Source organism: Arachis stenosperma, chromosome 10 (genome assembly GCF_014773155.1).
Source record: "Arachis stenosperma cultivar V10309 chromosome 10, arast.V10309.gnm1.PFL2, whole genome shotgun sequence".
Classification (NCBI taxonomy): domain Eukaryota; kingdom Viridiplantae; phylum Streptophyta; class Magnoliopsida; order Fabales; family Fabaceae; genus Arachis; species Arachis stenosperma.
In genome coordinates, this window is record NC_080386.1 from 10,528,886 (window position 1) to 10,654,596 (window position 125,711).

The following is a 125,711-nucleotide window of genomic DNA, read 5'->3' on the forward strand; positions in this document are numbered from 1 at the left end:
TCATACAGAAAATGGCAGCTCACTGGACTACCATGCTGTCATGGGATTGCAGCAATCCAAAGAAAGAATGAGAAGCCTGAAGATTATGTCCATCACAAGCTCACCATTGAGGCATATAATAGGACTTACATGTTTCACATTAGCAGCATACCGAGTCAGGAGTACTGGGAGCATTACGAAGGGCTGCCATGTCTGCCCCCTCCATACAAGAGGCCTATTGGCAGACCTACCAAGAAGAGGAGAAAGGATAGCACTGAGCAAAGTTCTGGCAGCCAATACAAGGCCAAGAGAAGAAACGAACAGATAACATGTCAAACCTGCAAAAGGGTGAGTAAAACAAAAACCATTAATAAGAACTATTTACTTTACATTTTATTTCCAATCATATATCATTGAGTGATGCTGATTTTCCTTACTCATGTGCTTTTTGTAAGGCTGGACATAATAGCAGAACTTGTTCTGAGAAAGGAACTGGAGCAGCAGCTGAAGTGCCAGATCTTGATGAGGAAGATGCTAGGGAGCAAGAAGCTAACTGGGAGGAGACCATGGAGGCTGCACACGCTGCACATGTTGCAGATGAGGAATACCTCACTCAAAACCATCAACAAAGTCAGCCTGATCAGGTAAAAATGTGATTTATATTACCTTGTTGTTCCAAACTGTTGGATCTGTTTCCATTAAAGATTTGTTTTCATGAATGGACAACTTGATGCAGAATAACATCAATGATGGCAACACTACAACCAATGCTTCACCCCCTTATGCAGCCACTATACCAGCAGCAACCAACTTGGTTGGTCCGACAGCTACTTCAGAACCAGCACTAGCACCAAAGAGGAGAGGCAAACCATCTTTTGTAAGGGGCAACCCAGTTTCACCAAGAGGAAGAGGCAGCACCACTTGAAGAGGACTGGCAGCCACTACAACACCTCCAACTCCATCACAAAATGCAGCAGCTGCACCACCACCCCCTGCTCAACCTAGGGTTGTCAGGCCTGATGTTGGGCCATTGCCTCAAGGTCTATTAGTTAGCCCACTATTCAGGCCCAATCTACAGCACCATCTAGGCCACCAACTGTGACTAGGGAGACCATGGCAGCAGCAAGCCCAGCCACACAGAGCAGGTTTACAGGCTTCATGCCCACCCCATTCTTGAAGAAGAAAAATCCATCCGGACCACCACCATCAAAGCCATCAACAAATGACAAGAACTGAGCTGAGATTCTTGGGTTTTTTAGTTTGTTATTATTTCCATTTTGGACATGATTTAGTTAACATGCACCCAACTGCCACTATGGCATGTAAGTGCTAACCTAGTCTTTCTGTGTTTTGTTAGTTTCATTTTGGATCTGTAGCAGTTACTATGAACATGTGTCATTTTGCTAGTCTTATTTGGGGCCTTAACTTGGTTACTCTGAATAGTTAATGGTTATAACTTGATGTTATGCTCTTGGTGTTTTATTCAGATTCTGTTCACAAAACTATTTTACATGGCTTACATATACTTAATATATCTTACTCACATCACAACAACAAGCTAACTCAGTCAAAGCACAAGAAGAACACAACATACATTAATTCATCTCAATTACAACGAGGATAAGATTACAAAATTCCAAAGTCTCACTGTTATACTATTATACTGTGCAATGTCTACCTACTTAGCCAAACTAAACATAATCAAAGCCACATTTAACCCAATCAAAATACACATAAAAATTAGGCACAACTCAACCCTCTTCAGATACTCCTTCATGTCATTCACCACAGATAGTACCATCATCATCCTTTGAATTTCCTGGCCATCTCCACAGTCGACATTGATTCTGTCTTTCTTTTTTGGTTCTAATTTGCCCAGCATATTACTATTCTCTGAAGAAACTTCTCCTTCCACATATTCCGCTTGTATTTCATCCAACCATTGGAAATACCCACAACGTATTTGTGTGTTCTAGCACAACACGAAAAGTTCAAAGATCATACAACAATCGAATAAGCACAGACGACAAACCAAGAAGGGATATTATTCTACTTCCTCAGATATTCATCACAGTTCTAAGCTTACCTTCCACATAGGGCAGCGTAGAAACCATCTATCAGGGTTGCTATTTGTCTTCGACTTCAACAGAACCACTGGAAGGGGACAAAAGCAACAGCCATCATGAGTTTTGCTCACAATACCTGAATCACCATCCACGTCTAAGGCTTGCATCGATGACTGCCTTCTCAGTGTTGCAGCTTTTTCACGAGCCCTTATTGTATGCATCTTCTAATTTTAGATCCCGTCCTGCGGATGAATGAAGAGAGAGCAGTGTTGGGGATTAGGGCAAAGACCTCTGATTTGGGATTAGAGCAAAATCGAATTCAATTGATCTAATTTTCACCTAGGCTAACAAATTAATTAATTAAAAATTATAACTCAAATAAAACATATTTTGTCAGCAAAATCCGGTGTCCAGGTAAGCATTGTCCCCACCGGAGCTTTGGTCCAGCAAGCTAATGGATACATTTGTCACTTTTTAAAATTAACCAGGTACCATTTTGTCGATTACAATATTCAGGTACCGCAATGTCAGCGTTTCAATCTTTCGGGTACTGATTTGGTCATTACCTCTTAGACATATGATGAGTGGTTTGAATTTTTTATTGGTATCAGACACTGAAAAGATATTTGAAGTGGGCCAAGCTGAATTCTTTATTATTTTTTTGGTCCCATGTGTTTCTTTAAAACACCACTCTTAAGCCTTAATAAGAGTTTCTCTCTATGAGTAGACTTTGTTATTATTTTATCATAGAAGAGTGATAAGACATCAATTTTTGTGATTTGTAGCTATCAAATAGTCATTAATAATATTTTTAATGATGTAAGATTTTATCTAATAGTATGAGATTACTCATTTTTGTTTTTCTAGTTACATGCTGGTCAGAATTTAATAAAGTTGCTGGTCCCTAAACTTTTCCTTTATCATATATTCATATTTTCTATTTTGTTTTTTTTTTCAAAAAAATAATACAATTTTTTATGATCCTATGAGTATTACATTTTCAGTTTTTGTTCACCCTTTCTCCAAACATTTCTTTGTTAATTTTGACCTTTTTTTGTTCTTCAAACTTCTTTCAAAAATGATAAAGGTGCAACATTTAATTTTTCAAAACTCATTACAGCTGCATATCTATGCTTAATATATAAAAGTAGGTATATAAGTTTATCCGCATTGCTTCTAAGTTATTTCTCTTCTTCTACTAACGCCATGTTACTACCAACGCTTACTTGGCCAAATTTAATTTTAGAATCCACCATTCAAATCTTGCCAAATCAACTTTTATTTTCACATAAAAAAACATAAAAAATAACTAAAAAATACAATAAAAACCAACAAATTAACTTTTTCCAAATCAATCCTTATTTCTAAAACAACAAAAACACAAATTAACATTTACCCCAACAAAAAGCTCTCAAAACCAAAGAGCTTATTACCTTTCTCAAACCCTCACCCTCTTAGCACCTCTCCGTACGAATATCCTATTTTCTCTATTCTCTTCCGGTCCCATCCTATTTTCTCCATCCTCTTCCGGTCCCATGAGCCATTGTTTTTTCCTCAAAATAAATTGTACATCGCGATGTCCATCTCCGGCGGAGACGCAATGCATAAATTGCAGAAACCAGGGCAAACTCCATTCCTCCTCTTGCGGTTTCTCTACCAGAGCTCGATTCTGGGTCTTAGACCAACGTCATCATTTGGGGCCGCTAACGTAGAAAATTTATCCCAGGTATCTTCCTAAAGATTTTTAACTTTGTCATTTACTCTTCTCATTGTTCAATATCATTTTCAATAGCCCTATTTATTTGTTATAAATAATAACATTTTAATTGTGAACTCATTGCAAGTAGCACAAGTTTATGTATTCCTCTTTTATAAACGGTTTTATCCAATAGTCACAACCAAAATTAATATACATTTAAAATTATTACTCCCTATATACTATCGATTGCAATATTTTATCATCAAATTATAAATTATTATTTTACATGTGGAGTACTTTTTCCACAATTTACATTTACGTGTTTCTCTTTTTCAAATTGTTATTCCACATGTGGAGTATTGCTTCCACAATTTACTTGAAATAGATTATCATTCTTTGACCATGTCTTATTCTCTTTGTTGTAGAAGAATTTGCAGTGGTAGACCGAAAGAGTTAATACCCAAAATTACTAGATGAAAATCAACCAATCACTATTTAGTAAAATATTTAAAAAAAAATAAAACAAAAAATTCTTATCTATTATTATTCAATTGAAACATCAAGTACTAATTAAATGCAATAAACATACATTAAAAGTGTCATAATAATAATAATTATAAAAAATTTCAGTTACAAATATTCAAATTCTACAACTTATACATATTAAGACTCTTACTACTCTTTATTTCTTAATCTCTTATACTAATTGTCAAAAATTCTTTAAATTTAATATAACATTTTTATATGTTTTTCATTCTCATTCATTTATTTTTTTCATTATTTACAAACAAAAAAACTGCAAGAAAAGATAAAGTGTAGCCATTAATGCAAATTGAAAAAAAAAAAAGAAAATACAGTTTTAATTTATATAACTCTAATATAAATAACTTATGTTTTTTTTTAAAATAAATAAATTCAAAATCTATTTATAATATGTTCTCTAAAATATTTTTAATATAACATTTATTAAAATATACTATATAGTATAAATAATCTACCTCTCCGCGCATTGTGCGGGTTTCACTCTAGTTTATAACTAAAATCTCCTCACCTATCACACACATCTCTGCACATTTTTTTGTTAAAACTGAAGCATCACTAGAGTCTATAAGATGAAAAAGAAAATAGCCACTAGAATAGGCATGTTCATGAGAAACCACCCTAGCATCCATCAATACCTCTAAAAGCTTCCTCTCCTTCTCCTCCGAACACTAAACCCATGGTAAGAACAAGGACCACTGCTCGTCGGACGATGGCAGCGTCTCTAGCACCAGGCACCTTTAGTCCCAACATCGCCAAAGAAAAGCCAGCCATGATCGAGGATGAACCACCTATCTGACCACTCACTCGTCCTGCCACTCACCCTAACTCTCGTTCCATCTCTCGTCTACCTCCTTTTCCTCGCTCAAACATAGTAAAGCAAATAGGAAAAAGGAACACTAGAGTTGAAAGAGAAGTCTTGGATGAAGAAAAGAAAGACATGGATTCATCTCAAGTTGGTCTTCTTACTGGAGTTGTGAAAGACTACATGAGTTCATCAATATGCCCCAACATTTGATCAATACAAACAAGTAAGAGAAAAAATTTGCAGTTCAAAATGATGAGCAACTTCAGTTTGATTCTGAAGAAAAAGAGCCATTACACACTGAGGATGAAGGCTCTGACGCCTAGGGATGTCTATGCTGTTGTCATGTACCTGTTTCTACTTATGCTATTTTAGTTTTCTTGAGACAATTTAGTTTTATTTGACTATTGGATGATTGTAATTAAACAAACATACACTTTGATACTCTTCAACTGTTTTAAGCCTTTAACACTTTTTTGTAGGTTTTGGATTTTTTTACTCTCCTTGATCACAAAAGGAAAAATGAAAATGAAAATGATATATGAGGTCATTATTACGAGACCTAGGATTAATTAGGTTTAAATAAGAATTAAATTTTCAGTTAAGTACTTAAGTATGTCATGAACATTTTTTTAAAGGTTTTAATATTTTATTTTACTACGATGCTAACTTAGAAGCTAGTACTTGAATGGATGATAACAAACATATATTTGGTTGGCTATAAAATTCTAAGTATTATTTGATGAGTGTTGTTTGTACAGGCCCATTTAGAAAACGTTGCACAGCACAAAAAGAAAGAGAGCAAATTAGTTTAATTTGGACAAAAACAAATAGGCGCCAATGAGCTTTAGCTCAAGTGGCACAAGTTTTTCCCTCTTACTAAGAGGTCTCAAGTTCAAAACCAATCCATCGACCAAAAAAAATGCAATTGGACAGGATAAGCAAGAAGCATTTTACATCTCAGTTCAGCATCACAAACTCGGGTATTGCAGAAAATGAGCTCATTTTATCATTGGCACCAAAAGATTGCAAATGAAAATCTGATAGAAGGAAAAGATTGATTCTTGTATTGTAATTGTAGCCAAAGAAATAGTTCAATAGTGTTGATTTGATTAGTAACAAAGGAAAAGGTGCCACCAACAAAGAAAGAAAAAAAGGAGAATAGCAAGGACACAACCATGATTCTCTACCGCTGTCACCTTTTGTCCGCGTCATGTTTGCACCTTCATTACTCCTGCCGGTGCACTCTTTTGCTGAAGAAGAAATGCAACCATGTTCCCATCCATATGGTACAGAGATTGTCACTAAGGACAACTTCAAAATTTTGGAAGCAATGCACCTATACAAAAAGGGCATTTGGCAAGATTTGAAGGCAAGGAGGGAGAGCACTAATTTTGAGTTTCTAGAGCATTTTTGCTATATTTATCTTCTCTTTTATTTAGTTCATTGAATATGTTGTTTTTCTAGTTTATCTTTCTTTGTTTTTATGGAAAAAGACTAACATGTGAGGTATTTAGAAAAAAAAAGATTGAGAGAAACTAAAAAAAAATCATTGAATATGTCAAATTCCTTTTATATATTTGTGTTTTGTGTCATGAGCTTGAGATGTTCTCTTTGATAAGTTGAGAGAGTACTTATTGTTAAAATCTAACTAGGTTTGTTTAGTGTTGATAAGTTTGGTTAGAAATCTGAGCGTTTCTTAATAGGATTGGGATGAATCTTAGGAAATTGGTAAATGTAATTTCTGAAAATTATAGTAAAAATTTTACCATTGTTGTAGTAAAAACTAGATGTAGGTCACGTTGAACTAAGTAGTTAAACTAAAATATATGGTGGTGTAAGCTCTTCTTCACTGTTCTATCCTTCAATTCTGTATTATGAGACAAAAATAAAATATCTCCTATATATTCATATTGATAAACACTACAGTATCTAAACTTCACATCTGTTTTGGTGATTAAATTTAAAAGTATAAAAAGCGGCCATAAATTTAACCCTTCTTTAAGCTATTAATAACCTTCATACTTGAACTAGGTAAAGGAGAGCCCTTTAGTTTCTAAATTCATGAGTCCATACTCTCTAATTATGTACCTACTAAATAAAATTAGGTTTAATTATTCTGTTAGTCCCTATAGTTTTGTGAAATTTTCAATTAGGTTCCTATATTTTTTTTCTTTTTAATAGAGTCCCTGCACTAATTTTTTTTTTCAATTAAGTCCCTCTTAGTAGTAATTGACTTAATTTTATAGGAACCCAACTAAAAAAAAAAGAATTGGTATAAGGACCTAAATAAAAGGAAAAAAAAAGTATAGGGACCCAATTAAAAAAAATTTAGTGCAAGGACTCAATTAAAAGGAAAAAAAGTATAAGAACCTAATTGAAAATTTCACGAAACTATAGGAACTAACAGAATAATTAAACCATAAAATTACTATCCATGACTTTTGAATAAAGTAAAATCTCATTAAAGTCTCATATAGACCGGAGAAACCTTACCATGAACAAATTTAACACAACCTACTTAAGAATTAACCCTCACTACACTACAATTGAGATCAGTGGCGGTGGCAACATGTACTCTACTCGCAGATACCCAACTCGACCCTATTCAATCGGGTAGGGTTGTTAACTCGATCCGTAACGGGTAGGGTAGGGTGCGGGTTGGGTTTTCGTGCGGATCGGGTAGGGTACGGGTTGAGCCTCAACCCTACTCGACCAACCCGCACCTTATATATATATATAGAGAAATTCTCCACATACAAGCGTTTTTTTATACAAGTCTTTACAAGTCATTTATATTAATGCGTATTGCATGTTTTCACTACACCTTCTTCTTCTTCTTCTTTTCTTTCGTTTCTTGCCTTATCTTTCTCCTTCTTCAACCGTTACTGTATATTTTCACTGCACCTTCTTCTTCTTCTTGCTGCACGTTCTTCCTCTTCTTTTCTTTCGTTTCTTGCCTTCTCTTTCTCCTTCTTCATTTACGTGCTTTTCTCTCTGTTTTCTTTCTTCGTTATTCTCGATTTCCATTATTTTTTGACATCAAGCTCTGAAATCGTTTTTGAAAAAGAAAAAGCAGCAGAAGATGAGAAGGAGAAGGAGAAAGAATTCTAAATTATGCATAAGGTGTACTTCAACGAATTTTGGGTGTATTTCTTAAATCCTTTGGGTGTAGTTTTGTAATCCTTTGGGTGTATTTCTGTAATCCTTTGGGTGTATTTCTATAATCGTTTGGGTGAATTCCTGTAATCGTTTTGGTGTATTTCTGTAATCCCTTGGGTGTATTTTTGTAATTATTTGGGTGTATTTCTGTAATCGTTTTGGTGTATTTCTGAAGTTCCATTATCTTCAAATTTGGCAAGAAATTCGTTTTCATGGAGGAAGAAGAAGAAGAGTCGTTCATAATGCATGGTGAGTAGTGCGCTTTGGAAACATGAAGTGGTTGGATAACGTGCGTTTATTTACTCTTGAATGTGGGAGTGTAATGCGTGTATTTTGTTGGGCTTATGGCAACTTGTAAGACTTGTAAGCCAAAAAGACTTGTATGTGTAGCAGGTCTCATATATATATATATATATATATATATATATATATATATATGTTTCAAGTGGATGTTAAACCAAAAATCTCTCATTAAATGTAAAAGATCCTTAACCATTAAAAGAATATCATTAATTGATAATTTAATATTTTATTTTTTATATAAAAGTCAGTTCTATTTTAAATTATCATGAAGTTATATAATAATTTTGCATCTTTTTTGTGACTGCGAGTAGAGTCGGGTACTCGCGGATTAAAAATGGATAGGATTAGGGTTGGGATATTCTCAATCCGAGGGTAAAATAGAGTTGAGTTTATATAAAAATCTCAACCCACGGATAAGATTAGGATTAGCTTCAAATCCTACTCTATCCTACTCATTACTACCCCTAGTCACCAGTCCACTAAGATAGAATCCAAATTCCCCACTCTTATCTTGAGCTTCTTCAATATGAACGCCAAGACTGTGCTAGAACAATCGTAATCTTTAAAAGGGATAGTGAGTGTCTGTGATAATAAAAATAACAGGTTGATAATCGTTAACTAACTGCTTAACATACATATGAGCTAACCTACTGCTAGCTCCTCTCACATTCTAAACTATAATATTACCTAAATTTATAAAAAAAAATATGAAATATGAGACAGAAAGCATAGGCATTGGTTGATGTCATTCGAAAGTAGTGTAAAAGACTCCACCTACCTCCCTTCTTTTTCACTTGTACTCTTCTTCATGCCATGATTCTCCTTCAGCATATGACCATTTCTCAAAGGTGTCTCATTGGCTTATGATATTGTAATATTAATCTTTGTAACCATTTATATCATTACGTCGAATGGGATGAATGATTGGATTTTGTTTTGATACTACCTTAACAATATTTCGCTGCTTCTCATTGCTAGTACAAACTACAAATACAATCATATTAGACTTCTTAACAACATTATTATATGGGCCGCTGGTCTCTTTATAATGGATTTTTTTTTATTTGTCTCTTTCTTGAAATTCACCCCTTTGCCTTTAAACTTTCTCAAAACCTGAGTCCACCCTACTTGTTGGTTTTATAGTTCTTAAGAATGGAAGTTTGAATTAAGACGCTCTTTTTAAATTTGAGTGTTATTGAACTACCAAGAAATTTTTTAGTTTAATCTCTTAGAATAGCAGAAGATTAAAAATAAAAGGGGAGAAAAAATAGCACCAATATATATCCTAATTTAACCTCAAAATATAACAATGTCTATATCGAATTTCTATTACAATAATGGTAAAATTTTACTATATCAATCACTAATATTATAAGTATCAATTTCAAGTCAGAGATAAAAAAGTCAAACTAATTTTGTAACAAGACAAACAAAACTACAATTTTAAGCTTCAAAAACAAACGGCAAGACAAACCAAAATGCCAAGAATAAATAACTAATTACAAAGACTCAAACTTAATCTAAAACTGTTTTGACCTTTTTTTGAGTTTATGTCTTTTGACAATAGACATATTTTAAATATTCTCTCAAAGAATTTAGATTCTCTAAAGTTTGAATTTCACTTTAGATAATAAAGTGTGTTTTTTCATAATTGATTTCATAGGTGGAACAAAAAATAAATATGAAAGAAAAACTATTCATAGATAGAAAATCACACTTTACTCTCTAAAGTGAAATTCAAATTTTAGAGGATCCAAATCCTCTCTCAAACATCATAAACTTTTTTCTATTTTTTAGGAAGGCTCGAAATAAAAATTAAATATATCAAATTAAAATCCAATGAAAAAGAACGACACTCAAACATTACTTTATAATTTGCTTATGATTTGTAATTTGCTCAACTCTAGTTTCTTTCTCTATATCGCTAACACTGGTCTCACCGACTATCTAATCTCGTTACTTTATGGTTGAGTCCATACTATTTGACCTGAACATTTACAAGAGAGAATAGAAAATTTTTTTAGTGACAAATAAAATTGAATAAAGAGTAAAAATGATCATTAATTCTTTTAAAAAACTATCCATTGCACATAATATTTTTACTTAACTTTTTTTAGATATTTCTTTTCATCCGTAAGAAGATATTTTCGTTGCCACAAGTCATACCTACTAGTAACATGATATAGACTTCTACCTATAGGCATTGAAGTGATTCGATCTTGTGGGTCCGATTTATTAAAGTGCATTATATTGAATATTAGCAATTTAAAATTTAGACATTTGGCTATTATTAATATAAACGAATATATTTAATAACAAAAAATTAATCGAACATAATCATCAAAATTTATTTTATTTAATATTTATTAATTATTATAATAATTAATGAAAGTTAAATAAAATATGACTATTATTAATATAAAATAATATTTTAAAAATTAGATCAAATTTATCAATCACTAATTCAATTGTGAACTATTAACATTTTCGGTTCGGTTCATAAAAAAAATCGTCATAAAAAAACCACTAAAAAATCGTTAAATTGGTTAGGAATTAGTTGGTCGGACCAAACTAAAATTTTACCGGTTCTTTCTAAAAAACGTCTTTTGACATTAAAAAAAAATAAAAATTACAAAAAATAAATCTCTTCAATCCCTCTTTTGTCTCATCTCATATCTCATCTTCAAAAATCAGAACTAAAGAGCTCTTTTTTCTCTCAAAAAAAAGAAAAGAGGAATAGAATAAAAAGGATTGAAGATGAAGATCTGCAATGAAAATGAGAAGAGTACGACTGCTGCATCAAACTGATCGAAGGGGATCGCTGATGCTTATTTGTAGCGGAAGCGCTGAGACGCTGCTGGTCTTGAAGAGGGATGTGCTGTTACTCATCTGTTGTAGGATTTTAATTTATCAGAATGGAGATGGAATCTTATTCAAGGAGTGTCGTCTGCTGTTGATTCTTAATGCAACAATATATTTGCGCTGCTAGTTCACTCATCAAAACTTATTTATGTAATATAGTTATATTATAGGAAGAATTCTAAGTGTACCAGATATACTAGTGTTCTAATAATTTTAATCGTTGATCTCAATTATAAAAATATTTATAATATATTAATTAAAATTAACAATTAAAATTACTGAAATATTGATGTTTTGGATACATTTAAAAATTTTTCTATATTATATATGTTAGGTTACCTTTATGATATTAGAGTTGGTTTAATTTTGTTTCTTATGTACACATGGGCTGCACTTTCAGATATTAGGATTGGTTTTGTTTTGTTTTGTTTCTTATCTGCACATGGCTTGGAGTTTATTTGGGTCCATTAATTTTTTTTAATCTTTTTATTAACATTTTATTTCTACAACATCTATTTAATTTAATTTTTTCATACCAAAAATAATGAGTTTTTTATTCTTATGATAAGGTACACATGTATTTAAATACTAATGTAGATTAATTATAATACAATCTAAAATAAATATATGCTACAAGATATATTGTGTTTAAAAGAAAAAAAAACTTTAAAATGACTAAAATTTTAAAATTTTTAATAAATTTAGATCGAATTTAAAAATTAAAACTGATAGTAAATTTTACTTAAATGATTATAATTATAATACAATACTAATATAAAATTTATAGTCAAAAATCATAATTTAACATGCTAATTAATACAATAAGAATATAACTTAATTATTTTTATTTATATTTTTTGTGTTTATTTATTATTTTATTATAAAACAATTTTTTGGTTGATCTATGATTGAATCGATTGGACTAATAAACTAGTAAATCAATAACTAGAACGATTTGATGATTGGTCCAGTTTTCAAAATCTTAATATAAATATAATGCAAAAATTCATAATTTCTGTTAGATTTAAATACGAGGAGATTCCAATGAATAAAATAGAGTAAAACTATTTAAAATTTATATCAAACTCTCTTAAAATGAAAAACTAGATAAATTAAAAAAATAAAAATTTAATCACTATTAAATCAAGATAATTGAGTTCATACACAATGTAAATTATAAAATTAAGACAATAATTTCAATTGAAATCTCTATTTTATAATTTTTTTTACTTTAAATGATCTTTTTCTTTAAATGTCATCATATTTCACACCTAAAATATTACTAAGTGAAATTTTCTAATATTTTTATTCCAGTTTTTTTAATTTTAGTGGAAATTCCTTTTTTTTTTTAAAGAAAGAAAAGAATATGATTATAAATATAAATAAAATTATTTATAAAATAAATGAAACTATTTCTTAACCTAAAATTTTAAGACATGGCTTTATAAATTTCTTTTAATTAATTATATACTTTTAATTTTTTTTTCTCTTTGTATGTATTTGGGACCCACATATTTTTGCCAATTATTGAGTCTCATCCAATATAAATGGACCTAGCTCATAAATCTAATAATTCCAAATCCAAACCTGCATCTTGTGTTCTCCTAACTCATTCATTGTGCTTATTATTATTAGAAAATAGGACAAATAATGGAGTTGATTGATCTCTTCATGGTGTCAACAACAGCATTAGGCTTCATCTTTGTTTTGAAGAATCTCTTCAATTTTGTGAAGTGGGTATGGAGAATGTTCTTCAGGGCTCCAAAGAATCTAAGAGACTATGGTTCATGGGCCATAATCACTGGCTCCACTGATGGAATTGGCAAAGCCATGGCACATGAAATGGCATCTAAGGGTCTCAACCTTCTCTTGCTTGGTAGAAACCCTACAAAGCTTGAAGCCACATCCAATGAGATAAGAGAAAAGAACAATAAGGTTAGTGTTGAAGTCAAGTGTTTGGTCGTTGACTTTGAGAAAGAAAATGGAGAGAGAATAAAAGAAAGGGTTGAGGAAGCAATAGAGGGTTTGGATGTTGGAATTCTTGTAAATAGTGCTGGATTGGCATACCGTTATGCTAGATTCTTTCACGAGGTTGATTCTAATCTTATAAATAGTATCATAAAAGTGAATGTTGAAGGAACTACTTGGATCACAAAAGCAGTGATTCAAAAGATGGTAGACAAGAAGAAAGGAGCAATTATTAATATGGGTTCTGGTTCCACTGTTGTCCTTCCTTCTTATCCTTTGGTTACCCTCTATGCCGCCACCAAAGCGTAAGTAGCTACATTACTAAAAAGGTAGAAACTCAAGTTTTAACTTTATGTGAAGTTGATAGATGAGAATCGTTAAATGAGTTGACAAATTTGACTAAATTATTATTTAACGGCTCCTAACTATTAACTTCACATCAAGATAATTGTAACTGAGTTTTCTCCTACTAAAAAAGAGCAAAGTCGTAGATGTTGTGGCATTTTTTTTTGTTTTTTAAAAATTTATTATAAATTTTGCTGTGAATTTACCATATGAAAAAAGTTGTGAAGATTTTACTGCCAATTTTGAAATTCGCAACAAAATTCATAGGTAATTTTCATACTATAAAGTGCGAGAATATAACTCATGAAATTTTGTTGTAAAAAAACCGCAAGCAAATATTCGAAGCAAAATCTTTAAATCGTTTGACAATATATTTGGACTCATATTTATTTGCAGCTAAATTCCCAAGAATAGATATGCAGATTAGCTACGAATTTTTATTGCAGATTTTGCTAAAAATTCTAGTTTCGTGCTTTTTTTTTGGAATTTATTGCTGTAGATTTTTCAATGAACTTTTGTTGGAAATTTTATTTCTTACGAATTTTTCTATTGAATTTGTTTTCTAGAAATTTAGCTATGAAAAAAAAGGTAGTTTTTAGATTTTAGAGAGAAAGACGAGCTTAGCGAGTTCTTTTTCCCCTCAACTCACGATGATGTGTTTATATTTAGTAATTGTAAGATCTGAAAAAAGAATAAGCTGGTTGGTGTTTAATTTGATATAGATATCTTGCAATGTTGTCAAGAAGCATCAGTTTGGAATATAAGCAACAAGGAATTGACATCCAGTGTCAGGTTCTCTCTCATCTTTTGATTTTCACTCTTTTATTTCCTTTTAAGTTTTATGTCCTTTGTTTGATGAATATGGGAACTGAAAGTGAACCCTTTTTTTTTAATATTGGGTTCACATGGGTGTTATTCCCAAAATGACTTATTATGTGTTGTATTAAACTTCAGAAACGCTGCAACTTTAATTTTTAAATTCATTAAAATAACAAGATAATCAATTTGGATTGGTCGAATGGTCAATTTATTTATCTGTTTAAATAAGTATCAGGAGTTCAAATTCATTTCTGAATCCAAATGAATTTCAAATAAATTAAGAAATGAACCGAAATTATTCAAGAAATAAAAAATTTGGTCAATACTTGACATCAGCATCAAGTGGACTTCAATTAATACATAAATAAACCGAAATTAGTTCAATTTTGAACAAGTAGTAAAAAAGACTCAATCATCAACAAAAACACATCCAACCTATTTTTGGATCCAAATGAACCTCAATTAAACTAAGAAATGAACGGAATTACTTAAGAAATAAAAAATTTGGTTAATACTTATCAGCAGTATGAGGTAAACCTCAATTAATACACAAATAAATCAAAATTAGTTCAGTTTTGAACAAGCAATAAAAAAGATTCAATCATCAACAAAACACATCGAATTTATTTCTGAATCTATATGAAACTCAATTAAATTAAGGAGGAAAAGAAAAATAACAACAACAACAGCAATAAAAGAACAACGATTGAGAGAAAACACGCGAAGAAGAAGAAGGAACGCGAAGAAGAAGAAGGAGGAATGCGAGAAGAAAGAAGAACGCGAAGAAAAAGAAAGAATGCGAAAAAAAAAAAAGGGGAACGCAAAAAAGAAGGCAGAACGCGAAGGCGAAGAAAGATAAAAATAGTTTTATATTGAGTTTGAACCAATTTGTTAGTTGCCAAAAAAAATTTGGATATGTAGTTAAATTGTAAACACAAAATTGCAGTCTGTAATGCCGTTTTGTTACTTTAATAATTTTTAAATTTTAAAAAATATTTTTTAATAAAAACATTAATGATGTTTTCTTTAAAATTAATTAAGAATATTTTTCTAGACATGTGTCTTTTGAAGAGTAAAAAAAAAAGTTCATAGTAAAATAAAATTTATCTGAAGTCAAATAATCTGATATAACACACATTTTTTATAAATATTTAAAAAATTAGCCACCGAAAGTTTGCTGGCATATAATACCATCCAAATCAAGAGAAGTTCTTGGTCAGTGTGAGATATACATGAATCATATTATTAGGTCGTGTAATTACTTTTTTCTGACTTGCCAACTTTTTATTATTCATTTTATTTTTTCTGAATCTTGTCAGTTAGGTAAATAAATAGCTCAAAGATATTAATTTAGGGTTAAATAATTTTATGATTAATAAGTACAATACTTTGAGTTAAATATTCGAGTTTGTCCGCCAAAATAATCCAAATGTAAATTTCATCATATCAACCAAACAATATATAAATTGAGTATTTGATAATATATTTTAGAGAAATCAATATTTTTATTAATATTAGCTAATATTTTTATTATTTTATATTATTAAAATTTAAAATTTAAAATTTAATTTTTAATATTTAAAATTGGCCACATATTAACAAAAATAATAAATTTTATTAGTCATATAATATTGTCCTATATTTTAATTATCAGTACATTTTATTTTTATTATTGATATTGTTGTTTTTGGTGTTGAAGAGTTGAATAAGGTGTAAGTGAATAACTAACTAAGAATATTTAATATAGATAATTATACCATACATATGTTAATTAACTAATCTTGGTAATATATATTTTGATGTGGTAACTACAACAGGCTCCATTATTTGTGTCAACTAAGATGACAAAGATGGGAAGTTCAGTGTTTGTTCCAACGGCAGAGAAGTATATAAAATCATGCACGAGATGGATTGGGTATGAAAGTGTGGTTGAGCCCTATTTGCTCCATTCTCTGCAAGGTTTTTTCATAAGAGCAATTCCTGACCCATTTGTTGATTCTTATTTGCTTCGTTATTTTCTATATTGGCGCAAAAGAGGGCTCCTCAAGGACTCCAACAATTTACCACCATCATCTTAATTAACTCATAAGAAGGAGAGTCTTGGAATGAATGAATTGTTTACGTATGATTTTAATTTTTAAGGTTACGTGTTCAAACTGTGAAAACAATTATATAATTATTATATTTAAGTTATATAGTTACGTATATTATTATATTTTTTGTGTGTAATTCTTTTCGAATTTCTGTGTTAATGGATGATGTTTATACATTGAACTGTCTTTTTTATGCTAACTAAGTCATAAATAGTAAACATGATCCATTATATACATATTAGAGTAATACCCCAAATAAATCCCCAAAAAATTTATCATCCGACAGTTTTGTCCCTCACAAAATTTAACTAAGATTTCGACCCTGAAATTCTCAGATATCCTCCAGATACGTCCCTAAAACCGTTTGATCCGGTTAAAGTGGTGACGTGTTAGGTTAACTGTGACATGTCACCTTTAGGACATTTTAGTCCCCATCCACGCTGGACAAAACGACGTCATATTGGAACTAGGGGTAAAACGACGTCGTTTTGAGGAGGACAAATTCGTCCTCACTTAGACAGAGAATGCAAACGGCACCGTTTTCATGTTGGGGACCTATTTGTCTTATAATAGTATCTTAGGGGACATATTTGACCTATAATTCGTGATGTTAAAAGAAGCTATATTTACTTCAACGCAAACCTTAAAAATACATTGACATTGGTCTGTTCATTTATCAAAAGGGTAATATAAACCTGAGAACCCAAACATGTTAACCACACAAATATTTCGCTTCAATAGCAACACAAACCAAATAAAAGTCAAAAGAATGTTTATTTTCTTCAATATAAACTAAACGAAACCATTCTAAACAACATAACGTCTTTTTCCTCCAACATAACAAAAGGTGGTAACATAACTAAGACAACAAGTTTCACACTAATTCTTAGAAGCATCATTTCTTGAAAGACTGGTTCAACCCTCGTGTTGGAATGAATTTGAACAACTTAGATACTGTGCCACAGGTTGCAGCTGATATTGTCTCAACACTAACACTCCCCGAATTCTTTGCCCTAATTACTGTCTCTTTTGGACGTCTAAAAGAAAGCTGAGTTTGGAATAAACAGTATTGTTATCACCATGTTTCACACAAAATTTTAGTATTGCTGAAACATGGTGATAACAATACTGTTTATTCCAAGCTCAGCTTTCTTTTAGACGTCCAAAGGAGACAGTAATTGGGGCCAAAAATTCGGGGAGTGTTAGTGTTAAGACAATATCAGCTGCAACCTGTGGCATAGTATCTAAGTTGTTCAAATACATTCCAACACGGGGTTGAACCAGTCTTTCAAGAAATGATACTTCTAAGAATTAGTGTGAAAGTTGTTGTCTTAGTTATGTTACCACCTTTTGTTATGTTGGAGGAAAAAGACGTTATGTTGTTTAAAATGGTTTCGTTTAGTTTATATTGAAGAAAATAAACATTCTTTTGACTTTATTTGGTTTGTGTTGCTATTGAAGCCAAATATTTGTGTGGTTAACATGTTTGGGTTCTCAGATTTATGTTACCATTTTGATAAATGAACAGACCAATATCAATGTGTTTTTAAGGTTTGCGTTGAAGTAAATATAGTTTCTTTTAACATCACAAATTATAGGTCAAATAGGTCCCCTAAGATACTATTATAAGACAAATAGGTCCCCAACATGAAAATGGCGCCGTTTGCATTCTCTGTCTAAGTGAGGACGAATTTGTCCTCCTCGAAACGACGTCGTTTTACCCCTGGTTCCAATACAACGTCGTTTTGTCCAGCGTGGATGGGGACCAAAATGTCCTAAAGGTGACATGTCACAGTTAACCTGACACGTCACCACTTTAACCGGATCAAACGGTTTTGGGGACGTATCTGAGAGATATCTGAGAACCTCAGGGTCGAAATCTTAGTTAAATTTTGTGGGCGACAAAACTGTCAGATAGTAAATTTTTTGGGACCTATTTGAGTATTACTCTACATATTAAGTATGGAAGATTTGTAGCCTACAAAGGTCAGATTCGATAGCAAGGAGTAATTGATTAATTGGTGTGTGTGTTTTTTGGGGGGGGGGGGGGGGTGGTTCCAGGTTTGAATATGGAAATTTGGCTTATATGAATAGTCCTTTTCTAATTGGATTTACCATTTGATTAATTAATGAGTCTTTGGCAATTTATTATTGAAGGGGATGTTACTAGATTACCATCATTTTTCTTTTTTCTTCCAATTTTTGTCTTCTAGCCAGCAAGAGAAACCGTGCGAGCAGCATGCAGTTAGTAGGTACGGTGGTTTGTTTATGGTGAACAATCTATTAAAATACTAACAAAGCATATTTATTCAATCCCACTTTTTTAATTACGTCACATAATTTCCTTTAAGGAAATTAATAAATTCCACTTCGTTAATAACTTTCTTAATTACGTCACATAATTTCCTTTAAGAAAATCAATAAATTCCACTTCGTTAATAATTTTTAAAAAGGTAAATATCAAATCGATACTCGAAAAATTTTAATACTGATAAAATGGTATCTGACTTTGTTATTGACAAAATAATTCTTAAAAAATTTTAAAATTTGACAAACGCTCTCCTAAATTCGCCATAATACATTTCTCGCGAATACAGTACTAATATGACCAACGTATTTTGATGACCTGACCAACCTCTCTTAATTCCTCTCTCCTCAAAGTACTCCCTCCTCTCCCTCCTTAACAGACTCTCTTGTTCTCACACTCACTCTCTTACTTTCTCCAACAACAGTGATAGAATAAGTCTTCCGACCATTATCATCGTCAATAGAAGAAGAAAAGAAGTTGTAGTGGGTGATAATAGAGCAATTTAAGGGTTTATGGATATGAACCAATTTCCTCTCTCACTGCCATCAAACTCACATTATCTCTGCCATCAACTCCTACAACTGGTTCACTCCCACCACCAACAACAACCAAGCCATGCTCTTCGGCCACCTCCCTCCCTGGGCCTCACGTTGATCTCTTGCGCTTCCAAGACACCATCATCATTCTCTCTCTCGAATCTTCGTGCATCATGTACTTCACTCCCCTTCACTTCGATTCGCTTCAAGTTTCGGTTTTGCTGACGTTGTGCTCTTTGGTTTTTTTGTCAGGGGAAGTTAGGTACCAATAGAAGCACAAGATTAATCGCAACCTTGAATTTCAGCTCTGGCAAAGAAATGAATTGGAACAATATAGAAGAATCTCTATTATTCTCAGAAAATTCTCCTCTTATCCATGAACTGAATTAAATCCAACTAATCAAAATTGAACTGATCTGTTATTTTAGTTTTGTATAGAGCTTTTGAAAGTATTTACTTCATTTAAAAAAAAAACTAAAATGTTATTTTTTTAAGATAAAAATACTGGTAACTCCCAACTACAAATTGTATATATACTATCCTTGTTAAAAGTTCATTTTGTCTCTATTATTTGCAATCACATAGAGTCACCATTCTTTCCCAAATTTGATTCAAAACAAACGTAGGAGTGGTACCCTATATTTTTGTTTCATCATTTTTTTTATTCTCCAATTTCACTTGCTTATTTACTCCCAAAAATCACACTTTGACACTATTATCAACCATCTCTAGTTGACAATTCCATAACTAAGGGATGGTGCGAGGAAAGGAGTCAGAGTGATGCATCCATAGTAGGTGAAGCGACGAATGATTTCATGGATTGGTTGTAATTTGTTGGAGTTAGTCAAGTTAAGCTTCAAACGATTAAGGGATGTGGAATGTGTTTGACTGTTTGTTGTAAAATAGCAAACATTGTAAAGTGTCATATAACTTCGGAAAAAATCATGTAACCCTCTTTAAAAGAACCTAAATCTTAAGGAAAAAGTATGTAACGAGAATCACTTTCTAAAATATTTGTCCAAGTTGGTTTCATGGATAATTTAAACATGGCGAGTGATTTCGTGGATTGGTTGGAATGTGTTAGAGTCAGCCGGGATGAGCTTCAAGCTAAGTGATTAAGGAATGTGAAATATTGTTTGTTGTGAAATAGTAAATATTATAAAATATCATATAATTTTTGTGAAAAATCAACAGTACTCTTTAAAAGAGCTTGTAACTTTAGAAAAATTCTTGGAACTAGAATCACTTTTAAAAAGGACTTGTCCTTGTTATTTTAATGGATAATTTAAACTTGTGCATGATTTTATGGACTGGTTGTGACTTGTATGTTGGGTCAACCAAGATAAGTTTCAAGTGATTAAGAGAAGTGGAATACCATTTGTTATGAAATAGTAAACATTGTAAAGTGTTCCATCACTTTTGAGAAAATATAGTAACTTTCTTTAGAAGAACCTATAACTTTAGAAAAAATTATGTAATTAGCAGCATTACAAAAAAAAAATACTAAATACCATCGATTTTTTATCAGATTTAGTATCGTTTATTAGTAGCAGTTTTATGGTTGAATTATCGATGGTTAAAATAATAAATTGATCGCATTAAAATTTGCCATCAAATTTATGTTTTGTCTGAAAATTCATCAATAATAATTAGAGAAAAAAATAAAAATAGGCACAAAATTTAGTGTAAGATTTAACTACAGATTATAATTTGCTAATAAACCAACTTAGTTGAATGCTGCATTTTGGCGACCACCAATTTGTTACCTTCAAATTTTACTGCTGATAAAACCAAAGGTAAAGCTGCCCTAAATTCAAAATGAGAAATTTTACCCTTATTTTTTAAAATCTCCCATCTCTCTCTCCATCCCTTTCCTCTCTCTTTCTCTCTTCATTGTAACTATTACCAACAACCTTTCCATCAAACCTCCACCAACGTCGACCATCAGAATCTGCTCTAACGACCACGTGGATTCGGACAAAATTCCTGATATCGTGTGAAATGTAATCGAAATCAATGTAGTCACTGTTTGATTGCTGTCACCGCTGCTCTTTGTCTCATCGAAATTGTATTCTTCCTCCCTCCTTGAGTACGTTGTCCTTGTCCCTCTTCATCTTTCATCCTCATTTTTTATTTTTGAAAAAAAAATACTAAACCCCCTTTGTTGTGTAGCCTTGCCAAATGTCCCTGCTGCCACTGTGCCTTCCAAGTTACCACCACACTAAAAAAGTCTTTCACGCCGCAACTATCTCTAGGTAAGCGAGTTATTTTTTTTAGATTTCTTTTTCAAATTCATGTTATTTTTTATATATCTAATTTTTATAATTCTAATTTACACTAGTTAAATTTTTTATTCTATCTTTTTTTATTAAAAAATTGTGATATAGGTTCAATTTAGAGTAATTAGTTTAGATTAATTACTGTTATCACTAGTTTAGAGTAATTAGTTTGTAATTAGTATAGAGTAATTATGTCATTTTTATTTTTTCATTAAGACATAGAATTTTAATACTCATTTATAAATCATTTGTTGTGAAATTGTGATATATTGATAAATTCACATTTCATGGTATTTATTTGCTTTAAATGAGTTGGAATTCGTTGATTTTTCTCACGTTTATTTATTAAAATAGTATAATTTTGTAAATTTCTTTTAATTATGCTTAATGATTAAAAATATATCTTTTAGACTCTTAAATTGCTAAATTTAATTCATTTTAATTCCATTCGATATCTTAATGTATTTGTTGAATAATTTTAAAATTAGGAGGCAAAGATGACTTAAAAAAAAAAAAATATGCAAAAGTAAAAAATTCATAAACAAAGATTGGTTCCCTTTGTCTTTATCTTTCTTTCCACTACTAATCATGAACTTTTATTATTCACGAAACACACAAACATAGCCTAAAAATGTATAATTATTTATGCCCTACAAATATTTTATTATTTTTATGGTCGGGTGTCTAAACCATTCATAAAAAAATTAATCAATTGAAAGAATTTTTGTTGTTGCACCATCCCACACTTACTACATGACCCTTTTTTATGAATGAATTGAAAGCACCGAGTGCATGCATAACCTAGCTTGAGAATTTTGTTTCTTTTATTTCTTTTGTTTTTGATGAGCATGGAATAATAATTTATGTACATTCGAGCACATAACTAATAAATAGCATTACTCAAATGGAGTTTCTTGATTTCTTCATGGTGGCAACAAGTACCATAGGCTTCATCTTAGTATGCAAAAATGTGTTGTATTTTGTGAAGTGGGTATGGGGAATGTTCTTAAGGGCTCCAAAGAATCTAAAAGAGTATGGTTCATGGGCCATGATCACTGGATCCACCGATGGAATTGGCAAAGCCATGGCACATGAATTGGCATCTAAGGGTCTCAACCTTCTCTTGGTTAGTAGAAACCCTAAAAAGCTTGAGGCCACATCCAATGAAATAAGAGACAAAAATAGTGGCAATGTTGAAATAAAATGTTTGGTAATTGATTTTGCAAAAGAAAATGGAGAGGAAATTATGAAAAGGGTTGAGGAAGCAATTGAGGGTTTGGATGTGGGTATTCTTGTAAATTGTGCTGGGTGGACACATGCTTATGCTAGGTACTTTCATGAGGTTGATTATGAGATGATAGATGGTACCATAAAAGTTAATGTGGAAGGAACAATTTGGGTCACAAAGGCAGTGATTCCTAGTATGATCAAGAAGAAGAAAGGAGCAATCATAAACCTTGGATCTGGTTCTACTTTTGTTCTTCCATCATATCCCTTGTTTACCGTCTATGCTGCTACTAAACGGTAATTTTCTAGATTTGATTTATGCTTTTTATTTGCTTGGAATTCAATCTTTGACTTTATTAATTACTTAGTATTTTCAGTGCGGAAAGTTTATGTTGTGGAATACTATGTGATCCTTATCATTATGTTTGGTTTGATAGAAAATGAGTGAAAAAAAATGAATGAAAAGTAAATGGATGAAAAATGATATTTTTTTTTGTTTGGTTATGAAAAAAAATAAGAAAGAAGAAAATTTTTGTGTGGATTCCACTAAAAAAATTTTCTTTCCATCACAAACAAAAAAACAAAAAAAAAGTGCTATATTTTTATATTTTTAATACTACCCTTAGTTATATTATTATTAACAAATATTAATATGAATTTAGTTCTAATATATTATTATAATAGAAATTTATATTTAAATATTATATATATATTAGATAAATAATTTAAATTAAATATATAAAAATTATAATATTTTATAATATTTATAAAATATAATAAAATATGAATAAATAAAAATATTTATACTTTATTTTATAATAAGGATATTAATGTAATTTTATACCATTATGATTTTCTTTCTTCTTACTTTTTTTTTCCATCCACATAAAAGAAAATTTTCTTTCTATTTTTTTTTCATCTATTTTCTATTCATCCAAATAACACATCAATAACTCAACTTTTTTTCCATTTTCTTTCTTTTTATTTTCTTTTCTTCTATTTTTTTTTTCAACATCCAAACAAACTCTATATATCTAAGTGATTAAGTTAAAATAGTAGTTTTGTTTTTCTCTTTTTAAGAAACATAATAAGTGATTAAGTTAGTTATTTCAACTGAAATTATAATATAAAAGCGGTTAAACTTTTTTACAAGTAATTTTTTTTTTAAAGTTTTATCCTTTTTTAATTTAGACAATCTGAATGTCAACTATTGAAAAATAATAATTCGTTCTTTATTCTTTCTTTTTATTAGATGCTCGAACTCTTTTATAAGAATTTTCAATAAAAGATGATAGAAAATGCTTACATATGAAGTAACTTATATGACCTAGCTCATCAGTTTTATGTGAATAATAACAATTTAATTAGAATTGTTTAGCTCCTACATAATTATCAAAATAATATCTCAATTAAATAGTTATCATCTTTTTGCAACATTGTTTTGATGCCTATATAAACGATAAACAACTTCAATTAAATAATTATTATTTATGTAAAGCAGGTAAATGCTAGATCATATAAGTTAATCACAGTAAGTATTTTCCATCAATTTTTATCGAAAATTTTCATAAAAGAAATTATATGTCTAACAAAAAAAAAGATAGGAACGCGAATTGTCATTTTTAAATTTTTAAGATGTGAATTGTCTAAATTAAAAAAATGATAAGGGTAAAAAAAAATTGTACTCTTTTTATAATAACTTTTTCTTTTAGCAAAATAATTGCTAAGTGCTTGTTTGGGCGTCATTATTTTGTTAAAAAAAATCTTTTTTCATTGAAAAAATATCTTTTTTTATTTTTTAGCGTGTTTGGCAAATTTCTAATAGTAAAAATAAAAGCATTAGAAAAAATAAAAAAAAACATATTTTTTGAGAAGTTGTAATTTACATCTTTTTTTAAAAGATCTTTTTTCCTTAAAAAAAGATGTTTTTTATGTAATAAATAAACAAAAAGTACTTTTATATCGTTATATTCAAATATAATTAATAAATAAAAAGATCTTTTTGCATGAGATATCCAAACATAAAATTACTTTTACTTTTTTATAAGATTTTTAAAAAAAAATAACTCGAAAAAATATCTTTATTTTAGAAGCTCACCCAAATAAACTCTAAATTGAATCTTTTTAAAGGATAAAACTTGCTTTTAACATATTGACCAAATACCCACAATTATTCTAACATCATAATTACATTTTATGTCTTTCACCGTAATTCTATGTGAACCTCGTACCGAGTTGAAAATTGGATCAGAAAAGGGACTTCACTTTGATTTATAACTTCAATCTTTTACTTCTTTTGCCTTCCTCCACTCTTAAATTTAATAACTACTTAAAATAGACAGAAAAAAGTTAGATCTACAAATAACATTGTCCTACTAAATTTTTGTTTCTATAAAATAAATGTAATATTTATTTGTTTTTAACAGATTTGTGGAAATGTTCTCGAGATGCATTAACTTGGAATACAAGCATAAAGGAATTGACATCCAGTGTCAGGTTTTCTTTTATTTCTTTTTATTTGATTGAAATATTTTTGACATTACCAATAAATCCAAGTGATGTAGAAGCATTTTTAATTATATAGATACTTTTATTATGTTCTCACTTCTCACAATCTTGGAATATGATCATGTATGTTTATATAAGTTGTAAATGCCCTTATTAGATGTTGTACTCTGTTATTGATCATAACATAGAGATTGCAACTTTAAAGGTGTATACATACCTCACACAAAAAGGAAAGAGGTTCAATCCATCTGATATCTTAACTCTTAATATTGATCTATATGTACTAGAGATGGCATTTAAAATTTTTTAAAGGTCATATAATAACTCTAAAAGTATCAGTTCAACTAAAAAACAACTAGAAGAAAGACAGAGTAGCGTATTAGAATCAGAATTTTATTGTAGGGCACAGAGGCCGAGCCTTATAAAGACAATGGAGGGCATGGTCCCCCTCCCCACAAAAGATTTTGTAAACAAATTAGTAATTTTTATCTAAAAAAAATAAAATTTATTTATTTAGTTAAATTGATATTTTTCTATCTTATTTATTCGTGTTCAATATTTATTTTTATTATTCACTTATTTTTGTGTGTTGATATTTTTTACTATTCACTTATTTTTGTATGTTAAAATTAAAATAAAAAGACTCTTTTTGATCTTCTTATATATTTTCATTTCATGTCTTATTTTAAATTTAGACTAATAATAACATAGCTAGTAGAAATACCAGTTATTGATAAAAAAAATTATTTTATTTTTAAATCAACATTATTACTTAAATGTCATTAAAGTGTTAGTATTGTTTATATTAATGAATTTGAATATTTTATTTGTTAGAAAGTTAAAATTTTATTTTGTTGCAATATATTATATTTGATTGTAATAAAAATAACAATAAAAATAAATAATATTAAAATTTTTGAGAGATAGATACGGTCAAAGATAAAATTAATTGTTCAAAACATCAAAAATTAACTTATAAATTATAATTAATTTTGTATAATTAAAAAAAACCCGCTTTTTAAAAAGAAATAAATTAGTTTTTAGATTAAAAAATAATTTTTATGTGAAAAGTCGATTTTTTCGTACAAAATTCAGTTATTTTTTAAAATTAATTTTTATTTTAAAATCAATTTATTAACTTTATAATCGGTTAATAGTTAATTTTATTATTTAAAATTAATTTACTTTATTAACTTAAACTAAATTTTTTGTTAATCAAAATCAAATTTAGTTTTTTAGTTAACTTTAATTATATACAATCTTACATATTAATAATAAATTTAAAAAATAATTATATTTATAAATTTTATTTTAAAATAAATTATTGTATAATTTTTTTTGCTAAAAATTTTTAGCCCCTCCAAAAGTTTCATTAGAGCTCCGCCACTGGTAGGGCACAATACCTGAATTTAATTTCACATTTGAGGAGTTTGGTAATAGAATTATTGATGGTCTTGGTCTGGTGTCTTGTTTATGTTATTGGCATGTGTTTTGGACTTTTGGGTTTTGTTTAGTTTGATTATGTGACCATGTGAGTGTTATGTTGATTTGGTTTTGTTTGTGCCAAGTTGTGGGTTTGGTTTTTGTTTTGTTTTGTTTGGTTCAATTTGTGTTGTTTGGTTGAACTCTTTGAATTTTGTTTCTTATTGGTAGTTGAGTTTTTCAACTAAATATTCGGAAAAAAAAAATCTAAACGTATCATATTACCTTTTCATTTTAAAATTTAATTTTGACTATAAGTACAAAAGCAGTTTTGTAAGTATATTTAATCATGAAATATTACATTAATAAAAATAATTATTTTTTATATTAGTTAGATAAATAATTATCTAAAAAAATAAATATAACTAAATAACGGTGTAAAATACTTTATATTTTTGATATATTAAAATAAAATTTTTATTTTAATATTGACTATTTATCCCATATTTAACCGTCTAAATTTATTACTCTCACTCTCATATAGCATAAGTTATCTTATTGTATATCTAAACTAATGTTCTATGACTAGTGTTAGGAAAAGTAGATTTTGTAATTTGTAAATATTAATTAGTTATTATTAATATTTTTAATAATGTAAAATTATATCTAATAGTATGAATTGCTTTTTTTTTTATTGATTAAGTGTTGACCAAATTTTAATAAAAATACTGGTTTTCTAAACTTTTTCTATAAATATATTCTAATAAATGTGTGAAACAGGTTCCATTATATGTGTCAACAAAGTTAACAAAGTTGGAAAGTTCAGTGTTTGTTCCAACGCCAGAGAAGTATATAAAATCATGCACAAGATGGATTGGGTATGAAACTGTGGTGGTGCCTTACTTGCTACATTCTCTTCAGGCATTTACAGTAAGGGCAATTCCTGAGACATTTGTTGATTCCTATATGCTGCGTTACTTTCTCTATGGGCGCAAAAAAGGACTCTTCAAAGACGCTAAAATTAAAGCATTGGAAACATCCAAGTCCTAAGCAAAAAATAATTAACATAAGGAGGCACATTAACTCAAACCCTAAGACGTGTAGAGAAATTAATTGCGACGTATGATGTAGTCATAAATAAATTAGTCTGGTACACTCTCTGTACGAGATTTGATGGTTTCCTGCTTGCTACTATTATTAATTAAGGCTAGTACTATTAATTATCCTAGTTTGATTTTGGTTTCTATAGATAGGAAGGATTAGGCTTTTGTAAGTGCATGAAAGTGCACATCTAAATTATCCATTGAAAATCAACCGTTGTGGGGATTATATAGTAGCACATACAATATGAATAATTAATTTTTGGATTAAGTATGATTTTAGTTCTTATGGTATAGGTCAAAAAAAATTTTTGTTTTTAACTTTTTTTTTTTCACACAAAATCGTCCTTAAGATTTAACTTAGTTTTAAACTCATTCTTTTTACTTAAATTTTAATTTTTATTACCAAATTATTCCTAACTAAATAAATTATAAAATAAAAAAGGGAAAGAAACAGAAACAAAACGGATAAGGGAGAAAGAGGAAAGAGAAAAAGGGAAGAAGAAGGAAGGGAAGAAGAGGGAAAAGAAAGGAAGAGGGGGAAAGGGGGGACGATGCCGATGAGGTTTGGAGCCGTCGTCGTTGTCGGAAATCAAAAGCAGAGGGAGAGAGAGCTTACGAGGGAGAGAGGTGACCCCCACGTCTTGCTGCCACGCCTTGCCACCATCGTCGAAGAGCTCGCGAAAAGAGAGAGAAAAAATGCACGGCCACGGAGAGAAAGAGGGGTGCCTCGTCGCCATCGTACTCTACCACTGCCGCCGGTGCTACTAACCACGTTGCCGCTTTGCGTCCTCGCCGCTGGTTTATTTTTCTACTACAAACATACATCTTTTTCTAGTTCCGGTACAAAGTCCCTTTATTTTTATTTTATTTTTCATTACTGAAATCAAGAGTTTGCATTTGCATGACCCTGCTCTGTTTTTTTGTTTCCTCCCTCCTCTATTTTTTTTGTTGCTTCTTCGTGTAAACATGACCCTCAATGAAATTATCGTATATATCCAATTGTTATTCTATGATCATGAGTTACAGGAAGGGTTTTTTTGAATCCAAAGGTGGTTCTTTTAACTGAGTATTTTTGTGTTCTGTTTTCTAAGATTATGCAATCTATGTTCTGGTCATAGAGTTCTGATTTATTTTGCTTTTGATTCTGATTCATGTTGGTTCTGATTCTGATTTGTTCTGCTTTTGATTGTTCTTCTGCTTCTAATTCTAATTTTGATTTCATTATTTTTGTGCTTCTGATTCTGATTCTGTTTCTTTGATTTAATTGTTGTTGTACTTCTGATTTCATTGTTCTTCTGCTTTTGATTCCGATTCTGTTTATGCTTCTATTTCTGATTATATTTTTCTTATGTTTATTACATTGATTGTGTTTCTGATTTTATTGTTATTGTTGCTGGTGTTGTGATGAAGAAGAAAGAAAAAGAAGAAGAGATGTTGCTATTGTGATGGAGAAAAAGAAAAAGAATAATAGAAACTAGATATTGTGAGGAAGGAGAAGGGTATTTTGGTCCGAATGACGGTTTTAAAACAAAGTTAAACGTTAAGAACGGTTTTGTGTGTAAAAAAGATTAGGAACGAAATAAATTTTTGGCCTATATCCTACCGACCGAAATCGTACTTAATCCTTAATTTTTCGTTGATTTATAATAAGCACCTTTATTTGATTGATAGAATAAATTAGTTCAACTTTTAAAAATTCTTTATAATAAGACAATAATTAAATTTTTGAAACTTAGTTTAAGAGACTTATTTCTGTTTAACCATATACTTAAATATTATCTAATTTATTTTTTATAATATTTTAAAAAAATATTAAAAATAAAAATAAAAAATAAAAATACAAATCAAATACACATTAATAACTCTCCCTCCAAACACTTCTTTTTTATTTTCGAATTTTTGATTCACCTCCATCACTCAATGCCACCCCTTCTTTCTTTTCTTCTGAGTTCATTATCATGTGAATGTCCAATTTTCTAACAAAAATATTATTTACACACTAAATTAGGCATCATATATTTATGCATAAATACATATATAGTTGAATATATTTTTAATATGTATTTTGCATTCTAGTGTATATGTTATTCTAATGGTTAATTTGGTAATTGATTTTCATTGAATTTTTGGGATCTCTTCCTATGTGGAGAAAAAGTCTAAATGTTAGTATCTAAACTCCTGGTTGCTTTTTGCTAAGAGTGAAGTGACTAAGATGAGTTAGGGTTGAAAGAAAGAGGCCTCATTTAAGAGAGAACACCAAACACTAGAAAGAAGAGGAGAGAAGAGAGAAAGTATTTTTGCACATACACAAAGTTGTCTCTATAAATGAGTTGCTGCCTATGAAGCATGAACACTTCTTTGAATTTCCGTGTCGGCATGTCGGACACATTTTGGATACGACGCATGGAGACACTCGTCAGACACGCGTGTTTTTCGTGTCCACAAGTGTCCTGTCCAAAAAAAAGTGTCGTAGGCGCTTTAGTAAAGCGCTCGGATTTTACAATAGTGATACATAGTAAAATCTAAAAGAAAAAACCCTGACTTTTTCATTTTTTCCTTCCATTGCATCCCATCCTTCTGGGTCTACACCCACTCACCCTCTCCTCGCCACCGTCGCCGCCTCCGGTCATCGCCGTTGCCATACGGGTGTTCGTCGTCAATCACCACATCTCCAGTCGTCGTTGTTATACGAGTGTTCGTGGCCAATATTTACACTCACTCTCTCTCAATCACAGTAACTTCTCCTCACTGTCACCACCTCCACTGTACTCATTATCGCTGCTCCCGCGCTCACTTGTGCGCGTTGTGGTGTTCATCGCCTCTCCTATTGTTGTTTGCCTCCATCGTACTCGTCGTCGCTACTCCCATGGTCACCCCTACGTGCTACCATATTCATCACCTCTCCAGTCATTGTCTACCTCCGTCGTGCTCGTCGTTGCTGCTTCTGTGCTCAACCATGCGCGCTGCCGTATTCATTGTCTGCCTCCTCCGTTTCATGTGAAAGAGAGTTCTCCTTTTACCATCATTCAATTTTCAGTTCTGCACTATTTCGCTCTACATTTTTCTTTAGTTTTATTTTGCTCCGAGCTTCTCTTTTGTATAAAAGGAATTATATTGGTTCTATTTTGAATAAAAGGAATTATACAAGGAATCAAATTGGTTCTGTTTTGTATAAAAGGAATTATATTGGTTCTATTTTGAATAAAAGGAATTATACAAGGAATTAGATGTGTTCTATTTTGTATAAAAGGAATTACATTGTGCAAAAGTAACTTTTGTTCTTAGGTTATTGTAGGATTGTGAGGGATGAATTTAGAGAGTGTTCAAAATGATTGTGAAGAAAGTGTTGATAAACCTTTATGAAAATTTGTAATAAAGAAAGATGAGATTGAAGGTGGTAGAAATTTTGAATTTCAATGTAAATTTTACAAGGTTTTATTTAGTGGTTCTTATACTAGAGTAAGAGCATATTTATTGAAGATTTCAGGAAAAAGAATTAGATTTTCTGCAAAATTTACATCAACAAAGCTTGAAGAACTTAAGAAACTGATAGTGAAAGTGCATTGTTGCATGAAAGTAAAAAGTCTAAGTCAATTTCTCTTTCACCCTTATCTAATACAAATGAACTTGATTCAAGAAAACAAAGAGCTACTGGCCTTTAGAGAAAGCTTAATGTGAATGCAAGGGAGACTCTAGATTTATATATTGCTAGAATATTTTTCTCATCTGGATTACCTTTTCATCTAGCAAAAAATTCGTATTTTGTTAAAAAATTTTCTTATGATGCAAATAATTATATTGATGGTTATATTCTTCATATTTATAAAAAATTGAGGACAACTTTTCTTGAGAAAGAGAAGCAACATGTAGAGAGAATATTAGAGCCTACCAAGAATTCATGGAGTGGAAAGAGAGTGAACATTGTAGGTGATAGATGGAGTGATCCATAAAGAAGGCCTCTTTTTAATTTTATAGTTGTGCCTAAAAGTAGGCCTTTGCTTTTGAAAGTTATAGATTGTTCAAGATGAGATCAAGGACAAGGGTTATGTTGCAAAACAAAAAAGGAATGTGATAAGAGAAGTCGGTCTCTCAAATGTAGTGCAGATTGTAACTGATAATGCGCCAGTTTATAAAGCGGTTGATTTATTGATTGAAGCTGAATTCTCATTTGTTTATTGGACTCTTTGTGTTGTTCATACTCTCAATCTTGCTTTAAAGGACATTTGTGTAGCTAAGAATATATAAAAGAATAATTTTGTTTATGACAAATACTCATGGATTACTCAAATTGCTGAAGATGCTTCTTTTATAAAAAAAAATTCATTGTTAATCATCATATGAGGATATCTATTTTCAATGAATTTAATACATTGAAGTTGCTTAATGTTACTCATACTCTATTTGTCTCTACTATTGTGATGCTCAAAATATTTAGGTTGTTAAAGCAACGACTCAAAGAGATGGTTATAAGTGAGAAGTGGTCTTCATACAAGGAAGATAATATTGGCAAAGTTGAGTTTGTTATAGAAAAAAATTTAAGTGTAAATTGGTGGCAAAAAATTGATTATATTCTTACTTTCACAAATCCTATTTATGATATTTTAAGAAGTACAGACACGGATGCACCTACTCTACATTTGGTTTATGAGATGTGGGGTACAATGATCAAGAAGGTAAAAAGTGCTATATATTTTTATGAACAAAAAGATGAACAAAAGTCATTGTCCTTCTACAATATTGTGCACTCATTATTAGTTTAAATATGGACAAAAAGTAGCACACCCCTTCACTGTTTAGCACATTTATTGAATCCAAGGTAACTCTTTACATTTATAGTTTATAACTTTTATTTATAAAAGATAATTGATTATTAATTTCTGCTTAACCACTAATTATATAGGTATTATAGCCACTAATGGTTGAGAGAAGATCCTACACAAATTTTTCTTCATCAAGATATTGAGATCATTAATAAGAGAGTTAAATGCTTGAAGAGGTATTTTCCTAATGAAGAAGAGAGGAGAAAAGTAAACATTGAATTTACAAACTTTTCTAATAGTAGATGTGTCTTTGTTGATTATGACTCCTTGAATCATAGAAGCATAGTCGATGCAAAATTTTGGTGGCTAATTCATGGTAATAAAGCAAATCTTCTTCAACCAATTGCTCTTAGGCTATTAGGGCAATCATCTTCATCTTCTTGTTGTAAAAGAATTGGAGCACTTATTCTTTTATCCATTCCCTAAAAAGAAATAAGTTGAAGCCTAAATGTGCAGAAAATTTAGTATTTGTCCATACTAATCTTCGTCTTCTTTCAAGAAAAACTCTACAATACAATAAAGAAGAAACTATGATGTGAGATATTGTTGGAGATAATTTTTCACCAATTAATGAGAAAAATAGTGTTCTTGAAGTTGTTCACCTTTCTCTTGATGAATCGAAGTTAGAAAGAGTGACTTTTTCTAATGATGAAAATATCAACCATATATGATGGAGAAATAGTATGACTTTAGATAAATTTTTTTTGTGTACATGTGATGTGTAAAATTCTTACTAACTCTATTAAGACATAAGAGTTCAGCATTTTATCTTTTGAATATTATACACTTTAAAAATAAATGCATATCATATGGTTATTTTTAAAAATACTTATTGGTTTAATATTAATGAATATATTATATTATTAATATATGCATGTCCCCGTGTCCAACAACTTTTTAGAATTTACGTATCGTGTCGTATCCTATGTCTATACTTCATCGGTTGCTGTATATTTGAACTTAAATTTGGATAGTGTGTTCCAAACACCTGGTTCTTTATTTTTACTGTTCGGATCTTTAACACGAGGTATGTAGTTAGAGATATTGGCCACACAACAGTAGCTCTGTTTTTGTGGTATTTTCATCTTTTTAGTTCTTATTTTTATAAGCTTTTATGCTTGGGTTATTTGACTTGTTGGATGCTTGTTTTGTATAGAGATTTGTGACTCCCTTGTACCCTACTTTGACCATAGTAAAGCAATTTTTCTGGTTTTGGTGACTTGTGATTTTTACTTCTCACATTAAAAATGCTTTTCATGTTAAAAATCTTAGTGTGTTCTTGTCTCTATTTCTGATTTTTTTTGTGCTTTTTTTTGCTGATATTGGTGTGTTATTGCTACTGTCATTTATTTATCAGTGGTTATTGTTTCTCCTCAAATTTTTGCAAGCAGGGTATTCCATGTTTTATTCCTAAAAATTTAGTATCAGAACTCAATTTTGGAAATTTGGTTATAACTTGCTTGCAAGATAGAGACAAATAATTCTACTAGGGTGATAAACTTGAATGGCACTAATTACCATCTATAGAAGGACAAAATGAAAGATTTGTTGTTTATAAAAAATCTACCTATGTTTGCTACACTGAAATTAGAGTCTAAAACAGAGAATGTGAGTTTGAACATCAAGTTTGTGATTTTATTAGGTGATGGATGAATGATAATGTTTACAATCACATTGCTAATGAGACTCATGATAAGACTTTGTAGAATCAAATTGAATCCTCATGTCATATGCTTCCAAGTTTGAAAATAATAAATTGTACTTGTTGAATATGTTGATGAATTTGAGATATAAAGAATGATCACTAGTATTAGATCACTTGAATGAATTTCAAAGGGTTCTTGATCAGTTGTCAAGTATGAGAATCAAGTTTAAAAATGAGGTTCAAGGATTATTGTTGCTAAATACTCTACCAAATTCTTGGAAGATATTTCGTATATCTTTTTCTAATTCTGCTCCGAATGGAAAAATGACTATGCAACTTGTTAAAGGTAATATTTTAAATGAAGAGATGAGAAGGAAGACGCAAAGTTCTTCGTCACAATCTGAAATGTTAGTCATTGAAAATAGAAGGAAAAATCAGAGCAATGGTCAAAAGAATAGAGATATAAGCAAGACTAAATCAAAGTCAAGATACAAAAATATTGAGTGTCATTATTGTCAAAAAATAGGCCAGGTCACGTTCAAAATATTGTTTTCTTTAAAAAAAGAAGAACAAAAGTAAGCAAGAAAAGAAGGTAGATGGTGGTGATAATTGCGTATCTATTATTTAGATGATCTTATTATTGACATTGTTGATTATGAGTACAAGATCAATCTTGTTTCTAATGATGAGTTCAGATGGGTAATTGACAGTGGCGTCTCAATATGTAAGAACCGCGATTAATTAACCGCTTAATTAAAATAATTTAATTACCCAAAATAAGTTAAAAAAATTAGAATATTAATTAAAAAATTTAAATATGATATTTGGATTCAGTAGATTTTTCTGAGTTAGAAAATGTAATTTTCTGCAGAAAATTGCGTAAAAATGCATACCGATAAATTAGCCAGTAGTATTGGCTTAAATCTGTCCAGTATTGTGTAAGAATAATAAAAGCAGTAGAAAACTTAGAAAAATATTTAAAATTGAATACCAGACACTAATTCTAAAGGTTTAGCCTAAAATTGAGTCAAACGTGCCAAAAATGCTAACGAATTGGACCAGACCTAAATTGGGCCCAAGTTGGGCAAACATATAAAACACCTTAAGTGAGGCTAATTCAGCCCCATTTCACCACATAACTTAAAAACACAGCTGAAGTGAAAGAGGAGAGAGGAGAGAGCTTTTTCACCATTGTTATTATTCATCACTAACTTCTCAAGCTCATAACTTGAGTTACGGTGCTCCGATTTGCGAACGATTTGTGGTCACGCAAAACTCGCGCCGAGCCCATTAGTTTCATATAACTAAAGTAGTAAGCTTTTCAAAAACTCTTTCCCAGATTTTAGCCCTAAAAAATTTGAAATTTTACGTTTGAGTATTGAGTAGATTTCGTATTTTTTATTGATTAGGTAGTATCTAAGGTTGGGCTATTAGTGGTTTGTACCCCCAAACACCATCAGGAAAGATAAGAAGACTCTTTACCTTTGTAAATTTGTGAATTTAGTATCTTTAGGTTGATTTGTGGTATTTGGTATGATTTTAGTTTGAGTTCTTGCGATTGTTGGCATTTACTTGGAGTTTTGGATGTGAATTGGTGATTTGTTGGTGATTAGAGGCTTGATTTGGATTCAAATTTAGTGTGTGGTACATATTGAAAATCAGTCAAGGTATGGTTTCGGTTTTCTCTATGTAATATATAATGTTTCGTGAACCTTAGGCTAGTGGACCTTAGGATAGGATTGAATTGTTGTTGAAATTTGTTGAAATAATGATGTATGATGATTTGATGAATTTTGATAATTTTGATGAACTATGTTGTTGTTATTGATAAATGGTATTGGATATTGAGATTGAGGTTAAATGATGTTAATTATGATGATTGGTAATGATAGAATGATAATTGATGAGTGTGTTGGTTAAGAAATAGTTTTAGTATAAGGAATTTGATGATTGGCATTAAGAACTATGAGGATAGTGTATTGTAAGTGGAAAATTGGTAAGAGTGGTGGTTTGAGACAAAATGGTAAGTTCTTATGTGAATTGATGTGTGTTGTGCTTTGGAGTTGGTTTGGTTTAAAGTTTTGAAAATTAGAGAACCTTGTTGGATTTTGTGAAATTTGATTTTTGACGAATTTTGGAGGATCATAACTTGAGCCTCAAACTTTGAAATTTAATGATATTTGTTTTGAATTAAAGGTTATTTCAATAGCTTTAAAATGATATAAAGTTTGAGGAAAATAGAGTTTTGTAGAGGAAGTTATAAATATTTAAAGTTGGTATTTAAAACTGAAATTCTACAACTTTGAAAATTTTCAAAGTTTAGTGAGGGTTGCGTACGCGAGAAAGTGCACGCAACGCGGGCATTTTCCACTGCCTGGGCATCTCACGTACGCAGGCACTGCTTGCGTACACAAACTATCAAAATGTTGACCCTTGCATACATAAGAACTTAACACGTGACGTGAGCATTCCATTCGGGTTGGAACACTCGTGTACACGAGCAGAAGGTACGCGACCACCCAATGTTTCATGCATGCGTACGCGGGACAGGGGCTTGTATACGTGAGACCCCTGTTTTGCTGAAAACTAATTTTTCTTTGTTTTCAAGGGTTCTCTAGCTTTGTAAACTTCTTCAAATTATTGTTTAAGAGTACTATCTAGTAATTAGGCCCTAGAACTAATAGAGGTGAGTTAGTGACTTAAATAGGTTAATTTCTGTATGAATTTAGAAGACGGAGACTTAGGTTTCTAGAGTACTGAAGATGGATTAGTTGAGTGAGATGGCAAAGTACTGTAATGATGATTAATGTGATGAGTTGTGGAATTACGAACTGATGATGATTGAGACAAGTCTAGGACTCGAGGTTAAATGATGACTTTACTGAGTACTGAAATGAATTCTAAAAACCACTGATATGTTGTTTTATACTGAGACTGTTGAGACACTATGCACCTAACAATGACGATTGGTTAATCCCGCTTGTCGAGGTCGCGACGGCGGCATAAGGGCGGTGGTTAGTCCCGATTACGTTGAGATGTGAAGTCTGTGGCTAAGAATCCCGCTCGCATCCTTTTGGAATCACAAGAGTGTGCTGGGCACTATATCCCTGGACCGTGTTCCAGGCATGATATCCCAGGGAGTTTCCATATTATTCGTGACCGAAAGGCAACATTCCTATGGGAATGTGTCGGGTTGACAGTTGAACTGATAATGCGATATCACAGCCAGTAGGACAGGCATTCATCATATGTATTTACTATGTGCTTGCTTGCTTTGTTTACTTGCTTACTATGCCTAATTGTATAACATGCTTAAGTGCTTCTTGATTTACTTGCTATACATGATAATTACTTGTGCTTTACTTGCATGAATTACTTGTGTTTTCTACTGGAATTGAGGAGGTTTGGAAGGCGGTGGCGATAGGATCGCATGGCGGTTAGGCTGGCGAAGGCTGTGGGACAGTGATGAACTTATAGTTAGAAATCTCCTAAGTTACATAACCTGTTTAAGGATTTTGTTAACTTTTTTTATAAGCTTGAATATTATGGTTAATGTGAAGTTCTAGGATTGTCTCTGGGGTCCCGAAACCTTATATCTTACATTACTGGGGACTGTTACCATACTGAAAACCTCCGGTTCTCATACCATATTCTGTTGTTATTTTTTAGATGCAGGTTGCAACCCACCTCGGTGAGTTGCAGAATGGTAATAGAGCAGAAGATCTTTATCACATTTTGGAGTTCTTTTGGATATGTTGTTTTAGTACTTTCACTTTTGTATCTTTATTGGCCTTAGAGGCTTACTTTGAGAGATATGTTGTATATTGTTTTAACTTACCAAACTCGGTTATGTTTGTATATCACTAGTTGGCCTAAACTCTGCGGGCTAGGGATTGTATTCTATGACTATTATATTTATATATCTACATATACTTTGTTATCTTGTACTTGTATCTTATCCTTTACGCTTTTAGTTATCGTGTAAATGCTTTGCGCTTTTCTGTTTTTGTTTTTGAGCTATAATTTCTCCATCAGGCTTCTCATATTATTATTATTATTATTATTATTATTATTATTATTATTATTATCGTATAAGCCTTAGAACTGACGTGGCACTTAGTTATCCTTTATTTTGCGACATGAGGTAAGGCCTAGGGTAATTAGGGTGTTACACAATACATGTTACATCAAAGAAGGAGTTGTTCACTTCTTATACTCCGAGTAATTTTGGAGTGCTTAAGATGGATAATGATGACTTCGCCAAGGTGACAGGTATAGGAGATATTTGTCTCGAGACTAATATGAGAATGAAGTTGCTACTTAAAGATGTCAGACACGCTTTAGGTAATCGCTGGAGTTTAGTTTTAGTTAAAAGGCTTGATAATGAAGGCTTTATAAATACTTTCAACTTTGGACAATAGAAGCTTACTAAAGGCAACTTGGTGGTGGCTCGGAAAAAAGGTACTTTAAATTTATATGTGATACATGCCATGATTACAAAAGGTGGTGTGAATGTAATTAAAAATAAAGAAGTTTGTGTAAAATCTGAGAAATTAGTAAATAATTAGCCAAAAAAATAATTATTAATCAAGAAATTAGAAAATAGAATTTTATAATTTAATGGAGTAGAGAAAATTAAAATAGGAATTCCGACACTAATTTTAAAGAATTTGGCCCAAGATTAGGTCAAACTAAACCCGTATTGGGCCCAAGGCCCAACATACATAATATATAACATCCCCCATTTCTCTTCCATTTCACACTTCATGCTGAAGAAGAGAAGCCAACGTGAAACTCTAGTCCCAAATTCATCTTCACTTTCAAATCCTTGTAACTTTCAATCCGGAGCTTCGATTGACGAGCCGTCAGTGGCCACGCGTTTGTCTCGGAGTCCTCTTCATTTCTATTTGAAAAAAGATAAGAAACTTTGTATATTGTGTCCAGTTTCTTTTCCCCTTTCTGAATTCACGTTTTAGTGTGAGTATTGAGTGATTTTGGTGATTTTGATGGTTTAGCGATACTCTAGCGGTCGATAATTATTGGATTTTGTCTAATTAATTCGTGGATAAGGTAAGGAATCATTACTTTCCTTCCAATTTGTCAATTTCATGAGATTAGGGTATTGAAGATTTGTATGTATATGGAATTATATGACATTATGTTGTATATATGTGAAATTGAAGTCAAATTAGCGAAGTGGTATACTTGAATTGGCGCTTTTGGTGGCTGGAACCTATAGCACTTGATTTGGAATCTTGGAGGCTTAAATTGAGGTGTTTGAGCTTAGGGAAAAATCGGCCAAGATATAGTTTTGGTTTCTCATATATAATATGTACGATATCGTGAAAACTTAGGCTAGATGACTTAGGATAAGCTGAACATGGTGAAATTGATAAATGTCAGTGGCTTTAGTAAAAGGTTGAACTTGTTATAATGTGTAATGATGATTGATGATAATGAGGACTTGTGTTATAGATGTTGTGGTATTTGTTGAATTGTATTATTTATTTGGAAATGGGTTGATGATATGGAAATTTTTGAATTGTTGAGAACGATGAACCATGATGATGATAGTTAAGTATATGATTGTGAATTGAATATGATATTGAGGTTGAGTTTAATTAATTGTGAGTTGAAGATGTTATGCTTAGAGTTTTGGTATTGAGTTATGAGATTGGTGAAAATAGAGGTTTGGTAAACTTTGTGAAAAATTTATTTTTGACCGAATTTCGGCAAGCCATAACTCAACTTCCGGACTCCCAAATTGTTTCAAACTTATTTCATATGAAAATTGGGTCCCTGAAGTTTACGTCGTTTGAAGAACGGATGAAAAATACTATAAAACGAAAAAGTTATGCGCGTCGGAAGTTTGGAGTACAAAGCTGAAAATTCTGCACCATTCAGCATTTTTGCTGTTCTGCATAACTTGCATACACGACCACTGCACGCAACGCGACCAACCTATTCGGGTTGGGTATCTCGTGTACGCGAGCAGGGTGCTGGCATACGCGAGTATAGAAAATTGTATGCCCACGCATACGCGTGGCCTACGCATATGCATGACCTTTCAGTAATGCACTCCCACGCGTACGCATGGCTTATGCGTACACGTGACCCCTATTTTCAGCACACTTGATCTTATGTTTTTAAAACCTAATTTGGAATCTCTAAATCTCTATTTGCACTCTTTTAGCCTCTAAACCTCAGTTGCATGCTAAATGGCAAGTAGAATGTAGGAAGAAGTAGTAACTTGAAGATGAAGAAAGTTCGAGAGGTGGTGAATTATGAATAAGAAGTGTGTAAATGTGATTGTGGTTCCGAATAGTAGGTAGTGGTGATGTCCACTTGCTCCACGTATGAGCTAGGAAAGAAGAGTATGAAGAAATGAATTTAATTAGAGAAGAATAAATGAATGTATGTTTGTGATGCCTAAGTAGTAGCAAGGATAGTGGTTTGTCCCACTTGCTCCAGGTTAATGTTTGAGATTTGATAACGATGATGCTTGATTTAAACTGTATGAATGTATGCCTGAGATAACTGGGTAATAGCAAGGATGGTGGTTCGTCTCGCTTGCTCCAAGACAGAGATTGTGACGCCTGGGTAGGAGCAGTAGTAGTGGAGTATTCCACTTGCTCCAGGTTAAGCTTATAAACACCCGTCTAGGTAGTAGCCGTAGTGGTGGTTATTCGACTGGCTCTGGGTTAAGCGAGTAGTAGTAAGGGGGTTGTAGCTCAAACCCACTTGCTATGCATGGGTGTTTCTGTCCATGGTTAGCTACTAGGATGTGTCAGGTTGGCTATATAACCGACAGATGATATTATCAGCCGTAGGATAGAGATGCATTATGTGCATATGTTTGATTTGCTTGTTTGTGCATTAATTTGGAGTGCCTATGTGAATTATTATGCCTAATTGTGATTCTTGCTACTTGCATTACTTGTACTCTAATTGTGTTTGCCTTTGCTTGTATTGTTTGTCTGTGCATTGGGGAATTTGGAGGGTCTGAGGAGGTTGAAGGTGAATTATAGAGTTAGAGTTTTATGAGACAGCAAGTGGATTGTAAATTGAGGGGTTAAGTTATGATTGAGTTAGAACCTTAAGAACCTTAGATATCTACCCCTGCTTATGGTTTCTGTTTTAGTTCCTTAAGTTTTAAAATCTAAGTGTCGGCATTCTAGGATTGCCTCTGGCTTTTCCAGGACCTTATTTATTATATATGTGCGTACTTTAACCATACTGAGAACCCCCCGATTCTCATCCCATACAATATTGTTATTTTTCAGATGCAGGTCAAGATGCACCTCGGTGAGCATTTGGAGTTCCCTCTGCAAGCGAAGTCGGCTATCCTGGGTTTACTGTATTTTGTTTTATGCTTTGTATATATATGTATATAGATTCTCCACCCTTGTATTTTGTATTTTGTCCCTCCTAGAGGTTGACTTGGAGAAACAGGTGTTTTATCATATATTTGGGGTTACTCTTTTGGGTTATATATATGTATATGTATATATTTGCTTTGCCAGTTCTAGCTTCGTGAGCCAAATCAGAAGTCTTGCTATATGTATATTTGGAATTCTTCTCTCATAGTTATCGCTTATGCGAGTGATGTGATTTTCTGTTTAACGCTTTGCTTAACTCTTCTTCACATGCTTCTAGTTAAAATTTTTTTCAACTATTATTATATATATATTTTTTACTTTTAGAGGTTGTAATACCTTGCCACTTTAGCTTTATGACTTAAGCATAAGACTTTGTATAGTATGGTGTTACAGTTTGTATCTTGTGACATAGAAGACTTGGTCATATTAGTGAAAAAGCTTAATTGTTTGACTCGAAAAGATGTTCTTTTCGGTTTGAAGAATGTACAGTTGGAGAAATATTCTCATTACATGGTTGGCAAACAAAGAAGATTATTCTTCGAGAAGTATCAAACTTCAAGAAAATCAGACTTCTTAGAATTCATGCACTCTGATATTTGTGGCCCTTTGAAGGTAGAGTATTTTAGTGGAGTTGTTTACCTTATTCCTTTTATTGATGATCATTCAAGAAAGCTTTGGACTTATGTTTTGAAGACAAAGAACCATGCTTTGAAAATGTTCAAACAATTTCAAGCTTTGGTTGAGAAGCAAACAAGTAAAAAGCTTAAATGTACGTACTAATAATGGTGGTGAGTATTGTAGACCATTTGATGAGTATTGCAAGCAGTAAGACATTAGGCATGAAAGAAAACCTCTTAAAACATCTCAGATAGTTTGGCAAAAAAGATTAATAGAACACTGATTGAAAGAATTAGGTGTATGCTTATTGAAGCTAAGCCACTTAAGTCTTTTAAGGTGAAGTATTATTTATAGCTTGTGATTAATTTGATTCCTAAAATTGCTTTGGACAATAATGTTTCAAATTATGTTTGGTCGGGTAAAGATGTCTCGTATGATTGCTTGAGAGTATTAGGATGCAAAGCATTTATTCATATTTCAAAGGACGAAAGGTCCAAGTTGGATGTGAAGACAAGGCAATGCATTTTATTGAGTATGGTCAAGATGAGTTTGGTTATAGGCTTTATGATCCAGTTAAAAAGAAGCTTGTAAGAAGCTGTAATGTGGAGTTTATCGAAGACCATACCATTAAGAACATTGATAAGACAAAGAAGAGTGAATCACAAGAGAGTAATAATGACTTGACGATATAGATTCAGTTCAGCTACCTCCTTCACCATAACTTGTAGGAATCAAGCTCAGGATCATATTTAGCAAAATGAGCATTTAGTTCTTGATGATCAGCAGATGAAAGATCTACTTGATGCTCCAGTTGATGATGATGTCGACAATCAACCTAAGCTACCTGAAGATCCACCAAGTTTCCATCTTAGGAGGTCTACTAGAGATGGATGACCTTCAACGAGATATCCTCTTAATGAGTATGTGACATTTATTGATGGTATATGACCTTAACTTATGGAAAAAAACCTAAATATTATGAGTAAGCTATGGAAGGTAATAACAATAAAAAATGGTTTAATACAATACAAGATGAAATGAAATTCTTGTATGATAATCAAATATTTGAGCTTGTGAAGTTTCCAAAAGAGAAGAAAGCTTTGCAAAATAGGTGGATTTGTAGGTTGAAGTATGAAAAAATTCTCAGTCTCCAAGGTACAAGTCTAGAGTGGTGGTCAAAGGCTACAGGTAGAAAAAAGAGTTGACTATAATAAAATCTTTTCACTAGTTGTGAGAAGATCTTCTATTAGAACTGTTTTGAGTCTAGCTGCAAGTCTTGATTTAGAGATAGAGTAAGTAGATGTGAAAACTACTTTTCTTCAAGGTCTTAAAGATAAAATTTAGATGGAACAACCTGAAGATTTCATGGTAAAATGGCAAAGAGGATCATGTTTACAAACTGAAGAAGAGTTTATATAGCTTGAAGTAAGCTCCAAGATAGTGGTACAAGAAGTTCGAGTCTGTTATGGCAGAACAAGGTTACAAGAAGACTACTTCTGATCATTGTGTATTTGTTAAATAGTTTACTAGTAATAATTTTATTATTCTTTTGATATATGTTGATAACATGCTTATTGTTAGTTAGAATGCTTCTAGGATTAACATGTTGAAGAAGCAACTTGCAATGTCATTTGCAATGAAGGACATTGGGCTATCAAAGGAGATTCTTGGTATAAGAATCAAGCGTGATAGAAAGGAGAAAAAACTTTGACCGTCATAGGAGAAAAGAAATACATAGAGACGATATTGTACAAGTTCCAAATGGAGAAAGCAAAGGCTGTTAGTACGCCTCTTGCTACACACTTCAAATTGAGTTGCAAGCAAAGTCTATCAAGTAAAGAAGAGAATAAAAATATGAAAAATGTTTCATTTGCATCAGCCTTGAGTAGTTTAATGTATGCTATGGTGTGTACAATATCGGATATAGCTCATGCTATTGGTTGTGCACTTGTGCTAGCCGTTTTGTTTCAAATCCAGGAAGAGAAACCATTAAAATGCTATAAAATAGATACTGAGATATCTTTATGTTACTTCTAGTATGAATTTGTATGATGGAAGTGAAAAATCTATTCTAGTTGGTTATACTAATCCAAACATGGCGGAAGATATTAATTTTAGAAGGTCTATTTTAGGCCTCTTGATCAATTTTGCAGGTAGAGTTGTGTTTTGACAATCTAGATTGCAAAAATGTATTATTTGTCCACTACAGAGGTTAAATTTATTGTCATTATTGAAGTGTGCAAAGAGATGATTTGGATGAAGAAATTTTTGAAGGAACTTGGGTTCACTTAAGAGAGGTATGTGTTCTTTTGTGATAGTTAAAGTACTATTCTCGATCTAAGGATATTGATGTGAGGTATCATTGGATATATGATGCTTTGGATGCTGAGTTGTTAGAACTTGAAAAGATTCACACTAATGAGAAAGGTTTTAATATGATGACCAAGGCATTACCAAAGTGGAAGTTTGAAGCTTGTTGTTTAATTGCCAGATTGGCAGTTACCTGCACATAGTCGTGAGGGAGAGATTTGTTGGGTTTTGTGGCTCCCTTCTTATGCGGAGAAAAAGCTCAAATGTACATCCAAATTTATGGTTACTCTTTGCAGAGAGTAAAGTGGCTGAGGTGAGTTAGGGTTGTAAGAAAGAAGTCTCATTTGAGAGAGAACACCAATTACTAAAGAGAAGAGAAGAGAGAAAATATTTTCACACATACACAAAATTATCTATGTAAATTGGTCATTGCAAATTTGTTAACCATTGGATCGAGCTCAAATTTAGACAGCGTGTTTCAAACACCTGATTTTTTTTTTTTATTGTTCGGATCTTCAATACAAGATTTGTAGTTAGAAATATTGATCACGCAGCAACAACTCTATTTTTGTGGTATTTTTATATTCTTGATGCTTGTTTTTCTAAATTTTTATGCTTGGGTTGTTTAGTTTGTTGTATGTATATTTTGTGTAATAATTTTATGACTCTCTTATATCCTATTTTAATCATAATAAAACTATTTTTTTATCTTAATAACTTGTGATTTTTATCAAGGAGGTGTTCTTATGTCTATTTTTTATTTATTTATTTATTTATTTATTTATTTATTTTTGTTATTAATGTATTATTATTGTTGCCATTTATTTGTGAATGAGTGTTATTATTCTTCTAATTTTTACAAATATAAAATTATGTATTTTATTCCTATGAATTTTAGTATACAGCATGTCAGCATGTGTGGCTGCTATCTAATTATAGATCATTGGTTGCTCTATCATTAATAAAAGTCATTGTTTGTGTAACGAACTGTTCCATCTCTTCCACATTTGAGAACTCAATATAACCTGCAATTTATCTCGATAAAATAGTACAACTTTCACTTTTTAATATTGATATTGGACCCATGCTGGTGTATGAGAATGATATGGGGGTGGGAGGTGTCTAACAAAAATGTGGGTTCAGGGGAGTAGGAACTCGGACCCTCCGAGTTCAGCAAGCAAAACCCACGGTCCGATTTCTTTGCGTTTGTATCTGCTTGGAGTGGAACTCGGACCCTCCGAGTTGGCAAGGATAACGCACCGTCCGATTTCCGCATTACCTAATCGCACGGTCCGAATTGCGTGAAAGGAGGAACACGCGTCGCATCCCCGCTGATCCACAAACGGTGCCCCTAGAAAACACACAAAGAAGCCACTCTCTCACCATCCGAAGACACACTCACTCACCTTTCACTCTCACAGTCTCCTTCTTCTTCCTTTCTCTGGGTTTTTCATGGTGGAGGAGCATCAACAATGCCAAAAAAATACAAAATCAAAGATGTTGATCGATCTGAGCTTCATATTATTCATTATCTCAGTGATCCTGATTATGTAAGTATTTTTTTAAAATTTTTTTAAATGTTATAATTTTCATTATATTTATATTTATTAATATTTTAAATTTTATTATTATGATTCTTATTAGAGATGCTGCTGAAGAATAGAAATAGAATGATTAAGACTAATTTATAAATTTTTTTGGTTAGATTAATTTAAAAATTTTTTAACAGATTATTAAAAATGTTTATGATGATTAGGAAATTTTTTATGATTATATTGTTGTTAGACATGGAGTTAAAGAACATAAATAGAAAGATTATGATTATTTTATGAATTTTTGTTGGGTTTATTTAAATTAATATTACAGATTATTAAATATATAAATTATGATTAGAAAATTTTGTAATATTATGTTGTTGTTAGCGGTGCAGTTGAACAAAAAAAAAATAGAATGATTATGACGAATTTTTTAATATTAGTTATATTTTTTAAAATTTTTTTACTGAATATTAGTTAAAAATATCATGATAAGAAAATCTTTTACGATTATGTTGTTGTTATGTTTTGTTTTTTCGACTGTAATATGTAGTAGATTATGTAATTTTTTTTAATTTTATTTTTAGTATATTATATGTAAGTCAATCTTATTTAAATGCGTTTTTAAATAGTTAATATAACTGTTATTGATTTTGGTTAAATGTTAATTTTATTGTTAGAACAATAAAGTTGTAATGCTGAATGATTAGTAGCGTTATTTTAATTAATCCATGTTATAATTATTTTATTGAGAAAGTTGAAATATTTTTAATTGTAGTAACTATTATTAGGAAGCTAATTATTACCGTTATTAGAGTATGAATGATGGCATATACTCATTGTTACTATTTTTTTACACAGAGAAAAAAATATTTAACAAAAGAGTAATTAACATTAGATTTTATTGTAGATGTTGTAATATTATTGAGAATATCGATTAGGAAAATATGTGTTTGTAATGAGTTTCATTTGCAGTTATGAATAATTTTAGGATTAATTAAATAATTTTAGAAGTTAGAAGAATTAGTTGTATAAGGGTTCAATAAATTGATTGATGATGGTAAGTTAGTAATTGTTAATTATCTGACTCGTAAGTTGTTATGTTTTTTTGTAGAAATCAAGAATGTTGACATGTAACCATCCAGTTCCTCCGGATCGGTACAACGATAGGGTGGAGGATCATTTGCGAATTATCGGGTTCTATCATGTGTCTCAGATTGGGATAGTGCAGTGTCAGAAAGTATTGGTAAATGCTCTAATCGAACGTTGGCACCCAGACACACATACGTTTTACCTTCCCATTGGTGAATGTGTTGTAACACTTGAAGATGTAGCTTTAATTCTTGGTCTTCCCACAGATGGTCTTTCAGTAACAGGGATGACTATGAGTAGTTTTGAAGCCTTGGAGGCGGAGTGTTTGCTTCAGTTTGGCGTTGCACCGCGAAGGGAGGACTGTAGATCTAGCTGCATAAAACTGACGTGACTGAGGAATCTAAAAGAGAATATAGAATTTACTGATGAAATAAATATACAGAGGTATGTTAGGTGCCACATTATGTTGCTGATCGGAACGATCCTGCTTGGGGATAAGTCAGGAGCAGGTGTTCATTGGAAATTTCTACCCTTGTTACGTGACTTTGTCAATATTGGACAGTATAGTTAGGGCTCGGCATGCCTAGCACACCTTTACAGGGCGTTATGCAGGGCATCTCGTTATAACTGTAAGGAAATAGATGGTCCACTAACACTTCTGGTCGGATGGGCTTGGATCCGACTGCCATATCTATCGCCGGTTCCTAGAGAACCCCGCAGTTTTCCACTAGCAAACAGGTAATATTATGTTACAATGTACCAATTTCTTGATATTTAAGCTTCAGTTGAGCTAATTGAGAACATCATATTAGGTGGCGTAACTGGGAGCGTACTTACCGACGATTTAGATATTTGAAGCTAAATCACTTTAGGAAGGCCTTTGATGAACTTCAGGAAGGACATGTGTGTTTTATTTTAACAAGTTTTCTACCAAAGCATAATGCATTTTAATTTTTATTTGAATTGTGGATTGTAATGATGAGTATCCCGAATTTTTCCAGTTTGTCTGGGTTGCTTATGCTGTGGATCGTGTGGACCCAAACATAATTCCTGCTGAAATCTACATGCAATCGGTTGTCTGGAGCGCTACAGTTCCATTAGTGTCATTTGAATGTATCGAGTGGCATGCCACCGATAGGGTCAGGCGATAGTTCGGTTTCATTCAGGGAGTACCTAATCCAGAGCAGAATTTGGCTGAGGCACATGGAGAGGTTCTGACTGGTCCTAAGAATCTTAACTGGGCCACGGCACCGAGTCATTCAAAATGGGTGATGCATTGGACAAACAGGTATCACTACGTTCTTGATGAGCTTCCCATGCCTTCACAGCATCCTTTGGATAGTTACATGAACTGGTACCGTACAAAATATGGAAACCGCTTATCCTTGTCGAATGTTGTGGGTGAGGAGAATGATGAAGGTAACCAGGACATGGATGCGGGTAATGATGATATGGAAGGGGGTAATCAGGATTCAGATGAGGATAGTCAGGATATGGATGAGGACAATGAAGATCAGGAGCCACAAATATCACTTCCAAATTTGCCTCAACAAGAACAACCTCAGCCCTCAACCCAGTATCTACCTCAGACACAGTTCACCCCATCATTTCCAACGCAGCAACAATATTGGGGTATGTCACAGTTTGATCCAGGTGAAGGAGGTTCTTTTAGCCAGTTGCTTGGGTTCATGGCTGCAGATGCAGCACAGTCACAGTATGGCCATCAACCTGATTTCATGCCAGGCAGGTATTCATTGGATGCCAGGTATCCAGGCCATACCTCATCCGTTGCTTCTGGAGGGTTCATATCTGTTGACTCTAGTAGGAGTGATGGTGGACGGGGTGTCCTTAATAGTCAAAATCCTAGCCGTCTTAACATGGGACTTATTGAGGAAGACACTAACACACTCGAACGAGAAACCGATGAGGAGGAAGATATTGAAGAGTTTGATGAGGATGAAGAATCTCGTAACGATGGTATTATGTTAAATATTTTACTTTATGTTTTCCATATTTGAATTTATATTGTTAGCAAAATTGGCCTCTCTTTTTGGTTTTTTCTTCTTGATTTGTTGTGTATATGTTGGTTATGAATATGTAATATGCTGCAGCTAGTTGTTTATTCCTTTATTGTATACAGGTCAGGCACTCAGTCCGGATGACAACATCAAAGGTTACAATCTACGGATTGATCCCCCACGTCGGAGCGTTAATCGTTTCACTCCTTCTGTCTTTAAAAAAGCGGCCAAGAAATGCAAGAATTTTGTGAAGGATGTAAAGTGGGAAATGAGAAAGTAGTTGTTTATTTTTTTTGGTATTTTGTATATGTTGGAAAGTATGTACTAATGACTTAATGTAGTTTTTAGTGGACTTTGTAATGTTTAGAGTAATTTTTTTATGTTGGACATTATGTAATAATAAATAGCACTAATGGTCATATTATATTGTATTTTTATTGTGAATATGTTGTAGTGATATTATTAATGTTTTAATCATCTGGAATATGTAACAATGTTTCATAAAATCTTAATATGCTCATACAGATTTTGATGTAGTGATGTATTAACCATCAAATTATATAAGGCCACAGATATGTGATAATACTAGATTGTCATAAATTATAAGGTTACAAATAGTAGGTCATGTTACATATATTTGCTCATTCATGTTATATTATACAATCTCATCTTAAGTCTGTGAACCTATGGGGCACCTCTGTTGGTGTTTGTACTAGCTGTCTGACGGCATCTGCTACGACTATATCCTTCAGCCCCGCATAGAGTACATCGCCTAGGACGACGTAACATCCGCGTGTCCATCTCATTCAGAAAGCGCGTCATCCTTGGGCGACCTTTCGTTACCCGTCTCAGGTACGGATTCGGTATGAACCGAGGTCCGTTTTAAGCAAGCCATGTAGCCGGATTACCTAGTGGCCTAAACCTTGGTTGGTACACTCGCCGCACTTAGTCCATCTTATAGACATCATGCACGTACAGTTGCCAATCCAGTCGCTGATTGGCACAACATGCGAATACATGCCTGCAGGGGATCCTGTCGACCTGGAACTCACCGCAGTCACATCGTAGGCCACGTAGATCGACTACAAACTCCAGTCCGCTTGGCATCTCACGAACCTCAAAGACCTCATTTTGGCGGTCAAAGCAACTAACCTGAATATTTCCTGATGCAAGTTGGTTTGCATGCAACTTCAAGGTCACGATATCAGAAAATACATGGCCAGCATTGATCCTTGCTTCCGCCTCCGCTCATTTTCGGGTGAATAACTCATTTAACCTGTAGAATGTTGCCTTGACAAGAGCAGTAATGGGGAGATTGCGTGCACCCTTCAACACTGAATTGATGCACTCCACAAGATTCGTTGTCATGTGCCCCATCGGTACCCACCATCAAAGGCCAATGCGTACTGCTCGCGAGGAATGCGGTTTAACCAGTTTGTGTATGCCTCGCCACGTTCCCTTAACCTCTGGTAACGCACCTCATACTCCCGCACCGTCCTAGAATATCCTGGTAGATAACAACATATGCAAAGCAAAGGAATGGAGGTCAATGGATTTACGTAAGAAAAATATATTGATAAATTGCTTAAATTTCATAAATGGTTACCGATGTTGACAACCAATTTTTGGAGGTACGGTGCCTTGAACTTTCTCAAAAAGTTTGACTCTATATGCCGGATGCAAAACATATGAAAAGCTCTTGGAGGTGACCACGCTCCGTTACTGCGTTCCACAGCTGCATTTATGGATTCGTGCCTGTCGGATATTAGACCCACACCATCACGAGTTACAACATGCTGACGCAGGTTACTAAGGAAAAAATGCCATGCATCAGAGGTCTCTCCCTCCACAATAGCAAATGCAATTGGGACGATATTATTGTTGCCATCTTGTGAAACTGCCACAAGCAAACAACCCTTATACTTTCCGTACAAGTGAGTCCCATCTACTTGGACAATTGGCTTACAATGTCTGAATGCCCTAATACAAGGGTAATAACTCCAAAATACACGATGCATGACCCGAATATCCCCCACCAACTCATCGCCTTGATATGCCGGCATAGTCTCAAAATGGACAACAGCTGATGGCTCCTTGTGACACATGGCCTCAAACCATATTGGCAACGCTTCATAAGATGCCTCCCAACCACCAAATATTTTTTTAACTGCCTTTTGCTTAGCCAACCATGCTTTCCGGTAACTGACGGTGTAGTTGAACTTCGATTGGACTTCTGCTATAACCGATTTTACCTTTAAGGATGGGTCAGCCTCAACCAGTGGCTTTATTGCTTCTGTAATTGTGATAGAATCCAGCTTCGAATGATCCTGTGAAATGGTGGCTCTTGTACATGTGTGACTACCATTATACCTCCTTATAACCCAACAGTACTTCCTGCTGATCAAGCTTACCCTAATAAGCCAATCACATCCTGACCCATACTGTGTACACTTGGCATAAAATGTCAACGGCTCAGACTCAAACAACCTGTAGTCTACGCTTCGTCGTATGCTATAGTCCTTTACCGCCTTAATAACAGCTTCTCTTGAACTGAACTCCATACCTACGCGAAATTCACCGTCTTTCACAATAGGAATTTCTGCTAGGACAACAAGCACAACAAAAATTTCATTAACACGTACATATTTCAAAAACGATTGTAAAGGTTAATCAAATTTAACTGAATCCAGTACGCTATAACTCCAAACCTAACAACATGTTATGATGTCACTCCAGACAATTAAATACCAGCAGCAGCATATTTAAAAACCATACCGGATTTGCCGGTTTGACCGGCATACAAAAACGAACCGGACCGGTTAAGCTGGTTCGACCGGCAAACCAATAAACTGGACCAAACCGGTTTGGTTCATGGTGTTTGAACCGTAACAAGGATAGAACCATTGCAAAATATTATTACAAAGTCATGCAATCGGTAATAACTATACTATGGACAATTTAATTATTATTTTCTAATTAATACCTTTAGCATATAAAAGTAAAAAAAAAAATATCAAATAGAGCTAACCTTGCTTCCTCGTAACTCAATCAATGTCTAACTAAAATAGGACTAACACCACGTTTACGTACCTGCAGTCATATATTCTAGAAATTCTGGAACATGCATGGCTTCCAGGTCTAAAACTCGCATGAAGGATGGCTTCTCAAACAAAATTTCGTTCGCGAGTGCATTTGCTACTTCTGTCACATCTGGGGCCATGGTTCCGTCACCTTGATCTTCATCTCCATTTGGAGCAACAAATTCATAGTTGCTTTCGAACTCTTCTTCACTGTCACTATTATAATCTTCCTGTAGAATATTGTGGTCAGCCTCAGATTGTTCAAACTCAACATACAACTCGATGAACGAGATCTGAGACCGGTTTTCAATATACATTAAAAACATCTCCTGCATGCTCGCTTCGTCCGTCACATATTTGGTTTGATACTGGACGAATCCACCAAACACCGAAATGGGATATCTGTATAGTATACACGATATCTTTCTTGCCCTCTCAGAATCAATCTTTTCACATATTACACCTTTCAGCTCTTCAAATGAGATAATAAAAGGAATGATAATATCTAGCGAATTTTCACAAATAAATTTAACTCCTTCAGTCGTTTGTAACAAAATCTGACCAAAATAGTATATTTTAAGTAATACTCTATCACTCATTTTTTCTCACTCACCACAAAAAAGACAACATTAATTCTAACTACTAGACTTCCAAAGTTAAAACTGAACCAAAAAGAAGAAAGAAGAAGCTGCTCGAAGGAGGAAGACGGCACAAGGCTCCCACCAGTTCACCTCACACTTTTATATCATCATCTTTACTGAAATCGGACCCTTCGACTAGGTTAAACAATAAAATAAAAAAAACTTGGTCCACGAACTCGGACCATCCGAGTTCCCTCAAGCTCTCACAAAAACGGAGGGTTCGAGTTCATTGTTGCCAAACTCATACCCTCGTCAGCAAACTCGGACCCTGCGATATGCATGCAAAATTCTTCCTTGTGATATCGTTGGGTCCGATTTCATGCATACGAATTTTTATCTCTCACCCAAACAAATCGGACCCTACGATTTGTTACTAAAGATTTAAAATTCAAAGAAAACGCAGGGTCCGATTTTCTTCTACCCAAACTGACAAAAAAGTTGTCCCACAAATATGTCTATTTCACCCCTAAATCATATCGGAGCAAAGCACACACATGTCCCCCTATTTCCAAAAAATTGAGCCTACAACTTCATGTTTTTCTCTTTTTGTGTAATATTCTAAATTTTTTCTATAATAATTTTGTGTCAAATAAATTAATTTTTAACAAAGAAAAATGATAAATTAGTTTCTAATTTTAAAAATTAGACAAATTTTATCTATAATAAAATAAAAAATAAATTAATATCTGATCTTTTAAAATTTTAAACTATATTATATTTTAGAAAATAAAAGACTAATTCAACATGTATAAAAAATATTAGAGATTAATTTATCTTTCCATTTATTTGATGCTAACTGATCTAATATTGAAAACTAGGAAGAATGTTTTTTTGTTTTTGGGATGTTGGGAGTAAACCTATGATGCACGGATATTGATACGGACAGAAAACATGACATGATATGGGATACGTCGATACGCGGATTTTAAAATCTTACATGATACATGGATACATATACATATAAAATATAAAGTATTTTTAGATGAATCGTAATGATATTTTGATATTTTATTAATATTAAAATATAAATTAAATATTTTAATTATTTTTAATATCTTATTTTAATTATATCAAGTATTTAAAATATTTTTTATTTTAATAAATAATAATATATACTATATTTAAATTTATTTTAAAAATATATCTTAAAAATAAGATTAGACACGCTGATACGTGATAGTATTTAAATATGTCCAAAAAAAATTTTTTATTAAGATACGATTAAACAACAATATCGGTGAGTAACGTACTTCATAGGGGTGAACATGAATAACATAAGATGAATACATGTGCGGGAGGTAGGAGCAGTTTGCGGCATCTAATCAACAAAATCTAAAACGAAACCAACCAAACCAACCAAACAAATCAAATTCAAAACAAAACAACCTCTAAACCACAGTTTCCGCAATGACTCTATCCTGCTATAGTGCTATACGGCTTCTGTTTTTTATGGAAAAAAATGAAGTTGAAAAGTAATGTTTACACTAAAAAAAAGAAATAAAAAAATAATAAAGACCTAAATTTAGTATATATTGTTTTACATATTTTTTAATAAAATAATCAGTTATCAAAATATTAAACCTTGTAATAATAGAATAATCATACTTTTCATAATAAAAAAGTTGTTAAAACATATAATAAAAATAATTTTAATCACCAAATATATAATTCTATACAATAACTTGTTGATAATTAATTTTTAGTATACACATAATATATTTGATAAATTATAATTCTTATTGCTTAGACCATAATTTGTATTGTATTCAAATAATAAGAAAATATTATATAATATTTATATAAGGAAAAGTCTAGGGGGCCAGCAGTTTTATTGAATTTTGGCCAGCATGTAACCAGCAGAGGAAGGTGAGCCATTGGATGAAATCTCACATCAATCTCACACCATCAAATCATCATTGATGGCTAGTTGATGACTAACAATCACAAAAATTGCTGCCCCTAGCATTGCTCTTTATATAATATTATTTATAACAACTTTTAAAATTATAAATTAACTTTTATAGATAATTTTATTATTATTATTATTATTCTATAAATCAACTTATTATTATTATTATTATCTCTTTGATACTTCTAAGGTGTAACATCTTTTTTAAAATCTAAAATAACTCTCAATAATCAAATTGAGTCTTTAAGACTTTAGATATTCTATCTTGAACCTGATTTTTAGTATTGGACTTAGAGATATAACCCAAAACAGATAATATAATCAAATTTATTTACAATTATAATTAAATTTCATAAATACTATAATCAATTGTATTTACATTTGTAATAAAGATACCAATAAAAATATAATGATTATTTTGTTTGAAAACTTTTACAATTCCAGCAGTGATCACTTTGTTAAAAAACAAATAAAATAATATGCATAATTAAATACATTAAATACATTGTGCAAATTTTGTTCCTAACATTTTGTATACGGAACTATTTATGCCAAAAAAAAAGATAATACTTCAAATTAGTACAAATTAGTATGTAAATTTTTAGAATATTAAAAAGTTAGGTTGTGATAAGATAGAAAAATTATTCCCCAAAAGTTTTAGAACTTAATTAACAATGAATAAAATACGAAAAAATATTAGAATATAGTAAATGAGAAATAAGAATATTTTTAATGTCTTAATAATAAACAACTTAAAGATACTTGATAAGATTTTTAAAATAAAATATTTCTGGGTAAAAATGATAAAAGCTTAAAATTTAACAAGTGCGGATACAAAAAGTGCAAAAACCCATATTTTAATTTTAACAATAAAATAACTGTTAACGTGAGTTTTATACTTTCATAATTTTATTCAATCGCATACAGAGATCTTAAGCCCAACCTTTTTAGCAAGTGTAAACCAATCTTTATTGCATGGTATTGTTGTCCTTGTCCCCAAACTCCTCGTTGACTCCGCTTCGCCCACTACTATTTATTCATTCATACCGCAGCTGCCTCTGCCCGCAGTAAAACTAAAACCCCAAACATTTAATAATCACTCACCCAACCCCACCTTTAATTCTGGTAGTTTTCCGCTCATCTAACTCTACCCGTATACACATGCATACTCTTCTTTCCCTCTCTCCATAAAATCCAACTCAACTCAACTCAACTCAACAAAACATAACACACTTTCATTTTCATTTCATCAATATGGAGTGCTGCATACTTAACCGCCTTAAAACCCAACCGCTCTGGTTCGCACTCTTTTTCGGCCTGGGCGCCCTCACCCTCCTCCGATTCCTCTTCCTCTTCCTCAGATGGGCCTACGTCAACTTCCTCAGGCCCGCTAAGAATCTCAAGAAATACGGATCCTGGGCCCTAGTAACCGGCCCAACCGACGGAATCGGAAAAGCCTTCGCCTTCCAGCTGGCACGTAACGGCCTCAACCTCGTCCTTGTCGGCCGAAGCCCTGACAAGCTCGCTGATGTCTCCGCCGCTATCACCGCCAAGTTCCCCAAAATCGATGTCAGAACCGTCGTCGTCGACTTCGCCGGCGATCTCGACGACGGCATGAGGAGGATCCAAGATGCAATTGAAGGATTGGACGTTGGTGTTCTTATCAACAACGTTGGGGTTTCTTACCCTTACGCAAGATTCTTCCACGAAGTGGATGAGGGGCTTTTGAGGAATTTGATTAGGGTTAACATTGAAGGAACCACTAAGGTCACGCAGACGGTTATTCCTGGCATGCTGAAGAGGAAGAAGGGCGCCATTGTTAACATTGGTTCTGGTGCCGCCATTGTTATACCTTCGGATCCACTTTACGCTGTTTACGCTGCTTCCAAAGCGTGAGTTTCTTTCCTTTTTTTTTTTAAGTCTTTTTTCCTGTTCTGTTTTTTATGTGCTAGACGTTATTAGTGTTTTAATTATTATTATTAGGAAAAGTGTACTCTGGCCAGCACTTAACCATCAAAACAAAAGTGACTGGTTTTCCACCATTAGATATAATCTCACACCATTAAAAATACTATTGATAGTCAATTGATGGTTACAAAACACCAAAATTGCTGCCCCGTAGCATTTCTCTAATTATTATTATTATTATTATTATTATTATTATTATTATTATTATTATTATTATTATTATGCTGTCACATTTTTTTATGTGATACTTGGTTTTGTAACTTGTAACTTCCTTTGACTAGATTGGAATTTTTTGTACCATAGTTGCTTCAGTAAATGCTTGTTTGAGAACCCTTAAGCATGGTCTCGAGAGACGAGAGTAGAGATCGAACCTTATGGATTGGTAAAATAAAAAGAAAAAAAATTTCCATTTGCAGAACTAGTCCTACCATAATATGAATATTATATGTATTGTATGATATGTTAACTTTTATGGGTTAAAAGGAGGTTTTTTTATTGTCTTGGTGCAGGTACATTGATCAATTTTCCAGATCTTTGTATGTGGAGTACAAGAAGAGTGGAATTGATGTTCAGTGTCAGGTATTGAGCTCTTGTTTTTTAGTACTTTTTAATTTCTTGTTTGCTTGAAAGTGGTGTTCTTTAGCCTAAACTGAATTCAATTCAATTTCATTGTTGTACAAATAGAAGCAAAAGATGGTTTGACTTCTTCCTTGTATAAACCATGGATGGAGAAAACTGAGAACTTCCTTCATTTTTATGTTATTTATTTATTGAGTTGAAATAACTGTGGCTATTAAAATTTGCTGCAAGCAGAGGACTTCATGTCATCTTGTGTTATCATTAATTCTGTTTAATATTCGATCCTTGTGTGGAACTTGTTTTATGAAAAGATGACAAGAAAGCAGCAAATGTTAAATCATTTTAGGCACTGTTGGAACATTTTTGTTTCATAAATTTCTTTATTATTCACATGAAGTTGCTATGGTGCTCTGTTTTTGTCCTATGCTCTTAGAAATTGACATGTTGCATATGATTCCGTCGTCAATGGGATTTAGAAACTGGAAAACGTTGTCGATGATCGCGAATTTGATAAGGTTGATGCATAGTGCAATTCAATATTCTTGGATGGATGGATGCCTTTGTTATTTTCATCATTTCCTTTCCCTCACTCCACCCTTTTTTTCTTGTTAACTTCTAAAAGTTGGAAACCTGTCTACCTAACTAATTTATTTATGCAATATTTCAGTTGACTCTCATATTGAAATGGGTTGGTTTGCTTTTACGGCTAAGATCTTTTCCTGTGAATTTTTTTTCATTTCTGATTTGAGATTTTTCTGATGCAGGTTCCATTATATGTGGCAACAAAGATGGCATCAATTAGAAGATCTTCATTCTTCGTCCCGTCAACTGATGGATATGCCAAAGCTGGTGTGAGATGGATAGGCTATGAACCTCGCTGCACACCATACTGGCCTCACACCATTCTCTGGGCCTTAGCATACTCATTGCCTGAGTCCATTGTTGATGCTTGGCGCCTGCGGTTTTGCCTCGGAATCCGAAAGAGGGGACAACAGAAAGATTCACAAAAGAAGGAATAGAAAGAAGGGTATTGCTTCTTTTGTGGTGTGTAGCCATAATAGATGCAACCCCATATATGCTAAAGTTCTAGTATCTTTAGATTCCAAGTGTCTTTTTTCATTTTCATCATGATGCTGCTACTAGTCCTTATGAGTTTCAAATGGCATGGTCTATTTTTTTTTTTTCCTTCCCCCATCTTTTGGTTGTGATGTTGAACTGATATATTGGTGGATGGCTAGACTCTTCTGTTGCGCTTTGTAAGAAGAAGTCTTTTTATTAGTTGAAGGCGAATTGGAAAATTTTGAAATTAACTATACAAATGATTAGGGACATAATCGGGCTATTAAATTTACTTGATTAAATTTAAGGAGATGAAATTTTGAACTGATATATTAGTGTTACTAATGTTAGTCAAAACCTGTCTTTCAAATCCATCCTTATATGAGTTATATATCTACGATGAATAGAGTACCTTCTGATTTCTGAATGTTGCGTGAACTATCCTGGTAGTTAAGGATGGGATTAGATAAAAGATAAGAGGGTGTTAAAATTTAAGCCTTATTGTTTATTTAAGCCAAGATGGTAAGTGGCATCCTGAAAAGTGATGGTTGATGGAACACTCATCCCATAACATATGAAACGTATCTCCATCAAAGTTGACAATAACACACAGCCAAAGTGAAACTCCTCTGCTTGAGCAACATCAAAGTAACCTGCCTTTTTAAGGGAAGGTACTAGTGCATCAGGTGACCGCTCAAACGAACCCATGTTCCTCCTTGAAACCGAGACCCTCTCGTTCTGTAGATAATTTCTATAAAAAAAAAAGAGTAAATATTGAGATATTTGAATGCAATGCATCTTGTTGTAACATCGAAGTTACTTCTTCAGCAGTCAAGAGATAATGGATGGTGTAGTTTGATTCATAATGTTAAACAGCTTTGTGAAAAACATGATATTGAGATCCCTAGTATACAAAGTACATCTTTAGAAGAGGCTAATCTCGTCAACCAAATTTAACAGTTAAGCATCATTATCGAGTATATATTTTCTTTATAACAATTGATTCTTAAATATAGGAATAAAAAAGTAAATTCAATGACCAATTAGTAAAGCTCTTGACTTTAAGTTTTGTTTTGGATCCTATGGACAATTTCAAATTATTCAATATTGCGGATGTTCATACCTAGGCTGAAGACAGTCTAATCAAGACTCGACTAAATAGTGCCTTGCTTAGATTGGGCCACTACCCGGTAGCTCGGCCCAACAATGGTGAGTCTAGATTATTGGGCTTTATTCATATAAGTTGGACCGACTAAGATACAAGTCCCCACAACTCGTATCCGACCCGACTTGGGGAGCAAGTTAGATGTTCTCCCCTCTACTTCGGTTATCACTTTAAACATGGATCTAACTTTCTGCACTATAAGAGTAATCACCATGATCATCTAAAGTCATTTTCAAGGAATGACTCAGCTATATTTATAATTCTACAAAAACTCTAACACTCAAGTTTCTTTTTCTAATCTAATTTTAATCTAAGCATGCTAAAATTCTTACTAACTTAAGTATTGAAATCCTTTGCATGTATCTCCCACCATCTACGCAAGAGCGTCAAAGAACCCAACAGACATTTAAATCTCACATCCAAACTCAAAACACTCAATCATTTCAGATAAACACCTCAGAACAGAGGAGATATATAAGTTTACAAAAGAAATTGTATCCTCGTAATTTCCTTGAACATGAATTGCTTCTTTTGAAGTCTCAACAGCAATATTATGGGATTGATGTGCCAAATTTTTTCAAAGATATTGGGAGTTGGGACACATTTTGAGTTATTTTAGAAATTAAAAGAAATGGCAAAATCAATAACTTATCATTTAGTTGACCGATTGATACAAATTATCTTGACTCTTTCAATATTATCAGCAACAACGTACAGAACTTTTTCGATAATGAAAAAATAAAACTTCGAAATAAGATAGATAATAGATTCTTTGTAGATAATTTGGTTATTTATATTGAGAAAGTGACTGCTACTTTCAGTACATAATTTACAAATTATAATAGACAACTTTGATTTTTCAAAAAAGCGCCAATCACAATTTTCGGCATAACGATGAGTTGTATGTTATATAGCCTTTAACATAATTTATGTTGTCATTACTTTATTATTTTTACTAGTTTGCTTGCATGGGTTATGATATGTCTTAATGCAAATTATTTATCTTGCAGAGAAAGTGAAACTTACAAGAACTGCATAACTCGATCCTCGGCATGATATGTACGGACAAAACAACTACATGGGTTTAATAGATATAATTTCTGAGTTTCTCCCGTTAGGTTTTGGAGATCAGTGTAGTATTGAGTTACAGATTTAGTTTCATGTTTGAGAGAGTAAAAATCTTCCTAATTTAAAATATGCGATGCAAATCTAGTCACTTTGTGGGAAGCGTTCATGTAAATCAATCCACATATGAGACATTATCAAGGTAAAGAATACTCTGAGTTGAAAATAATGTCCAAATTTAGGCCAATTTTTTTTTTTGGTCGATGGATTGGACAACCTCTAATCCTAGATTACACACTCACACACACCACACCCACACACGTACATGATATCCCCTTCTTTTGGTCATGAAGGGACAAGATCTGAGTTTTCAGTAGCCGTAATAGTACTTGTTAGGGGCGACAAACGGGCCAAAATCCATCGGACCGGTGTGCATAACTCGCTAAAAAAAAACAGGTCGGACTGGAAATTTAAACCGTCATAATTAAAAAGTTTGCCGCCTAATCTATGGGTTTTGGTGGGTTACGACGGGATGGGTCTGTCATTTTTTTTTGTAATTGAGGATAATAATTGAAGATGTTATAAGTTATAATTTGGATTATATTCTATGTTTGATTGATTAGAAACTTTAAGATGTTTAATTATATGTTTTGGACAAAGTTTATTTTATTTTTTTCAATATTAATTTTATTATTTTGTTTCAAAAGACTTAGTTGATGATTATATTTATTACATATTTAGAATTATAAAGATTTTAATATTTTTAAAATTAGAAATTATAATTTTTTATGTCTTAATAAATTATAAATTTATTAAAATGGTTGTAAAATTATATATATTATTTAATATTTAATAGTTTATTAATAAAAAAGAAAAGAAAGAAAATTGTCTGACATAGTCCACCAATAAAAAGGACAGAAGAGGAATTCTTCGAATTCACGATCTTAGGTGAATATAGAAAAATTATGTCATTTGAGTTAGAACTAATTAATTAAGGAATGTGCAGTTGCATAGTAACATGGCTCCCAAGGTGATTTATGGCCCGGATTCATATATTGGGGCTTGTGAACCCACGAAAAATTTAAAGCCATGCTATCAAAATTTTTCAAGCTTTTTGTAAGAACTTTCAGGTTTTTTACAATTTGAGTCATATATAATTTGAATAATATATGTCATCTTTTTTGTTAATAATTTTTTGAATATCTGAATAAATTTGTAAAAAAATATAGAATAATTCCCTAGATCCTTAAAAAGTTATTAGTCAAACATTTTAATCATTAACAAATTTCAGTAGTTGAATCAACCCTAAAGTAATATTATGTCTGATAAATTAGTTTTTACGAGAAATAATTTAACTATGTAGAGAAGTTGAAATAAAATTTATACAAAAAAGTCTAAAAATTATTATATGTTTATTAAATAACGATAGAGACAGTTTTATTTTATTTTTTTACAAAAATTGAAATTGAGAATTAAGTTGTATAACAAAATAAAAGATTATAAGCTAATTTAATGATTAAAATTTGTTTAAGATTAAGTTGCTCGATTAAATATTTTTAAAGAATTGAATTGTAATATCACTAAAAAATATAAAATAGAAAAATTGTGTAAATAGTATTAAAAAAATAGTGATTTATTATTTTTCTATTAAGTTATATTATTAACATTAATATTGTTAATAATCTTATGACTTTTATTATTAATAATAATATTATAATGAATTGAATTACTATTAATTACTAATAACATTAGTATTAATATTATAGTAATAATTAATGTTATTAATATCATACATATGAATAATATCAATAGTATGTAATATTAACATTGTAATTATTTATGGAAAAGTCTAGGGGGCCAGCAGTTTTATTGAATTTTGGCCAGCATGTAACCAGCAGAGGAAGGTGAGCCATTGGATGAAATTTCACACCAATCTCACACCATCAAATTATCATTGATGGCTAGTTGATGGCTAACAATCACAAAAATTGCTGGCCCCCTAGCATTGCTCATTATTTATTATTAGTGAATAATGTAATTATTTACTACTACTACTACTACTATTATTTGTAAGTGTAGTAGTAGTAGTGGGTCTTAAGGTCGATTTTTTTGGATATTGGAACAAAGTGTGAGTTATGCTTAGATATTAGGATATGTGTGTATTTTTCATTGGTAGAAGAAGAGTTTAACGTTTAAGAATTTTTATTAATAGCAGTTTATAAATAAATTATTTTGTATTTAAATTTTTAGTTATAAAAATATTTATTTTAAAGTTGTAGCGTTTGGATAAATAACTCAAGAACTTGTTATAACTAACTATAAAAATAATAGCAAACTATATAAAAATAAAATCACATGTGAAAAAAATAAAATTAAAACAGAGATTTTATATCACATACAATGTTAAATATAAATTTAATAATAAAAATAGTGGTAAAATGATAAAAAAAATAATTGGAAGAAATATATGAAATAGGTAATTCAGATGAAATATTGTTTTAAAATGGTGTTGGAAGGACAATACTTTTAGCAGATGAATTATTATGTGAAAATGGTGGTAGAGAATCAATACTTCCAACAGATAGAATATTGCGTGAAAATAATGGTGGAAGGTTAGTACTTCTACCAGATAGAACCTTGTGTAAAAATGATGATGGAGAGCCAATATTTCCAATAGAAATAGGAAACATTTTTGTAGAACAAAAAATGAAAGTAAATTGTTTTGTTTTAAAGTCAATTTTTTTTTTAGAAAAATGATAGAATGACTTATCAAAAAGAAGAAGTCATATATTTTTACTTGTTCAAAAAGTTGTAAATTAATTTTTTTAAAAATTAAAAAAAATTTAAATAGTACCAAACACACATATTGTGACTTTTCATAATTCAAAACAAAAAAAAGTAGCTTCTCCTGTTTTCCAATCGGACGCTTATTCTTCCAATACTCTTTCAACCTAAATAGACATGTGTAAACTAAATTACTAAAGTAGTTTCTAAAATTGACGTGGTATACCAAATCGTCTCTAAAATTTTAATTGCACCAATTTACGTTTTTAAAATCGAAAAAATTACATCATATTAGTTTTTAACTCATTTTTCGTTAATAATGTACTGACGTGGTTTGATAACGTGGACCTTTAGTGACACGTGTCACTTCATAATTTGGCTACATATGACGGTATAATGACATGTCAGTCAATAACACATGCATGCTAACATAGATGGTTATGTCACGTGTCACTATGCTATTTTGTCACGTATTGAATTATGCCACGTGTCAAAATATTATTCGTTCACGTGTCATCCGCTATATTATCATTGCAGATGCACTAATTTGGTCTCTTAATTTGCATCAAGTAGCTCATTTTATTTCCTGAAATTGAATATTATACACCAAATTAGTCTCTTTGCCAGTTTTTTCTCTTATTTTTGTAAATTTAAAATTCTCAATATTTTTTTACATACTAATTTCAATTATATTTTTATAATAAATTTTATTATACAATGTTTATAATAATTTTTTGATTAATAATTTTAACTTGTATCATTAAACATATATTAGCTAAATCCAAAATTTTTATTATTGTCTCTTGTGGTTATTTGTATTTGTTTTAATACTGTTTAAACCATAGTTACAATAAATGCTTATATTAATTAATAGTGTAATAATGAAAAAGTTGCCTAGGTAAATTATAGATAAAAAGAATTATTATCATTGACAGTATAAATTTATCTTATTAATTTAGTGAAAAATTAATTATTTGGAGAATCGAATATTTTTAAAACGGATGGGAATAATGAATTTATATTAATTAATAAGTGTCTTATCAAATATTTTTAAAATATTTATTAAAATGTTAAATATTAAAAAATTTATATTAAAAAATATTATTATATTCTTAACTTACACTCTTTAAAATATAGTCTAAATTCCACATAAAAATAACACCAAATAAAAATAATAAATCTAAATCCAACAAAATATGTAGAGAGTCCAGAGTCCGGACTGATTCTTGAACACCTGCCACGCACGTGCAAACCCACACCCACAACCCTAAAATGTCTATTTAATTATTTATATTATGCAAAGGCATAATAAATATTTTCATTCAGCCATGCCACAGTGCCAAGATTTGACGCATGCGAAAATGTACAATTTCTCCTTTCTTGATTATATCGTAATTTCACCTCACATTTCTGGTAATGAAATGGTGTTAAGAGAGGAATGAATCTTTTTCAATTTTTTTAATACTTGAAAAAAAAAAGTCTTGTTACCATTAATTTTATAATTGGAATTAAAATTAAATATAAAAAAGAGAACAATAAAAAATAAAAAATCGACACTATCTAATTTTTTTCACTAAAAAATTTCACTCCCTGTTAAGAACCAGTAACTATTTATATGAGTTGTCCAAATTATCCGTAATGGGAAAAACCATCATATTCTTTCTACATTTTACATCCACTACTTTCTCCACTTCTCATCTTTATGTTTCTAGATGATCTCTCGGCTAATTGGCTTCTTTTACATAGAATAAATTAAGAAAAATATCTCAATATCTAAATTTTTTAATGTAAAGTTTTTGGTTGGTTCTAATCTTCTATGAACTACTTTCACCTTCTACCTTCTAGAATTAGACACATCGTAATTCTTATGAAGTGTCATATACTCATATATGCTATAGTTGAATAGAAGTTGATTCTCAGTAGAGCAGTCAAACGGGTTAGTTTAGCCCGTTAAATTTAAAGGTTTAATGGACTATACTGTTTAAATTTATTTTATTTATGGACTATAATTTTTTAGTCTAGATTATTTATAATTATTCCAATAGGTTAAATGAGTCAGTCTGTTTATTTTTTTATTTTAGTTTTTGAAAAATATATTGACAAAAAATATTACTTTAAGGTAAAAAATCTTTAAAAAATAATTTTTTTAGTTGATGGGTCGAATTTTCATGTCGAATCGGGAGAAATATCAACTAAAAGTGCTACTTTTTTTTTTGAAAAAATATATAAAAAAAAACAGACCACCCGTTTAGTTCGCAGATTAACCCGTTTAACCTGCCATTATTTTGGGGTTAATCGGACTCAATCCGAAATTAAAACGGACTTAATTATAAAGGTAAAACTCACCTATTTAAATAGATAAACGGATTAGTCTGATAAATTTGACCCATTTTAATGACCTAATTTTCAGAGTGAAAGGAAGTCAAAAAATAGTATATAAGATATATAAAGTTTTTCTAAGTTGATTTCAAATTTGCAAAGTCGTATTTGGATGAAATAATTCTAGAAGGTAATGTAAGTTTTTAATATATTTAAATTAACTATTGATAATAATGCTTGATACTAATTTCAAAGAAATTTGCAAATTCCAAAGATTTCTATAGAAGATATTTTATTGAATAACAATTGAAAATCCTAGAAGATGAACTAGAAAGTTCAATAATTTTTCATATTTATACACCCAAAATAATATATTTTCAATTTCTCGTTTATAGAAAATTTTTAGGATTACTTATTGTCTCTCTTTTTTTTTGAAAGTAATATTTATGTTATATTATAAAGATATACCAAAGATATTCAAATGGGTCTGGTTACAGATCGCAGGTGAAACTAGACTTGGTCTGGTAAAAGCCAGATTTGCAAGTGTGTGGGCTGCTGAATTGCACTTCTCTTTACATGTGTAATATGGTAACTTCTAAAGCTAATAAAAAAGGCCTTGATATTTGATTGTATACTAAAAATATAAACTTTTTTTGTACATAATTATTTTTATAATGACCTACAAACATGGTCAAAAAAGAGTTAAGTTCCTCCTAAAGGTATTGGGCTAAAAGGATGGAACCCAAAATAACACATTGAGGAGTTGAATTTCTCTTCAGTGGGAACTATATTGGTGGAAGTGGATTGGTTGGATTTGGAGTGTAAATGTGCCATCTAGTTGAAAGAAAACCAAACTAGATGTCCCTTCACTAATGTCACATGTCAGAAGCTTTAGTTTAACGTGTGGGAATCAACTTCCTACCCCTTTTTAGTTGACAAGACTTGAGGTGATCCCAAATACCTAAAGATATTTTGGAAAGAGCAGTAAACCAAATGTCAGACTAAAATCATTGGCCAAGGGGTGCCCTCTTCATCATGGTTTTACACTATAAAAAGGACCTCAAGCCACCTCTGTAAAGCATCCTTCATCCTTCACTCTCACTTTTCACTTTCACCTTGATCATCTTCTTCTTCACGGACCTTGAAACCCTTTTCATCCTTTACTTTCACCTTCACCTTCATCTTCTTCTGAGAGCTTCTCTTCTCTGTAAACCATTCCTGTCCACTTTAAACAAAGCTCATTCATCCTCTTGTGACATTAGTGGAGGTCTCAACACTTGTTCTCCACCTCTCTTCCTCACTATTAGTTCTTGTATTGTTTATTTGCCATTAACAGAAGTGTCTTCCTCACAAGTTTACTTACCCCTAATCTCTCACCTTAACTATTATTTTTCACTTAATATATTTTCCACGAAACCCACCCGAATCATCTGGCGACTCCACTAAGGAGGAACACTTCGACATGATGGCTGAATCTAGCAATACTCATCCTGGGCAGAATCGACCACCTAAGCGACGCTCAATAACTCCTCGGGATCTCAACCTCAGCTTGGGATCACCTCAAGACGAGGACGGGCACAACCAAGAAGAGGAACACATGGAGCAGCAGAATCTGGGTGCAGGAGGAGAAGGAGCTCATGCCCATGCAAATTTTTTCACACCCCATGCTGGAGGTACCACTGGCATGCACACTCATGTAACCATTCCTGCTCATGTGTACAACTATATGATAGACAACCAAACAAAGATGCAAGCTTTGATCACAGAAATGATGGCTAGAGATCAAACGAGGTATAGAACCCCCTCACCGCCTCCATTCGCGAACCAGGAGAATATGGAGGAAGACGAGAACACCCCAGTCACTCGTAGGGAGTTAGCATGTATTCTAAAGGGCAAAAGAGAAGCAAGTGAGCCTACTTGGAAGATAAGTCCACCATTCGGACATCATATCTTGGCGAAACCATACCCTAAGGGGTACTAACCACCTACCTTTCATAAATTTGATGGTACTGGAAGTGCCAAAGAACACATACTGTCATTCTTGGACGATCTCGGGGTGTTCAGGAACCACCAGGAGCTCAAGATCAAGGAGTTCTCAAAATCACTGACAGGAAGGGCATTCACGTGGTATTGCAAGTTGAAAGCCAGTAGCATCAACACCTGGGAGCAATTAGTAACGGAGTTCTGCAACAAGTTCCTGGAAGAGGAACCCTCCATGCACATCATGGACCTGGGGAGAGTGAAACAGAGACAAGGAGAAGGATTGGTAGCGTTCGTCAAGAGATACAAAGATCAAGCTTTACTTTGTATAGACACTCTCCCAGAGCCACAATTGGTGTACGGGTGTATTAGAAATGTGGAAGATGGATCCCAAATTTATCTTTCTATGAGCAACATAAACACTTTCTCTGAGCTCTTAAAGAGAGCATCTGACATAACAGAGGCAATGAAGCGCAATGGAATGAGATATAAAGAAGTTTCTCCTCTGGAAGTGTGTGCCGCTGATGGCAGGGGCAGAAGGAGTTCCTATTCTAAGGGTGTTAAGAAAAACAATCCTCCACCCCCACTACCTCTCTCCAGAGCTCAGGCCATGGTTGTCGTAAATGGATGGTTTGAGGATGGAACATTAAACCCCAGAACAGATAGAGAGCCACCAACATCTGAAGACTTGAGAGATCCAAGATATTGCATGGTGCACCGCAATAAGGGCCATGGGTTAACCGATTGTTATGTGGTAAGGACGATGTTTCATAGGCAAGTGAAGGAAGAGAAGATACTCCTAAATGGGGAACAAAACCAAGAATGTGTAAAAAGCACTCCTTTCCCTCAACATGATGTTGGAATGATAGGCATTGAAGGAGAGGTAATGCTGACAGAGATCGTAGATGAAGCAGAAGAGATGGTTACCATGGAGGAGTCCTTGGATGAAGACACCTTGACAAGAGGTCTTTTGAAGTCTCAAGGTTGTAGAATCATGTTCAACCAACTTGGCTTGGAACCCCACATTCAGAAAGAGGTGGCCAGAGCTCTAATAGGAGTCATTCAGAAGCATGAAAAAGGTTTTGGGGGCATCAACGCTCAGCTCACAAGATTAGCAAAGGTCCATGCAAACGCCCTGGTGTTTCGGGACCCTGACTCATTTAATGGGGAGTTCTACCATAATAAACAATTGTACGTGGAAGCAGTGGTAGAAGGCATGAAGGTCAGAAGGGCCTTGGTGGATGCTGGATCAGGGATAAACATCATACCCACTCATATTTCTAGAAATGGGAGGTTCTGCTGATCAGATAAAGCCTACTCAAGTCGGGCTCAATGCTTTTAATGGAGTGGGTGTGAAATCTAGAGGGTGTGTTAATGCTGTCTTGGAGGTTGGCCCCATAAAGACCAATAATAAGTTTCATGTGGTGGATGGAAGCTCTAGCTACCACATCCTACTGGGACGTCCATGGATTCATTTACATCGGTGCGTTCCTTCAAGTTGGCATCAATGCATAAAGTCTAGCTGGAGAGGGAAGGATATTAGCATCTCAGCCACTGTAACACCCTTTGATGCGGGAGAAGCACATTTAGTGGATGCGAGTTTCTATGAACAGCTTGCGTTACCAGGGGTCAACAAAATAAGGCATGTGCAGGAATGCACCATCGAAACACCTAGACAAAAAGCAGTACGGAAGAACACCCTGATGGAGGAAGCACAAAAAAAAAACCAAAAAACGAGCAACAGCAATCGAAGACCTAGGGCTTCGTAAGAAAATTCTCCCAGGTGGAAGATATCGGTGGTGTATCCTATAGGAACTCGGGGGTCCAGCGGAGGAAAATTACCAGAACTCTCCTGGCCCCGACATCCTAAGTATACAAGAAGAAGAACATCTACAAAGCAGCATAGAAAATGCCCCTTTCCAACTCCAAGATGAAGCAAAGCAGAAGGAGACAGAGTTGGAAGAGATTAATTTAGGGACTGAAGAACACCCGAGGCCTTTGTTCGTGTGCAAAACTCTAGGGGAGAAGGAGAAAAGGGATTTGATAGCATTATTAACAAAGTTCAGAGATGTGTTCGCTTGGAACTATGATGAAATGCCAGGGTTAGATCCAAACCTGGTGACCTACAATTTAGCCGTGAGGAAAGGAGCAACTCCTGTCAAGCAAGCTCCTAGAAAATTCTCCAATGAAATAGAAGCTCAAGTAAAGAAAGAAATCGAAAAGTTACTCGCAGCCAAGTTTGTCAAACCAATACAACACCCCTCTTGGTTAGCCAACGTAGTGCCAGTGAAAAAGAAGAATGGGCAGATCCGGTGTTGCGTGGCTTTTAGAGATCTAAACAAAGCTTGCCCTAAGGATGATTTTCCTCTGCCAGATGTCGATAGAATGGTAGATGCTACAGTCGGATTTGAGAGGTTCTCCTGCATGGATGGATTTAGTAGGTACAACCAAATTAGAATGGCTCCGGGAGATCAAGAAAAGACAGCATTTCGAACACCCGTAGGTAATTTTTACTATATTGTCATGCCTTTTGGCCTAAAGAATGCTGGAGCAACCTACTAAAGAGCCATGACTGCTATATTCTATGACATAATGCATGACTTTGTAGAAGACTATGTAGACGATTTGGTTGTCAAGTCAACATCCGGAAAGCAACACACAGAACACCTCAGAGCTGTGTTCACTAGATGCAGAAAGTATAGACTCAAGATGAACCCCATGAAATGTGCCTTCGGGGTGTCATCTGGAAAGTTCTTGGGATTCAGAGTCCACAAAGGAGGCATTTCAACTGACAAGTATAAGATTAAAGCTGTCCAAGACATGGAACCTCCGAAAGACATCAAGGGACTTCAGAAGTTCATTGGCAAGCTGGGGTACATTCGAAGGTTCATACCAGCATTAGGGGAGCTCTTAGGACCCCTAAGACCTTTGTTGAAAGAGAAGAACACCTTTACGTTGGGACAACACCACCAAGCTGTGATGGACAAGATCAAGAACATTCTCACGTCCACTCACACTATGACTTCCCCTCAGCCTGGTGCACCATTGAAGGTATACTTAGCGGTAGGGGAAAAAGCAGTTAGTGGGTTAATTGCATAAGAAGGTGAAGGCAAAGAGAAACCCATTGCTTATGTTAGCAGAGCCATGAAAGGGCCAAAACAAAGATACTCTTCACTAGAGAAACATTGTCTCGCTCTGGTGTATATCTCATAAAGATACCGACACTACTTTCAAGCACACCAAGTAGAAGTCGTATCAAAAAATGAAGGTCTCAGATTTTTAATTGAAAAGCCAATGTTGACTGGAAGAATGAGTCGTTGGGCACTCCTAATAAGCGAATATGATGTGAAATTGGTGACACCTACCACCATTAAGAGCCAAGCTTTGGCTATTCTCTTGTCGATCTGTGCTGAAAAAACAACGATTGAAGAGTTGCCAGATCAGATTCCAGGAACAATAGAGACTGTTTATGCTTGCAATGAAGAGGAAACATGGACCCTCTCATGTTTGATGAAACACCCTCGAATCCTCAAGGAGGGGCAGGAGTCGTCCTTACAGACTCCCATGGAAGAAACCTGTCCTTCATGTTTCGATTGGATTTTTCTTGCACCAACAATGAGGCAGAGTATGAAGCGCTAATGCTCGGTCTAAAGATGGCTCAAGAAGTTGGTATCAAGAAACTCCATGTAAAAGGAGACTCCAACCTAATAATACAACAAATCCTAGGAGGGTATGGCACGAAGGAAAGAAGTCTGGCCTTATGCAGAGAGCAAGTGTGGCGCATGAAGAAGGTATTTGATAAGATCTCATTTGAGCATGTACCCCGAACAGAAAACAAGCATGCGGATGCTTTAGCAACATTGGGGAGTAGAGTTACTATTCAAAATGGACAACATGCTTTGGAACACTGGGTAGCTGAAAGTCCTGCCAGAGAAGAAGGGATGTCTGTGGAAGGAAAAATCAATGATTGGCGAACGCCTATACATGAACAGCTCAGAACGCTCAACATCACCAAAGAAACAAGAGGATTTTGCCTCCTCAATGGGCAAATGTTCAGAAAAAGTAATGATGGACTCCTCATGAAATGTGTAGGAGAAGAAGAAGGGAAAGAAAAAGCAAAACAACTGCATGGAGCCACTTGCGGAGAAGAAGGCCCCGGTTTGTACCGAAGGCTTCAGAGGTGGGGTATTTATTGGCCGAAAATGAAGTTTCATTGTGATGAATTACAGGCTTCCTGCAAGGCTTGTCAAGAAACAAAAAAAAGCATGCAGATATGTAATGTTCACAATTGGCAACAACCCATCGTAGAGTACCTCGATGCTGGAGTTTTGCCTTCAGAGAAAATAGAAGCTGAGAGATTGAAGAAGAGATCAGAACGCTACTTCTTGCGAAAAGGTGAGTTGTTCAAAAAGAGTTTTACCAGAGAGATGCTAAAATGCGTTCGAGATGAAGAAAAAGATAAAGTCTTGGAAGAAGTCCATCAAGGAGTATGTGGGAGACACCAAGAAAGATGGGCCTTATGGTATGAACTAATCAGGATTGGCTATTACTGACCAAAAATGAAGGAAGATGCAATCAACTGGGGCAAAAGGTGTCTACAATGCCAAAAACATGCAAACTTGATACATGCGCCAAGCGTGCAGAAGAATAGCCTCAAAACACCATACCCATTCCATACATGGGCGGTAGATTTTGTGGGACCAATCAACCCCCCATCAATGGGGAAGAAGTGGATTCTAGTTGCAACAGAAAGCGTCACCAAGTGGGTGGAGGCTTTCGCTGTCAGGGAAGCAAATGCTGAAGCAGTAGTGAGATTTATCAAAGAAAATATAATATGCAGGTTCGGGCTGCCAAGTGTTCTAGTGTTCGATAATGGAACCCACTTTGTTAACCAAAGAGTGTGGGGTGTTCTTGAACAATACCAAATCAAACATCACAAGTCTTCCCCCTACTACCCGCAAGGCAATGGCCAGGTAGAGGCTACTAACAAGAGCTTTTTGAAAATACTCACAAAGATGGTGACCGATGCTCATAAAGATTGGAGTGAATACCTACCACTTGCTCTTTGGGCTTATAGAACAACCGGATATGGAACAACCGGAGTAACACCCTTCTCGTTGGTTTATGGGGTTGAAGCTGTACTGCCAACAGAGATTGAAGTGCCCACCGCCAGGATGTTGTTAGACGAGGCAAGGGATCGTGAAGCTGAGTTGCAAGAATTGGAAGAAAAAAGAGAAGTTGTGGGAAGCAAGATGGAAGAATACCACCGGAGACTAGCGTTAGCTTACGACAAGCATGTTCAGCCCAGGGTGTTCCTAGAGGGTGATCTGGTGCTAAAATCAGTAGACGCAGTAATGAGGAAGATGTCTTTGCCAAAAATGGGCTCCCAAATGGGAGGGTCCTTACATTGTTTCTGAAGTACACCCCAATGGACACTGTATCCTGCTGGACCCAGATCATGGAACAACCACTGGCCCCATCAATTTCAAGTATGTCAAGAAATACTATGCCTAATTTCAGCTTTAGTAGTTCAAATTTCAATTCCAAAAGGCTTTTTTTTTATCAAAAGCCAATGTTTATGTTATATTATTCTGCAAGCATCCTGCAATACATGAGAAAACTGCTTTAGCAATCATACACTCAAAAAATGTGAGTGATGCATCTTAAAAAATTTTGCAGTACAAAATAGTTCCAAAAAAGTGAAGTGTCCCACCCTTCAATCTCCTAAAAAGAGTCGAGCATAAATAGGGCAAGAAAGTTATGGGTACCTTCCTTTTCTTTGCCTAAAAAAAAAAGAGGCAGAAAAAAAATAACAGTAGATAATCTTGCTCTTCTTAGAATCATACCCTCCCCCTGCAAAAAAAAAAAAAAAAAGAATGTGTGTATCCAAAATAAAATGATCACACAAGCAGGTAAAACCCCTGGAGAAGTATGCATATTATATTAAAAAAAAAAGAGGAGAAACATAACACCCAAAAAGAGGTGTATAATGAAAGTCACAGAAGCAGTAGGACAAAAATATACTTTGTCAAAGTATTACATATTTTACAAAATAAAGTGCTGAAAACTATCACAGCCACAAAATATCACTGTAAGAAATCACAGAAGAAGTAGCCTCCTTATGCTTAGCCAATTGCTCTCGCTCCATGCTGACGCTGGCTAACCTAGCCTTCAGGGTGTTCAATTCAGATGTAAGCTTGTTAACCTTTTCTTGAAGAGCAAAAACATCAGAAGAGAGAATGTGATGCTCTTTAGACAACAATTCTTCTCTAGCAAGATCAGAGATCCCAGGTGGAGGCTCCAATTTTGCAGAAAGATTTTCAAGCCAATGACCACCCAATTTAAATAACTTAAGGTTATTTAGATGATTTTCTACCATATCCCGATAAGCACCCCACAAGTCTGCAAGGGAGTGTGAAGTGAAGAAATCCCATGCGTCAAGAAAAGCTTGGTACCCAAGCTTCTTGAAAAGGCAGTTTAGGTCATTTGGAAGCAAGAAGGAAGGAGCCCGGGATGCAATCTCCGATAACAAGTTCTTCGCATCGCCATTGAAATGCTCAAACTCATCGCGGACAGAAACTGAAAAGCAAAACAACCTTTTTTCATCAAGAACTTATAAAATGTTGGCATTCCTGACAAATGAAAAGAAATACAATGGAACACACCAGAAGAAGCACTAGCTAAAGGTTCCTTTGTGATTTTAGAAGTGCTTGAAGCTTGAAAGGTGGACTCAGAAGCGGTATGAGAAGCTGAAGATACAAACATACATACAAACAGTATGAACAAAATCATGTATGTAAGTCTCAAAAAAGAAAAAAAAAAGAAGAGGTGCAGTAAAACAGTTGTACCTGCACCAGGAAAAACCGTTCGGGTGGGAGTAACAACACGTCTAGTAGGATCCCCTTGGCAGGTAACACCCGGCTCAATGTCAACATTTCTCTTAGAACTTGCTTTTGCTCGTAGGCCATCTCGCACAACTTCTTGGGTAGTACCCTCGTCAGGGACGTCTCCAACAATAAATAAATTAGGAGAGTCTCCACTGACCCTTTCTAAAGAGCTCTCATCGCCTACATTTACCGGATCAGAAGGTGCATTTGGAATTATTTTCAGTTTACCCAAAAGACGATGAGACCTACGCTTCACAACACTGCTAGATAAGCTAACCACAGCTTTACCAGAAGACTGTGATGACTCAATAAAGCAAGCAGCAGCAGAAGAACCTTTAGCTTTTGCCGTCGAAGAAGGAGAAATCCTTGAGCCAGTGGAAATTGGTGAAGGCGTAGCATCAACAGAAGGCCCAGGTGGTCTTTCAAGAGACCTCTTTGCAACCTCAACATTTGAATTCTCCACTTTACTGCGCTTGACCACTTCAGCAGTAACAACTGAATCATCAGGTTTTCTTTTTAAAGAAGGTGGATGTCTATAACACCTGGCGTTCAAGTCTACAAAACACCAGCACAAAAGATACAGCAGTCAAATACACAAAGAGGAGAGAGAGACGAAAAACAAATGAAGAAACAAAAAACAAGAATCAGCAAAGAACAAATATCACTTATAATGGTCGAAGGAGAAAGGTTGCCAGTCATGAAATATGGATCCTTGATCAAAACTGGGACAAATGATTTGACATCAGGGACGGAGGTACCCTCATATTGTCTGATATGCTCCTTCATACTCATAAGGTAATCCACATAATCCATTGTAACTCCCCCATCCCTGTCGAGAGGAACAACCAAGAAAGGATTGTACTTCGGAAGTTCTTCTTGAAACAGAACCTTTTTCATTAAATTTTCCGATGGAAAAAAAATATGCTCCACATTTTTTGGATCCTGGTCCCACCCTAGTTGGCGACTTACCCTATTAGGACGGTAGATCACTGGACAGATTAAAGCTCCACAGTGAAAATCCCTATCCATAACAATCAAACCAGGAAGAGGGGTAGGAGAAGTACACAAAAGCCAAAAGTCATAAACCCCATCCTGGCCGGTGGAAATGTTATTGCGGTCATGCTCAAGACAAGCAGAATATATACGATGAATAGCCGATGTATCGGGCTGGTAAGAGGTTACGTACGGGCGAAAACAAAAATTTTCCTCCAAGTCAATAACATCCTCCAAAGATTTCGAAGGATGAGCTGAACCCCAAATCCAAGCACGAGGACTTGCCTTCTTATCTGGAAGAATTGTAGGGGGCTTACGGGTGGGAGCAAACAGAGAGAACCGCTCAAAAAGAAAGAGTTGAAGAAATATTTCGTCAATGAAAGACAAAACTGGAAAGCGACCATGAGCAATCTTGAGTTGGTGGGAAAATTGATCAAGCCGCGTATATAAGCTGCCGAGATACATAGGAGCCAATGGTAAACGTTCTCCTCTAGCAATCAAGCAGGCTAAAAGAAACACCCTATGGCTCATACACTCATCCGCCGGTCCCAAAAATACATATTTACTTAACCAATAAGCAACAAAAGCAGCTCCCCTAAGATATAAAGAAACAGCAGGAGCAGGGACAAACTCACCATTGAGGAAATCACCAAAGAAATAACGAGACCAATTAGAGTAAGAATACTTAACAGTAATCTTCTTCTTCTTGGAATCTTGCTTGTCGCCAACCACCTCTTTTCCTCTCGAGAACCGACGAGTCTTCGGATGCTCATCCTTGGAGGAAGATTTCTTAGCCTGCCTACTCTTGGACAACTATTTTGCATATCGACCAGCATCACTTAAACTCATTTGAAGATGTCGTGCAAGTTTAAGCAGATCAGAATCTGGGCGAAGAAGAGTGAGATCCACACTACCAAACACCGGCAGTTGAAGAAGAACCACAACATCTTCCAAAGTGGGTGAAAACTCACCCCAAGAAGTCAGAAAAGTATGAATCTGAGAACACCACCTCTGCCAAAGTAAACTCATATCAGATCCATTTCGCTGAACACCCAAGCCTGCCAAGAGGAAATCAATTAGTGCTTCTTCAACATATAGCAACAAGGTAAAGAAATTATAAGAATCAATTATGAGGATAGATGGCAGAGAACAACCAACCTGCAGATGTGCGAATAGCCTTGGCAACACCAGCTGATTCTAATCTCCTCACAAAACTACCACCCTCCTCAAACAATACTGTGAACACCCACTTTTGCAAAACCTTATTTATGTGAGTAGTTGCCTCAGATTTAAAAGACGTCCATGGAAATTCTTGGCGCTTCAACCGAGAACAAAGTAGAGTAGGACCCACTTGATATGAAGGATTCTCAACAAATTCACCCAAAACTCTACAATCTGAAGAATCAAAGGCGAGTTTCATAGTTTTATCCATACCTAATAACAAGCCAGAAGAAGGAGGGTCCAAAAAAGGTTTCTTCATCAAAGGAGGATCTACAAAAGTAGCCCTCTTATTTGATGGTTTAACCCAAGGTTGGGGGATAAATTCAGAAAATCCCATTGCATATTCTTCAGGAACATCGTCCATATCATTCACAGAAGAGTCAGTACCTAAACTATTACTAGAGTCCTCTGGGTCACTATCCATTATCTCAGCAAGTTTCACACGAGGCATGACAACAAAAAAGAAGCAATTCCTAAAAAAGGGGGGGAAGAAGGAGAACAGCAACAACAAAATAGAGTAAACATCAATATCACGCAAATACCAACGACAAAAATGTTCAAAATATAAAGGAGAATATTGCAGAACACTCAAAAAATTCTAAAAAAGCCAAAGAGCATCGCATGTCAAAAAAACAACCAAGGAGTTCTCAAATGAAACAAAAAAGCAAAGGTATGAAAATCATTCATCATATTCTTTACTCGATAAGGCCACTAACTCCTCATATCCTCACAACATCATATTTCATTTGGTGGCATATATGAAAATATTGCAAAATATTATACGTTTATAGCTTTGAAAGAATATAAATATGGAACACTAAAAATTTGTTCTAATTTAAAAAGTTTATAAACAAATTACTTATGACTATACTATACAGAAAAAAATTTTAATTAAATTATTTTTATTCTTAAATATCTATTTTATAGTTGCAGATGAACATTGCTCATGATGTTTAATTCAATTTCTTTTATTTTGTGATGCCATTGGAAACATATACAAATGAGAACATGTACAAATAAGGATATAACATCCAAGTTGTAAGGTGAAAGATCTTTATCAAAGAATCCCTATAGCTAATCCCAAAATTAACAACTCAATATACATGGGGCTGAGAGGGGTTACATGAGAACAAAGGCAGAGAACATAATAATAAGGGTTCAGAGTAACAAAGAGTACAGAATGATCATCAGAGTTCAGACACGAGTTCAGAGTAACAAAAGTTCAGAATAATACAAAAAAAATGTCAAATATACAATAGTAGATTTTCAAGTGCCAGAATCTCATCTAAGAAAATAAGAGTACGCATTATATGACAAAAAAGGGAGCAAGACCAAAGACAAAAGCAAGAAAAGAAGAAAAAGAGTCTTACAAAATAAGAAGACAGAGCAATGTTGAATATGGGAGTGTCCTTTGTCCTAAAAAAAACTCCCAATTGTTGAAGAAGACAGAGGGTTTGGATGGTGGTGTGCTGTGTAAACAAAAATACCCTAACAAAGATGATGAGAAACACGCTCTCCCCTATCCTCCCAGGTGTTCTCCCCTTCTTATGTGTCTCTCCAAATCCAGGTATTCAAATTTAAAACGCGTCCAATTAAAAGGCTAAGAGTTTCTCCCCTTCTTATTTCCTTATATATTAAATTATTATATTAAATCAAATCATCCCTCCTTTTTCATAATATATATATATATATATATATATATATATATATATATATGTTTTAATAATAATAATATGTATATATACATACACTACTTTTAAAAATAAATACATACATACAAATAAATTATGAATATATTCATTTACTAATCTTATTTATTTATTTATTTATTTTATTAATATTTAAAATATTTGCACAATAACATTCTTTTATTCATTTTTTTATGAGTACATAATTATATTCATATTATACAGAAATATTTATATCTGAATATTTACAAATACATATCTCATTATGACAAAAAAAAAATAAATAAAAGAGGGGGATTTGATTCTTTAGAGTTATGATATGTTAGCTTCTTAAAAAAATTAATTATTATTCTTGTTCTGTTGAGTACAAAAAGGTTTAATGCAGCTTGAGGGAATACTTTGTACCCTCAAAGACTGCATGGGGGCTTATGATTGTGTACTAAAAATATAAACCTTTTTTTTACATAATTATTTTTATAATGACCTACAAACATGGTTAAAAAAGAGTTAAGTTCCTCCTAAAGGTATTGGGCTAAAAGGATGGAACCCAAAATAACACCTTGAGGAGTTAAATTTCTCTTCAGTGGGAACTATATTGGTGGAAGTGGATTGGTTGGATTTGGAGTGTAAAGGTGTCATCTAGTTGAAAGAAAACCAAACTAGATGTCCCTTCACTAATGTCACATGTGAGGAGCTTTAGTTTAACGTGTGGGAATCAACTTCTTACCCCTTTTCAGTTGACAAGACTTGAGGTGATCCCAAATACCTAAAGATATTTTGGAAAGAGCAGTAAACCAAATGTCAGACTAAAATCATTGGCCAAGGGGTGCCCTCTTCATCATGGTTTTACACTATAAAAAGGACCTCAAGCCACCTCTGTAAAGCATCCTTCATCCTTCACTCTCACTTTTCACTTTCACCTTGATCATCTTCTTCTTCACGGACCTTGAAACCCTTTTCATCCTTTACTTTCACCTTCAACTTCATCCTCTTCTGAGAGCTTCTCTTCTCTGTAAACCATTCCTGTCCACTTTAAACAAAGCTCATTCATCCTCTTGTGACATTAGTGGAGGTCTCAACACTTGTTCTCCACCTCTTTTCATCACTATTAGTTCTTGTATTGTTTATTTGCCATTAATAGAAGTGTCTTCCTCACAAGTTTACTTACCCCTAATCTCTCACCTTAACTATTATTTTTCACTTAATCTATTTTCCACGAAACTCACCCGAATCAATATTTGACACTATGAGCCACTATTATTATTCATCGGCTGATTTTTTTGGTTATAGAAGAGGTGAATGTGTTGTGCCGAGTTATGAATGATGGAGGTAATAGACCAATTTGTGGGATAATTTTTTGGTCAGATTTGGTGTTAAAAAATTGGACCATTCGATTTCATTGTTTTTAAATTTTTGTAAGCAAATCAGAGGGTCCGTTTTGGATTGAGGAAAGATTTGAAATTCACATAAAGGTTGTCAGACCCTGCAATTTGTCCATGATTAATTTTTTTATTTTCCTTAAATGAAATCGGATAGTCCGTTTTTGTTATGAATTTATTTTTTGAATTAGGTTCAACAAGTCGCTGGGTCCAGCGAGTTGTGCATGAGTAAGAATTTTTTTTACTTTCCCTAAATGAAATCGGACGGTCCGTTTTCATTATTATATGCTTTTTTTGAATTAGGTTAAACAAGTCGCTTGATCCGAGTTGTGTGTGTATATATATACATGCGAAGATGTGTAAATTGTAATCAGCCGATCAGATCCAATCTTTTTCATCTTCTTCGACTTCTCTTCTTCTTTCTCATGGTCTGGTATCTATCTAGTTGGGTTGGGAAAAAAAGTTGATAAGGAAGTTTTTGTTTCTGTTTAAATGAGTGAGAGGAATGGATGATAGAGTCCTTTTGAAAGTGTATTATTTTGGTCAGATTTTGTTGCAGACGCCTGAAGGAGTAAAATTTGTTTGTGAAGATCCGTTAGATGTTGTTATTCCCTTCACAATTTCATTTGAAGAACTTAAATATGTGATTTGTGAGAAGATAGATTCGCAAATGTCAAGAAAAAGTCTAATCTATTATATTACAAAAAAGTCTAAACAAGAATAACTACATTTAAACACATATTTCTAACTATTAGTTAAACATATATTCCTAAATTTCTACAATTAACTATAACTACTTAATTATAACTTCTAATATTACTCCAAAAAATTCTAAAAAGGTCTGTTTTATTTATAATCTATTATATTATAAATAATTTTAAACAAGAATCAACTACATTTACATCTTTTTTAAACATTTATTTCTAAATTCCTATCAATAAAATTATAGACTCAGTCATTCTCAGTTCAACTACAAACAACAATAAATTTAAATAAATTTCAAACATAATAATAATCATTTTAAAATATAAAAAAATTTAACAAATAAACTTACACAATCAGAATAGTTAAGATATTTTACAATGTAAAATTCCGGACGATCAACATTTCTGGATTTTGATTTCTTGGACATTTTAATTTTTATCCCCCTCAAATGGATGAAGCAACAAGCATTCAGGGAGGAAGAAGATGGAGGTATGGATGCTGGTTGGGGAAGGAAGCCAGGAAGGGAAAGTGAGGGTACGCATGCAATGAAGGCGAGTTGTGGGGTTAAAGGGACACCGCCGCTGGAGAGCCACTCGCGTGCGACACGTGGCTTGGGCTTCCACAACTCGGACGGTCCGTCTTGCAGCCACTACTCGCACGGTCCGATTTGGACTCTACCTCTCGCACGGTCCGATTTCTCTGTGGCTGACACCACAGGCAGGTAAAGCTCCCCTCCTCTCCATAACGTCATCCAACACTAAATCACTCTCCATAATAAAATTAATTTGCGTTATTCATCTTCTTGGTTAGTAAAATTTTACTTTGGAACCAACTTGGCTTAGTCGTATAGCCAGTTCAATCAAAAAATGAGTCATCTCAATTGTTAAAAAAAATTAAGGGAGTAAAATGTAATTTCTAACCCTTCATTACTCTCATGTTTTTTCTTGATCCCACTTATAAAATTAATGGTGAGAGATTACACTTTATTCCCTCAATTGTTAAAAAAAATGAGAAAATCTACTCTGATTCACTCGTCCATTAAAACAAGTATTGGAGATTTAAATTGCACCTTATACATACAACAACTCATTAGTTAGCGACCAACATTTGATCTTAGATCTTACTTAAGTTGTTTATCTAAATTTGCCCTAAGTGAAAGAACTACAAACATGAAAATAGCATCCTAGATATTTGGGATTATCACTTCTTTTATTCACATTATTTTTATGAATGCTTAAAAGTCAATGCACTGTTTGAATATTCTACACCAAATATGTAATTGCATTTTCAAATTTTATGATGGAACTTGTGTTGTCCGACTAACAGAAGCCAAGTTAATTAACAAAGCTTCATGTTGCTTTTGTCAAGTCCTACTGTCCAAGTCAATAAACAAAAGAAAAACAACATATAAATCAGCACAAATTTACAAAGAGGGATAAGCTCAACTAGTAAGTAAAGCTGTTGTAAAAATTATTAATGCTATTTATAAATATTATAGTATGCTTTCCATGAAGAGAACAAGTTCCAACCTTTCGATTTCACAGCTGAGAGAAAAAGACAACACAATAAGGGTGCAGTAACAAACTTTTGGTGAAGCCAAACATCCTGTGCTTAAATGACAAAATGTGGTGAATTGGAAGCAAACATAAAACATGCATCCAGACCTTTCATTGAGATGGTGGTGGAGATGGTACGTCTCCTCGCATAATCCTCCACGGACCCCAATAAAACTTTGGTTCCATGAGAGGCACAACTCTGCCTGGATGCTCTTCCCAATACTTTTCCTGCAGCGATATTTTAAGATCCATCACATAAATTTGACTTTCAAATGTAGATCCTTATCACATATATTTAAGGTTATTAACTTATTATTGCTATAAATTCCCATCGTGATCTAAAATGTAGCAAGAGATGTGGAAAATTTCATGATAAAAATATTTGGAAATGAATTGAGTGATATCCATCCAACATGATCAGTCACCACAGCACTAATGAATTTGGCAATCCAACACCCCAAGAGAAGGGACGCGTGCAAGAAAAAAAGAGGAATCAGCAATCAAGTGATTCAAGAAGCCCTTAGGCATCTTGTTAATTGGCAGGTAGATTGCAAGCCCATAAATATCCTTTAGGCAAAGGTATTATGGATTCCGAGATTATTGCTTTTGTAGGTAAATGATTGTTAATCTATCTGAATCGAATCTCTAGATATAGGCTTCACTAGAATGGGTGGATGACGTTGGGCTGCGTTTGTTTATAAGCACAGAGACACAAATCGTGTTTGACAAATAAGACATGGACAGAGTCATTGTGTCTTGGGACATTGAACTAGGGTATTTTGTGTCCTCCCTGTATTTTGTGTCCTTCTCGTCAGGAAAAACGCAGAGACACTGGACAAAGACGCAACATATTTTTTCTTTTTTCCTTTTATCGTCACTATCAATTTTTCATAATTATATCGTTTACCATTCTATTTTTCTTTCTTAATTTTATGTGAAGAAAAAAAAAAGGTAAATTGGACTTTTATTATTTGTTCTATATTATATCAGTTTATCACCGAACAGCATATAAAAACACTAATTTTTGCGTCCTGTTTTCAATGTCCTATCTTGTTCTATTCTCAAAACCAAATGCAGCCTTGGGGTGAATGCTACACATTTGAATGTTAGAACTTCTAGTCCAACCAAATCTATGAGATTATCTGCCGAACTGAACCTAGAGTCCTACACACCAATGTTTTGCCATTCTTTCTCCTTAAAAACTCATCGAACAGCACAAATAGTGAACATCATTTGGCACGACTATTTATCTAAAACTACTCATTCCATCATTCCCTTGCTGTCGTAATTGAGACCCAAAAGAACAAAGGATTAAAAAAATGATCACAAGAAAAGAAAACAGAAAACATAAAGACAAATAAATGAAAGGAATAAGATCAAGAATATCATAGAAGAAGAACCTTGTGGAGTTGTTCAGTGATGGCAGCCCCAACAACTCCAGTGTAGAAAGCAGCTATATAAATTGTGACTAAAGGTGTAAAGGATTTGGGCCTTCTATAAGGCGCCACCATGTCCCAAAGAAAGGTTTTCTCCCATTTTGTGTACAAGTAGTCTGCATATTTTCTCCACAAGTAGCTTGCCATTTCAATGGCCTCCCGTTCAATTATCGCAAGACAAAACAATATCTGTAGAGAGAAAATAATTTAGAAGTTTGATAGGAAACTAAAATAAAATTTTTAATTCAATTCATACACATACATACGAGAGTAATGTTGGTAAATACAGTTCAATGCCAAAGTATTGACAAGAACCATGGGATATGAAATCAAATAATAAAGTGATTTACTGATTTTCGTGTCCAAAGTATAGTTTCACTTATAAATGAATTCAAAAGACATTTTGATTTCAGAAAAGTAGTTCTCAAATCTAAGTTTACTCTAAATGAATTGAAGATCAAGGTTTATACCTCCTTTCACAATTATCCAGACAAGAAATCATCTCAAAAGGAAGGCTAATGAAAAGTTTTTTCATTTGTGTCTCCCACTTCCAGAACTAGAAAACACTAACTGTTAGCAAAAATAACATCTAGACATCGATATATCAAGAAAGGTTTTGAATGTATAACCAAGAGATTTTTTAAGTAGAACCAGCTAAAACTAAATATAGGTAATTATCACACACAGACATTGGTGATTCAATTTTCTTGGAAGGCACCAAACCCAAAAGTTGATTTCTCAGGGAAATCTGATATTAGCATGCAACCAATTGTTCCTAATTCAGACATAGAACTAAGAATTGAGACCCATTTCCTTCCTATTTAGTCAATCCTACAAGTCATTGCTACAATAAATTATCATTAACGAGAGTTAACTGGACTCAATAAGGTCAATAAATTTGACTTAAAGGCCTTCAAAATCCCAAAACAACTCCCTAATGATACTAAATTTATTCCCCTGTTTTACCTTGCACATAATGTCTGAATTCCTTAACATCTCTACCCAAACCTCCAAAGCAGGGGAAGTGATGTCGCTACTCCTAAATTTGATATTGTCACTCCCTTCTTGTGCTATTTTTCTAAATTATTCTTTATCCTTATTATTTTATAATTTTATTTTCTACAATAATAAGAGGAAATTTCCCCCTTATCTTTAGTAAGCATAAGTTCAAATGAACATAACAAATTATTTAGGCAGCAAAATATCTCAGGAGTAAACAAACCATTCAAACATAATTATTAGAACTGAACTGGTAATTGAACCGGTTGGACCACTGGGTCACTAGTTGAACCGGTTGACCAGGTCTCACTTAAATAATCAATTGTCCAGAGATTAATCAAGAAAAAGAAAAATCCTGAAAATTGAGGTTATGATACAAAGGCTGCAATGATCACTTTTCTGTTTTTCAAAGTAATATTCCATTGGAAAATAAACTAATATAGCAGAATTCCAATAATTTTTTTGTGGAGATGAACATATTCCTCTAGAAAAGCCCAAGTCACATCCATAAACCCGAAGAGGGTGATGAGGAGCAAAAGAACTACAACAATCAGCAGCAACAGGATGAAAAGATACAACCAGAACAAGAATACAGAACGCAGATCAATCAACACAAAACAAAGTAACTAGTAATCACTCCTAACACAAAAAATCCACTAGCTACTGGCACGAAACAAAAAAGCTTCAATGATCAATTATCTTGACTTCCCTGCCTCGTTTCCAAGACTCCTTATAAAATGAAATAAGCCTTTTCATCTCCTCCATATTCACAGATTCATTGTTGAATATTTTCTTGTTTCTAGTTTTCCATATAGTCACTCACTCTTTTTGTGCACTTTTTAGCATCTTTGTTCTAAACATGCAAAGGAAAACAAAAGGGCCAAAGAACAGAACATAGAAGATCCTTCCTAAATGAAAAACAAAACAAATATAACAAAAAACTTCAACTCAAATGAAAATTCCATGTTGAAACTGCTAGAACCTTCTCATCTTCTGTCTTTTTAAAACAAACTCTTATGAATTACCACTGACCTCCAAATCAAACTATTGCAAAGTGATTAATCCGCTGAGGAAATTAAAGAGTGCTACACAACACCAGAAGAAAGACCTTTTTATTGAATCTTCATCATTTGATCATCAAGCTAGGAGACAAATTAAAGGTTTTTCTCTCTTCAATTCTATGTTCAAGCTTGTAGCAGACCAGAATCAACAGAGTAATACCATTGAAATAGTCTTCCTTCTTAATTCTTATATACCTCAGAGAATTTCCTACAAAATGAAAATTGAACACAACACACATCCTTAAAACAAAAACAAAACAACACTCAGAAATCATCACCTCTTCCAAACACAGCCTTAAAACAAAACAGAACAACATTCAGAGTTTGAGCATTGATCACAAAAAATTGATTTCTGAAACAAAACAAAAACTGCAGAACAACATTCAGAGTTCGAGCATTGATCACAAAAAATTGATTTTTGGAACAAAACAGACAATTAACAAAACAATGAAAACAGGATTTTTTTTTTCCTTCAGAAGAAGAAAACAATGAAAACATGAAGCATATAATAAATCAATGATCACCAATATCCAGCAATAATCTCAAAGACAACAATAAATACACAACAACAATTTAGCAAATAAACAAGTACAAGACCTAAATAGAAAATCCAACAAATTAAGTCGCAGCAACCTAACAATTTGGCAAATTAAAGCAACAGCAGCCCAACAATTTAGCAAATTATCAACTCAACAAGTTCAAGAACAGAAAATCACAACAACAACAAAAATTAAAAGTAACAGAAGAACAACAGAACAACAACACAAGAAAAATTAGCAAATTAACAAGTTCACAATAACAGTTAAATTTTACCAGAAGAACACTAATGCAAGTGGAATCATCATGCTAATATGTTTTCTGCAAAGATGCTATTTGTGCAGCTAAAATTTCCTAATTACTATGATCCAATTATTCTAACTTCACATGCAATCAACTTACTAAGTTTCTAAAAGCTAGAAATTATAAAACCAACTAGAAATATGGTTAAAGCATTTCATCAAACATGTTGAGTGCGGTAAAATTAAAACGGAATAAGAGAACTCAAAGCTTAATTTCAATGTGATAGAGAAGAGAACATAACTATTGTAACTTTAATTCAGTCTATGAAAAAATCCAAACCACTACCAAATCAAATAATTACTTATTGTAATAGAAATCAGAAGTTGCGGAGTTTGAAAAGAGTATTGGTGTTGTGTGAGTGTATTGTCTGGTGGCGGGTTTAGGGAACTCACGGCTACAAAAGAGAGCAGTTCGACGGCTAGGTGGAGCGCGCGGGTTGGTCGCAGAGTTTGAATCAGAGCAACGTCGCTTCCAGACGAACGCGAATGCGAACTCGAACGGTGAAGCGCGAGTGAACGAGAACGGTGAACGCCGAGCGAACGTGAACGGCGAAGAACGCGAACGAAGACGCGAACGTGAACGGCAAACAAACGGCGACGGAAGCTCGCCTGAGCAGACAAAGACGACGGACGCCGAGCTCGAGGAAGCAGCCGCGATCGGTGACAGCGAACAGCGGTTAAAAAGTTGGAGCACGAGGGAAGCTAGATGACGGATGGCGACCTTTGAGTGCGACGGCCGGCGGCAGTATGCCACTCCTTGCGGCGGTGGTGTAGGCTTACAGTGTCGGGTTTTTTGGTTGGGTTTGTGTGATTTCTTTCTGAATGGAAGAAAGAAAGGAAGAAAGGGAGAAAGAAACGAAGGAGCTTTTTGTTTTGTAAACCGGCCGGGTTTCGGTTCGATCTGACTGGCCGGTTCTCGGCCGATTCAACAGTTTTTTATTAGTTTTTAACGGTTTTACATATTTGACTGGATCGTTAATGTTGTCGGTTTGTGGTTGAATCGGTCCAACTGATCAATCTAGTTCGATTTTTAGAACATTGAAAAATATAGAATAAATTACCATTTGACTGACGCTGACAAATGTACCTATATAAGAATAAAACGACAATTATAACCATAGAAAATAGTTTTGTGTGCCAAGAATACCTAACAGACCAATTACATAATCAACGTCTGGTACTCTTAGCACACAAAAATTATCTTTCATTACAATTGTCGTTTTATTTTTATATGCATGCGTCTATATCTTTTATAAGTATAAATAGTAATTTATTCAGAAAACTAATTATTCTTTGTCGATATAGAAAAATAATAATATAATTTTAAAAGGTCTTGATTAACTAAATTTAATATATATTATCATTAATTATGTCGCATTTTATTGTTTAAAAATATATGACTTGATTACTTTTTACTTTTCGAACATTAATGATAAAAATATTTTTTAGTTTTTGTAATTTAATATAAATATTTCGTCTCAATCGAAAAATCTTAAAATTATATGATTAACTAATTACCATAAACATTAACTACTGAGAGATTCTTTTATTTCTTTATTCATGATTCATTATCTACATTTCATAGATAATATGCAAATTGGCGAATCTTAAAATTTACATGACTAAATTAATTATCGTAAATATTAATTATAAGGTGACTTTTTTATTTTTTATCCACGATTCAACACCGTGAACATTAATATAAATATTATTTAAATTCTCTTATTTATCTTTAAGCATTTATGTAACGATATCAATTATCAGAAACTCTGGTATGGATTTTAACATGTTCAAAAAATAAGACAAAAAATAATATTGGTCTCTGCCAGAGTGAAACTCTGATAGTAATATATCATATGGTATATTAGGGTCAAACTCTGGGCTAAGCAAAGTGTGAGAGAAAGAACAATTAAAAAGATAGTAAATGTTCGTATGTGGACAACTCCAAAATACTGTGCCTCCCATCGCAGGATCTACGTATTTGCCATATGTTGGGTATTCAAAGAATATCACGTCGGTCCTTATCTGCAGACATGAAAAAATAAGGGGGTGAGAAGTTAAGGTTCTCAACACGGTACTACACCGAAACCTAAATGGATCTGCAGCCTAAGTCTAAATGTTTGTAAAGTCATAACTGTAATTCACACCCAAACAAGTACAAACACAAGTATAAAACATAATAATAAATACATATACAAATAAACAATCACAAACAGAGAAATGCAGCAAGTATGATGCATGCATGATCTTATGCAGGCCATGAGTTCGTGTGTCGGTTAGCTACCCGCAACCTGACGTCCTCAGGTCCAACATCTGGATATGACTACTCCACTGTGTATAGTCATACACATGTGCATCATGATAAATCATGTACAATCGCAACATTAATAAAAGAATGACCCAAAATATAATATGCTCACAGTGAGTAACTATCCATATGATGGACGTCCCACTCCATATAATCTTTGGTTAGGCGAGATGAAAATTTGCTCAACTAGGTATCTCTAACACCTTGAGATTTACAATTTTTTTTTCTGTGACCAATTTCAATAAACTTTATCTCTAAAGTAGCGTTTGTTTTGAGGTTCTAAGACGGAGACTGGGACTCAGTATCATGTTTGTTGGCGCAAAGACTGGTACTAAAATTTCTGTCTCTGTCTCTAAAATTTCAGTATTTCAATGTTTGTTGCACTCTTATTTTTACTAACAGACTTTTTTACCCCCATTAAGTTAGTGATCATTTTTATATTTTACTTTATGTCCAAACTTTTTATTTTACCTTTAAGTGTTCTAAATTTTACTTTTAGCATTATTTAGTGTTAAACTTTTACCAAATTAATCATAGAATTTTTCTAGGACCAAATTATTTCTAATATTTTTAATTAATATCCATTTTTTCTCTAGGAACCTAAAAGACTATTTTACCCTTTATTAATTTGCTTACTTATTTAGTTACCACATTTCACACTTGTACTTCTAATTATACTAGAACTTTTATTTAGGTCCACAACTTTATTTTAATTATAATTTTGACTCAACTAATTTATATAATTAAAATTTCACCCTTAAAATTACTAAAATCATAATTTTAACCATAACTTGTATTAATTACATTTTTTTGCTATCTTTTTATCTGAAAACGACCATAACATCTTTTTACATTACCACACCCAATCCATAAGATTAAAACTGTTTTTCTAGCCTCTTTTAAACCCTTTTACTCAACACTTTTTGTGTTTTTAGTGGCTGAATTTTTTAGAGGTGCAGTTTTGTATTTTTTACCCGTTTTTAGTGAGTTTAAGACTTGAAATTTAAACCCTAAGTACTCTAATATTTGTTGCTGTTTCATACAAAATTCAGAGGCAAATAAACTTCATATTTTACTTAAATAATAAGCCAAAAATAGAGTTACATCACAGAATTTTTAAAATTACAAAACAAGCACAAATTCACCACAAAATAACTCATATGAACACCAAATCAAGCACAAAAATATTCTAACTAATCCTAATCCTTACCTCTTGTTTAATTCATCCCTTGAATACTTTGGGCTTGAATTTACTTGGCTCCTTAGGTGTACTCCATATGTCCTTCAAGATGAATTTTCTAGACATAGAAGAGAGTAAGAATTCACCTTAAATTTAGCTTGAAAAACCAAAATGAAGAGGTGATGAACAAATGCTTACCTTGTTAGAATTTTGTATAAAAATGCAAGAATTAGCAAGAATGAACAAGGAGTTGTGCTTGAATGACTTTAATTCTTGAAGAATAAGTGAAGAACAATAGAAAAACTACTTCAATGTAGACTGAAAGAGCAGAAAATTCTCTCTTTCTCTCTCTAAAACACAACAATTTATCTCTCTTTTTTGTCTAATATTTTCATCAAATTTTGCTGATTCTCTTAAATAAAATGTTGAAGTTTGGCTTGATTTAATGTGGTAAAAGGATGTGAAAAAACAGAGGAGAATGAGCTGAAAAATATGAAAGAAGGGGCATGATTCCTAGGAAGCATAATCAGACTCATAATGACATATTTATTCACAGTTAATTACTCGGGATTAAAAACACTGCATAGAAGGGTAAATAGCAGAGATAATCTTAGCCATATGAGTGAGAGGGAGGAACATGTTTCTTGAGAAATAAGCAAGAAAATTTGAGATCTCTAGGAAGTATTTGCGGAATACTAGTCAGAAATTCGCTTCGGATTAATTTTTACCACGTGATAAAATAATGAGCGGCTGAGATTTATTCCTTTATAAAATCAAGAATGAATAACTAATAATAATCTTGGAACACAATTACCAAGATAGAAATTACTTTTATCACTGATTCAGAGATTTTTTGTTGATAACTTTTTTCCAACGCGTGCAAAAACATCATTAAAAATGAATTTCGGCTCAAAGAGTCTTTAGTGAGGAATAATGGACCAATGGAGAGTGGGTATTTATTTCTACTAGTCAAATTTGACTTAGAGGGAGTAATTATCCTCGTAAAGTCAAATTTAACCTGTTAATTACTATTTTCTAATTTATTTTTGTTTTTTCCACCATTGGGACTGCCTTGTTAATTCTTGATGGGTTGTGGTCACGAGTTTTGTGGAATAAATTACAAAATATTCAGAAAAATCAGTTTACCAAAAATCGAGTCCTTACATTCTAATTTCCTTTAAAAAATTGATCCTCAAAATATAGTACCTGTGAACAATTGTGAAAAATTCGTCCTCATAATAGTCTCTAACTTCAATGTGTACTCTTCGACTCAATCTTGTCCCCAAGCAACTTTCGTTAACTCTTAGTTGTTTGACACTCCAATCGACTATCTTGATGGGTGGTATTTGAAATGTCAAGTTATTCCGTATCTGTATTGTCTCAGGCTCTAGGTTATGACTCTCATCATGATTATATTTTTTAAATTGAAAGATGTGAAATACATCATGAAGATTGGATAGATAAGAAAGAAGAGCTATTTGTTAAGCTACCAAACCCACTCTCTTAAGAATATGAAAATGACCTATATACCTAGGCTCAACTTCTTGGTCTTAAGACTAAGACCTACTCCAGTGGTTAGTGTAACCTTAAGAAAAATATGGTCACTCTCACTAAACTCTAAAGGTTTTCTTATCCTATCGGCATAACTCTTCTGCCGGCTTTAGACCATTAGAATCTTTTCGTAAATAATCTTAATCTATTCCGTCGTTTCCTAAACTAATTCCGGTCCCAAAATATTAGATTCTTCTTCTTCGCACCAACATAGCGAAAATTGACATTTGCGCTCTTAAGGTACTTCATACGATGCCATCCTGATATTTGCATGAAAGCTATTATTGTAAGCAAACTCTACAGGCGGCAAATATCTATCCCAACTTCTCTTTTGTCCAATGCATAAGTCCTTGTCATATTTTTCAGGGTCCTTGTCATATTTCTGACTGGCCGTCATTTTGTGGGGTTAATAAGCTGTGCTCATATGTATAGGTGGGTTTCTAATGGCTTCTAAAGTGAATCTCAGGTCTCTGTTAGACATAATGTTGGATGGTACATCGTGTAACCTGACTATTTTTCAAATATAGAGCTGTGCGAGTTTTTCCAGAGAATAATCCATCCGAATCAGTAGAAAGTGGGCAGACCTAGTTAATCTATCCATTATTTATAAGTTGTGCTCATTGTATTATGAAGTTCATTATTTATATTCCTAAACTTTTAATATATTGGCACTAAATAAACTTAAAAAATATTTTGAAGTTAATAATTTTTTTTTGACATAATTGCTAATTGTGGTAGCACAAATAACTTTAACTACTAACCTATTTTGTACAATATTACAACTTTTTAAAAAATATGAATAGAATACTTGAATTTGCTAAGATATTTCTTGTTTAAGTATTGAAAAGTATTAGAAGCTGCAAATTAAAATTTTATAAATAATCCACGTTGACCTTGCGATTAAGCATAACTTACAAATTTAACTTTAAAAATGACTTGATTCGCATTATATGTAAGTTTTAAAGTGTTGCCTTTATAAAAATTTACACAAATATTTTCAATTATTTATTTGAAAAATTTTATGTTAAATGAAAGTTTTCGCATCTTTTCAAACAACACCAGCTGATTCTTTTCTTCATCGTTAAAGAATAATCATGAAATATAATGTCTACAAATTGAATTAAATTAAATTAATATCTTGTATGATTAAAAATAAAATATGAATTCATTTATTTTAAATTATTTATACATAAAAAATATTAATTTAAAAATTACTTTAAAAAATTTTGTATAAATAATCAAATTTAAAATAAATAGACTAAAACTTTTAGAAATTAAAATAATTATATATAAATAATTTGAAAGAATTGTTTTAAATTATTTAAAAATTTTCAAGAATTGTTTTAGAATTTTTTAAATTATTTAGACATTATTTTATACTTTATTTTGAGAACTAATTTGTCTAAATTGAATATGTATATATTTAATAGCTACGTGTGAGTTAGTATTTTATGTCTATTGTCTCACAAAAATAAATATTAAAAAATATTTTACTTATTTTAAGATTTGAAAAACTAAAATCCAATTTTAAAAATTTTAGGACTGATAGGTAATTACACTAAATTTTTATGATTCCAGTTGTTCTTATTTTTTTTCGACTTGAGCCAATTATAAATAGAATAAAATTTAAAATAGTCCCTGATAATTATTTTGAAAGACAACGAAGTCCTTAATAAAAAAAACTCAACTCGATCTCTGATAATTATTTTAAAAGAACAACGAGATTTCTGTGTCAAAAAAATTTAAATTATTTTTTTTGCACAGGAACTAATCAGTCTATTTTTTTTAGACCTCATTATTCTTTCGAGATAATTATTAGGGCCAGATGGGTTTACTCTAATAAATAATTGAGAGAAAGAGAAAGGAAAATACAAAAACCCTGAGTATTATTCTTACCTCACATGCCGGCATAGCAGGGTTTCTGCGTGCGCTCCCTTCCATTGCTTCCCCTTCACCACTAAACCAGCTCCGCCGAGCCACTCAATAATGGACCCTCCGATTCGTGACTCGGAGTCCAAACCTAAACCCCTCTCTGAAAACAAAGACGACGCCAACGTCGTCTTCATCGACACCAACCTCGACACTCACTTGGCCGTCCTCGTTTCCGATCACGATACGGTCTCCGACCTCAAAGGTCTTCCTTTCACACTTTTACTTTCTCTTTCTTCATTCTTCGGAGTTTATTATTTTTCAAATGCAGACTTTTTTCCTTATCCAGTACAGTGTTCTGAATGTTTATGACTTTGTGCAGCTGTTACGACGTTCTGCATTAGCACTCTCAATGTTTGAGAAAATAGATAGCTTCGTTTTCTAGGTTGCGTCCCCAAAGATGCTTGCTTTGTCTTTTTGTTTTTGTGTGTAGGAAACGAACTAAAATGTGTGTCTAGAAGTTTGGAACTGCAAAAACAAGAATAATCAGCCGTCTTGTTCATTGTTTTCATCTTCAAATACAAAAATAATAAAAAAAAGAATGGTTAAGCCCGGTTTAGTAGTTTTTTATCGAAAAATGCTTGCAGCCCTAATTGTATATATTTAGAGTAGAACTGTTCCTATAAGTACAATGCATGTTTTGGTTTTAGTGTTCCTTGGATTAGGCACATTGAGTAGTTTTGTGAAATTCTGTATCGCTCAATTTTGAGAGTTGTCATGGCGTGCTGCATGAGGTGTTCCAAAAGGATGAAGATATGCTGTGGTGTCACTGCTGCTATTGTGATTTTGTTGGTGGTGATCCTGGTGATCTTGATCTTCACTGTCTTCAAGCAGAAGGACCCTACCGTCACCTTGCAGTCGGTTAAGGTTAAAGAGGCGAGTTTGGCTGTTTTCCCGGTTGAGGCAATAAATGTGTCCTTGGGCATATTGCTCACGGTTGAGAACCCCAACTATGGAAGCTTTAGTTACCACAACAGCACGGCTTATCTTAATTATCGTGGGAAGCTTTTGGCTACTGCCCCATTGCATGAGGACACACTTCCAGCTCGTGGATCTCTGAACATCAGCACTACTTTGACTTTCTATGCAGATGACATAATGAAGGTTTTGGATTTAGTGGCTGATTTTGTTAAAGGTGTTATAAATTTTACTTCAACAACCACCTTGGAAGGGCGTGTCAAGGTGCTGAACCTCTTCAAGAAGAAAGCCACTAGTTCCTCCTTTTGTGATATCTCTGTATTCGTACATGACAAGAGTGTTAATTCTACTTGTGAAATAGATGTCAAACTTTGACTAATATTGCGTCGAGGGAGACAGCTCAAGTATTGTATTGTTCAAGTCGTTAGTGTCTAAGCAACCCTTAGTTTCTATCCCTCTTGCAGTGGATTTGATATTGTCTGTGTGACTTTTCCTTCTAAGATTGCTTTTGAAACCTCAAGTGCATAAAGGCAGGCTTCTCTAGTATATACTTCATAATCATTGTTATATTTAAAATCTCCTAGCATTTATAACTCGCTATTGTCTTCTCCGCTATACTTTTCTAATCCTTGCTTAAATATGCACATAATTATTTCAGAGTTCTGACATTCTGTGTACATGGCATATGTATGAATTTTTTAAAATACAGAGCGAATTTTGTCAGAACACGCATCATGCTTTCCCAAACTTGGGCAGATACAGATTCATGCAATGAAGGTATATCGTAGTAGATCCTGTTGACTCTCTTTTGCTAGTCAAGGTATGGTTGTATTCCTATTGATTATAACATTATTTTGCTAATTTGCAGGTAAAGCGCAAAGGGTACTTTTATCACCTATCTGATTCCATGTTTGTAAAAAGTGCCTTCTATGGTTTCAACAAGAGCTGGTTTCTTTGTGTGGATGCTTCTCCATTAGGCGAGTGTGGTCAAAATGATTGTTCTGGTTCTCGTAGCCAGAAGATACTTCTTGGCAATTCAGATAATGCCTTGACTGGTTTGATCAATGATGAGAAAGAAGAACATGATTTTGTGAATCCATCTGATAAAGCTGTTAAGGATGATAACGTTGTATGCGAAGATGAAATGTCAAAATCTGTGTCTAGTGCAAAGGAAAAACAGAAGAGTACAAGGAAAGAAGATGATACTCCGGAATATGATGCTTCTGTTTTTAGGCCAGGCAATGATACTGTTCAAAGGGAGATTGAGGTTATGGCAGACTCTTCATTAAATGCAACTAAAGAAGTAATAATTGAAAGTGAAGTTCTAAAGAAGCATCAGCACAATGAATTCAATAATAATAACGCGACAATTGGCATTGGTACTGAGTCAATGAAAGAGGCTTCTGACCTGTACGTGCTACAAATAAGCAGAAGAAAAGAGATTGAGGTTATGGCAGACTCTTCATTAAATGCAACTAAAGAAGTAATAATTGAAAGTGAAGTTCTAAAGAAGCATCAGCACAATGAATTCAATAATAATAACGCGACAATTGGCATTGGTACTGAGTCAATGAAAGAGGCTTCTGAACCTGTACGTGCTACAAATAAGCAGAAGAAAAGTAAGAGATCTTTGATTCATGATGCTGATGTTATGCAGAAGAAAGGAAAGAAGAGATCATCAAATTCTCATGAGACACATTTGACTTCATTCAAGAAAGATGCAGAAGCATATCCTTCCAACATTCAAGGGGGTGTTGAAGAGGAAGTTTATGAAGATGGTATAGTCTCTAAAGGTAATATACTACTCAAGGAACGGTTGAAAGTAGACATTATACTTGTCTTATTAGGTGGTAAACTTGTGTCATATTAATATGAATTTGATATGTATGTTTGTAATAATTGAAAAGCTATGTTACGAGATTGGAAGGCTATGCCTTATGGAGGACTTTCCCTCACAGACGTGTTGAGAGGTTGGAAAGCTATGATTTATAGATAGATCTTTTGTTTTGTTTTGATTTTGTATAGAGGAACCCTTATCCCCAATTTGTATTATCCTTCTCATTTTATTGAATCTCTCTTTTTCTTTTAATAAAAAAGATTAATAATTGAAATAAATAAATGTTAATTCTACTGATCCTTTATTATTTTTTTTTATCCTTGGTAGATATCAGCATGAGCAAACCTACGCTTGAAAAAATGGAGATTGGAACTGATGCATCCTTAGAAGGCATTCCATCTAAAGTAAACAACCGTACTGTTGTCGAAACAAAATTACAACCTTCTGGTGTAAAGGAGCCAAAGGAACCCAAGCAGTTTGGTCTGACTGATAGAGCTGAAGGAAGAAGAGAAGTATTACAAGATGATCCTAAGCCAATGCAATTGGAAGAGTGTACACCATCTGAACAGAATAATAACACTGAAGCAAATATCAAAGAATCAAATGTGGCTCCAAAACCTGTTGATATGAATGAGATGGGTGAACCTGTAAAATCTGAGAAAAAGAAGAGAAGGAAGAGAAAAGATATGGATTTGGATGAGAGTGCATCTAGAAAAGAGTGCACACCATCTAAACAGAATAACAAGGTATTGGCCCTACTGATGCTTCTGATAGCAAGATTGTTATTGTAAAGTCTCTTAAATCATCTGATTGTAATCCAGCATTGGGAGATATTGGAGCAGAGGAAAACCCTTTAAATCATACAGAAGTGGGAATTATACAGCAGGCAGAGATGAAAGGCACTGTTGTTTCAGCTATTGAAAAGGATGATGCTTCTGGAGCTGATAATCCTGGTTCCTTGGAACAAATTGAAACTATAGCCAATGCTGAACATGTGGACAAAACACGCAGAAAGAAATCAAACAAGAAGCAAAGCACTAAATCAAAGAGTTCATCAAATATGCTGACAAACGATGTTAATCCAGCATTGGGAGATATTGGAGCAGAGGAAAACCCTTTAAATCATAGAGAAGTGGGAATTATACAGCAGGCAGAGATGAAAGGCACTGTTGTTTCAGCTACTGAAAAGGATGATGCTTCTGGAGCTGATAATCCTGGTTCCTTGGAACAAATTGAAACTATAGCCAATGCTGAACATGTGGACAAGACACGCAGAAAGAAATCAAACAAGAAGCAAAGCACTAAATCAAAAAGTTCATCAAATATTCCTACAAATGATGTTAATCCAGCATCGGGAGATATTGGAGCAGAGGAAAACCCTTTAAATCATACAGAAGTGGGAATTATACAGCAGGCAGAGATGAAAGGCACTGTTGTTTCAGCTACTGAAAAGGATGATGCTTCTGGAGCTGATAATCCTGGTTCCTTGGAACAAATTGAAACTATAGCCAATGCTGAACATGTGGACAAGACACGCAGAAAGAAATCAAACAAGAAGCAAAGCACTAAATCAAAGAGTTCATCAAATATGCTAACAAACGATGTTAATGATAGTCAGAAGCCATCGCCATCTTCTGATATTGGAACACTTGCTAGCCCTAATGTGTCCCTGTTTCCATCAAATACTGCTGAAGGAATTGACAACCTGGCTCCTGTTGAAGCTAATGATGCTGCTAAAGATTCAACATTTTCATGTGAAGAGAAAGATGAAAAGAATTTGGAAGCATCTTTGGAAGATGACAGGGTTAATGTTGAGCAACAGTCTCCATCCCAGCAAGTGCAGCACAGAAGTCACCTTGATAAGATGGTACCAAATGTGCGCAAGACAAAAAGAGACGCAAAGTTGTCTAGTCAGTCTAACAGTGATATATCCTCAATTAGAGAAAAAGGAAAGCCTCGAGCCAGTGCTCCCGGAAAAAGCATGGATTTAGCAGAGATGGAAGGCACTGTTGTTTCAGCTACTGAAAAGGATGATGCTTCTGGAGCTGATAATCCTGGTCCTTTGGAACAAATTGAAACTATCGCCAATGCTGAACATGTGGACAAGACAGGCAGAAAGAAATCGAACAAGAAGCAAAGCACTAAATCAAAGAGTTCATCAAATATGCTAACAAATGATGTTAATGATAGTCAGAAGCCATCACCATCTTCTGATATTGGAACACTTGCTAGCCCTAATGTGTCCCTGTTTCCATCAAATACTGCTAAAGGAATTGACAACCTGGCTCCTGTTGAAGCTAATGATGCTGCTAAAGATTCAACATTTTCATGTGAAGAGAAAGATGAAAAGAATTTGGAAGCATCTTTGGAAGATGACAGGGTTAATGTTGAGCAACAATCTCCATCCCAGCAAGTGCAGCACAGAAGTCACCTTGATAAGATGGTACCAAATGTGCGCAAGACAAAAAGAGACGCAAAGTTGTCTAGTCAGTCTAACAGTGATCTATCCTCAATTAGAGAAAAAGGAAAGCCTCGAGCCAATTCTTCCGGAAAAAGTATGGATTCAGCAGATCATCTTCCAATATCAAGCCCAACGATGAAAGGTTCCAAGAAAGTGATTCACAAGAAAGCAGGAAAATCTTTAGTGAATAATGCCAGGGAAGTAAAGGGTAAAACAAATCAGAAGAAGAGTTTGTTATCAGGAGCAATCTTCAAAGATGATAGCAGTGACACTTCTAAAGATGCAGATAAAGTTGATATGTCTGATGCCAGCACTAAAAGTCCATCTGCAAATTCACTCTTGTCTGATTTTTCAGATGGTGATATCAGCGAAGGTCAGGAATCACAATCAAATTGTATCTGAAATATCATATTGTAATTGAGAATCTGCCTTTATGTTAGATGATACATTGCATTAAAATTTTTTTTTAATGCTTGTGGATTATGGAGTTTCTGACACTGATAATTTTTTTATCATTCTGAAGTTGAACATGTAGGAAATTGATTATTGAATTTTGTCCTACTATGTTCTTTTTAATAGCTGGAAATATCTAGGTGCTCATTTATTATGGTTGATTGTTTGCGGATGTCATCCTTGGAAGTTGAGAAGAAAAGCTTGTTTCTTCCCCTCGTATTTTGAGCATTTTAAGTTATGTTCTCATGATTTTAATTAGTCAGTGTTTTGTGATGAATGGATGGCCACCATGGATAAATTCAATTCAGATTTTTGTAATTAGGACTTGTCCGTTTCTATTCCGAGATATTGTATGTCCAAGGTATGAAACCATTTAGCATAGTCAACTATCCTCTTTCTTATAGATTATTTTGGGGACAATATTTTTCTTTCAACTAACGAGGACACTTGAGGTAGCTGTGTTTTTATCTTATATTCACCTAGTCCTAAACATCATGTTGGTTCTAATATCTTCAAATTCCTGTCTGCTAATTGTTATATCATCTTCACCCATACTGATTGTTGCATCTGTTTTTGTGTGCGCATAAAGTTGGTGATATAGAATTAGAATAAGTGTTCTTGATGATTCTTGTGCCGATTTCACTCGCATAGAAATAGTACTTTCCTGAAATTTGGAACTAATTATCTTTTTGAATAAAATTTGTTCAGATTCACATGGTGGGAAAAGACTGGAAAGTGGCGAACAAAATGATTTTAATGGAAGGTACGGTACTGAATTGTATTTCTGCTGCGGCTATAAGCAGCAAAGTCTCTCTCTCTCTCTCTCTCTCTCTCTCTCTCTCTCTCTAAGCCGAACTTATAGTTGACAAAGAAGATTATGGATTTATGGTTATCATATTACCAAAGCATAGCTACACTTTTGAGTATAATAATGCTGAAATCTAAGGCATTTGATTAATCAAATGATGCTGAATAATCATGAAAAAAAGAATTATAAGGGGCATTTGGAAATAGCTGGCAAGATCATGCTGCTAAAAATGGTTAGTTTGAAATTATGAACTTCCACTCTTTCACCATAATTACATCATTGCAGCAAACTGTTGGTGTTTCAGAGGCTTTGCGATGTTTTGGTTAAAGTTTCATCAGGCATATTTGTATGTTACATAATTAACATATCAGCAAATTGAGTTATGAAGCATTTTACATTGTGCAGCATGTCAACCATTAAAGGGAAGCCGATTGATCATGTTTTCAGAAGTTCGAGCAGGTATAAGAAGGCCAGAATAACGGCATCTCAGTTGGAAGAATCTGAAAGCCAACCGGAGTTTGTTCCAGATAGCCTTGCTGAGTAACATGTAATCTCAAGTTTCAGCTGAAAAGGGCAGAAGAAACACCACTTAACCACAGCACTGTGGTCCTTTTTAGTGTTCTATTTTTACTTATGGATCATGCATCTAGTTGCCTCCATTTTTTGTTGCTGCTGATACTGGGTTTAATTTAATTCCTTTTTTGCTTCTCAGCATCTTTCCAAACACAAATTGATGTTGAAGTTCTTCACTATTGTTACCTGTGCTCTCTTTTGTCAAAAATACTTCAAATTTATTGATATATGATGCAAGATGTTATGAGCCATTTGCAAACCATTAGGAAGTGTAATATCCCTTCTGTTTCACAAGAGTCAAATAAACTAAACAGCATTGTAATAGAAGGAACAGAAAATTTACATACTAGAAGATGAATCTAGAGTGACTAAATTAGATTCATCTGGAATAGCTCAAGATTATTTTGAAGAGTCGCGAGATCTGCCGGAGGAACTAGAAGATATTCCGGTGAAATTAGACACCACTAACAACATGCTGTCTAGAACAGTGACTGAGAAAGAGGTCAAGGAAGTAGGTCACACCAATTAGTCTAAGTAGTGTTTTTTAGAAAATTGTTTCCAAAGTTTTGATTCACATATTTGCAATATGATATAAATAAAGCGATCAGTGATAACCAAAGTGTTTTCATTAAAGATCAACTCATTATTGTTAATGTTTTAATTGCTCATGAGTATATACATTGTCTTAAGAACAAGACCCAGCACTCAAACTGGAAAGAAAAGAAAAGTTTGATAATATGCAGCATCCATTCATCCAGTGATTACATACAAAGTTACAAGCGAGTTGATACAATAAAGCATTCGATGAAGCATGAACAAAAAAGGTGAGAGTCACTGAGATCTCATCCTGTTGAGTTGGTTCAAAGCAGGCTGCAAGATATTGTAAAGAACCCAAAGAATTGCAGGTGCCACAACAAACAGCAGAAGCTGACCCCTGTTGTCACTCGCAGCATCAGCAGCATTACTAACTGCCGCTGATGCCTCGGGTGTCCACAAAATCCCTGATGCTGAAAGCCCACCAAGCCCAAGCCCAAGCCCAACAATGACCCCTTTGCTGCTCCTCATGCGGTTCAGCTGGTTAAGTGCTGGCTGCAGGATGTTGAAAAGAACCCATGCAATTGCCGGAATTATGGGCAGCAACAGTGCAAGCCCACGGTTGTCGCCGTCTGCTATGTCGGCGATTTGCTGTGCCGCGAAGGCGGCGTCGGAGGCTCCAAGGGTGGAGAAGATAGCACCAGCTATGGCAGTTCCTGCCATGGAAGTTGAAAGGTTGACGGGATTGGAGCTTTTTGTGTTGGCAAGTCCCTTTGGGAGGTTCTCAAGGGAAAGGAGGGAAAAAGCAGGCCTTGAAGAAGAAGATGTGGGCTTTGGAAACTTGGGTGAGTTTGTGTTAAGGCACTTTGCATTAACCATGGCCATTGTTGCTATTGTTGCTGCCATTTGATGAGAACCTGAAAGATTTCTTGCTAGATGAGAACCTGAAGTGGAAACTTCTTTTGAGTGTTGAATTGTGACTAGGATTTGGAATATTAGAAGGTAAGGCTTAGTTGGAGAATTTTGGACCAATGAGATTGTCATCTCTGGATTCTTCTCTTATCACAACAATGCTATTTCGGCTCATTTGGACCTCATGTTCCTTAGCTTCTTATCACTTCACATGCTTGCACAAAATGCAATATATCATTTCCCTCTTTTGTTATTTTTACTTTTCTTTTTTTTTTTCTTTTATACATTAACAATGAATTATATCATGTATATATAATTCTTTTATAAGAAATATATATTAATTAAGTATATTATTATATTATCATTGTAATTTGAAACGACAACTTTTTTTTTTCTAATATGTAATAATTACTATTAAAGAATATTTTGTAAAATATAATTTAATTTATATAAACTAATATGAAGTCAACCGTAGGTTAAGGTTGAATTCACCAAAAATTTATAAATAAATGGACTAAAGAGTAGTTTGTTTTATTCTTATAGAAAAATGTAAGTTGAATAAAATAGAGAAGCCACCACGAGGGAATTTGCTTAAAATATCTTTATACTCATAGTGCATGAAACTAATCCAAGTTCAAAAGTTTACACTTTGGTCCAATTGTGATTCCAGCAATTTGAAAACATTGGCCGTGGTGAGACTCTCAGGTTAGTGGATAATCTAACCAAATAGTAAAATCAAGATAGAAACAAGCAGTCTAAACAATATTGTCACAAAAGAAATAAAAATAATAAAATTCCATAAATCTTGTGTGTATTCATTGAATAACTCGCCACCATCTTTTGACCTATGCTTATGAAGTAATGCATGATCCACATCCGTTCCTAGTTAAACTGAGATGTACAATGATTTAATGGGGAAAATCTGGGTTTCTAAAGGAAAGAACAAAAATAATTTCCTGTTACTAACATCACATAGGCTTCAAAAATCATTGTCTCTATTTTCACGTTATTATCATAGGATAATGTACAACATGCCAGAGAATCTAGGTAACTAAGTTTAAACTAAATAAATAAACAAATTCTTATCTATATCCTGGTCCTGATTGATCTTCAAACAAGTCCTCTGGGGGGTCATAGATGATCATATCTGGGAAAATCTCCAAGAAGTCATCTTTTACTTTCTCTCTCAATTCTGGATAAGGAAGAAGCCCTTTTAATATCACGCGAAACGGCAGTGAAAGAGGGGGCTCAGGAGATTGTCTCATTTTTTCATATATGTCCATTGCCTCAGACAGCAATCCGCTATCTAGAAAAGCTCTAATGATGTCTCCGAATGTATGCTGATCAAAGAGGACATGCTCACTTTCCAAATCTTGCCATACCCTCTTTGCTTCTTCCACCCTTTTGTTTCTTGCCAGCATCATAAGCATGTCCCTGTAAAAGAACATGTCTGGCCGGTACCATATTTCTTTGCGCACTATATCATACAACTGAGAAATGAATGATTTGTCAGAAAAAGCATACAGATATAATAAAGGACAAAACTCTTTCAATATGAGCAACCATTAGCCGTTGCCGATCAAAAGATCAGAATAAATACCGTAACTAAATCTAAATCATCAGTTCATCACCATGTATTCAGTAATTAAAATGAGTATTAAAAGGTAAATAAATTGCTCTCATAGTTTCACTGAGGCTAAACAGGCAATATTTAAGAGCATGAAACAAATTTCAATACAACCAAATATATTGCCCGAATGACTTAAAGAAATTAGTATACGAAAGAAGCTGAACAATCAATTTCCAAAATTAAATTTCAAAATAAATAAACTTCCAGTTCATCTTGTAGCAATGAACTTGCCATAGCATCAAACTTAGGCTTAGTTTGGTAACTTTTCAAAAGTAGCTTATAAAAGCTAGCTTTTAAAAGATAGCTTTTTAAAAGTTGTAACATTTATGTTTGATAAAATAAATTAAAAATGGCTTTCAATAAGCACAAGCAACAACAATTGCGTTTGGTAAAATAGCTTTTAAAATTTAAAATTACTATCATAGACATAGATATGGGAAAACTATAACAAGTTATTGAAAGAAAAAACTCTCCATAAGAATACACAAAGAAAACAAGAAAAAAGAAACAGCAAACACCATAACTGCCCTAAAACCCTCCTACGAAAACCTCCTTCAATAAAACAACTGCAATAAAAAAAAAGCAGAGAAAACAATCCTTTTCCCCTTGAAAAAGCTTGTTCTCTTACTACTACTACTACTACAAAATAATTAATAATACTAATAAACTTAATTATACCTTCTAAATGAAGAGGTGAATGTTGACCACTTAAACCCACTAGCATTTCTAAAAGGCCTAACAGAAATTACTGCCTCATTCAAATACTAGCAAGCCAGAATTTGCATTTTCAGAACCAACATCAATTAAGTTTCCACCAAACGCAAACTATCATTACACTCTACGAGCTTCCATCAAACTCAAGAAACTATTACTGCACTCTTTCTTTTTTTTCTCAAAATTATTACTGCTCTATTTGAGTATTTGTTGGTAAAGGAAAGATAACATTTACAGGCATGATCAAACAATGTTATAGAGCCAAATCCATTGCAAAAACATCATTGCTGCAGAACTGAAATATAAGAGCATACTTTCATACTGAATATTTTTTTAATAAAAGAAGAGCATCATTAAGATTTTAGACTGAAAGAAAAATAATACAAAAAGATAGAAGGATAAGAAATCCTCCTTACAAGAGCAAGAAAAACAAAAAAGAAAAAGTCAATTCTAAAGTGTCACTTCCCAATCACTCAACAGATATGAGAGGGAAAGTCTAATAATGAGCTTTACACCAAATAGAGGCTAAGCAACTAATCCTTTCCCAAAAAATTTGCTTGTCTGAAAAATCTATCATTGAAGTTGCATGAATTACACTCAAACCAATTAGGGCAAACAATAACGTATACTATACCATTATGTTCTGACACTATTGAAATCTTAAATAAATCATTCTTTACACATTAAACCAAAAAAAATGGGGCTCGGGAATCCAAACTACGCTAAGACCACCTCAGCACATCCCATATAAGTCAGTATGACAACAAATTACAACTTATTCCCTTTCTTTGTTGACAAAAGAAGATTTCCTTATGATTCTACCACTTCTCTCCGACAAATTGCACCAAATCACTACGAATACTGAAGACACCTATATTAGAATATATAATCATTAATGTGCCTCTATGTAACAACTTAAGTTTCTGCGATAACTGGTTCTGGGTATCAAAGATTCTATTGAACAATAGGTCTAAAGCTTGATCTTTGTTATTCCAAAAATGGACCTATGCTAGTTCATGCTTTAAACCCAAAATGGAATCTTGTGTGAGAGACATATTAGATAGATAACCATTCATAAGCCTCTATCTAACCGCATAAACTTTTAGGATAAGTGGTTCTATGACAACCCAAAGGGCATTGCATTCTTTATCCCTCCATCTTCCCTAATTCTCTAAAACGAAATATCATCACATTTAATAATATCATACGCCCACACTTATCCAAGGAGAATTCAAAAACTCCTAAACAAAACTAACCATCCGTAGCAATGGCAATACAACTAAATGAAGAACTGGAAACAGTCTCAAACTCTCACTAACTACCTTAAGTTTCAAAGTCTCCATAACCTGCATACTGAATCGAATTTCCCTCTCAATTGTAAGCTAAAAGACCAAAGAAACTGTACCAACGTGGTTTTAGGTGAGCAAAATCGCAACCTTTCGTCATATTCAGGAGGAAAATCAAATCAAGTTCTAACCTAATAACCGTACGAGTAACGAAGTTGCATCATATAAAAATAAATAAAAAAAGAAGAAGAAGAAACCTTCATGGAGAGGAAGACCTGGTCCTGTCTCTGGAACTCGGCGAGGACGGCGACAAGGTCGGACTTGAGAAGGCGAGAGACGTGCGACGCGACGAAGCGGTCGAGGCGGAGCGGATCGGAGCGAAGGCGCTTGAGTTCTTTAGCGGCGATGAGGGCTTCTTTGCCCATCTCTTTCTTGCGCCTCCATATGGACAGGCTTGGTTTGGACGCCGAACCGGAAACGAACTGGCGAGGGTGTAAGGCGGTTCGGGTGGCCAAAGAAGCAGCTCTTCGTACTGCACGACGCAGCATAATGATGATACGAGCACTGCTGCTTTGATGGTTGATTGTTTTCTCTTTTGCTGCACCTGGTGAGGGGTTTTGATTTTTCTTTTCCTTTTCCTTTTCCTTTTCAAGTGAGGAAAATTCAGCAGCTTTGGGAGGGTTTTTGTTTTCTCGGGATTTTGAAGTTGGGGTGAGCAAGGGGTTTTTTTTTTTTGGTGACTGGGCAAGGGAGGTTTGAGAAAGAGTGGAATACAATTAGAGATTCAAATTAAATTAGGTTAGATACTTATATTAGAAATGAAATTTGACAACTTTTCATAATTTTTAGTATTTGGATATTTTTGGAGTAAATTCTAAGTGGTTTTTGAGATTTGTAAGATTATCAAATGTGATTTTCGGTATTTTAATTTTTTTGACAATGAGTAAATTATCACAGTGCTCATGTGACATTATTTTGCCACGTTAGAGAATTTTTTCACTATTCTCCTTCTTTTTCTACAGCAATAACCTCCTATCTTGACCATACTTTCTTTATGTTTGGACAACTTATGCTTCAATTTCGATAATAGTAGACACCTTCTGCTAACAACAGAGTCAGCATTGGCATTGCTAATACTGAGAGCATCATCCATAGAAAAATGCAAATCTATCGAAACTAAAATGGTCAAGGTTGTCTTTGGGGTCCTCAGCAAAAAATTCCCACAGTCCACACCTCCTACTTTCCATTCCCTCCACCTAAAACATTACCTTCTTAACCGCTACGGTTGTAGAGTAAGAGCTCGAATCTTCACTTACATCTTTCTCAGTGTTTTCACCTCAGTAGCAACTTCAGTAACAGAAACACTTGAATTGTCATTTTTATCATTTTCTTCTTCAGCTTCCTAGAACAAACCCTGAAGTTCGTTATGGACCGCAAGATAGAGATGTTCCATCAAGAACTCCGAGGCGTCAGAGTCGTTGAAACTGTCGTAAATCCTAACAAACAACCAACCCTGGTCCTCCGACACTACTACGTGTACCCTGTCCTCGCTGGCTTCCCCAGCGCCTATTGCACATTGCTCTCCTTTCGCTACGTCAACTGCCCTTACCGTCGGCGGCTTTTCCTCACAAGCCTGAACTTTCTTCCTCTCGACGAAGTTTAGCATCGGCACCACCCACGGCCGCTTCTTTTCCAGCACGCTCCTCTGGAACGCCTTTTCGAATCTGGACACACCATTCTTCCTCAAGTACACCCCGCCTAGCGACACCAAGAACGGGAATCCGGCAGCGGTAGCAACGCCAGAACTAAGCGGCTCGGAGAAAAAGGGACCAACTTGGGTCCAATGTGGCAAAGTGATGCCACATCAGCGCTGCGATAGCTGACTTTTTGCCGGAAAGATGCTTAGAGACCACTATGGTGCTCTGGTCGTCCGACACCACCACGTGTACCCTGTCCTCGCCGGCCTTCCCCAGCACCCACTGCACATTCCTCTTTTCTTGTTACGTCAATCGCCCCTACCGTCGTCGGCTTTTCCTCTCAAGCCTGAACTTCTTTTCTCCCGACAAAGTTCAGCACCGACATCATCCACGATCGCTTCCTTTCTGGCATGCTCCTCTAAAATGCCTTCCTGAATCTCGGCACGCCATTCTTCCTCTTCTTCCTCACATACACCCCTCCCAGCGGCACCAAGAACGAGACTCCCACAGTGGTAGCAGTGCTAGAACGAAGCGGCTCGGAGAAGGAGGGACCAAATTGGGTCCAGCATGGCAAAGTAATGCCACGTCAGCATTGTGATAACTAACTCTTCACTGGAAAGATGCTCAGGGACCACTATGGTGCCCTGGTCCTCCAACACCACCACGTGTACCCTGTCCTCGCCAGTCTTCCCCATCGCCCACTGCACGTTGTTCTCCTCTCACTATGTTAACTACCCTACCATCGCCGACTTTCCCTCGCAAGCCTAAACCTCCTTCCTCTCGACGAAGTTCAACACCAGCACCACCGACAATTGCTTCTTTTTCGGCACGCTCCTTTGAAACGCCATCCTAAATCTGGACACACTATTCTTCCTCTTCTTCCTCACGTACACCCCTCCTAGCGGCACCAAAAATGGGACTCTGGCAGTGGTAGTAGTGCCAGAACTAAGTGGCTCATAGAAGGAGGGACCAAACTGGGTCCAACATAGCAAAGTGATGCCACGTCAACACTGCAATAGCTGACTCTTCGCCAGAAAGATGCTCAAGAACTACTATGGTGCCCGAAGCTCTATCTAGGGGACTACAATAGTGAAATTGAAATTTTGAAGACCACATTAAGTAATGCCTAAATCTTAGGGACCACTATGAAAATTTATTCGATATGTTTGTCTATCAGAATTTATTTTTTATATGATTATAAAAAGAAATGACAAAAAAACTCGCATTAAAAGGTATTTGTGGGGATTATTTATGTGAAAGACTAACACAATTTGTAAATTTTTATGGAGATGGAAATCTGCTCTTGCAAATAAATGGGATAGAGGATGGAAATTGATATACTTACATTATCGAGAATATGTGAAATTATCGTGAAGGAGAATTTATTTAAATGCTCTTTTATATATATATATATATATATATATATATATATATATATATATATATATTTATTTATTTATTTATTTATATATTATGTAATCCTAATTCATTGTTAGTATTTGTTGAAAATTTTTATATTTTATATTATTTTAATTTATATGTTAAAATTTTTGTGTTTGTTAATTATGTTAAATTTATATTTAAATTATATTTTAATTTGATATATTTAGTTGAATTATATTAAATTTTATTACGGTTGTGTTAGAAATTAATTTTAGTCACCGTCATAATATTAATAATTAATTTTAGTATTTTATTTAAAATCTTTATTTAAGAAGAATTCAGTTAAATTATTCTCTTCAACTAAGTGTGTTTGAAAACTCTAATAAAAAAGAATTGAATTGAATGTTTGAGAGAATTGATCTCACACTATTTTTTTAATTCGAAACAAAAAGAATTGAATTAAAAATTTTAAACTATTATTTCTTTTAAATGTTTAAATAATTAGGTGTACACTAAAAATAAGTAATCAGCGTATAATTTATTACTGTTCTTCTAATAGAAGATTTTCAAGTTAGTAAAATTTCAGCATGTCAAAGTTTACGAAGGATAGATGGTGCAACTATTCATGCTGTGTATATCATTCATCATGTGCCGTTATTGCTTTAGCTTATGCTTATACATACATAACCATTGATGTCCATATATTGATTTAATTTATTTTTGTCTTTTTCATTTATTTTTTTGCTTCTTGGTCTCTTATTTTTTATTTTTCATAATGGTTGAATCTTTGAAATTTTTGTGCTTTTCCTTTGCTTCTTTTTTTTTTCTGTTATTTTTTATTTTTCAGATCTGTTTAATCTCTAAATTATAGCAATTCAAAATTTAAATTTTAAATGAAAAATTGATTTCAAAAAATATTAATTTCTACATATCTTTTTTTTATTTGCTTCTTTCTTTTTTTTTTCTGTTATTTTTTATTTTTCAGATCTGTTTAATCTCTAAATTATAGCAATTCAAAATTTAAATTTTGAATGAAAAATTGATTTGAAAAAATATTAATTTCTACATATCTTTTTTTATTTGTTTTTGCTCCAATTATTTTTATCCGATTTCTCTCTCTTTCTTCCTCCTCCTTTTTCTTCTTCAAATTTTTACTTTTTTTTCGTGTAAATAGCCATTTTGGTATTTAACAAATTCTGATTTTGACAAAATAGACTTTAATATTTTCTTTTGATAAAATAAACCCTAAATATATATTCTATTTGACAAAGTGATCCCAACATATAATTTAACAGTTAATTTATATAATCAATTATTAACAATAACAACAACGAAGTCTTGTCCCATTAGGTAGGGTCGGCTACATGAATCAAACGATGTCATTGAGCTCTATCATATATCATGTCTACAAAGAGATCATTTACATGTATATCTCATTTGACCACCTCATGGATAGTCTTTTTAGGTCTTCCTCTGCCTTCACCCCTTCTTCATCTTCCATCTCATCCACCCTCCTAACTGGATGCTCTGTCGGTCTTCTTCTCATATGTCCAAACTACCTGACACGCGATTCTACCATCTCTTCCACAATAGGTGCTACTCCAACTCTCTCTTTTATATCTTCGTTCCTTATTCTATCCAATCGCGTATGACTGCTCATCCATATCAATATCTTCATCTCTGCCACACTTAACTTATGTTCGTACTCCCTTTTAGCCGCCCAACACTTTGTACCATAAAGTACAGCCGATCTGATAGTAGTGTGATTAAATTTACCTTTAAGTTTTAAAGACACTTTTTTGTCACATATAAAATCAGACGCACTCTACCATTTTGACCAACCTATTTGGATCATCATATTCAATCTCTCTATTATCCTGTATGATGCACCCAATATACTTAAAACTTTTAATTTTTTGTAGGATATTTTCTCCAATCTTTATATCAAATATTAGGATTTTTCCTTCGGCGGCCATACATTCCATAGATTCCATCTTGCTACAGTTTATGCGCAGACTATACACTTCTAGAGCTTCTCTCCATCGACAAAAAGTATGCACCATGGCACATGCTCTTAGATATGCTCTGTGAGTACATCCAAGACTAATGTGAAAATGTATGGACTTAAGGATAATCCCTGGTGTAATCCTATACCAATAGAAAATTTCTCTGTCACACCACCTTAAATCTTCACACTAATTGTAGCCCCATCATACATGTCTTTAATTGCACGAATATATGCGATTCTTACTCTTTTCCTTTCCAAAACTTTTCATAAGACCTCCCTTGACACCCTTTAATTACAAGACTATCACAAGAAAAAATTGGGATTGAATCACCATCTTTTTAAAGAAATTTATATGAAAGTCTCTGAAGGATTCAAAGTGCCTGAAACATATAATAATTCTCCAGAAATTTGTTAAGTAAGACTTCAAAAATTCTTGTATGGATTAAAACAATCCGGGCTTATGTGGTATAAATGTCTCAGTAAATACTGATTGAAAGATGGATATAAAAATGACCGTGTATGTCCATATGTGTTTATAAAAAGATTTGAATACAAATTTATTATTATTACAGTATATGTTGATAATTTAAACATCCTTGGATCACCCAAAAAGATTCCAAAAATTGTGGATTATTTAAAAAGAGAATTTGAAATGAAATATCTTGGCAAGACAAAATTTTTCCTTGATTTATAAATTGAACACTTGAAGGATGATATATTCATCCATCAGTCAACTTAAACTGAGAAATTTTTGAAAAAATTATGGATAAGGCATACCCATTGAGTACTCTCCAATGGTAGTGAGATCATTAGATATGGATAAAGATCCATTTCGACTTTGTGAAAGTAAAGAAGAGATCTTTTGGTCCTGAAGTACCTTATCTTAGTACTATTGGTGCGCTAATGTATCACGCTAATAATATAAGACCAGATATAGCATTTTCAGTAAACTTGTTATCGAGATTTAGTTTTTGTCCGACTAGAAGATATTGGAATGGTGTCAAACATATATTAAGATACCTTCAAGGATCTATTGATAAAGGTTTATTTAACTAATGAAACAATATTGTAATTAGTTAGATATGCAGATGCAGGTTTTCTTTCTGATTCGCATAAAGGCAGGTCACAAACAGGTTATCTATTCACAAGAGGAGGAACAATTATATCTTGGCGCTCAACAAAGCAAATTATAGCCGCAGCCTCCTCAAATCATGTAGAAATATTGGCAATTCATAAAGCAACTCGAGAATGTGTTTGGCATAGGTCAATCACCCAACATGTTCAAGATATGTGTGGTTTACCGATGAAAAAAATACCTATAGTCATATACGAAGATAACTCTATATGCATACATCAACTAAAGGAGGGATACATCAAAGGAAATAAAACAAAACATATCTCACCAAAGTTCTTCTACTCTCATGATCTTCAACAAAGTGGTGATATAAACGTTCAACAAATTCGTTCCAATGATAATTTAGCATATTTGTTCACTAAAGCACTACCTACTTCAATATTTAAGAAGCTAGTATACAAGACTGGGATGCGCCAACTAAGAGATATCAAGTGATGTAATTATTAGGGAGAGTAATACAAACTGTACTCTTTTCCTTAACCATGATTTTTATCCCACTGGATTTTGTCTGGTAAGGTTTTGAATGAAATAGCTATCTAACGTATTACCACTAGGAACATCCAAGGGGCGTGTTATAAATATATCTGTTATGAATGTCTTAGATTGTAACTGTATTTTAAATTTCAAATAGATAGAATCAGTCAACTTAGCTGAGTCAACTAGAAGTTAGACTCTTGACCATAAATAGCCCCCTTTTAGAGTTTTGTACACATACTAATCATTAATAAAGTCATCTCTTATACTCTCAATCCTCTTTCATCTTTCTTCCCTTTCCAAACTCTAATCTTTATTTTCATAACATTTTTCATAATTTAAAAAAATAATAAAAATCAAACTTATTATTATATTGCAATTTGAGGTGCATATTGACTATTGCAGAATGTGAATTGTGATTTTCATTTTTTTTTACGGTGAAGGGGAAAAATTTTTTTTGGCTTAGATATTTTAATTCTTCTCTTATATAATCCATATAAAAAGTTTTTTTTTTTAATTTTCATTATAGGGTTATTTTAATTCTTCTCTTATAGTCCATATTTCATAATGCTATCAAAGAGTGATTTTTACAAGTTTCATACTAATATTATCCGTTTATATTAGTATATGCAGATTAACAAAGTAAAAAGCATATGTGAATGTTCATTAGCTCCTGAGGGCATTGATCTGCACTTTGAGGAAGCTTTCAGCTTATTCCGTCTTGATTAGATAATTTTTTTTTAATGTTAATTTGTGTGTAAAAATTGCTGCATGTTAATTTGTATGTAAAAATTGCTGCATGTTCATTAACTATTGTCTTGCTACAAAGCTTGTAGCATACATGTAACTCTTTGATATTGTAAAAGTAAAACAACTTAGTATCCTTATTAATGTCATTATGTAAGATTTTTTTTTTCTTTCATTCTAAAGATAAATACCAAAATGGCTCTTTAAATTGCATTATACCAAAAAATAACTACTCAAATTTTAATTTGTGACCCATATTAGACCTAAATTTATCTCTGACAATAGTAAACTGAGTTGACAAATTAAGTTGATATCATATGCAAATGAAATTGATATTTTTTGTGGCAGTGATGGGAATCGCTTAGAATGATGCTATGGAAGAAAGGAAGAGTATCAGTTAATGAGTTTGTGGAATAAGCCATCAGCAATTTATAATGTTGTTCAACTTCTTGGTAATAAATATCTATGAGCAATGCTAGGGGGCCAGCAATTTTTGTGATTGTTAGCCATCAACTAGCCATCAATGATGATTTGATGGTATGAGATTGGTGTGAGATTTCATCCAATGACTCACCTTCCTCTGCTGGTTACATGCTGGCCAAAATTCAATAAAACTCCTGGGCCCTAGTCTTTTCTAATATCTATTTAGTCAAAGCTATAATATAATTCCAGTTCAAAAAGGACACGATATAATAATTGATAAAAGAAAGAATAAATGGTTTAATGGTTCATATGAATCAATAATGAAAACTTGTTTAGGCTTGACCTTTCTTTAATATAATTAGCCACATTCTTGTTCCTCATCATCAGTAATAACTAAATAGAAAGATTAGATAACTCTTTTTAAGATTTACTTTGTTAAGAGTTAGTTTCAATTTTTTGGTTTTTATTACAGATTCAGAAATTGCTTTTGTTTATTCAATTGCATCCACCAACAATTAATTCTACAAGACAATGGCAGCACTGAATTTATTTAACTACACGTTCTTAATAAACCTCTGTAATATCAGCTTCCGTTGTTGTTTATACTTTATACAATAACTAGTAATTTATTTATACCTATATATTACTAGTAACTTTTAATATTATTCTAAATATAAGGATTTGCCTAGCTTACAACACAGAAGTAGTTCAAGAAATAAAAATGTTAGAGTGAAAATTAAGCTTCATCTAAATTCAAATATAATTGAACTAAAAGACAAAAACATCAATTTTCAAAAAGAGCCCATAGAAAATATAGTTATTGTTTGAATCTTTTTGTTTATATTTATTGTAATTCCTAGTAGCAGAGTTAATGACATTATGCAGCATTAAATTGTGGGGCCTTAGAATCAAATCCAACGTAAGTCGCATCCTTGTACTATCATTAACCTAAAAAACATAAATATTTTAGGTTACCAACAAAATCATACACATTAGTAAATGAGGTACTATTTTTTTAAACAAAAAAAAATTACATTTATGACTAAATCCCCATTTTAGTCCTTGAGATTCACGCGATTACTCATTTTGGTCCTCGAAATTCAAAATTACCTATACTGGTCCTCCAGTTTCAAGTTTTGGCACCAATATGGTCCCTCAACTCTTTCCGGTGATGATTAGGCAAATGGAGTGCTGAGATGACACATTTCCTGTCACGTTGGACGCTGTAACGGCTAGTTAATGTGGCGAGGGTTGTATTTGTATCCAATTTAGTCCATGAAACCCTAATTATCTTATTATTTATCTGAGTTATAATGACAAAGTTTTAATAAGGGGGACTAAATTGGATACAAATACAACCCTCGCCACATTAACTAGCCGTTACAGCGTCCAACGTGACAGGAAGGGTGTCATCTCAGTACTCCATTTACCTAATCATCACCGGAAAGAGTCGAGGGACCATATTGGTGCCAAAACTTGAATCTGGAGGACCAGTATAGGTAATTTTGAATTTCGGGGACCAAAATGAGTAATCGCGTGAATCTCAGGGACCAAAATGTGGATTTAGTCTACATTTATTGTATAACAATATGTCTTCTTGTTGTTTGTCATCCAGGTTGCCACCCATACCCCACAATTATTACTGTATTAAATAAGATGGGGTTAGCTTATGCAGATAAACATTTCAAAGAGGAAAACAAAAATACAGATATTCCTTACGAGCCAAGAGCCTGTTCTCCTAGGCTGCGTTTGTTTTTAGAGATAGGACAGAACATGACACTGAAACGGAGACAATAGGACGGAGACACTAAAAATTATCTTTTGTGTATTGTGTTTGGATACGATGGAATAGACACTAATGTAATGTCTAGTATTATGTTCGGATACACATGGACAAGACTAAAATATTATATGAAATGACTAAAATAACCATGTGATTCCAAATTTTCTACATCAATACAAATTAATTTAATAAAAAATGAGAGTACGTAGGAGTACAGACGGAACTTGAAAAAAATATTTGAAGAGGCAAAAAAATTTAATAAAAAAATATATTAATATTTATATTAAAATAAAATTTATAAATATAATTATTTTATTTTAAAATTTATTATTAATATGTAGGAATACTTATGGTTAAGATTAACAAAAAAAATAAATTTGAGTTTGATTAATAAAAAAATTTGTTTAAGTTAATAAGTCAAATTAATTTTAAATAAAAAATTAATTTAAAAAAATCCATTTTTACATATGAAAAAATCATTAGTTTTTGCATATAAAAATCTATTTTTATTTAAAAAAACTAATTTTTTTTATCTAAAAACTTATTTTTCTTTATAAAAAACTGATTTTTCTTTAAATTATATAAAATCAATTATAATTTATAAATTATTTTTTAGCATTTTAAAAGATCAATTTTACTTTTGATAATATTTATCTTTCAAAAGTCTCAAGATTAATTATTTTTGTTATTATTTTTATTACAAATCAAATAATATAATATAAGGTTAAAATGGTATTGAAGTAAAACGATAAAAAGAAAAAAATTATCTACCCCCAATAAAAAATTCTACAGAAAAGAGAGAGCACCTGGAAAAGAAAGAGATAGAGAAAGAACATGAAGAAAAAAGTATTTCTGAACAACGCAATAGAAAAAATAAGAAGAAGTAATAGTGGAAAAAAAGGAAAACAAAATTTATAAAATTGTCCGTGTCCACTCTTCCAAATCCCGTGTCCATCATTGTCCTTCGTGAAAGAGTGGACACAAAAGTATAAAAAACTGTCTCGGAGACAATATGTCCACTGTTCATGTCTCTACTTCCAAACACTTTTTAAACAAGTGTTGTCCATGTCTCCGTGTCCTGACTCCGAAAACAAACGCTACCCTATTTCTAGTATATCCACAAATGTAAAATCAAGTATCTGTGGCCAAAATGGAGTGTTGTATTTATAGATGAGTCATACTTGAGCATATCTTCCAGATATTTTGCCTATTCTATAGGAAAAAAAATTAAATAAAGGATGTTATTTAAAACTTTTAAAAAAATGTCATAAAACTAAAAATAGGGAAAGTTAATTTACCAGCTTTACAATACTCGATCTCTTTCAATTCCCTCTTTATTTGAAATAATCGGTAGGGAATCTAGCAGAATTGTTTGATGATTGCACAAATAAAAAACAACTAGATACCAATGCACTTGCTCTCGTTGACAAATAAAAAAATCTAATACAAACCTTCACGTATTAGAATATTATTAGATACAAAAAATTTTAAAATAAAAAGTATAGATTAGTTCATAAAAATTAATGCCATTAAACAAAGAAAAAAATAAATACAATTAATCATATATCTTTTTTAGACCTTCATCAACTTTTTCCATAAATTCTTTTTGATAATGTTTCAACAAAACTTCAATTTTGGCATCACATTCCAATATGAATTGTTGAATTTAATAGTTAAGGGTTAAGTCAATGACACCAATTATACAATAAGATAAAATAAATAAAAAATTGTAACAAACTTGAAAAAGACATGGCGTACTGAAAACACAACTGGCAAATACTAGTGTGTTTTGACATCCTATTCCTTTCTCCTGCATGGTTAGCATAGTAGCCACCAAATCCAATACTTATGTGGTAATTAATAAATTTATTACGAATTGAAAGTATGCTAGAGATAGTGGTTTAATTATGCACTTACATACCCATGCACCCATTCCTTGGAAATTAATGACTTGAAGTTGTCACGAGTTCCACTAAACTTGTTTATTATTGCCAATACCGAGTTAAATTCCAAAATGGTCCCTGAGATTGGCGTCGTGCCCTAAAATCGTCCATAGGATTCTATTGCACCAATTACGTCCATGAGATTGACAAAAGTGCACTACGTTAGTCCTTGATCTATTTTCCATTAACGACGTGATGGCATGGCTTGATGAGGTGGGTTGTTAGGACACGTGTCACTCCATGGTCTGGCCACGTATAATGGTATAATGATGTGGTGACCAGTCACACGTGGCATGCTGATATGGACGATTGTGCCATGTGTCACAATGCTATTTGGCCACATGTCAATTTGTGCCACGTGTCGCAACAGTATTCATCCACGTGTCGTCCATTATGTCATTATTTTATAGATGTACCAAATTAGTCTCTCACTTTGCATTAAGTTATTCATTTTAGTTCATGAAATTGAATGTCATGCACCAAACTAGTCCCTTCACCACTTTTTTCTCATTTTTTTTAAATTTAAAATTTTCAATATCTTGGATGCATTAATTTCAATTCTATTTTTTCATATATCGTTTAAATATAAGATCTTTCATAAAAAATTTTAAGAATTTATTTTTAATTATATAAATTTTTTTATAATAATTTAACAATGATAAATTTTGTAATATATAAATATGTTATTATAAAAAGAGAATTATATGATTGATTATACACATTTTTCATCAAAAACATGTGTTTTTAACAAGAAATCAATAATTAAAAGAAATATTTTTTTGTTCTTATGAAATACATGTTTCCATTGTGTGTAAATGGGCTAGACTGAAGTCACTTCTAGCAACCCCACTACCATCTCCGAAAGAGGGTGATTGAAATGCCTTCACGTCAACTCTAAGATGGCGGTTAGGGGTATCCACAAGAGAAAAAATATTTTATAAAAGCACTTGTATTTGAATAATGTGAAAAAATAGAATTGAAATTATTACATTCAAAGATATTGAGAATTTTGAATTTATAGAAAAAATGAGAAAAAACTTGTGAATGGACTAGTTTGGTGCACGACATTCAATTTCAGGGACTAAAATGAGTCACTTAATGCAAAGTGAGGGACACTACAAGAAAAAGCAATATGTGTAACAAAAAATCGAAATTTTGAAACAAAAGGATTTTGTAACAAAAAAGGGGTCGTTGCAGTATGTCCCGTTATAACGTTTTTGTAACAAAAAACGGAACTGTTACAATTCAAAGTGATATTTTGTAACAAATTTTTCTGATACAAAAAATCAGAAGTCGTTACAAAAGTGGTAACAAATTTTGATCTTCAAGGTATTTTTGGTAACAATCTATTTTTTCCTATCATAAAATTTTGTTACAAAATGTAACTTGATTTTGTAACATTTTTTTTCTTTAATTACAAAAGTAAAATAATTATTTTATAAAATAATTTTTTTAATACAAATTGTATGCATAATTTACTAAATTATTTTTTTAATTAACTAATATATTAACTATTTTACTAAGCAAGTCTACATTTATATAATATGTAAAAACATACATAATTCAAGCATGCCTCATTTAGCTAAAATTGTTTTAAAACAAAATAACATTAGTGAGTACATTGATTAGTTCTACAAGTTATATGTCTTGCACAAGTTCAACCAAAAGTTAAAAGTTCTAACGTAGATTAGTGTCTCTATGAATCAAAATATTCTTGAGCCCTCAAGGTAGCATGTGGTCACCATTTCAGCACTCCTGTAAATAAGAAAAACCGAAACAAAAAATTAGAAACAAGATATAACACTAATTATAATTCTTTCCATTAAGTTTAATCCAAAATGTTTAAAAAAATTTGGACAGAACCTCTCCTAAAACTTGGATATTTCCACCGTCTAAGGTTCCAACAAAAACAACCAAATCTATCAAACCAAATAATAAGACATTTGTCATTTATCAACTATGACACAAGTAAAATGTAATAAATAGAACCATGGATAATGCATAAAGTAAGTTCTGCCAACATTCAACACTACAAAAGTCACACAAAATTATAACACATTACTAAAAAAAACAATATGATTAAGAAAATACTAGTTCAGAGATTAGACACAGGCAGCTAACATAAACTAGCCATGGCTAGGTGAGCAACCTTGAAATTTTGTAGAATAAAAACAAAAATTACAAACACTAGTATGGATTGGGTAATTTTGTTATTGTCCCTTTCCCTTAGCCACTCTCCTGTTTATGATGTGTCATTTATTCCCTTTCATTATCACTACAACTGTTAAACCATATCCTTCTATTTTAAGAGAATAGATGATAATCAGCAAAAACAAATGCTGTTGAGGGACAGCACCACACCGCAACTTCTCAGTATCATAAGGTTTAAACAAAGGGGAACAAGACTTCAAAGTGAGGGAAAACAATATATCTCCATTTTTTTAATTAGAAATGTGAACTTGAAAAGTCATAAAACCAGACAAAAAGCAAATAAAGCTTCAAATTATTCAACAACAAATGCACACACAATGCAATCACTATAAACACAAGTAACTATTCAAAAGATATTTATGTCATTTCCAACAACATATTACACCAATTGAAACTATGATAACATTAAATGAATTCAAGGATTGAAACCATAAACAATTAAATTTAGAATCAGGAGTTCAGATCTTAATACCATAATCAAATTATTTATCCCAAAAACAGGCACTATTGAAAAGGATATATACAAAACACTAGTATTTGCTCTTGGCGATAGTGGAATTTGGTGATGGCTGAGCAACGGGCGGAAAAAAATGAAGACAGAGCAAGTTGTATGGAACCCGAATAGCAACCCCGGCAGCACTCTCTGGCAGCAACAGTAATCACAGTTTCGATAACCGACAAAGAATGGAATGGAAACAAGGTAGCAGAAATAGGATAACAGTAGAGTAAAAGTGGAATTAGAACAAGTTAAAGGAGCGAAGGACCTAAACCGAAGAGGCAGCAAAGACACCTCCATCAGTGACTCCATAGATGGTGCAGAGCTCAGTAGTGGTCACGGCAGCTTCCGGCGAGCCCAGCAACGACAGTAGCAGCGGTGGTGGCCTCCGTCATTCTTCTTCGTGTCTCTCTCTATCTCGTTCTACTTCTCGACAGTGACAACGCGGAGTAGCGGCGAAGGCACAAAGAACACCCCTCCTCCTCTTCTTCGCGGCTGGGACGAGGTCTACGGTGGCAGCGGCGGCGTTGGAGGCTTTAGTGGCAAACAAAATGGCCTTCTCCTCTCTCTCTCTCTCTCTCTCTCTCTCTCTCTCTCTCTCTCTCTCTCTCTCTCTCTCTCTCTCTCTCTCTCTCTCTCTCTCTCTCTCTCTCTCTCTCTCTCTCTCTCTCTCTCTCTCGTGCACCGTTGCCTTCTCCATGGTGGAACTCAACAGAGACGGCGGCGACCTCAACCGCAGTGGCTTGGCCGCGACGGAGGTGGCCCCCTTCCTCCCTCGTTTCCCTCGCGCTCTTTCCCCTCTCTTCCTTCCTCTTCTCCGTTCTTCTGATTTTCCCCTTCTCCCTCTCGTCTCTGAGTGTGCGTGTGTTAGTGGATTTAGGAACCAGTTAAGAATTTTGTGTATTAGGGTTAGAATTAGAAATTTTCATAATAATTTTATAAAATATTTAAAATAAAATAATAATTTAAAATTTAAATATAATATTGTAAAGATTATTTTTAAAAAGTATAAAATTTTATTTATCAATAAATCAATGTATTCAAATAATTATTTTTAATTTAAATTATAAAGTAAACATACTAATCATATTTTATAAAATACAATTTAAATTTAAAAATGTCTTAAATTAAATTATATAGTACTTTTATCATTGAATTTTAATTTCAAATTATATGAAATAACTAATAATAAGATCTTTAATAATAATTATATAAAAATATTATTTAATTATGAATTCTCAAATTATTTTTAAATAAATATTCTAATTTTAAGAATTAAAGATAATTAAATTAATTATTCTTAAAATGCCATTTTATTATTAATTTACAAATTATTTTTAAATAAACACTAATTAAGATAAAATTGGAAATAATTAACTTAATTTTTTATTCATAAAACTTAAAGTATTTAATTTAAAAATTTCAAATATTTAAATAAAATTATATAAAATTTTATATTTTTTTCAATTACTAAAAATTTCTAAAAATTTATTTTGAATAAATATAATAAATTATAAATGACTTATTATTTAATTTTTGAAATAATTTTAAACTTAAAGTATCGTTAATTTGACTTCAATATTTTTAGTATAATAAATTTTTGAAAATAAAATCTTAAATAAATATAATAAATTATGAATTATTCATTATGTTAATTTTCAAAAATTTGAATTCTTATATTTAATATGTTGAAATAAAATTTTTGATTAGTTACAAAAAATCTTTGAATTTTGTGATAAATAAATAACTTGTTACAAAAATATTATATTTTGTGACAAATTAATTTTTTGTTACAAAATATTTAGAGTTTTTGAAATAAATATATATTTTGTCATAAAATGTTTTAAATTTTTGTAACAATATAATCTTTTGTTAAAAAATATTATAATATTTTGCAACCAAACAACAATTCGATACGAAAGCCAACATAATTTGTAACAAAAAAATCACGTCGTTACAAAATATTGAAATGTTTTGTAATAAATTTTTTTGTTGTTACAAAATATTCTTATTTTGTAACAATAACTAAATATTGTTACAAAAAAAACATAATTTGTAACTATTTTAAATTTGATACAATTTTTTTGTTACAAATACTCTATTTTCTTGTAGTGTAATTTGGTGCATCTATAATGATGACATAATGGATGAAACATGGACGGATACTGTTGCGACACATGGCACAAACGGACGTGTGGCCAAATAGCATTGTGACACGTGGCACAACCATCTATATCAGCATGCCACGTGTCACTGGTCACCACATCATCATACCATTACATATGGTCAAACCATGAAGTGACACGTGGCACTAACAGCCCATATCATCCAGCCATGTCATCACGTCGTTAATGAAAAATGGGTCAGGGACTAATGTGATACACTTTTGTCAATCTCAAGGATATAATTGGTGCAATTAGAATCTTAAGGACGATTTTAGTACACGATGCCAATCACAAGACTATTTTGGGGTTTAACTCTGCCAATTCCTCATCACTACAAATATGAAACACATTAATCGTGTACCATTTTTTAAGCTTTAATAGATAGATAGATAGATAATGGGATATGTAACCTTCTTTTATTTGGTGCAAATACATAGGTTGCCATTTTAATATCCAGGTTATCCAAATCCATGTATGCAAGAGACTTAAATAAAATCGGGATCCACTGCAATAATAAAATTGCTTGATTACTAAGTTATGTAACCTTAGATGATCGATGCGAATTCTTGTGATATGCAAATTTATGGATGGCCATTCAATTTTATGTTTATTGTGCTCGGCCTTTTTGTTGTTTAGGGAATGCATGCTAATAGAATATCCATTTGGTGTACTCTTTTTTAAGAGTGTCTTTTGCTCGTTGGTTAGGATTTGTGTGAGGTCCTCAGTATAATTATTTTATTTCTTGAAAATTTGTCTTTAATGGAAACAGTATTCACACCAATCGTACTCTCAGACAAATGTGGATTCCAGACAATTTTTCTCTTGACCGCAGATACCTTCTTATCGTATACACTTGTATGCTTTGATGATTTCTTATTTTTACCAGAGTCAGACTGATGATGTTGTAGAGACTTTAGCAGTTTAAGAATTTCATCTGTATCTTTCGGATTAGTAGATTGAAAAGAACATAAGAGAGTAGGATGCCAAAAACTTTGTGACAGTTGAACCTACGATAAATGATGGTGGAAATAGGTTGTATAGCGATGGATGCATGGTTGTCAGAGATTGGTTAGAATATATTATAGCAGTATAAAAACTGTAGTACATAGAATAGAATATAAATATTGGAGTATGTGCGGTATATGGTTGAAGTATGGATTATGTAATAGTTGATTACCAATAACATTAATGCTAACCTCTCTTGTATCTCTTTTTTTCTCGTTATGTTGAAGCGGTCCGGATGATTATTGCTTACACATGTCAATCACCCAAGAATATATGTAACACAATTAGAATAATATGGTGAATATAGTTCGCTAATAACATGTTGAGCAGTATCTTCATATATAGAATAAAATATTGTTTGCTCATTCTTTATTTTTGAAAAATTATCTTTTAAAAATATTTTCATTATTTTATATTTATATCATATGATATAATTGCAAGGTATGTGCATCTTTTATGATTATATTTTAAAAATATTTACTATTCAAAGTAGATATTATTTTTATTTAAAAATTATTTAAAATATATATTATTATTCAAACTTATTATTCTATGTGATAATAAATATATTTTTTTCAAAAATAATTTTGAATTAGAAACTTATTATTTTTTTTAGACATCATTCATAGTAGCTATTATAGTACCAGCTTATACTCTGCATGATAATAAATACATAATATTTAATAATAAATATATATCTTTTTAAAATTATATATTATCGTAAACTTTTTATTTTTATTTTAAAATTACTCATAATAGATATTATTATTTAAATTTATTATTCCACATGATAATAAATACATAATATTTAATAATAAATATATACTTTTTTAAAATCATATATAACTGAAAACTTATTATTTTCATTTAGAAATTATTCAAAATAGATATTATTATTCTAACTTATTACTCTGCGTAATATTAGCTTTCAAACTTGCAATTTTTACATATAATATTGATTATGGCTGAATATATGATTTACTTATAAATAATAAAATTTGTGTGATTCATGTTGATTATAACACTAATTAGATTGTCAATAATTAGATTGAATTTATATTTAATACAGATTTACTTTAAATTGATATATAATAACAACTCTCTTTTATCATTGTTATGTATTTTTTCTCAAACACAAAACATTACAAGCTAATTACAATAGTAAAAACGCGTAGAAATAATCGGGCTGCTTCTGTTGAGGCAAATTCTATTCTTAACATGAAGATTCGTTAAAAACCAACTGAAATTTTGAACAAGAACGTACTAATTATTTTTTTTATTGTTCTTGTTTCATAAACTTATTCTCAATGTTCTTTTATTATTTTTTCATAATGAGTTTATTTTTCACATCTTCGATTAAAAAAATAAGATACGAATTATGTTGCAATATTTTTTTAATTTAGAATTATAAAAAAACTATCTTAAAGAAAACGTGCTCGTTTTGGCCTGAGAAAAGAAAGAGGAGAGAATAGCCTTAGGGTTTAGGGTTTCGTCACTCATTCGTCTCTCACTCCCCGCCATGTGACGCAGAGGAACAAAATCGGAGAGCGGTGGAATGTAGAGAGCGTGGAGTTTGGATTCGACGAAGAGGGAGCACGTGATGGAGACGGTTATTGATGTCGGGAGAAGGTAGGAAGAGAGAATGGGAGAGGTTAGTATGGTTGCGGCAAAGAGGATGAGGGTGAGAAGGAAGAGAAGCGTGGTAATGCCAAGTCTAAAAACGATGATGTGTCTTCATTATTGCCGTGGTGACGGTGGATGTGCCAGGTGGTGCTTTGGTTTTTTCTTTTTCCCTGTTCGTGTGTTTTGCGTTTGTCGTGTCCTCAGTCGTCTGCCCTATTGCGCACACAGTCGCACACGTCCCTAGGTTTGTTCCAAGGGGGTGACAACGACATATCTCTTATAGCTGGTTACAGTAAATTTGGATTTGTAATTTGATGAATGATCTGTTATGCTTTAGATTTAGTTGTTTATTGTATATTTCAATTTGTCGTTTGATTAATATCTCGTTATTATCTTTATTTTAACATCCTTGTTAACTTTTTTTAATGTTACAGTGAACACGATCCATCATTGAAGGACAATGTGACTTTAGATTCATTAGCTAATTTTGTTGAACAATTAACTCAACTAGTCCAATCTCTTGTTCAACGGTTGGAAAATAGTGTCAGCTCCCCCTCTAAGGTGTTTAAGGTCTTTGGTTCCAATTCTAAGACTCTTAATACACAAAGTAGTGCGTTGAATAATCCATTATTGCTATGCTCTATTGAGAAGGCAAGGACGGATTTGTCCATTGCTAAAAAAAGAAGAGCTCACTTGCTCCAATTAATGTTCCTGGATTAGAACTACCTATTGTGAGTACTAAGTGTGTTTTTGGATTACAGTTTAATTTG

The 125,711-nt window shown here is 33.1% G+C and overlaps 9 protein-coding genes across 15 annotated transcripts; 5 read left to right on the forward strand and 4 right to left on the reverse strand.

Moving 5' to 3' along the window:
• The first annotated feature begins 13,007 nt into the window (after window positions 1–13,007).
• LOC130954913 (very-long-chain 3-oxoacyl-CoA reductase 1-like) lies at window positions 13,008–16,817 on the forward strand. Its single transcript, XM_057881682.1, has 3 exons — window positions 13,008–13,689; window positions 14,452–14,521; window positions 16,366–16,817. Exons 1-3 carry the CDS (start codon window positions 13,067–13,069, stop codon window positions 16,624–16,626), a joined length of 954 nt encoding a protein of 317 aa, XP_057737665.1. The 5' UTR covers window positions 13,008–13,066; the 3' UTR covers window positions 16,627–16,817.
• A 5,851-nt stretch (window positions 16,818–22,668) lies between these two features.
• Window positions 22,669–27,971, forward strand: LOC130956736 (very-long-chain 3-oxoacyl-CoA reductase 1-like). The gene is made up of 3 exons (XM_057883733.1): window positions 22,669–23,288; window positions 25,418–25,487; window positions 27,702–27,971. Exons 1-3 carry the CDS (start codon window positions 22,669–22,671, stop codon window positions 27,969–27,971), a joined length of 960 nt encoding a protein of 319 aa, XP_057739716.1.
• A 22,834-nt stretch (window positions 27,972–50,805) lies between these two features.
• On the reverse strand, window positions 50,806–53,120 carry LOC130956737 (uncharacterized). The gene is made up of 3 exons (XM_057883734.1): window positions 52,532–53,120; window positions 51,048–52,040; window positions 50,806–50,948 (listed from the first exon to the last, which is right to left on the reverse strand). The coding sequence occupies exons 1-3, from the start codon at window positions 53,118–53,120 to the stop codon at window positions 50,806–50,808; spliced, it is 1,725 nt and encodes a 574-aa protein (XP_057739717.1).
• Window positions 53,121–56,138: 3,018 nt separating this feature from the next.
• LOC130954312 (very-long-chain 3-oxoacyl-CoA reductase 1) lies at window positions 56,139–58,928 on the forward strand. The gene is made up of 3 exons (XM_057881048.1): window positions 56,139–56,963; window positions 57,549–57,618; window positions 58,383–58,928. Exons 1-3 carry the CDS (start codon window positions 56,326–56,328, stop codon window positions 58,635–58,637), a joined length of 963 nt encoding a protein of 320 aa, XP_057737031.1. The 5' UTR covers window positions 56,139–56,325; the 3' UTR covers window positions 58,638–58,928.
• Window positions 58,929–72,708: 13,780 nt separating this feature from the next.
• On the forward strand, window positions 72,709–73,407 carry LOC130956738 (uncharacterized). Its single transcript, XM_057883735.1, has one exon. The coding sequence runs from the start codon at window positions 72,709–72,711 to the stop codon at window positions 73,405–73,407; it is 699 nt and encodes a 232-aa protein (XP_057739718.1).
• Window positions 73,408–81,957: 8,550 nt separating this feature from the next.
• LOC130954326 (uncharacterized protein At4g29660) lies at window positions 81,958–87,581 on the reverse strand. 6 transcript variants are annotated; one of them, XM_057881065.1, is made up of 5 exons: window positions 87,148–87,581; window positions 85,963–86,123; window positions 83,820–84,044; window positions 82,528–82,647; window positions 81,958–82,407 (listed from the first exon to the last, which is right to left on the reverse strand). In XM_057881065.1, exons 3-4 carry the CDS (start codon window positions 84,000–84,002, stop codon window positions 82,531–82,533), a joined length of 300 nt encoding a protein of 99 aa, XP_057737048.1. In that variant the 5' UTR covers window positions 84,003–84,044; window positions 85,963–86,123; window positions 87,148–87,581; the 3' UTR covers window positions 81,958–82,407; window positions 82,528–82,530. The 6 variants fall into 6 exon arrangements, with proteins under 6 accessions (XP_057737048.1, XP_057737049.1, XP_057737044.1 ...); XM_057881066.1 differs by having other exon boundaries at window positions 82,001–82,236; XM_057881061.1 differs by having other exon boundaries at window positions 82,244–82,647.
• A 6,107-nt stretch (window positions 87,582–93,688) lies between these two features.
• On the forward strand, window positions 93,689–101,034 carry LOC130956739 (uncharacterized). Its single transcript, XM_057883736.1, has 8 exons — window positions 93,689–93,927; window positions 95,350–95,417; window positions 95,509–96,433; window positions 96,548–96,610; window positions 96,805–97,116; window positions 97,224–99,311; window positions 100,100–100,154; window positions 100,605–101,034. Exons 1-8 carry the CDS (start codon window positions 93,780–93,782, stop codon window positions 100,741–100,743), a joined length of 3,798 nt encoding a protein of 1,265 aa, XP_057739719.1. The 5' UTR covers window positions 93,689–93,779; the 3' UTR covers window positions 100,744–101,034.
• Window positions 101,035–101,483: 449 nt separating this feature from the next.
• LOC130954886 (photosystem II core complex proteins psbY, chloroplastic) lies at window positions 101,484–102,365 on the reverse strand. The gene has a single exon (XM_057881662.1). It carries the CDS (start codon window positions 102,348–102,350, stop codon window positions 101,604–101,606), a length of 747 nt encoding a protein of 248 aa, XP_057737645.1. The 5' UTR covers window positions 102,351–102,365; the 3' UTR covers window positions 101,484–101,603.
• A 527-nt stretch (window positions 102,366–102,892) lies between these two features.
• On the reverse strand, window positions 102,893–106,608 carry LOC130954851 (pentatricopeptide repeat-containing protein At1g62350). Of its 2 annotated transcripts, none has more exons than XM_057881630.1 (2): window positions 106,124–106,608; window positions 102,893–103,708 (listed from the first exon to the last, which is right to left on the reverse strand). In XM_057881630.1, exons 1-2 carry the CDS (start codon window positions 106,394–106,396, stop codon window positions 103,301–103,303), a joined length of 681 nt encoding a protein of 226 aa, XP_057737613.1. In that variant the 5' UTR covers window positions 106,397–106,608; the 3' UTR covers window positions 102,893–103,300. The 2 variants fall into 2 exon arrangements, with proteins under 2 accessions (XP_057737613.1, XP_057737612.1); XM_057881629.1 differs by having other exon boundaries at window positions 102,900–103,708; window positions 106,106–106,608.
• Between the last annotated feature and the right edge of the window lie 19,103 nt (window positions 106,609–125,711).

Coding starts and splice junctions, on each gene's coding strand:
- LOC130954312 (XM_057881048.1), top strand. CDS start 56,326: ATGGAGTGCTGCATACTTAACCGCCTTAAAACCCAACCGCTCTGGTTC. Junction 56,964..57,548: donor GTTTACGCTGCTTCCAAAGC/GTGAGTTTCTTT, acceptor GTCTTGGTGCAG/GTACATTGATCAATTTTCCA. Junction 57,619..58,382: donor GAATTGATGTTCAGTGTCAG/GTATTGAGCTCT, acceptor TTTCTGATGCAG/GTTCCATTATATGTGGCAAC.
- LOC130956736 (XM_057883733.1), top strand. CDS start 22,669: ATGGAGTTTCTTGATTTCTTCATGGTGGCAACAAGTACCATAGGCTTC. Junction 23,289..25,417: donor GTCTATGCTGCTACTAAACG/GTAATTTTCTAG, acceptor TGTTTTTAACAG/ATTTGTGGAAATGTTCTCGA. Junction 25,488..27,701: donor GAATTGACATCCAGTGTCAG/GTTTTCTTTTAT, acceptor TGTGTGAAACAG/GTTCCATTATATGTGTCAAC.
- LOC130954326 (XM_057881065.1), bottom strand. CDS start 84,002: ATGGCAAGCTACTTGTGGAGAAAATATGCAGACTACTTGTACACAAAA. Junction 82,648..83,819: donor TCACTGAACAACTCCACAAG/GTTCTTCTTCTA, acceptor ATATCGCTGCAG/GAAAAGTATTGGGAAGAGCA.
- LOC130956737 (XM_057883734.1), bottom strand. CDS start 53,120: ATGAGTGATAGAGTATTACTTAAAATATACTATTTTGGTCAGATTTTG. Junction 52,041..52,531: donor TCTAGAATATATGACTGCAG/GTACGTAAACGT, acceptor TTGTCCTAGCAG/AAATTCCTATTGTGAAAGAC. Junction 50,949..51,047: donor AAAATTGGTTGTCAACATCG/GTAACCATTTAT, acceptor GTTATCTACCAG/GATATTCTAGGACGGTGCGG.
- LOC130954851 (XM_057881629.1), bottom strand. CDS start 106,396: ATGCTGCGTCGTGCAGTACGAAGAGCTGCTTCTTTGGCCACCCGAACC. Junction 103,709..106,105: donor AGGTCTTCCTCTCCATGAAG/GTTTCTTCTTCT, acceptor TTCATTTCTCAG/TTGTATGATATAGTGCGCAA.
- LOC130954886 (XM_057881662.1), bottom strand. CDS start 102,350: ATGACAATCTCATTGGTCCAAAATTCTCCAACTAAGCCTTACCTTCTA.
- LOC130956739 (XM_057883736.1), top strand. CDS start 93,780: ATGGACCCTCCGATTCGTGACTCGGAGTCCAAACCTAAACCCCTCTCT. Junction 95,418..95,508: donor TACAGATTCATGCAATGAAG/GTATATCGTAGT, acceptor GCTAATTTGCAG/GTAAAGCGCAAAGGGTACTT. Junction 100,155..100,604: donor CAAAATGATTTTAATGGAAG/GTACGGTACTGA, acceptor TACATTGTGCAG/CATGTCAACCATTAAAGGGA.
- LOC130956738 (XM_057883735.1), top strand. CDS start 72,709: ATGGGGAAGAAGTGGATTCTAGTTGCAACAGAAAGCGTCACCAAGTGG.
- LOC130954913 (XM_057881682.1), top strand. CDS start 13,067: ATGGAGTTGATTGATCTCTTCATGGTGTCAACAACAGCATTAGGCTTC. Junction 13,690..14,451: donor CTCTATGCCGCCACCAAAGC/GTAAGTAGCTAC, acceptor AATTTGATATAG/ATATCTTGCAATGTTGTCAA. Junction 14,522..16,365: donor GAATTGACATCCAGTGTCAG/GTTCTCTCTCAT, acceptor TAACTACAACAG/GCTCCATTATTTGTGTCAAC.